The 144,179-nt window shown below is 37.8% G+C and overlaps 1 protein-coding gene across 1 annotated transcript; it reads right to left on the bottom strand.

Annotated features, from left to right (window-relative positions):
• Positions 1-38,092: 38,092 nt before the first annotated feature.
• Positions 38,093-132,798, bottom strand: LOC131840696 (uncharacterized). The gene is given in 25 exon segments (XM_059188883.1): positions 38,093-39,775; positions 40,403-40,723; positions 41,473-41,568; positions 42,537-42,701; positions 43,896-43,958; positions 44,336-44,440; positions 45,227-45,346; positions 58,147-58,299; positions 59,011-59,134; positions 60,422-60,491; positions 61,505-61,637; positions 62,910-62,992; positions 68,972-69,046; positions 70,575-70,705; positions 108,446-108,589; positions 112,587-112,673; positions 113,329-113,415; positions 113,902-114,002; positions 115,787-115,885; positions 116,542-116,637; positions 117,260-117,712; positions 125,906-126,025; positions 126,930-127,062; positions 130,615-130,701; positions 132,627-132,798. Coding segments are annotated over 25 exon segments (3,195 nt in total). The 5' UTR covers positions 132,713-132,798; the 3' UTR covers positions 38,093-39,712.
• Between the last annotated feature and the right edge of the window lie 11,381 nt (positions 132,799-144,179).

Below are 144,179 nucleotides of genomic sequence, written 5' to 3'. Positions count from 1 at the left end.
GAAATTTTGTACACTTGAATATTATTTTTTTGCGTATTGATTAAATATAATTAACGTTGTACGGGTCAAAAAAACGGGAGTTGAAATGTTGTATGCAGTGTCAATAACATTTGTAAAGCTACAAGATTGAAACTTATTTTTTAGGCTGTTGAGAATATATCAATATCTACCTTCACAGGACTCGTCCATAAGTGGTTACAGCATAGGGACAACTTCTTGTCATTGGTACATAATCAAATAATAACACTAATGTAAGAAGCATAAAAAAAAAATCTTAACAAAAGAAATTCATTTTTGAAGCTAGAACGACGAAACTTTTTTATTGGGTTAGATTATTAATATATGTATACGTGTATGTACATGTATATGTGTTATTGTTTTATTTCACTCCCCACCCCCCACCCCCCACCCCTCACTCGCAGATGACCCGCGACGGCGACGGGCCGATTGATTAGCGTTGGATTGATGCGTGTACACAATGAATGACTAACACTAAATTTAATGGGAAACAAATTCGGTTCTGGAACAATTGGAACAATGGCCATATAAGGTATAACTATGTTCCATATATAGCTTCACGCGCACGCGCGTTTATTTTTAATAGCATTATATTTAGCCATTTGCAATCTGAAATACCGAATACCCTCGGTACTAGCATGTGATATTATGTTATCTGTGCTACTACTTAATGTTAATAATTTACAATAGAATAATATATAATGAATATACAAATGAATAATATAACAATATGTAATATATACATGTTACATCACAACATACTAACATACTGTTATATAATACTAGCTGTCCCGACAAACGTTTTGAAATAAGATAAGAATAAGAAAATAGGGGTTGGTGATATAAGGGTGAAAATTTAGGGTTGTATGTATTTTTAATGAAACATAATTAAAAAAATATAAATAAAAAATTTTGCCCAGAAAGTAGTGAAGGTGAGTGTTAATGTATTCTAAAAGGGCCTTATAAACAAACCTACACCCGTGTCACAAGTCACGGGCGCTACTTGGGGTTTCTCTGCCTGACCGACCGGCATCACACACGACGCAGGTCGTCAGGACACTAGTGACTTTAATATAAGTTCAGTTCAGTTGACTATGTAATATTTACCAGTAGTAGTGTTAGTATTGTTTTGAAACTGTTCTGTTAAATGACATTCACTTTTTTTATTTACTTTCAAATATCGAGTAAAAGTAAGTTAACACTGCATTACTATATTATTTATATGACAGTGGATGTTTGTAATTAAAATAAAAGGAAATTGTTGTTAAAATGTACTTGTGATTTAATTAACTCCCTAAAGCTAGTCCGTTCTGAATCATTCTCTAAGAAATCTGGCAATTTGATCAGAGGAAAACGAATTTGACATGTTTTATCACTAGAATCTATTACGTTTCTTATATCATTCTTATCAATTTTACATAAAAATATATAATTTTAATTCGCTCTTATACTGTAAATACAATTTTTCCATATTATATAGTAATTGGTTTCCAGAAATAGATCAAGCATTGTAAGGAATGGTAGGATCATGCCATATGGTATTAGTTCCGGCCGCCGCCGGCTCGGGCTCCTAATATTCATTTTCGTCTTCTATATATTAACTAGCTACTTGCCTCGGCTTCGCACGGGTGTACATGTATTATATATATAAACCTTCCTCCTGAATCACTCTATCTTTTAAAAAAGCCGCTTTTGCAAAGATTTAAGCAGACATAGGGATGGACAGACAGCGACAGCGACTTTATTTTATACTATGTAATGATAGTATCATTCATACTACACTTTTTTATTTAGGTTCAATAAAAGATTGTATTTAGTAGTAGCAGACGCCCACACGATTCCGGCTAATCTCTGAAATGGTTGGACCGATTTTGACGGGACTTTTTTAGCAGGTAGCTGACGTAATGAGGAGTAACTTGGGCTACTTTTATTTTAGAAAAATTAAATTAAATTCCACGCGGAGGGAGTCGCGGGAACGGCTAGTACTACATATAAATAATATGATCAATATGATGGTAGTGGTGCCGTGGTGGTGGGTGGTGGTGTGCTCCGTGCTGCGTGGCCCGCAGCCGTCGTCCCCCGCCCCCGCCGCCGCCCCCGCCGCCGCCCCGCCCGCCGACTGGCCGCAGTGTCCGCCGCCGCCCGCCGCCTGCCGACCACTGGACGGCCTCCTCGACGACGACTCCAACTACTACAAGTACACAGTGGACGGTATGCACTTCCTTTTTACAATACAATACCTCAAAATATATAAATCTTACTAATATTACACCAACCAAGTTTTTCTAGTTAGTTTCTTCTAGTGCGGTTTTCTAGAAACTTTTTGCCTCGCACAACCACATTGTGGAATCACCTTCCAGCAATGTTATTTCCGAACCGATACGATATTGAAACCTTCAAGAAAAGAGCTTATTCCTTTTTAAAAGGCCGACAACGTACTTGCAATTCCCCTGGTGTTGCGGGTGCTCATGGACGGCGGTATTCACTTACCATCAGGTGAGCCGCATGCTCGTTTGTCCCCTGTGTGAAAAAAAAAAAAAAATTCCTGGTTTATCCGCGATCAGTATGTCTACTATTATCGGATTGGTTGGCAAATGGCGATGAGAGTCTGCAGTCCATTGAGTGCAAGACTTCTTATATAATGACGCCCTCCGGCATACATTCAGGAATTAACAACTGGAGTTTATCTTGTCTGAATCCAGTAGATAGTGTGTTCTTTTCAGGCGTTTTGGGGGTTGTCAGTTAGTAACCTCTGAGCTACTTCATTGACACACTGACGGTGTCAATCAATCTCCATCCGAGCCTTGTATTTTGAGCATGTGCTAACGAGCTCCTCTCGTACCGTGGGTAAATTCGAAAAGTGATGTAATTCCGAGTTGGTTACAAACCATGATGCCCTAAGAATGGTCTTCAAGATAGCGTTCTGGGGCCGTTGGAGAATCTCAATGTTAGAGCTACTAGCACTTCTCCACAGTTGAATGCCACAGGTCCAAATCGGTTTGATGTCCACCTTATAAATAAGCAACTTGTTCTCAACTCAGAGGTAGAGTTTCATACCAATCAAGAGAAGAAAAGATATTCCATAATGTAACCCAATAAAGGCAACGGAAACTTTCATTGTTCTGGTTTCAAAAATGACGATTTTCCAAACATCTTTCCTCCCTATTTTGTTTCACCCCCCGATTAATATTTTTATAAACTTTGAATCATATGTTATTTATATTTAATCAATCTTAAAATGCGTTTCAAGTATATCGCTTAATATGACCACGCTCCATATATGTCTATCTGTAAAGGACAACCACAACATTTTTTATCCTTTACATTTTACAGGAAGCAATGACTAATTTACGACGTGATTTTTAACAATACACTCATTTTTATCCAATTAAATAGATTGTTCATTTAATATAGATCAATATGGCCGCTTACAGCGTGTAATTTAAATGAATATTTCGGAAGATCTTACAGAATTAAAATGCAGGCACATGCGGTGCGGCGGGCGGGAGGTGCCGGCCCGGCCGGGCGGCCGGCGACGCTGAACAAAACATGTTTGTACTGTCTAATGACAGAAAAACTGTAAACGTTGTTTATAAGGACATTCTGTAGTAGGTAGCTATATTTAGTACCCGCACGACGCCGGGGCGGCTCGCTAGTTTAGAATATTAGTAAGGAACTAAGGATTTATTCAATACCAGTTGTACCAGCGACTTCGTCCGCGTCGAATTTAACTTTATTTTTCTAAAATAAAAGTAGCCAAATTACTCCTTATTATATTAACTACTTGCTAAAGAAGTCCCGTCAAAATCGGTCCGCTCATTTTAGAGATTAGCCGTAACAAACAGACAGACAGACACAAAAAAATGGTATTTATTATGTGTTATGGTGTATGTACCATATTTATATTCATAATATGCATTTAGTAAAAAAATGGTTATTTTAATACTACAAACAGACAATTCAATTTTAAATATATACTAGCTTTTGCCCGCGGCTTCGATCGCATTAGTTTGTTAGGGGATGCCTACGTCATAGTAGCTTTATGCATGGAAAGTCTCGGCCCAATCGGTTTAAAATTGACAAAGTTTCATACAAACTTTCATCCCCTATTTTATCCCCTTGGGGGTAGAATTAATCAAAATCCTTTCTTAGCAGATGCGTACGTCATAACATCTACCTGCATGCCAAATTTCAGCCCGATCCGTCCAGTGGTTTGGGCTGTGCGTTGATAGATCACTATGTCAGTCACCTTTGAGTTATATATATTTGGATTCATTATAAAATTCTTGTGTAATTTAATTGTATTGAAAAGTGGTTTAGTTAATGAAATAACAACTTGGCTTTTCTACAATAATTGGGAAAGTTTTAATAAAAATTTAAAACAAAAGTCCCAGAGGAATAGTCTTCAATAGTATCAAAAAAGTTGATTGAAAATAATTATATTAAATCAACAGCCTCGCAATCAAACATAAGTATCAAGTTAAAAAGTTCTAGCTTTAAAAGTAACAATACTTTCATCTCTATTTTGAACCCCTTTTTTCCATTAAAACGTAGCCGTATCAGTTCTCCTGAGAAAGGATACTGTCTACGTACCGGTACAGTACTTTTGGCGTGAAAGTGAGACAGACAGACAGATGGACATCTACCACACGCCCAATTGCCGCCGGAGTCCCGCAGGGCAGCTGCATTTCGCCAGCGCTCTACGCGACGTACACAGACGACATCCCCACCTTGAGGGATGAGCTCCGAGAGGGAGAGAGGGATGTCGTCCTCGCTCTTTTCGCCGACGACAGTGCCTTCCTTACGTCGTCTCGCCGAGCCTACGCAGCCGCTCGCAAAATGCAGCGGCTGTTGGACCTGCTCCCCGAGTGGCTGGGTAAGTGGCGTACCACCGTTAAGGTGGGTAAAACGGTGGCGCTGCTTACCCGCCCCGGGTGCAAATGTCCGCCACCCCTCTTACTGAGAGGCCAGCCCATACAGTGGGAACGCACAGTGCGTTACCTAGGGGTAGAAATCGACCGGTCGCTGCGTATGACGCCGCAGGTGGACCGGGCTGTCACCCAAGCCAAGGCCGCGCGCGCTATGCTGCGACCGGTCTTACAATCCAGGCTGCAGCTGCGGACGAAAGTAGGCATTTATAAGACCTACATTCGTTCGCGGCTCACATATGCCGCCCCCGCATGGTACGCACTGTGCTCGGCCTCACAGCGGCGGAGACTGCAGGTCCAACAGAACGCCGCCCTCCGTCTGTGCACAAATGCCGGACGGTACGTCCGTAATGACGTGATCGCCCGCGACCTCAAGGTCCCATCGGTGGAGCAGTTCGTCGTCCGGTTGACGGACAGCGGCCTCGCCCCCCTCCACGCGCGCCCACCGGACGCCACTCGCACACACCTACTCTCCACCGAGTGATCACGTCATTTACGTGACGTGGCGGCGTATAGAGTCCTCTTACACGACTCCCTCAGCCGGCTGCTGGGAAGCAGCCGGCTTCCGGCTGGCCGGCAGGCCGGCCGGTAAACGAACGACGCTGGGGTGGTATACCCCAGCAGTATGCCCGGGTAAAGAGCGTAAGCTCGGGGCCCGTACCCAGCGGTCCATAAAAGGATCAGCGGACGACCCGATAATAATAAACAGATGGACAGAGTTACTTTCGCATTTATCATATTAGTAAGTATTAACGTACTGTTCTCTCGTTGTTCGACATCCGGGCCGCTGGCTGGCGCTACATTCCGTATTTTTATATGAAGATGTTCAAATTAAAATTCAAGATGGCGGTGAGATAATTGCCAAAAACTTATTAAATATTTTCTAGGGTTTCCAAAAACCGAAATTCCCGACTCCGGTTGTGGGCCGTAGGAAACTCGAAGGACCCGGCCTCTAGTTGTGTTATATTCTTCTGTTGCATATTTAATTACGACCATCGTTGGCTGCCCCCGCCCCAGCGCCCCACATACAGTCGCACACAATTACAGCCCAATTTACACTCAGCCCGAGTGGGCAGGGAAGTTAGCAGCGCGGGAGTGTAAACACGATACTTCCCATGCCATTGGCGCTGCCACTCGCGCTGCCCGGCGTTCCCTCGACTGTCGGTTTTTCGTGCGCGAGTTTAAGGACTGGCAGCACGAGTGGCAGCGTGTGTTTACATTCAGTCCTCTTAGGTCAGTTGTCGCCCGGCAATATTTCCGGCAGCGCAAGTGGCAGGCAGAGCGGCTGAATGTAAACGTAGCATAATATTGAAATATGTTTGTTGTAGGCGTGTTACTACCGGTATACCGCAGCACAGACCGGATTATGTTATCGTGCACACAGAACGCGAGTCTCCTGAACAGCAACTCGCTGCCGAGCTTCCTCACCCGCCAGGAGATCAGCCTCGTCCGCTTCAAGTACTGCGACGTGCCCGGCGCCCCGTACGCGGCCGTGCTGCACCGACTCAACATCACAGCCTCACATGAGTTGGAACTCTACTTCTACTACACGCAGAGTCCTTCGTTCACTAAAATGCACTTGAATGGACTGACTATTGATGGTCTCATGTTGCGGGTGAATAATAAGATGTTGCTGGTCGAGACGATGTATATTACAGATGATAATAAACTGACAATGTGTACATAGAAATAATGATCTTATATACTAAATAACAATAGGAAAATGTAAGGTGGGGTGACACAGTTTAGATACAGCAGTGCCTAGTAGACAATATTGAATTTGTCTTACTAGACATTATTAAATGCATTTATTATTTTATGTATCTAGGTGACTGTGTCCCATAGATATTCCCCCCTTGAGAGAAAAAAAAAATATATTACACATAAAAAAAAATTATAAAAGTTAATTATGAACAATATAAATTAATAAAATATTTTTTTTTTTTTACAAATTAAATCTCACTGTAGGATAAGATGTGCGTCCATAACGTGTCACTTTCAAAGGTCGGCTGTCAGCTGTTGACGAGCGGTGTCCTGTTTCTGCCTCGCCAGCAATTGCTTCGTTGTTTATTATGAATGCTGGCTTGAGTCTATCTATTGACACATTTGTTTCTTTTTCGTCACGCTTGATTGTGAATACTTTTCCTTTGCGTTTGACAACCAAAAATGGTCCTTCGTATGGTGGTGTCAACGTTGGACGTAATCTGTCACATCTCAGGAAGACGTGTGAGCAATCCATTAAACGAGGATGTACAAAAATGTTTTTATTTGTACTCTCTCTCTGTGGGATGGCTGCAACTCGGCTAATATTATTTTTAATATCTTTTATGAAGTCAGCATACGTGATTTTCGGCTTATCATAGAAAAAATTTGCCGGTAACTTGATAGTAGTGCCATATACCAGTTCGGCGGCGCAGCAACCAGTATCTTGTCGATAACTTGAGCGTAGTCCGAATAAAACTGATGGCAATTCTTTTGTCCAATTTATTGTGTTGGCTCTGGCTACTAATGCTGTTTTCATTGTTCTGTGTAATCTTTCCACTTTTGCATTAGATTGTGGATGGTACGGTGTAGTACGGATTTTCTCAATTCCCATCAACTTGGCGAGTCCTCTGAAAACGTCGGACTCGAATTGTCGTCCTTGGTCAGAGGTGATGTAGTCTGGACATCCAAAGCGGCAAATCCATCCCTCGTAGACAACTCTTGCAACAGTTTCTGCAGTTATATCTGCAACTGGAAAAGCTTCAGGCCATGAAGTGCATCTGTCGATTATAGTGATAATGTATCGTTTATTTTGCGAAGTAGGTAATGGTCCTACGATATCAATGTTTACATGTGAAAAACGCGTAGCAGGCAAATATTTACCAAGCGGTGAATTTGTATGTCTATGCACTTTCGATTTCTGACATTGTAAACATGATTCACACCATTTATTTATATCTGTATTCATGTTTGTCCATATATAATTATTGCCAATTAATTTTCTTGTAGTTTTTTTACCAGGATGACTAAGATTGTGGTAACTTTCGAAAATAGTTTTTCTGAAATCTGGCGGCAAGTAAGGACGTACTATTTCAGTGGAAATGTCACAATATATTTTTTTATTTGTATTTGGTACTTGAATTAATGACATACGTAATGATTTATTCTTTTTGAGTTGTTGTAACTCAATGTCATTCTGTTGACTTTTTTCTAAGTCGGATAAGTCGATAACGGTTGGAAGTGATATTGTTTCGATGACTCGTGATAATGCATCGGCAACCGTGTTATCGTGTCCGCTTACATGCTGTATATCTGTACTGAATTGTGATATGAAATCCAAGTATCTGATCCTTCTAGGTGACTCGTCCACCGAAAGTTTCTTCGCAAAAGCATGAGTTAGTGGTTTATGGTCGGTGTATATTGAGAAAACACGACCTTCAATTAATCGTCTGAAGTGTTTTATTGCCATATATATTCCCAATAACTCCCTATCGTAGGTGGAGTATCTCGTTTGAGCTTCTGTTAACGATTTGGAGAAAAATGAAATTGGCTTCCATTCGTTTTTAATTTTTTGGTGAAGAACTGCGCCAACACATTTTAAGCTAGCGTCAGTCATCAATGCGATCGTTGCGTTCGACTCTGGAAACGTCATAGTTGTGACGTCACGCATGTCTTGTTTACATTGTAGGAATGCTTGTTCTGCTTCCGTATTCCATACGATAATTGTTTTATCGTTTTTCTTGCTATTTCTTAAAAATACATTGAGCGGAGCTTGATGCTTGGCAGCGTGTGGAATTAGGTGCCTATAAAAATTCACCATACCCAAATAACGACGTAAATCTTTGACTGTCGTGGGTTTAGGGTAATCGTCGATTGCTTTTAGTTTCTCTTGTGTCGGTTTCATCCCTTGGCTCGTTATATGATAACCAAGAAAATCTAACTCATTTTTGAAAAACTCGCATTTGCTCATATTTATTGTAATTCCATTTTCATTTAAACGAGTAAAAATAATTTCTAAATGTTCGTAATGTTCCTTCTCGCTCTCGCTGGCTATCAGAATGTCATCGACAAATATAAAAATAAAGTCTAAGTCTCTGAATAGCGAATCCATAAATCTTTGGAACGTCTGACCCGCGTTTCTTAAACCGAATGGCATTCTTGTAAATTCGAAAAGTCCAAACGGAGTTATAATAGCGGTATACTGTGTCCCATATCTCATTATAAATTCAGATACGAGAGGACAAATGGCTGTCTTCAGCGGCGACTGGTTGGCACCGCTGACTGAGTTGACACACTTCCACGGCACGCATGTGAGGTTGTCGCCCATGTATTTTCCCAACCAGCTGAGTAACGTGACGCTGTGGAGGAGCACCATCAGCGGGGGATACTGCGGGAGACTGCAAGTGCTCTTCCTGAATAATGTCACGTGGGAGGGGGCCGCGAATGCCTCGAGTTGGCTCCCCAGCTGTACCCACCTACGAAATCTCTCCCTCAACAACATGTACGAGTTCAAGGAGCTGACCGCATTCTTGAATGGCGTCCACTCACTAGAGGTTTTGGAAATCGACCGCAGCCATCGGGGACTAAACAGCAACGCCGCAGTCACCTTTCTAAGCAGGTACGTGGTGATTGCTTCTATGACTTTGAATTCTGAGCTGAATCCAAATCTGAGCTTACCTGGTGGGAGGTAGTGTATGTCGTTCTACTGAGGTAGCTAGGTCATAAATTCATTGCTGTTCCTAAGTATAGTTCAGAAAAAGTCAATGAATCTTTTATGGGAATGGGTATAAAAATTTACAGTAACACACCAAAGGATATATAATTATAAATTCAAAACATCTGTTAAATCATATTTACTGAGCAAAGCCTATTTTACTCACAAAACGATTACTAGAATGACGAGCGAAAAAATTGTTGCTATATTCAAACAATACGCGTTAATCGAGGTGGAAACGGAAGAAAAATCCAAGGAATTTCATTTATCTTCCGTATCTATCTCGAATTATTATTTTTGTTGACCAGTGTTATTGTTTTATCCAATTATGTTATTTTATAATTGTTACTTAGTTACTGTATACTTGCAGCGTGGTGTTGCCGCGGTCGTCGGCGACGCTGCGGGCCCTGTCGCTGGCGGGTGACTCGCTGGGGGACGTGTGCGGAGTGAAGGCAGCACGCGGTGAGTACGCCCGTCACACGGTACATATCACGTAAAGCCTGCTCACTAAACGAGTACTTGAATGACGAGCGTGCATGGCAATGATTGATTTTGGGATTTTCATGTAATGTTACACATAGACACCTATATAAATGAAGAAAGTCACCTGTCTCACATTTGTCTAGACCTGCCCTCCGATCGATCCCCGATTATAAAGTACCAAATTTCGTATAAACTGGTTCCGTAGTTATGGTGTGATAAGGCGACAGACAGACAGACAGACAGACAGACAGACAGACAGACAGACAGATTTACTTTCGCATTGCTAATATAAGTGAGGATTGTGTTGTGTTGTGTTGTGTGGTGTGTAGTGAGGCTGCAGCTGCGCCTGCCCGTGCTGCGGCGGCTGTCGCTGGCGTGGTCCGGACTCAGCTCGGTGTGCGACACCTGGCCGCGGGATCTGCCCAATCTATCTCACCTCGACCTGACCGGAAATGCTCTACTAACTTTACACGTGCGTATTTAACATAGTTGTTTTGCCATGTAATTTATGTACCAATATCGCTATTAGAAAATAGGGGCTGGTGTTAGAAGGGCGAATATTAGTAGACCATCCCTTATTGATTTAATTATAGTTTCTCATCCCCATACTACTATCTCTCACGGACAAATGTGTTCTCCTTTTTCTCAACATGACTTAATTTATTTTTCATACAACTTGCGTCCTCCAAAAAATAAGGGTAAGGTTCACTTACTTCGCGATTTTCGGCATATGGATCTTGATCGTTTGAGAGAGGATATGAGAAGAGTGGACTGGTCTCCCTTATTACTTTCGGACGACATTGATTCAATGATAGATATATTTAACTGTGAGCTTATAAAAATCTTCGATACCTATGCTCCAGTCCGGCCAGTACGCATTAAACATGCTCCTGCCCCTTGGCTTACTCCTGTTATCAAGAGAAATATGGCCAAGCGTGACAGAGCTAAAAGTCGGTATAAACAAGAGAGATCACAATTTAATTTTGAAACGTATAAAAAGCTTCGCAACATCTGCAACAGAATGTGTAGGGATGCTAAACGCCGATACATTCATTCAACTATACAAAACCTTAATCAGTCTCAAATTTGGAAATTTCTTCAATCACTCGGAGTGGGCAAGTCTACTGATTCTTTTAAAAGTAACTTGGACCTCAATGCTTTAAATAAGCACTTCTCTTCCTCACCTGTCACTCTTAGCAATCTCACTAAAGCTAATTCTATTTCAACTCTTTCAAGTCTTGCTCCACTCGATTGCCCTTCATTTACTTTCAGTGCAATACCAGTAGATGCTGTTAAGAAAATCCTTCTATCTTTTTCCTCTAAAGCCATCGGTAGTGACCACATAAGCCTTGATATGATCCTTCCTGTGTTGGATGACATTTTGCCAGTGCTTACTCACATTATTAACTTTTCACTCAGCAACAATGTCTTTCCATCACAATGGAAAAAGGCTTATGTCATACCAGTTCCCAAAACAAGTAATCCTACTTGTCTCTCCCAATTTCGTCCCATTTCTATTCTTCCTTTACTCTCCAAAGCTCTTGAATCCGTTGTCCATAATCAACTTTATACATACCTCTCCACCAATAACCTGTTATGTCCTTTCCAGTCAGGCTTCCGTCCCTTCCACAGCACTACTGGGGCGCTTCTTAATATTACAGAGGATATACGGCAGGCTATGGATGACACCAAATTGACTGCCATTATTTTATTGGACTTCAGCAGTGCATTCAACTCTGTTGATTTCGATATTCTCCTTGGTGCCCTCCGTGCCGTTAACATTTCAAATTCTGTTATAGAATGGTTCTCTTCTTTTCTTTTCGGTCGCCAGCAGTGTGTTAGAACCAGTGATGGTTCCTCAGACTGGACTTCTCTAACTGCTGGTGTACCTCAAGGCGGTGTACTCTCTCCTTTACTATTTTCAGTGTTTATTAACAATATTTCTCGAGTCATTACTTCTCCCTTCCATCTGTATGCAGATGATCTGCAGTTATACCGTCACTTCTCCTTGTCGGAAGTGACTCAAACAGTAGAAGCTTTAAACTGTGATCTCTTGAGTATTCAATCGTGGGCTAGATCTTTCGGTCTCATTATTAATCCGTCCAAATCCCAAGCCATGATTGTTGGTAGTAGCAGACTAAGGTGCAAGTTGGATTGGTCTTTGGTACCCCCAATAATATACAACAACATTGAGATAGCGTACACTGACAAGGTTAAAAATTTAGGACTTATTTTGAATTGTACTATGTCATGGATTTCCCATGTCAACGAAATTAGTAGAAGAATACACTTTTCATATCACTCTCTCAAACGTCTCCAATATTTTCTTCCCTTCAGCACCAAAATTATGCTCGCGCAATCCATTTTACTTCCCATTCTTGACTATGCCGACGTTTGCTTCTTAGATATGACTGAGGAGCTTTTAAATAAACTAGAGCGCTTACAAAATTTAGCTATAAGATTTATCTTCAGTTTACGCAAATATGACCACGTTTCCGATTTCCGCGCTCGTTTAAAATGGCTCCCAATCCGTATTCGGCATAATGTGCATATCCTATCCATGCTCTATAATATTCTTAATAATCCTAATGCTCCCGCCTACCTTCGTTCCCGCTTTCAATTGTTACCCCCCTCTTCCCGTCCCAAACGCCTTTGCCAAAACCACTCGAGGATCCTTAAACTTCCTAACAGTAGAACTCAGTTTATGGGTAACTCCTTTTCGTTTCGTGCTGCTCAGCTATGGAATAATCTCCCTTTGGAGATTCAAAAAAGTCCATCTAGTGGTTCTTTTAAGAAAAAGTTAAAATCATATTACCTTTCTACTGCTATGTGATTAGTGTCATCATTGTATATATATCTTTGTAGTATTTATTGTTTGATTTAGTATATATTTATGGTCATTATATATTTATTATAAATGTAATTTTATTTGTTTAGGTATTCAAGTACATATTATATATTAATATATATTTTTTTTTTATCTTTATGTATATTGTATTAGTATCTGTATTTTGGACATTATATTTTTATGTTTAGTTTTAATTATTTTGACATTTTCATAAAAAATATAATTTGCACATTTTAACCCACTCAACACTTCCTATGCCACGCTCTATTGGGTTGACTGGAAGAGATCTCTTTTAGAGATAAGTCCTCCTTTGTTAACATTAGCTGTAATTAATTTACTTATAAATGTATTTAAGTGCAATAAAGAATATTTAATATTTGGGGTTCTAAATTGTTATATTTTTTTGTTTTATTTGTTGTAAATTATTTTGGGGTTGTTTTTAATGCCACATTATTAAAAAATAAACCTTAAAAGTATAGTGAGTCAATCTTAAAAGATAGACATATGTATATTGTCCCGGAAATGTTTTTAGATCATTTAAAGAGTAATGAATTTTCATACATATCTTTTGGGATACTTAAACCGTTAACTCACGCAACGGGAGCCCTCACATATGAATAATTTTCCCTGTTTTTGCAACATTGTTTACTGATGTTTCTCTTCTATTGGTCGTAGCGTAATGTTATATAGCCTTCCTCGACAAATGTACTATACACAAAAATATTTTTTCTATTCTAACCTGTAGTTCCTGAAAATAGCGCGTTAAAACAAACAAATAAACTCTTTAATTTATAATATTAGGTCCTTACATATGAAATTGGCGTTTTGTTGTACTGGTCACTTTGATCTCAAATATCTCCTCTTGGGTTAGCAATTTCAATTTCAAATTTATACAGCTATTTACTCATGCATTTGTATTCCGAAAACCGTAATCCCAATGTTTTTTCCTGTTTGGTTTTTTTCTTTGCGTCACTCGGTTTACAAAATGGAAGACTTGAAATATCGCGTTACTTACGAGTACGAGTTCCGCCGCGGCACCAGGGCTGCAGAAACGAAGAAGTTATCCAAATTTTGAAAAATATGGTAATCTGTTGGAGCAAGGTCCGGGGAGTACGGTGGTTGTCTTAGACATTACAATTGAAGCTCTTATTATCTTATATATTTGAGATCAAAGTGGCCAATCCGAGGAAACTCCAATTTCATGCAAACGAATAAATAAATATTGTTAACTTCAGTACAGCGACCTGAAGTGGATGGGAGAGAGGCGGCTGCAGTTGATGCTGACTGATGTCGAGAGCATCTCGTACAACAAGTCCCACTACTGGGAGGTGGTCCGCGGGAACTGCACAGAGGTGAGGACGCACGTATGCATGTACACACACGCGTACGCACGCATGCAAGCACTCACTCACTCACTCACCCACTCACCCACTCACTCACTCACTCTCTCACTCTCACTCTTTCACTAACTCACTCACTAACTCACTCTCTCACTCACTCACTCACTCTCTCACTCACTCACTCACTCTCTCACTCACTCTCTCACTCTCTCACCCACTCACTCACTCTCTCACTCACTCACTCACTCACTCACTCACGCATGACATAAGAAATGGTTATTGTGGGTTATCGCGGACGTTAACCTTTTTAAGGTGTACAATACTGTAGTAAATTATTTTGATTTATCTCATGGGGTTCAGCCAGCGTTTGCAATGTAAGCGGAAAAAATGTGTTATTTAAGACATCACATTAGAAAACTCTAAATTTATCAATGTTTTTCTACAATATTCTGTATGCATTATACATATAAAAAAGATTTAAGCATACATAGGGACAGAAAATAGCGACAGCGACTTTGTTTTATACTGTGTAATGATGTAGTGAAGTGATGATAGTGATATAATATTGTCAGTCGTCTCGTCAGCTGGCCGTGAACATCTCCGTACGTGGGTCAGTGAGGTGCGACTGGCGTACGTATTGGTTCGCGCGGACGCTGCAAGCGTGTCCTCGCCACGTGGTGTGGGGGGCCGTTCCCAACTGTACGCAGCTGTACGCGCGCGTACCTCTGCCCGCCAACCTCACGAGCGTGCGTCCGGAACACATGCTGCGTCCAGTGAAGGTGATCTATATTAGTCTGCTACTTCTTTCTCTGTTCTTCTTCTTCTTGCTAATACTTTTTAAAAATATCTCACTAATATTATAAATGCGAAAGTTTGTGAGTATGTATGGATGTTTGTTATTCTTTCACGCAAAAACTACTGAACGGATTTGGATGAAACTTTACAGTAATATAGCTTATACATCAAATTAACACATAGGCTATGATAAATATCAAGCGGGCGAAGTACAGATAGTATAAAATAAATATGCAATAATCCATATATATAAAAATAAAATTGGTGTGTCTGATTGTAATATTGAAATAACCGTTTTTACTACATGCAATAAATACGGTACATACAGCAAAAAACATTTTTTAAAATTTTTTGTCTGTCCGTTTGTTCCAGCTAATCTCTGAAATGGCTGTACCGATTTTGACGGGACTTTTTTGGCATGTAGCTGATGTAATAAGGAGTAATTTAGGCTATAGGCTAATATTCCATTAATGCAATCTTCCGTCCTACTTCGAGTGTGTCATATCCCACCGTCCCCAACAAAAACATAGTAGGATATAAATTGAAGAAATATCTTTACACAGTTATTATTCTTATGATTGCGCGTTGGCTCTCCCGCGCTCCTGATCGCACGAAAGAACGTGTCGTGTAAAGGAAATTGTTCACAGGAAAAACACTTGTGCGCGGACGGCTGTGTCTGCTACTGGAGCGAGCTGGAAGGGAGCGGCGTCATCGCCAACTGCTCGCGGCGCACCCTCACCCAGCTGCCGGCCATACCGCACCTCGAGCACCTGTACGCAGATGGCAACAATATTCACACCATCCACCGCGACTCCCTCAACGACACCCTGCTTGTGAGTATTTTTTTATTGATGATAATGTAATGGTGCATGGGCCTGCGCTAACGGTTTACGCTGGCGGGGCACCAGAGGATGATAAAATGAGCATGAGGTCAGGTCAGTTAGCCAATTGTGACAAATTTAACAATAATTTATCACGATGGTTTCCAGGAGGAACCGCGTGGACGTTGACCTGACATGGGTCATTGCTAGCAATGAAGTCATCAGGTCCGCCGCAGGTTCTGTCGCCGGTCGGCCACTGGTCTCCTGAGGGGCCGACCCCTGCATTTCCCACGTGGAGAAGCCAACGCGCTCCTTCAATACTCCGTCCACATCCCTTAGGATCGACCTCCTCCAGGTAGTCATACCCAACGCCGATTCCGGGGTTTTGAGGGTTGCCCCTCCACCAACGCATGGCCATGCCAACCTCGCGGTTATACTGGCCGAATCAGTGCGAAATGCTCGCTGAACAGCACGGATTCTCTTGACCCCTACAAATAATATCTACTTCTGTACTTCTGATCGCACTCTCTTTTCTTCTAGGACCTTCTGGGGCAGCGGACGAAACATTGACGTCTTTTTGAATAGTCATATTGTTGATCCTACCACTCATTCAGAACGCAGATTCATAACAAGAAGAATGAGCAAGAAATTTGTGTGTGGACTTTTGAATAGTTTTTTTTCTATTTCATAATCGAATCCTGGGTTTTAAATATTGTATGAACCCTCTGTATGAGTTGTCCTGTATAAAATAGTTCTATACTTGTTTGATAGTGCAACGTTTTATACACAGGAGTTGGACCTCCGGAACAATAACATATCGGTGATACCGGCGGAGGAGTCTGCGAGGTTGTTCTCTGTTCCCGAGCGGCTCGTAATGCTCGCCGGGAATCTGCTGCAGTGCGACTGCGACAACCAGCCGCTACTACGTGAACTCTTACACCACAGAGACCAGGTACCAGCAGTGACCACATATAGTACGGACATCGGATAGGATATTGTCGACTACATACGGACCACGAGTAACCTGACACTGAGGGTGACGCAGCCGGAGTCAAGTTACGACTCGAGTTTCAAGTCGTACGTGGCCCGGGTCCCACCAACATGCTGCCCACCTTCATGGAGGAGGACTACTGGCCGTAGGGTGTGGTGTATTGACGCTACCGTGGCAGATTGACGTCGTTATGTACATATGTTAATCTATATTTTATTTATATAAATCCTAATCCTAAGTAATATTATAAATACGGAAGTCTGTCTGTCAGTCTCGCTTTCACGTCCAAACTACTGAACCGATTTGAATGAAATTTGGTACACAGATAGAATAGACCCTGAGGAAGGACATAGGCTACTTTTTAATGCGAAAAAATAGGTTACAAGACGTTGAAAGAAGAGATGAAAGTTTGTATGGAAATATTTTCATTACCATGTATACATGTCTATATATATATATATATATGCATCCCCATATCCCTTTTGCAATATTTTTCATTGTACCTCCGGTACTATTGGTCGTAACGTAATGTTATATAGCTTAAAGTCTTCCTCAATAAATGCACTATCCAACAAAAAAGAATCAGTCAATCAATTCTCAATTCGAACCAGTAGTTCCTGAGATTAGCGCGCTCAAGTAAATAAACTCCTCACTTTTATAATATTGTTATAGATAAAGCCAAAATAAAACGTGTGTTTTAAAATTTATGTGAGAATGATGACGCTACCGTGTATCTTCAGGTGGACTACCAACATTTGGAATGCGGCGACGGCAGGTTGCTGAGCACTATTGACGTAGAGCAGCTGTGCCCGCTGCTCGCGCGGACGTCGCCGTCGACGTCGACGCTGGTTTACGTCGTCTCATCGATACTGGCGCTGTTACTGGTTTTCCTGGTGGCACTGGCCACCGGATACTTGCACTGGGCGAAAGAATGCCTAATATTATTACACAGGGTAATGCCACGAGGTTGTTAACAATTGAAAAAATAGAATAAAAGATATATTTACCATATTATAAAAATTGTTTATTTACAATAAAGTTAATTAGTTGGAATTTATTATTTAAAAATTACATCATCTAAATGACCACCTCCACCGTTTCGATTTTTGCACTCTTCTAAGCGAACACCGAAATTTTCGAATACTCGTCGACAAAGAGACCGCGAGATCGCCGCCATCTCTTCGCTGATTTTTTCCTTTAGTTGACGTAGTGTATTTGGTTTATGGATATAGAAACGACTCTTCAAATAACCCCATAAAAAGAAGTCAGCTGGGGATAGATCTGGACTCCTGGGTGGGCATGGGATGTCGCCTCGTCTGGAAATCAGCTTTTCCGGAAACATTTTTTGACCACCGGCAGGATATCGTTGGATATGTGACAAGTGGCTCCATCTTGTTGAAACCATGTGTTACGATTGTAGCCAGCAATTACCAGTAGCTTCAGTGCCAAGAATCCCCGTAAATTTTCACACACTCAGCAGGATTCAAAGTAACCGAACGACCGCGAGAATCTTCGAAAAAGTACCTAAGTAGTATCCTAAGTACCTTAGGAGAATTAAGTGGTCTCTAGTGTTATCTTTGGGATTTTCGCTGCACTAATACCTGTAATTCTGTTTGTTTACGTGTCCGTTGAAGTGGAAATGGACTTCGTCGGAAAATAAGAGGTTGTCAAAATGACTGAATCGATCTAACATTGTTTCGGCATACAACTTGCGCAAATTTAAATCATTAGGTTTAAATTCCTGCATTAACTGGATCTTATATGGGAGTAATTTCAAATCTAATTTCAAAATACGGCGCAATAGATATTGGATATATATATTATACTATATTGAATTTTAAGCATAAAGATTCCTGTGCCAGGAGCCTCCACTCTTCCATAGCTTATATCTAACTTTCGTAAAATGCGTGCGTGCGTGCGTGCGTGCGTGCGTGCGTGCGTGCGTGCGTGCGTGCGTGCGTGCGTGCGTGCGTGCGTGCGTGCGTGCGTGCGTGCGTGCGTGCGTGCGTGCGTGCGTGCGTGCGTGCGTGCGTGCGTGCGTGCGTGCGTGCGTGCGTGCGTGCGTGCGTGCGTGCGTGCGTGCGTGCGTGCGTGCGTGCGTGCGTGCGTGCGTGCGTGCGTGCGTGCGTGCGTGCGTGCGTGCGTGCGTGCGTGCGTGCGTGCGTGCGTGCGTGCGTGCGTGCGTGCGTGCGTGCGTGCGTGCGTGCGCGCGTGCGCGCGTGCGTGCGTGCGTGCGTGCGTGCGTGCGTGCGTGCGTGCGTGCGTGCGTGCGTGCGTGCGTGCGTGCGTGCGTGCGTGCGTGCGTGCGTGCGTGCGTGCGTGCGTGCGTGCGTGCGTGCGTGCGTGCGTGCGTGCGTGCGTGCGTGCGTGCGTGCGTGCGTGCGTGCGTGCGTGCGTGCGTGCGTGCGTGCGTGCGTGCGTGCGTGCGTGCGTGCGTGCGTGCCTGTGCCTGTGTGTGTGTATGCGTGTCTGCGAATGCGTGTTAATATTCTCAATGTTAATGAAAATAAGCAATGGATAAAAAACTTAGTGAGTCGAACTTAATATGAGAAGTATTCATACATACATTCATACATACATACATACATACTTTATTGACAATTAACTTGTATCTGTGATATATATTAAGATATGTGTTATTTAATTATTAAATTAACTGTAGCTAGAACTGTTTGCTGTGCCTTCAATAAATACAAAAGCATGGTTACATATACATATAAATAATTCTGATATTCCTTACACCTAGTTAATTAATCTTTTGTTAGGAGAACATGACAATATTTTGAATGGGCAACATTGGGAATACTTAAAAGTTAGAAACATTTTGTTTGATAATATATATGATATGACCCAATGAAAATATAGATTTGATGACAAATTTACCACTTATGTGAGAAATTATTCTAAAATTTTCAAACAAGTTTGTATTGCAGCTAAATTTAATTATATGAATAAACAAATTAATCAGTCTTCTGACGAAATTAAGACCATCTGGGGAATTATAAACAAAGAAACTAGAAGGTCTGACAGAGTCTGTAATCAATTCTCATTAAATTATGACAATAGGGTTTTTTTCTCTCTTCTTTTGAAAATAAGTTAATAACAGCAACAAAGCAACATATTTTTTGTGAGCTATCACATCATGTTTTGTAGATTATAAAACACTTTTGTACAAGCTCGAACATTATGGTATTAGTATGTAATATTACGTTAACTGTCCTATTAGAGATAATGACTTAAATTTAATGAAAACTTGTCTAGAGTAGAGAGTCTAAACCGTAGATATTGATAGTGTAAAGTCTGAGGGAATTAATATTAAAATGGGCGTTCCTCAAGGCTCAATCTTAGGCCCATTTCTCTTTTTAATTTATATAAATGACCTTCCCTACATGGTAAAGAAAATTACAGATATAGTGTTATTTACGGGTGATACTTCGTTAGTGTTTAAAATTGGTCGCCAATGTAATCAATTAGACGATGTAAATGATGCTGTCACATGTAATAACATATTATTAAATTCCAACAAAACAGTGTATTAAATTTACGCTTTCTAATGTAAGGTAAATAAGTACGCAGCTATTGCTTAATGGTGAATAAATAATTAAATACTATATAATTTTTGTTCGAGTACAACAGTGGGCTCGTTACAATGAGCATATCCAATTAGAAGAATAAGGAAATTAACATATGTGGCGACGGCTAAACTTGTCATACTGCTGTGAGTAAGCTGCCAATGTAAATACTATATTTATTTTCCAAAAAAGACACATACGTTCTATTTATAGTATGGTTTCGAGAGATCCATTACGTCAATGTTTTAAAGAATCAAATATCCTCACCGTTGCCTCACAGTACATTTATGAAAATATTATGTACAAGGAAAAACTAAGATAGTTTAAAAAAAACTTAAAAACTGAACAAATAAAAACTTACGCAATAAAAATAAGCTAATTTTATCTAAATCTCGTCTGCACAAAGTCAGTAATTCATTCTATGGTAATTGCGTAAGATTTTATAATAAACTGCCAGAATCTGCTCTAAATCTGACAGACAGGCAATTAAAATTGTATCTTAAATAAATGTTATGTAAAAAAAAGCCTATTATAAGATAGATGAATATCTAGCAAGAATAAGTTTATTTGCGGACAACGTTATAATTTATTTGTCTTATTTATTTATTTAAAACTTTATTGATTTTGTACAATAGGCGGGCTTAATGCTAATAGCATTCTCTACCAGCCAACCTTAGGGAGTGCAGAGATACTCGAAGGCGGTTTAGTTTTAATAAATTAAATGTAATTATATTAAATAGATATAAGATCATACATATACGTGATAATATACTACATACAAACAAATTATGAGCATATATATATATATATATATATATATATATATATATATATATAAATAAATAATAATGATTTCTCTTACTGCTTTCTTGGGAAATGATAAGGTAGCACTAGGGCGGGTCATTGGGCTCGATCGAGCGCAGTGATGGCTAGCTCATACGTCATACTCGTGAACGAGTGCTGCTTGTAGAGACTGGTTCGCTCTAGTCACTACGACTGATTTAATCTTATTGTGTATTCTTATTTAATAAATTAGTGCTAGTTGGAAGTTTGTATTCACACGTTTCGACTTGAATAATATAAACTTACAATAATATTTTAAAGAGTAACATGCAAGTTTCTTGCTCGTTCTTTTTGTTATGGGACAGCTTTCCGAATGAGTGGGATGTAAGGGAGTTGTACAACCCAACACTAAACTCTGGACTACCACAGAGTCCTCTGGTGATAATAAATAAAACAACCAGCGATGTTGGATTGTTGAACTTAAAAAGAGATTTACTTTTATAAAATGGCGTACATATATACACATTAAAATAACGAAACCATATCGCCGTCTACTTTTAACACAGCGCCATCTAGTATGTAGCTCAAGTACTAAAGTTTCTATATAAATTAACAAACTTATACAGGCGTGCAAACACTATTCCAATGCTCCAAATCAACCTCACCTACTCGCGGTACGTCCTGCTAAATAGCAGACGAGGCTCTGACGACCGACTAATGGCGGTATAGCCATTGTATCTACACACAGTTTTCAAATTCCACAGACTGATGATGGGCAGCAGGGTCATCGGTGCGAGAAACTATGTACTGCGATCGCCAACCCGCATGCCCAGCGTGACGATTATGGTCACATTCCTCCCATGACAGATCCTACACAACCATGGCCTCTAGTTCCCGACCGCTCTGCTGTTCCTGGCCAAGGCGGTGGTCATGGTAACGGCAGAGCAAGGGGTGCTAAGAATCCCCGGGCTACGGTAGGCTGCTAACACCCATTGACCCTGGCTACGTATAATGGACGCACACTACGACCTGACGAACATCTGGAAGAAGAACTTCAGTTTTTCTTCAGGAGCGGAGTGTGTGTGTGGCCCTGACCCGTGTCAGGGCACCGGGTGGACGGTGCCGTGGCGCCGTCTCCGCCCGGCGCGGAGGCGGTACGTGATCGCGGCTGCGATTCGCTACACAACGCAACGACGATCGCTGTCCAAGGAGGGGGCGCAGGGTGTGTTTTCCACCTAAAACCCCAAGTTGGACACTCAGAGCGGAGGATGTAGAGGCATCCGAAACTCCAAGGAGGCGAGTGGTCCGTGGAGGACGGGCGCGGTGTGGTCCTCGCTCCCGCATCCGAACAGCACCGTCAGTGGAGACCAGCGGCCGGAGTGCGGACGATTGCTTCAGCGCACCCGTACGACGGCAATTTCACGCGATTAAAACTCCTCAGTGTGGGTTTTAGTGGGTCAAGCCCCACAGTATCCATCCGCACCCCTTCATAAAGCCAGACAGTTTTATTTTGAACATTTCCCCTCGTAAAAAAACAAAATTAAAAGCCATAGTTATTTTGTTTTTCAAAAAAGAAGATAAAACCCTACTAAAGAATTATAGGCCCATCTCATTGTTAAGCCATATATACAAGCTGTTTTCAAGAGTCATCACGAATCGACTTGCGTGAAAGCTTAATGAATTCCAACCCCCGGAACAGGCCGGCTTTCGAAGTGGTTACGGCACCATAGATCACATCCACACAAACAGAAGAGTACAATCAACCTCTGTTGGACTCAGAGGTTGATTATACTCTTCTGTTTTCTTTGTATTGTACTTTCTGTTGCTAGACACTTTTTTACTATGATTTCCTAAAAAGTAAGTTTCAAAAAAGACTCTCTTAGTTTTAAAAATAACGATTCTTCAATACAACCCCTTTCAACCCATTACAACCCTTTTTTTGCATTCAAAAGTAGCGTCCTTTCTCAGGATCTAAACTAACTGTGTATCAGTGTAAACCATTTCATTTGAATGTAATAGAGTATATAATATGATCTGTATTGTATTTGAATGTATGTATTTTATGATCTTTCAATAAGTGTTCTGAAATAACTATTTATATTTTTTTACAGAAACTGTATTTAGTATGAATCATAATACTATATTTTCATGTTTATTATTTAATGTGGATATTTATAAAACTTTATAACATTTGTAAATTAATTTCAATTGTTAAACGAAATAAATTGTTTAACGACTCAATGAATGTCTATGAAAGGAACAGCCACTATTCTGAGTGGGACAGTTGATTTTGAATAGTGAAAGAAATGGGTAGTGTTCGGAATAATAAATCATTGAACACAACCGTAGTTTCATTTTGAAGATCTATAACTCTAACAATAAGGATTAAAGGCGATAGAAATACACAATAAAACCAGTGTTGATACTATGAAGTTACTTTAATTGCAGTAGTGTCATCACACGGAGCACACAGCGACCAGCTCCCACCCACATGTACGGGTATATCAGGCTCATCAGCACAAACCTACCAAGTACAAAGTACAAAGTTACAGCTCAAAGCGCAATCCAAACATTACAATAACAAATACCGCCAAATGTCTTACGCAACACGTGACAGTAGTCACGTGACAGAAGCGTCTACTGAACAAGCTTCATTGTCTGTGGTTCTGTTTTAATCGTTTGGCGCGAGAGGTGACAGCATCATAGATTGTTTATTTAAATTGTGATTATTGGTTACATACTCTGTGCTTATTACTCAAAATTATTGTGATAATTACAAATCTTTGAATTTCTCGGCCTATTCTATATAATATGCATGTTATTATACACAAAATTTCATCTTGAATTGGCGGAAATATCCATTGCGGAAAATTGCATTAAAATCCATTGCGTAATTCAAAAGATATAAGCTAAGACGTCGTCAGCGAGTTTGTTTTACACTATATAAAAGATTAATTACGTACATGTTGAGCAAACTAACAATATCTCCAAATAAGTGACGGTATCATATGGGCAGTTAATGTTTTAATTTACACAAAGCTATATTACCTTCTAAATCTAATAAATTCAATTTGTGTTACAACGCACACGCAGAGGTAGTTTTATTATGATTCAGTGCACTTATTATACAACTTATTTATATATTCCGAATAATATTTTGACATTCAATACAGTTTTATCAATAGTTACCTTTACACGACTCGTTCTGTCACTCGCGATTTAGCGCGGGAAAATCAGCGCGCGTTAACGAGAACATAGCTAATGAGGGATTACATTTAACTATATTTTTTTTCACTCTTTCTTTCTTCTTTTTATTACAAAACGATATAAACCATAAGGAAATATAGGTTTAATTCAACTAAAATGCTAGTAAGACATATGTTGACATATTGTTACAATATGACAAGCCTATAAAAAAACAAATAGTATTAAAAAAGTTTCTATATTACCACTGAAGCGGTGGTATTAATATGTCTGATGAGTGAGAGGTGCTGAGGGTTTTAATAAAGAAAATACGGAGATAAAATAAAATGCGACTAATATGATAGCGATATATAATAGAATGTAACAATAAAGAATAAGTCAAATAATATTATTATAAAATTAAAAAAATAGTATAAAAACTTATCAAGAAGTTCCCTACAACAACACTTTTATAATGTTATTTCACAATTGTACATTCCAGAGATACGGTCAAGGTTTATAAACTATTAATAACTATGATTATGTCTTTGCTCTATAGTCCGCCATTTTGCAATGAGAATTTAAAATGGCGCTAAATCACGGCTGAAGATTAATCTTTCTCGTTTTCTTTGTCTATATTAACATACTCATTATTTCCTGCGTGAAAGAGTGTTCGTGTAAAGGCAGCTAATAACAATATCGTTATATTCAAATATTACACAACAATTGAGTTTTTGTATAATTTGTAATTTGTATACAATGTTATAAATATTACAATTACATAGAGATCTCCATTTTGTAAAACATCGTTATTTTAAAAATGTCCAGTTTAGTAGACAATATTTATATAGTTTGCCAGTCATTAAAATTAAAAAAAAAAAGAATTATTACGAAATTATTTCTCTAACCTTATTAGGAATTACCACCAAGAACTCATTTTGAGTTCTTCCGTTGCATGTGCTACGCATAAATTAGGTACGTAAAAAGATGTATGTCTTCTTTAAAAGTTCTAAAAATTAAAAGTTAAACAAATACTGGCCCCGGACAAAGTCGGGCCGGGTTGCTTATTTACCATAAAATTATTCGTGTTAAAACCCGTTTAACTATATTAATAATACTCCAAAACTCTATTGTTTTCAATGGTTCATAACTTAAAGTAAAGTTTACATGACTTCACAATTATTGTATGCATTATTTGCTAAACAAAAGAAATAATTATTGATGTATTTATTACAATTGGCAGTATTGACTTTGTATGTGCACATTTACAGTACATATTTATAAATAATCAAGAAAAAAATTGAGAAATACATACTTTATTCAATGCAATAATAATGATATAAAATTCGAACGCCTATAAAAAACAAATACAGAAAATGTTTATAAATTTAATTAATCTTTGCGCCTAAGAGGCAGTAATGTTTCGGCTTCCAAATCCGTCAAACACACGCCTACTCGTAGTAAAAACCGTTTCATTTCAACATTTGGTTCTGGGTCGAGAATCACTACGGCACACTACGCAATTTTCAAACTTTACATATATAACGATTTAATAAAATAGTCGTATAGAAAATTTGTTAGCACAGATACGTCTACCATTCGGACGCAGAACGCTGTCAACGAATAATGGGACATTGTAACTGATATTTAAATATATTTCATGTATTTACAATCCAATTTTTCAAGCTCAAATTTCATATAAACAGTTTAAATAAAACTAAATGGATATAATTAATTTTTTAATCAGCAACACTCACTTGCGCACATATACGCGTGAGACACTTGTGTCTCAGGTGTCCATAGGCTACAGTAACCGTTTACCATCAGATGGGCCGTACGCTTGTTTGCCACCATCGTAGCAGAAAAAAAAGATTGAGGGTCATGAAAGAACTAAACAAATAAAATCGTAGATGAGAGTGAGAGAGACAGCGAGTTAAAATGTGCATGACCTAAATAAAATTAGAACTTTAGTACTAATCACTTAAGAACACCTCGACAAACCCCCCTCCGATCGATCCCCTGTCCAATTCAAACGGGGATCGAAATTACAACGGCCTGAGCCGAAGTTTCTACCCCTAGCGGCGCCCTCAAACAAAAGTCGTATCCGTCAGGCGGGAGTTGGCCTTTAACTACTCCATAAGTCCTTCCTTTGGTTTGGAGTGCCATCTGCACTCGCCCCCTATCGTCCGGTGAAGCTGTAAAGGCCAGCTGCGGCCAACAGCATTAGAGTAGTCCGAAAAAAAAACTTCGTCAATATAATTTGTAAATTAAATAACTGCCATCTCTATTTGATTGCAAACTTTTTGATTTCATTGACGTCCAACGTATTGTTATTCCAATGTCACTAGGTATATGTTACCGTGGTAACATTTCGTTAAGTCTTACATGTTAAGATTTTTATACAACACGAGGCTTCCTTTCAGATAGAACTTATAACAAACACAGTAGTTTTTCATGGGAAATGTCTGACCTATAGGACACACGGTACCCACAAGACGGTAGGCGCCCTCCTTGAAAACTGTAAGCTTTCAATACATTACATGCGCTAGCATTTGAAAAAACCGCGATTTGGCTTAAGTCTGATGGTGGCACTCATTCAAGAAGAGAAGACGTAGAAGAAGGAGTGTTGCCCGGCGAGAAAGCGCACAGAGAGGACTAAGAGAAGAAAGTACATTTAAAAGCGTGAGTTGGCCAGTATAGCCAGGAGGTATAGCTATAGGTTAGTGGAGGGTTAGTACACTTAGCAGTCCCCCAATCCAAAGGCCCCGGAGGTGTGCGCGTGTACCCACACGCCTCCACAAGGGAGTAGGCGAAATAGGTCGCCCTAACCGTAAACGAGATGGGGCATGCCCCACAACATCTACAGGGTGGGCCGTCGCCGTCGGAGCTGGGGTGGAAATCCACATGCGAATCCCCTAGCTCCGGCATAGGCGCTCGTAGGTACACCGTATGGTTTTTGGTGAGTACAAATCTCACACACCGCCCCGCCCTCCCTCCGGCGGGGTGACAGTGTTTTAAAGATTTTCCATACGTTAAAAAATAAAAAGGTTAGCACTCCCTTAGGTCAGACATTGACTCACTAGTTCCTCCTGAGAGAACTCCTCGTTATCTCCTTGCATCCTATTCTCCATACACAGCTCGCAAGCCAACAACAATACCTGACTTTTGCAACATCAAAGTACAAGTGGATTACAAGCGTTTAAACACGCTCAGAAAAAGCGATTTTAATATAAAACATACAAGTTACAACTACACACTTTACAATCGAGTCATGCAAAAATACTTTGTCACTATAATGTACATACAAACACATACACGCTATGTACACGATTCTATACTAGGATTGGACTGAATCGAATAAACGGTGACGAGTGTCACAGCGACCTAAGAGAATCCACAGGATGTACTATAGTTTAAGATCAGTGCTAGTGTTATGGGTACTAGACAACTGATATATATATGTTAGAAATATAAGGCAAATTTAATTCTCACAAATGTTACTAGATGGCGCTGTCATAAAAATAAAACGCGCCATTGCTTCGTTTCGTTTTGTGCAAAATCAGTTGAGGTGTCGCCATGTTTTTCAATCGTAGAATGTTGTACGGTTCTATCGACCTAAGTGTACCTGTATTTGTGAACGACCAATAAACCATATATATAGACACCAGTAAAGTGTTTGGTTTATAGTACCCTTATAGAACTCAAGATTTTTCAATATACTTAGATACATTTATTTTATAAATAAACTAGCTTTTCCCGCGACTTCTCCGCGTGGAATTTAACTTTATTTATCTAATAAAAAAGAATTTTTCTAAAATAAAAGTAGCCTATATTATTACATCAGCTACCTGCCAAAAAAAGTGCTAGATATTTCAGAGATTAGCCGGAACAAACAAACCGACAGACAGACAGACAAAAATTGTAAAAAATGTTATTTTGGTGTATGTACCGCATTTATATTCATGTGCATGTAGTTTATTTCAATGTTACACACTCTAATTTAATTATATGTACAGATAACCCTGGACAATTGACACAGCGCCATCTAGTTCCACGATAAACAGAGCTTGTGTTATGGGTACTAGACAACTGGTTTCTATCAGTTGTCTAGTATCCAGTATTTCTATACTTAGATTTTTTTAGTAAATACATACATAATATACATAAGAAACACCCAGAGCGACACAAACAATCATACTCATGAATACAAATGTCTGTACCGTCCAACCGTGGAAGTAATGGAACCTGCAACCAACGGAGGTAAAGTGTCCTAAACCGCTAGACCACAAGGCCTGGTTGTGGATAATGTAATGTATATTTTTGAGTTGAAAATAAATTTAGATTTAAAATATTTCATTGTGTATATTTTATTTTATCCAATTAATTGTTATTTTGAGGAATCTAAATTTGTAAAATATGTAATTTATGCAATCAAATTATATTTGGTTACAGATAGATTTTAACAATGAAATTTTAGATATTCAGAATTATAATTTATTTACACACGAGGCGGAATATCATCATGAGCCGAAGGCCCGCCTTATATAACGCACTTGGCTACACTCGGGGTGTAATAGTTCTGAGTGTGTTATATACGCACGTAGTACGACATTTTTCAACACACTTGATATTAAATAAACTCAACCGTAAAACTTTGATGTTTCTATTCCCGCCATTTTACTTAAAATCAACGCTATAGAAACTGGTGTCTTGAAAAATATACTATTAAAATATAACACAAATCGAATAAAAATAATAACAAAAGTTAAAAAAAGGATAAGGGAAATGAAAAGAAACTCAACAACACAATAGCAGTGCATTTAATAAAATAAAAATAAATGTACTGAGCAGTCGCCCTGTTACCTTTACGTAATACAATGCTTTGGTACAATGGCTGGCATTCGGACAACAATCTGAGCGGGCGATTTGACAGCTATCCAAATCGGTAACAAATAAAAACAAATACAGAGAAAACATTAAATTGCACGAGAAATAGTGTCATATTTGACAGCTGTCATGTAACAGTTACAAAAACAGAATACGAAACGTGAGGCCATACGCGAATTGATGGAGAAAGATTTTGAAACGGAACTAAATAATAAAACAACATATTTTTCATTGCGTTAAATGGACAACGTTTTAAATAATTACACTAATGCAAAACAACAGGATTGTTACAAGAAATACCGCCGCACACAAACGAAACGGGAGTCCCTGATATGTCCACGCGAATGGAATACAACGATCACGTAACTGTACAAAGATATCATTTCAAAGAAAATTGCTTATTACATTAAATTCTTGCATGTTCAGTTGAGGTGGCTATAGAGTAGCTGTCGAAAGTTAACGAGACTCCAGCAACAGCGACCAAAGGTACACTGTGTAGTTTCAAACTTCCTGAGGTTGGACAGACTATAAAACATTTTCCACAGATTGTTACTAACTTTTTTTATATAACTTTTTAATTGTTTAACACGACCCCGGGACAGCAATGGCGAATAGGAGATGAACCGTGTAGTTTTTATTGATGATAAAATCCACATACCGTAAAAGCTATTGCACAGGTTATTACAAACTATTTTATATAACTTCTTTTATTGTCTATGTATTTTATATCAACTATATAGTTTTATTATTTATGCTATTTTTTCTTTTTTATTGTCTATGTTTTATTAATTATATTTTATAGTAGTATTTTACGCTTTCTTTGCTTCCTAATTCTTGATATCTTTTCTAATATATAAAACCCCAATACACAAGTTATATAAAAAAAGTTTGCCATTTTATAAAATAGATTTCTCAACTAGCAACACTCAATGACTGGTTCACACAAGAATTTGTAGGTTCTATATATTTTGTATCAAGTTGACTCCAATTTCGTGGACATACAGAGTATAATAACATACAAGATATATTTACATACAACTCATACAGAGGGTTCATACAACAGTTGAGAGACTTGATTATGAATTCAGTTACAATCAATTCTTATTAGATTTATTCAGAACAACAAAAATATACTAAATTACAATATAATTAGAAAAGAAAGAAACAAGCACACACAAAGTGACGGCGCCCAAAAGTATTCTGATTTCTGTATTAAATATATGATATTCATTTTTTAATATGAAATACTTTTTTGGTGGGGCATTTAGATGACTAAAAGAATCATAAACTGTATGAAACATAATGGAATTGACAGTTTTGCGATTACATACGTAACATTTGACAGTTTCAGTTACAATCCTTATAATATTTGCTGCATCTAGACATTTTATTTAATCTTTCTTTTTGTTTGTTTTTTTATATCGTAACATTGTTGAAAAGCTCTGAAATATTTTTCCTATCTTTCTTTCTTATTATTTCAAATAACAAGTCCTTCGTAAGTTTTTCGCTGTCAATTTTGATATTAATCAAATAAGAATTGATTGCAACTAGCCTTACATAATCAGTCCTTGATTTTCTATATACTCGGCGATGATGATTAGTTATCTTATTACACTTGACATAGAGTTGATTATTGAATACCATAGTGGAGTAGTGTTCTGTAATTCGCTCCCATGTAACTACAGTTTTAAAACTAACATAAAGGTAGTTCCCGACTACACACGTTACTTTAGAATATGTTTCTCATAAAACTGGAATGACAACCAAACTGACGGACTACCGGTTTGATTATCTAACTTCGTTCGCAACGATTTTCGTATGTAACGTAGTGAAAATGACGTCATCTGTCAATAATTCGCCATTAATTTACGCCATTTGACGCTGTCAACTCTGCTACAATACAGATTCTATTCTATCTATCTATATATCTGATGTTAAATAATAATAATAATCTCAGGACAATTCACACAGCGGCATCTAGACCCAAGTTAAGCTATCCACAGCTTGTGTTATGGGTACTAGACAACTGATACAAATACATAGATATATTTTTTCGTAAATACATACATATTATAGAAAACACCCAGACCGATACATACAATCATACTCATGAGGACAAATGTCTGCAGTGCGAGGAATCGAACCCGCAATCGAGTAAGGCGATAGACCATTGAGGTCAAATGCCAACCTATCATGTATATATGTGAATAGCACTTCGGACAGCCGTGTTACCGTGTTGTCATTCCAGAAGATTAAGATACCATGCGTCCTGACGTATCTCACCTTTCATTCAGAAAATCAGCTTATATATCAAGAAACTTGGCATCTGAATTAAATGTGATTATGGTACAAAAGACAGCATTGTATAAACATTCGTAAGTAACGTGTGTAGACGGCCTTATAGGGGGAACAAAACGCATGTTTACTTTAAAAGTAAACGATTGAGCAACACTGACGACAGAAGTAAGTGACAATCCTTGAATTAAACGAGAACATTACATTAGTGATGTGTTCACTACATCTCTATCTGTTTTTACAAATACTGGATTCGAAAATCAAAAATCCTTGTAGTTATAGAAAATTACGTGCACGATATTTACTATTAAAATAATAATTTCGCATCACTAGTAAAGTATGTGCCTTGAACTGTATGTAAAATCAATAATAAGATAATTCATACAGCGCCATCTAGTCCCAAGCTAAGCAGAGCTTGTGTTGAGTACTAGACAACTGATATAAATACACGATACAGTATTTTTGTAAATACATAGCATAGAAAACGCCTTGGTCTGATAAACAATCATAGTTATGAACAAAAATGTTTGTATCGTACGAGGAAACGAATCCTCGACCGGAGGAAGTAAAACGTTATGTGTACCACTGAGGCCGTCGTAATGCACGTCCTTTACTAGTGACACGCTTAGTGTTGATACAAAATCTGAGGTATTTGTATGTTCTATCTGTCTGTCACATTACTCGTCGTCAGCAAACTATAATTACGAAGCGACACATAAAATTAAAGCATCAATAACGCCACACGTGCACAGAGCCAGTCACGAGGAGTTGGGAAGACACGAAATAATAATAATGTTAACTATATGCTTGTGGACACTTGCAACACCGCCCACCACGTGCGTCCTCTATACCAACACAAATATCTTTATGTAATGTAGATTTTTTTTTCGAAGTACTCTAATACTGTTGCCGCAGCTGACCTTGACAGCTTCACCGGACGATAGGAGCCGAGTGCAGACGGCACTCCAAACTAAAGGAAGGACTTATGGAGCGGTTGAAGGCCAACTCCCGCCTAATGGATACGACTTTAGTCTGAGGGTACCGCTAGAGGTTCGAAGTTCGGCTCAGGCCGTCGTAATATCGATCTCCGTTTGAATTGGACGGGGGATCGATCGAAGGGGCTTTATGTAATGTAGATGTCATTTGTAGCTTATGTATACTGTAGTGTATATAATAAGAATTAATAAAATACGTAAAAGTATATAAAAGATAGGTAAGCTCGCCATGTAAGAGTTAACATTGGGAGGACAAATCACCTCACCAGAATTGCGATGTAAAATATCAATTACATAAGATAATCATTTGGTGCTATATACGCTACAATAAAGTGAAACTATAATAAAAGAATGCAGCAACGTACTGGTATAACGTGACGGTGTTGCAAATGACCCTCGACAGTTAAAATGCATAACTACAACTAACAATAACTAACTAAAATAGGTAAACACTAACTCAAATTATACAAGGAGATTGGGGCTCGAGTGCGTGGTCGTCCCAACGGGATTACCTTTCACAATTTTAGTAATAATATGAATATTAGTTGTTCAGTGATCATTTTAGTTCGGCACCATTATTATGTGGACGACATGATCGCTTATTACTTACTAAAACCAAAAGCCTATTCCGATCCACAATTGTAAACGATTATTAATCAAATTTCAGCTGAATATTAACATAAATTGATGAATTTTTATAATTAACGCACTAAATTAACATAGCCTGGTAACAAAAATGATTAACTTAAACCCTATTCCGTCGTAATAACGGTCAACTGATAGTATTATTGTACAAAATATAAATCCTGCCTCACTGGGACTGATCCGTGTGAGCCATATTTCAACTTGAGCTGATTCACAAAGTGATATTTTATTAACTGTGCTACTATATAAGAATGTATGTTCCAATTTAATCCGGCTCGAAGGTCCAAAATGATGTTGTACATACAAACAAAATTGTGAAATTTTTAGTATTGACATAAGCTTGAAAATAGTTATGGTTTGCTTCAATTTGTTGTATTTTAATCTGACTCGAAGGACCATATTGGGTATTACTATTTGTGTAAGCTTTTATCAAACACACTTTATGCTTCTCGATTAAATACGCCGCTAATAGAATATTACTTTGTCTACACTCACTGATCCATCGACACTTATAACTTTTTTTAATATACGTGTAATTTGCAAGCAGAGAGCCCCATTAGAAAATTATTTTTAAGTAATATGCAAAACAAAGTGTACAGCGATAGATAACACTCCGAGCGAACATGGCACGTAACCCCGGGGGGCGAGCTAATGCTGTTTGGAAGCACTTAAAATATTCCACTAATATCCAATTAAAATAAGATAATAAATAAATCATTACAAAATTTTTATAACAAATTACAATTTATTATGTGGTTAGTTTTACAATTTATCATTTTACAATCTCCACAGACCAAGCAGTTTTTTATCACTAATACAACTAAAGAAACAAAACTAGACATTAACCCGAACCCGCCCGGAGTCAAGAACAGTTAACACTAAATCAACATATAAAAGTTATTGCATTCTTATTGAACAAATTATAATAGTGGTTGAGGTTCTAAAACCGTCTTAACACTTACAGCATGGCCTGAACATGTCTGCATTCAACGTTCAACCAAATACAGCGCACAAGCTATTTCCGTATCACTATACACAATTAATATTACTTTAAGAACAAGAATCAAGTGAAAATCTTAAATCCTGAACGTCTGATCAGTCATATTCAGGCCATGCATTTTGAATGTAAAAATACACTTGTATAACTCCGCCAGACAACCATAGACAACATGCAGTGCCTCCTTGCACAATAAGCATAGCTTAAAACAAGAGTGTTATACGAGTTAAAATTAAAATTTATTTACAAAATTCGGTTGAAACGCACTTATATTAAGTAATGATATGGTATAAAATAGTTTTACACGCGCGGGGGACATGTCCAGGAGGAATGGAAAAATCAGACCACGTGGTCTCGACGCAAAATGTAAGACATTCCTTAAAACTCAAAAACTCAAGCGTTAGTGATCTGCGATGAGTCGTGGTAACGAAATTTACTTATATAAAGATTTTGAATTGAATTTAAATGTGGGGATATAGTGCTGGCCATATTTATGAAGCTTTACGTGACTTGCGAGAGGTTATGGGACCAAAATATCGAAGTGTCGCTGCGTGATAGAGTTCACAATAAGTTACTCAGACGCGAGGAATTTGAAATGAGCTACGTCTAACTTCTTGCTTATAGCTCTCGTATGAAATAAATACATTAAAAATATACATATATAAAATTTAAAAAAAAATCTATATAATTAAACGTAAAATTTACCTCTATTTAATAGGTATTTAGGATTCTGTACTAAAAGCAGTGAAATTATTAAAATAAAAAAAAGAAACAGCGGAACAGAGCATCCATTTTAAATGTGTATAAAGACAAAATGGCGTCAATTGCGCGGGAACGTCGTCGATCACGTGACCGCCGCCATTTTGCGTCAAGACGTGTATAACAACGAAGTGTATGAATGACCACTAGCACGCTACTTACCTACCCGCGGCAACGCTCTCACGGCTACATACATCATTGTAACTGCAGTCAATTTAAATGTTTTAACGACGCCGTGAATGAATAAGTTCGTATTTCGACTGTCATTGGTAATTCACTCTACAACATCGTTATTTTTTTATATCATAGATGACAAGTAAGCTTGCGGCTCACCTGATGGTGAGTGATTACCTCCGCCAGAAAAACGACCAGGGGAATTGCAATTAAAAAAAAATGTTACTTCATGGTTTTAATTTAAAAAAAAAAGGTATGTAACTGTCAGAGCGCAACGCACACACTCACACAAGCCAAGCCGAGTCAAAACTATCCACAAACTATTAACAATTGTAAAAAATATTGTATCTATTCACGTACGAGAGTTACTGTCCCAAACTTTATATGTCAGTTTTATTATAAACATCACTATTTAAATATCTTTGTATATAAGAACTAGCTGTACCCGCGACTTCGTCCGCGTGGAATTTAACAAAAAAGTTAGAGATTTTTCTAAAACAAAAGTAGCCTAAGTAACTCCTTATTACATCAGCTACCTGCTAAAAAAAAGTCCCGTCAAAGTCGGTCCAGCCATTTCAGAGATTAATCTGAACAATCAGACTGTCAGACAAAAATGATAAAAAATGATATTTTGGTGTATGTACGTATTATATTCATATGTATGTAGTAAAAAGCGATTATTTCAATATTACAAACAGACACTTCCAATTTTATTTATATGTATAGAGTATAGATTACGTGTCACGTTGTTTGTCCGCGATGGACTCCTGAACTACTGAACCGATTGCAAATTTGATTTGCACATTGCACACAATTTGATCCAACTTGAAAGATAGTATAGCTTACATCTCAATTTATAGTCGCAATATTATTTTATTCAAGAACCTCAGCCGCAGCAACGCGTGGCCGGGTCTGATAGTCTAAATATATATAACTCAAAGGTGACTGACTGACTGACATAGTGATCTATCAACGCACAGCCCAAACCACTGGACGGATCGGGCTGAAATTTGGCATACAGGTAGATGTTATGACGTAGACATCCTCTAAGAAAGGATTTCGATAAATTCCACCCCTAAGGGGATAAAATAACGCGAGCGAAGCCGCGGGCAAAAGCTAGTGTCATATATATTTGTAACATTTTTAATAAAAAAAAAAATTCTGTTCGTCTTTTTATTTTTTCCTAAAATGGTGGCCGCACCCACCCCAGCGCCCTACACACAGTCCCACACTGACATTAAGTTTAGTAAAGTAATTCTCTGTACGCAGAATTATCCACACATATTGATGCATACTTTACTTGCATGTACTTGTATGGGAGACATCCAACTTCAATTACACTCATCCAATTTGTATGGTATACAATTGTTAAAAATCGTCAGGGAATTAATCACACGCTGGAACCTAGGTGGTCTCGGACAGTGCAGTTTCAGAGGATCTTCCTCCCGCGTACACTTACATTGTGGAACGAACTACCTGCCGAGGTTTTCTCACGAGACTACAGCATGGGGTTTTTCAAGAAGGGTATATTAAGGTTTCTTAAGGGTCGGCAATACGTGTCACTCCTGGTGTCTCAGGGATCCATAGGCTACGGTAACCGTTTACCATCAGACGGGCCGTATGCTCGTTCGCCACTATTGTAGTATAAGCAAGTGTTTAGTATGCATTAACATGTATAGTTAATAATAAAAATCTGTATTATTGCACTGGCAGAACATTACCATCGGGCTGGACCGGAGCAGCGCAGACAGAAGCTACACAACTCAAAATTTTATATCAACAGTTGTTCACGCACTGGATTTTCATTTAATGTTAGACATAGACACCTATATAAATATACATTGTAAATAAACTGGGTTTAAGAAAAAGTAATTCAATTGAGTTTCTTGCCAGTTCTTCTCAATTGGATCTATATACTGAACTGGACGGTAGGGAAAAATATTAAAACATAAAATTTTACGTTCATAAGCGGCTAAAATATACGATTTTAGATTTCATTTGATATCATCACCCGGTTTGATCTGATTAACTTTAGATAATCTGACAGGAATCAGTGTAAGATGACCTACTTACTGCATCAACCACAAATATTGGGATAAAGTCAACCCAATTATGATAATACCCATGAAAGCATGTAAACAAAACTATGGCCTTTTGCTTGATATACATTGAAGATCTCGTGGTCATATATATATTATTAATATTATAAAAGCGAAAGTTTGTAAGTATGGATGTTTGTTACTCTTTCACGCAAAAACTACTGATCGGATTTTGATGAAACTTTACAATAATATAGCTAATATATCAGAATGACGGATAGGCTATATTTTATATTGAAATTTAACGCGGGGCAAAAGCAAAAGTCAACTGTCTGCTCACCGCCGGCCCAGTTCACGCGAGCACCGATCCCGTTTACCAAACACGTCCACATTGCGATGCATTGCCAACACCACGCAGTCACAAGCGAGCAGTTAAAGAATGCACACCTATTCACAGTAAATCACAAACAAACCCGGCGGCGATTCATATAGCAACACTTTGTTTATTTGATAAGTAACTATGAATATAAATATATAATAATACTAGCTGACCCGGCAAACGTTGTTTTGCCATATCAATTAAAATCGCTATTAGAAAATAGGGGTTGGTGATAGAAGGGTGAAAATATAGGGTTGTATGTATTTTTAATGACATATAATAAAAAAAATTTGCCCAAACAAAATAATGTTAGGGGTCGACAACCCTTATCACTTAGGGATATAATGAAATAGATAAAATAGATAGGAGACGATTCTCAGACCGATTTGAAGGAGTATGGTAGCTAACATTGTGACACGAGAATTTTATATATAAATAAAAAGCTTATAAAGTTGAAGAGTTAAAGAGTTAGTTTGTTTGAATGCGCTTATCTCAGGAACTACTGGTTCGAATAGAAAAATTCTTTTTGTGTCGGATAGTCCATTTGTCGAGGAAGGCTTTAAGCTATATAACATTACGATACGACCAATAGAAGCGAAGCAATGAAAAATATTGCAAAAATTCATATTTGAGGGCTTCAGTTGCGTGCGCTACGCAAACAAAGCGGCGGGCACAGCTAGTATATATACAAAACAAGTGTGTATTGTTATGTATCGCCACCGAGCGTCACTCGCACGCCTACCCACACAGGTTCACTATATGTATACGGACAGACACACACACAGAACTAAGGCCGCGGACTATGAATGTACACTTAGAACTAATATTTATAAAGTTGTGATCCAACCGGCCACGGTAACTCCAACATTACAAACAGTACTATACAACGCTGGCGGCCCCGGCGCCTCTCGGCTGTTCATATACAAGCTACACATGTGACTTTCATTCAATATTATTCATTATTCAAATATACGTACATTGTAAAATCGACTTTAAACATAACACTATAGAGTCGAAATTTCAATGATTGTTTTTTTTAAATCCACCATTTGGTAACAAAATATACATACATTGTAAAATCAACTTTAAATACAAACACTATAAATTCGAAATTTCAATGTATGTTTTTAGAGATATTGCAATTTAAAATTAAGGGTTCTATGCATACATTGTAAAATTTACGACTTCACGACTTTAAACCTAACACTATAAAGTCGAAATTCAAATAACGGTATTTAAAAAATCAAGACTATCAACCAATTTGGTTAAAACATATATTACATTGGAAAATCGACTTTAACCGTAGCATAATAGAGTCGAAATTACAATGTATGTTTTTAGAGATAATATAATTTAAATTAAACGTTCGATATTTACTTTTTTTAATGGGCAAGGACAAAACTGTATACAGCCATATGTACGGGAGCCGCCAACTGTGACACACTAAAGCGACGAAACGAAATAATTAATAGAAATTCATATTTTGGCAATCGCACTCGAAGCGTCCTGGCACTTACACTACCGCACTAGACCTTATCCGCTTCACATAAGATTCATATTCGCGTACCGGTAACACTCCTACATATACCTCTACCATATAAATATATAATTCTCAGCGTTTCCTATAAAACTGTCTCGGTGTAAGAAAGCTTTACATACCAGCTACGTGTAGTGCCGTATTGGGATCCGTCTCTATACACAAGCTAAAATAAACCGTATCCCGTTGTACAGTAGAGTCGAAATTTGCGCTACAAATTTTAAGGTAAGAAACACCGCAAGTACATTATAAAACTCTAAATTCGTGTGAAAGAGACAACAACACGACGTCGAGACGGAATGCTTGTAGAAGCCAGTTTTTTTTATATGACAAATTATTGCTTATACGCGCACACTCGTATACACAAGACCAAGCTTCGTGCGCGGTAGTGCCGGCGCCGCGTCCGGATGTGTCCGGCACCGTCCGGCACTGTCCGGCCGCGTCCGGGACCGTCCGGTCACGTACGGCGTCGTCCGGCACCGTCCGGCTACCGTCCGGCCGCGTCCGGCTAGGCGTCCGGCTCGCAGGCGCGGCCGGCGGCGTCGAGTCACTCCGAGTTGTTGAAGTATTCGGACGCGTTCCCTCTGCATATTGGACACGTTCGATTTGACTGTCCGGACAAACATACACGTGTTAATACATCAAATTCATTATTATTTTTTGATGATACAGATTGTAGTGCGTAGTGTTCAGCAGTGTTTCAGCGTTCTGAATGAGTAGTAGAATTTAAAAAATTACATTAGGTATATATTTCATTCAATTACTCAAATATAAATATTAAATTTATTTGAATAAACATAATTTCTGTTTAGTATCCGGACGGTAGTGTGTAGTCGTGAAGTGTAGTAGTAATAAGAGTCATATATTTTTTAAACCTTCATCAGTATATTCAAACTATACGCTCATGAAGGAAAGTAGTTAGTGTAGGTTTGACTTCCGAATTAGTGTAGTGTAGTGTATTGTAGTGTGATGTAGAGCGGTTTAGTGTGGGGTAGGGTGGTATAGTGTGATGTAGGGACGCTGTAGAGTGGTGTAGTGTGATGTAGGACGCTGTAGAGTGGTGTAGTGTGGTATAGGAAGCTGTAGGGTGATATAGTGTGGTGAAGAACGCTGTAGTGTGGTGTAGGATGCCGTAGCGCGGTATAGTGCGGTGTAGGCCGCTGTAGCGCGGTATAGTGCGGTGTAGGCCGCCGTAGCGCGGTACCGTTGCGGTGTAGAGCGCCGCAGTAGGACTCACCCGCAGCCACTTGTCGACGCACTTGGCGTGGAACTCGTGCGCGCAGGGCAGCACGCGCAGCGTCTGGCGCGGCTCGAACTCCGCCATGCACACCACGCACGAGGTCTGCTGCCGCGCGCGCGGCGCGTGCGGCTGCAGCTTGTAGCTGGGCAGCAGCTCGATCTGATGCCGCGCCAGCCCGCGCGGCTTGGCCTCCCCCAGCCGCTCCGCCAGCGACAGCAGCGCCTCGTAGTTCTCCGTCTCGGGGGAGGCGGGGGGCTCCTCCCCGCGGGGCTCCGCGAACGGGGACAGCGGGAACATGGCCAGCAGGTTCAGGAACACCTGCGGCGACGGACGCACGGGTCACGGTCGGTGGCCGAACGATCGGTCGCCAGTGTCGTGGTATAAAAAAGTAACCATATACCAGTGAAAATATCGTTAGCAGGTTCAGGACCACCTGCGGCGCACGCCGGTCACACGAGTTATACGACAGTTGTAAGTTACGAGGTTGCCAGCCGATTAAAAACTGCTTGGTTGCCGACGTCGTAAAATAATAAAAAAAAGTAGTCATGTAACAGTGTAAATATCGCCATCAGATTCAGAAACAGCTGCAACGCCATACGCACGGATCACGATTGGTGGCCGAATGAGTCGGTTGCCAGCGCGGTATAAAATACACGCCGGTAATATGTTACGGTTATCCGCCATAACCGTAACCTCATAAACCGTAACCTGGTTAACTATGCTGGTTACCAATGTCGTAGTATAAAAAAAAGCGTTAATTACAAATACAAACATGTTTTTTAATATAATATAGTACATGTTGTATGGGTGTTGTATGAGTGTTGTATGAGTGGTCACCTGGTAGGTGGGCGGCAGCGGCGGCGGCAGCGACAGCGGCGGCGCCACGTGCAGCTGCTGCACTAGTACAGTATATGTTGTATGGGTGTTGTATGAGTGTTGTATGAGTGGTCACCTGGTAGGTGGGCGGCGGCGGCGGCGGCAGCGACAGCGGCGGCGCCACGTGCAGCTGCTGCACTAGTACAGTATATGTTGTATGGGTGTTGTATGAGTGTTGTATGAGTGGTCACCTGGTAGGTGGGCGGCGGCGGCGGCGGCAGCGACAGCGGCGGCGCCACGTGCAGCTGCTGCACGTGCGGCAGCGCGCCCACCAGGCCCCCGCCACCCTGACACAGGGAAACAAACGCCTTTAGATTAACTAGAAACATTACAACGATAAAACACACGCCCACGCCTCCATTCAAACGGGGATCGAAATTACGACGACCTAAATTCGTATCCGTCAGACAGGAGTTGACCTTCAGCCGCTCCATAAGTCTGTCCTTCGGTTTGGAGTGCCATCTGCACTCGCCCCTATCGTCCGGTGAAGCTATAAAGGCCATCTGTGGCCAACAGCATTAGTTTGAAAAAAAAAATTACACTTACACGTGCATGCAAACGTACAGGCACGTGAGCACGCACGTGCCCGTACCAGTAACAACAAGTAATACAATCAGATATATTATCGACTATCCACGACGCGTTCATGGTCGGAAATAAAAATAAACACATGCAATATTATGTGTGTTTTCCTAAGTCTCATTCCATATAAAATGTGTGATATTACTTCCGGTTTTTCAAGAGTAGTGGGACATAAAATGCTGCACGCACACACGTGCACAAGCACGCACGCGAATACGTGCGTACGTAAATACGCACACGGGCGGGACGATAAATAAAACAAGGGGGTAATCAGGGACATTACTGAAAATAGACGGTCGAACAGCTGACGTTTTAGTGAAGGTAAGTTGCAGTTCAGTGGGTGGGTCATTTATTTTAAATTCAAAAATAGACTTTATGCGCTAATACTTAAAGTTTATTTTCAGTCGCTAACAAGTGGCAGAATTGAGGAGAGGACTCTGTCTTGGGCCAGTTCATCTGAGTTGTTACTCAGTCATCGTACTTTGGACAAGTATTGTGGTAGTGTCGAAGTGAGTATGGTGTCTTTATTTTTTATTTAAAAATAGACTTTATGCACTATAACTTAAAGTTCATTTCAGCGGAGTGTAAGAAGAGAGTAGGCTCTGGCTGGGGCCAGTTGATTTGAGTTGTTATTCAGGTAATGTATTAGAGGTGGTGTGTGGGCGTGTGTCACCTGGGGGTGCAGGTGCAGGGCGTGCGGGTGGTGGTGGTGCTGGTGGTGCTGGTGGTGGTGCCAGCGGTGCGGGTGGCGCACGTAGGGCCGCGCGGCGCGGGCTCCGGAGCCCACCACGCCCACGCCGCCGCCCACGCCCACGCCCACGCCGCCGCCGCTCCGCCGCTGGAACCACACCAACACGGATCTTTTTATATATATACTTCATTGCAAGATATAGAACTCAAAACAAACTTTAACAATTGATTAAGAAAAAAGAGAATTAAGTCAAACCTCTACTAAAGTAAGTGTATTCTTATAGTCCTCTATTGAGACTTTTGTTTTTTTGTGCTATTTTGCTGTTCATACTGCCTGCTGCCTGCTTGCTTCCAAGCAAAGTCCTAATCTAATCTTTTCTATAAAATAAGTGTATAACTCCTCGAAAGTAAGCGTGGTATCTCCAAGTGTACGCTTAAGGTGATACTTATCAGATTTCACTTCAGCTTCCCACGTGCCCCCAAAACTTTGGAGCGCCAGTTGTAGCGCCAGCGCCAGTATATATTCTCTATCATCCAACAAAATTCTCAATTCTTCCGGAAGTTCGTTTCTAGCCTATTTCTACATCTCAAATAGGTTTCTCTCTGTTATATAAATTAGTTCCATGATTACTCCACAGCTCCTAACATCGATCTTTTAAATGACGAAATGAAACTTTCTGTCATTATGTCACCAACTAGCTCGAGGTGGATAGCTTTTGTTGTCATGCAAATAAATAGGCATATATAGACTAGCTGTGCCCGTGACTTCGTCCGCGTGGTTAACAAAAACACTATCGATATATACTTTTTAGGCAACTTGAACCGTTTACGCAGAGCACGCAACGGAAGCCCTAACATATATATAATTTTCCCCGTTATTGCAACATTGTTTACTGATGCTCCGCTCCTATTGGTCGTATCGTAATGTTATATAGCTTAAAGCCTTCCTCGACAAATGGACTATCCGACACAAAAAGAATTTTGCAGTTCGAACCAGTAGTTCCTGAGATTGGCGCGTTCAAACAAACAAAGACTTCAGCTTTATAATATTAGTATACATTTATATACTTTAACTCCGTGTCCTTTGCTCGGGAATACATTGTACGGAAATACTCCTACAACGCGTTTTTCTATAACATAGAACCAATCTACGGTGTTATAAGGGCTTTACTTATGGGTCCTTGAACAACACACAAGATCCTCGCTCGTTCTTCTTGTGATGAGACAGCTTTCCAAATGAGGGATAGATTAAAAAAATGTTATGACTATTAAAAGGTCCTTAAATTAAGTTTATTTGAATAAATGATTTTCTATTCTATTTTAATGGTATGAGTAGACTCACGTGATGCTGTGTGAGGGCGTGCCGCGCGTGATGCGGCATCAGATCGAGGGGAGCGCCTCGCGCCTGCAACCACACAACATACACATACATACACACAATCCACACTTATACCAACAATCATGTTCATAAAAAATTCTTCATTCGATGATGTGATGATAACGAATTGAAGATGAAGATGGCGCTGTGTGAATTGTCCTGAGATATTTTTATTATATTTTAAACTTATATCGTTACGAGCTACTCGCCTCGGAATCGCACGGGTGTACATGTATTATATATATAAACCTTCCTCTTGAATCACTCCACCTATTGAAAAAAACGCTTCAAAATCCAGATTTAGGCATATATAGGGACACAGACAGCTAGTTTTATACTATGTAATGATGCCGATTACTAATTATTGTGTCGACACAGTTAGTTATTGTTAAATGTTACGTTACCTCCGGTGCTAGTAGTAGCGGCGCGTGGTGGAGCTCCGGCGGCTGCAGCGGAGACAGCGCCCCCTCGCCGCTGCCCAGCAGCTCCAGGCGGCCGGGCTCCGCGCGCTGCCAACGCACATACGTATTTAAAAGGGGATGTGTATACACGTCCCTTTAAGGTTTAGGTCTATGACCTACCTAGTCGAGAATCTGGGAGCTTGAAATTATATAGATTGACAGACAGAATACAAATGTTTTTATTATTATTTTTACTATGACTACTCTAATGCTGTTGGCTGCAGCTGGACTTTACAGCTTCACTGGCCCAGGTGGCTTCAGGTGGCGAGTGTATATGGCACTCCAAATCAAAGGAAGGAGTTTGAGTTATATATATTTAGATTTGTATGGACCTGAAGTGTGAGTTAATTTTATGCTTGACGGAAGATCGTGGAATCTGGCCAGCGCTCCGAAAATATGTCTGAGTTATAATTCTCCGGCTCGAAGGACCAAATGTTAAAAAACTTAACATTAAATATTTTATTTCTAAGAAATAGTAATGATAACAAGATAACGGTGCCTGATGGTAAATGGTAACCGTCGCCAATATATATGAACAGCACTATAGACATCATTTTGTTAAAAATGTGTATCTTTTTTTCACACAGTGTCTGGAACACTGTATTCAAAAGTATACACATCTCTCTACTTAGTAAACACGTTGTGTATCCTTTAGGAACACGTCCTCTATACATCTATTACACAACTGAAAGCCTTGGCCTGTAGCATTTTTACAATGTAAATAATCTTGGAATCGGTGATTTTACAAAAAAATAATAGATTTTATTTTTAAACGGTCACTTAGGATCTGGCGCTGAGGGTGTTAAGGGACGGATTGACAAAATCGTTACGCACCTGCGAGTTGGTGAGGTAGTGGGGGTGCGGCGGGTGCGGGGGGGAGGCGAACGGCCCCCTCGGGGGCGGGGGCGGCGCGAAGCTCCCGTGGTACTGCAGCCCCGCGTACACGCCGCCCATCTATACACACGCACACACGCTCACACAACAGCGCCGCAGACAGCGTCACTGTGCGCGCCACGCCGCACTACACTAGTGCGCGCCAGCGTTCAATTTACACTTTTTTTTGATTGAACAACACTTTTGAACTTCAATATGCATATCAATATACTTTTGAACCAGGATAACTATGCGAGACATTTATTTTTATTTATGTAATACGATATTTAAAATATTTGTTATTGTTTTAAATATAATTATTATATTTGTATTGTTTTTTTTTACAGCTGTGTTTTCATTTGAATAAAACACGGAATTTACAATGTAATATATAGTATAAAAATATATATATATATGTCGCAGAATCAACAAAGACGCTCAATTGATTAACTTCAACTTAGAATAGCTCCATCTGTTATCGTTGGTCGGAAACGTCAAGGTCGCTTGGGTGAGGTCGGTACAGGGTAAAGAAGGTTTGTTCAAGTCTGCCGTCCACACTAGAGGAGCAGAGACAGGGGGGAGGCGCATCCCGTATTCCGGTGCGTCTTCCCCACGGTGGGCGAAGGTGGGGGAACTGGGAAGAGTTCCCCCCACGCGTTGAGGAGGGCCCGCTTGCGATTGCCAGTTCGATCCCGCGACCCTGGCACTATGACGGCGAGGAGGAATATCGTAGGGTTTTTGATAAGTAGGAATCTCACAGTACCCGTCCGTCCAACCCCTGAGATGGCCGGTTCTCAATGAGAGATTTACCCCACGTAAAAAAAAAGGGTAAAGCACGTTTAACGCGACCGCGTCTCGGCCGAGTACGGTAGCGAACCCGAGACGTCGGCGACTTATCGTGTATGAGCCGAACACCGGGGGGTTTTGGTGGGTCGGGTCCCACAGTATTCGTCCGCACATTTCATAAAGGCGGATGTTTCGGTACTGGAACCTTACCTTTCCCATAAAAAAAAAAAGGGTAAAGCACAAGGACAAAGCTGCGCTACGTCACTGTTGAGTAGGGCGCGAGCGCGAAAGCTTGTTTTGCCACCCTGTACCAAACTTGCCGCGTTTCCCTAAGTGTAATCCATTTTCATCTGGCCGATTATTGGTGACTAGCTTTTGCCTACTGATTACTAATTAATGAATTATACTCCAATGATGAGATACAATTTAATTTTAAAAATGTTCCCATATTACAAATTTTATTATTTAGCCAAATTTTCTCCTTTTCCACATTAATGGCAATAAGTCATTATTTATGGTAGCTACAGTTATGAGTTGTACTATTGTAAAATATACTTGAAACAGACATTATTTTAAAATTATTGGTAACACATGTAATTATATATTTTTTTATGGCCAAGAGGTTTGAACTTTCATAAAAAAAATTTTTTTTGCATATTTAAAAAATAAATTAGTTTGGGCATTAATAAAAAAAAAACTGCAATAGTTAGTCATACTATTAACTTTCTGTCTATCAGCACAGTTAGTGTATAATAAGAAAACAACATAAAACTAATAGAATTCATTAATTTCTGGTCACAGTGATCAGGACAGTAAAATAAGATAAAAAAAAATTACTTCTTTAAAATGAAGATAAAAAAGGCACTACTTGTGATATATTTTGTTTCGTATTTTTTTAGGACGGCCATAAGTTTAACTATAAGACGTTTCAAGGTTAACCATTCATTACCGGACACCCTGTATATAGTATGAACATTGTTTATATTATTAACCGGGTCTTAACACGAATAATTTTACGGTTAATAAAGGTATTTACCTCTCTCGACGTTTCGACTAGGTCGCACTAGCCGTGGTCACGCGCTGTCATATTAAACAAAGTTTAAAAATAATTGTAATTTATTCATTTTACATCACACAGTGTTTGATGTTTTCTACATAATTTTATTAAAATAGTATTATTGATAAACATTATCAATGTATTACGATATGAATTAAACCCCTTTTATCTTTTTGAGTGATAATTAAATATTCAGCATATTTAATTATCACTCAAAAATTGTATATATCATTTCCTAATTTTTTTATTAATAAACAAAATATTAAATATAAATAATTTTTATTCAAACAAACACATTACAAGCACTTTTGAATAGTCATATTTTGATTCTACCACTCATTCGGAACGCAGACTCATCACAAGAAGAACGAGCGAGAAACTTGCGAGTTGTTTTTAAATAAATGTTTTCAGAATTACATTTTTAAGAATTTATACTATAATTATTATTGTTGCTAGCAACAAGTAATCATTTTATGTTTATGTCTATGGTAATACCATGGCATGAGGGCTAGAGGGTAGCACTACTGAAATCCTTTTTAATTCACTTTCTTCCACGTCTAACAGACGCTATACGTTGCTCAGTGTAATTAAGTTATTGTATAATTTAAATAGAATTGGTCCAGCAATGGTGTTTTTATCATCACCAGCCTACAGTCCACGCTCTCAACAATTATTATATATATATGTATGATATATGTTGTTGTAGAAATAAGAAAAAAAGACTTGGTAAAACGGAGAAAATATAATAATAATAGAGAACTAACATATTGACAACAGAAAGAATGAATTGAAATATCAAATCAAGAATCTAAAAAGGAACTATAAATTCAAATACATATTTAGAATATAAAATACATATCTGATTAGCCAGTTACAACATATGTATAATATTTGACTCTTTAGAGGTAGTTAGGTAGTTTGTATTGACACACTTAAACTTAAAAATGTAAAGTAACAAAAAAATTATTTAAAAGAGCAACACGCAAGTTTCTTGCTCGTTCTTCTTGTGATGAGACAGCTTTCCGAATGAGCGGTAGATTAAAAAAAATTATAACTATTCAAAAGTGTTTAAATTAAATTTATTTGATTATAAAGGATTTTCTATTCTATTGTATTCAAAAAGAGTCATTTATATATTGATATGCATATAAACTTATTATAAATCAACGATGCTACAGTTGTTTGTAATATATTGTACAGAAACGCTGGCGTACACTCTATATTAAAACTCTATATGTATCGGATATACCAATATATGTAATTTATGAAAGATATTTCAAACATTTAAATATATGGATGACTTCTATGTATATACTAGCAACACGCCCTGACTTTGCATAGCTGTAATTTATACCCTACTAGCTTTTGCCCGCGGCTTCGCTCGCGTTAATTTCTCCCGTTAGGGGTGGAATTTATCAAAATCCTTTCTTAGGGGATGCCTACGTCATAGTAGCTTTATGCATGCAAAGTCTCAGCCCGATCGGTTTAAAATTGACAAAGTTTCATACAAACTTTCATCCTCTATTTTATCTTTTTGGGGGTAGAATTAATCAAAATCCTTTCTTGGCGGATGCGTACGTCATAACATCTACCTGCATGCCAAATTTCAGCCCGATCCGTCCAGTGGTTCTGTTGGTGGTGATCTATGTTCAGATAATCGGATGTCCGGCCAATCGATGTCCGGATAATCGATGTCCGGATAATCGATGTTCAGATAATGGGATGTCCGGATAATCGATGTTCAGATAATCGGATGTCCGGATAATCGGATAAGCGATGTTCCTATAATCGGATGTTCGGATAATCAGTATTCTACTGTATATATTAAATACAATAGTTAAATTAATACATACATCAATATAATAATTGCATTTAATAATGTCTAGTAAGACAAACTCAATATTGTGTACTAAGCACTGCCGTGTCTAAACTGTGTCACCCCACCTTACATTTTCCTATTGTCATTTAGTATATAACTAGCTGTACCCGCGACTTCATCCGCGTGGAATTTAACTTTATTTTTCTAAAATAAAAATATCCTAAGTTACTCCTTATTACATCAGCTACCTGCCAAAAAAAGTCCCGTTAAAATCGGTCCAGTCATTTCACAGATTAGCCGGAACAAACAGACAGACAGACAAACATTTAAAAAAATGTTATTTTGGTCTATATACCGTATTTGTATTCATATGCATGTAGTAAAAAACTTATTTCAATATTACAAACAGACGCTCCAATTTTATATGTATAGATATATGTAAGATCAATATATTTATTATATTATATATATTATCAATATACATCGTCTCAACCAACAACATAGTATCTACCCCACAACAAAATTCAACTAATTAAAATAATCATATAGGAGATGCTTCTAGCGAAACTTTTTGGGACAATCATCACATTTCAACTCTGAGCTCCATACGTTGTGAAAATCTGCTAGATGCGTATCTTTTTTTATAAATGCTGTCTAATATATCCTCGCATATATTGAATTTACGTTAGTCTTCATTATGAATTCTTTTCTCGTGATTGTCCCTACGGTGTACAGGAAAAAACTTCTTATCACAATCTTCAATCAATTGGTAAGTGCTTATCTGATGGACGCTTTGGGAATCTCGATCCATAGTCCCTTTACTCCCAAAACCGATACCACACGTATCACGAATATAGTCTCTACGTCTATGTTAAGTTAATATTATAAAGCTGAAGAGTTTGTTTGAACGCACTAATCTCAGGAACTACAGGTTCGAATTGAAAAACTATTTCTGTATTGTATAGTCCTTTGAGCTATATAACATTACGCTACGACCAGTAGAAGTTGAGCAAAAATATTGCAAAAGGTCTGGAAAGGAACAGACGAAGTCTACACGGGTCAGACAGTTTAGTAATACATAGAAGTCATCCAGATAAACAAAACTATACTACTTGGTAATAATCTTTACTGAAATCGATGTCACATTAAATATTGTTATATCCAGTTGTACGATATTAAATAAACATAATCCTGATACCAAAACATAAAACAGAACGTGGCGTGGAAGCAAGATTCTCGTCTCGTCCTTTTATACATGACATATATACTATATTGAATATATATAGTGAGTGTATATATAGGTGAGCTAAATAAACGGCTACTGATGTCAGAAGTAGTATATGCCAGTTTTTTTATTGGGTTATTTGGACTATTGTCAGATGTAGGTCGGAGAGTTACAGGGTCTACAAAGCACCTGTAACACTGCGACCTACATAAATTATTTTTTTATTTTGTTGATTGAGTTGTTTAGGCTATTGTCAGATGTTTCTAGCACCTACATAGGTCTATTGTGCTCGCCCTTTTCAAAGTTCGCTACCTAGACCCGTCAGGGACAAGAATTGAAGGATATTCTTAGGAGCGATGGTTTTTATCTCCTCAGGATACAGTGTAAACTTTCCAAAGGAGATATTTCGTTTACGCATGAGTGGGTTACAACCGCATAGGATGTGTAGTGGCGTTTCTTCTTCAGTTTGGCAGATTTTTGTCGTGCATAGGCTTAGTTTCGCCATAGTTTATTTATATCCTAGTTTGATATACAAATTTTAAAGTAACCCAAAGAAGAACGTTTTATTGAACTTTTGGTTGGATCTACATAAAAATATATTTAATATACGTTCATATTTCATAGCGTAGATTTGGAGACACAACCTTTTTAAAGTATATAAGTCATTATTTAATATTTAAGGAGTTGTATGTACACGCCCCATTAGGTTTATGACCTACTTTCTTGAGAACCTGGGAGCTTGTAATGATGCAGCCGAGAGACAGAATATAAGTGTGTTTATTGTAAAAATATTTCATAGTTTTTATTAATTTACCATCCACAACTTGTACTATTTAAGTATTTAGAAGTAAGTGTAATAAATGACGGCCTTCGGATGTTCGCGGGTTCGATTCCTCGCACGGCACAAACATTTGTATTCATGAGTATGATTGTTGGTATCGCTCTGGGTGTTTTCTATATATCATACGTATGTATTTACGAAAAAAATATCTATGTATTTGTATCAGTTGTCCATAAAACAAGCTTTAGCTAGCTTAACTTGGAACTAGATGGCGCTGTGTGAATTGTCATGAGATTATTTATTTATTTAATTACTGTAGTTGATTTTATCAAATTCGTTACACCATCAGAGCATTGTTGTATGGTTCATATTGTTGGAAGTATAATGCTGGCCATCGTAGAATTAGGTGTTTGTACATTTTTATAGAATGTCACTTTGAATATCTCTGTAATGTTTGTAATGTCAGCATGAAAATTTTATCATTTTAATATATTTTAATATTTAATCTGCTGCTTTCTCTTATTTCCAAAACATATTCATTACTTTCTCAATTCATCTAGCTGATGTACAGGCGCGTGCCTGCTTACTGTGCACTACCTAATTGCAGACACATGTAATTTCACCCCCTGATACATTTCTCTAGCAACCGAAACTTCTCATTGAGCAACAATACCAATTAACATCCTCTCTCACATTTTGTCTTCATTGCAATTAACAAATTCACTTCTAAAACAACTATATACCAATATTAGAAACTATCTAAGTACTGGCAACACTAATTCTGACAACAGCACCCCTCCAGAGCTATATTTAATAATGAAAATAAAATTGTATGCGTCAGTCATCACTAGGACAAAATAATGAACGATATAATAAATAAATATTAAACTAAACACATTTAATATTAATTAATGATATATATAGATATAAATTATAAAAAGCTAGTACACATAATATTTCTACATAACATCTCAGTGTGGATGTAACGATGCGTATGTCATAAAAATTATTAGTGTTTAAAAAATGTTTTGTAATAATTAGAACGAGAAAAAAACCTGGTGCTTACTACTATTATTAAAAAAAAATAGCGCCCGGGTTAATACCGCACCCTTAAACACTCAAGTACTCAACGAAAAGTATTTGTTATTCATTTGTTGACATTAAAGAGAGCATCTTAGGAAACAGCCAAATACTAAATTGAAGCGACCAGCCAAATATTTTTCTGTATTGTAAATCTACAAAATACCAAAGCTCGAGTTGCTAGCGGCAAAATCTTAAATAAACAGAGTGGCGAGACTGATAAAAGTCGACTAGTGTGGAACGCGTTTAGAGTTGTCCCGGTCGATGACACCGCGAGGACGCGCTGCCATTGGCCGGGCCGACTGTCGGGGTGCGGACTACACAAGTCGAAACTTTGCAAAAGTCAGAAATTATTATACACGTAAAACACGGAACACATTCACAGGGTATTCAAAAGTGAGGAAAATCGCATGCGGTACACGAATAGTAATAAAAATTTTAAATGTGGGGAGTTAGTTAACGAAAATATTTGGAGGGTCGCTCTCGACCGGGACTATTGAACTCTTTACGGCGGCCGGTTAGTCTTTGAAATAGTACGAGATGACCGTCAGTTGTAAAGAGTCCGTGTTGCTAGTGTCATCGCAGCGGACTAAACCAGTACACGGTACAGTATGTACAGAACCAAACATCATGAGCTCGAGTGTTGCATGCTGTCTCGCCGAGACCGGACGCCACGTACGTTATACACATTACAAAACAAAATGGCGTCTGAACTACGGCACAGTTCGTTAAAAAAAGTTGTGTATTTAAAAAAAGAGTCGGTCCGGAAGTGTGAGATGAATAAAACATTAACTGAATGGTAGATTCATATTACTGAACGCATGACACTAAAAGCTTTTGAAAATATCACATCATACATATCGACCAATCAGACGCGAGCATCGGTGATTGCGGCGCTCTGATTGGTCGAGATCACGTGGTATCTCTGCATCAGCCAATAGAATCAAACGCCCGCGCAGACATGTACCTAATGTCATCCAAGCACTGTGCAGACGGAGTCTATGTAATACATTTAATTAAGGTAAATAACGTAAGGATAAGAAAACATTGCAATATTGAACTAGTTGTACTAACTAATGATGTTTTAGGAGTACTTGTAATAGTTTATCAAATTGTCTTTGCTACTTGGATTATGATAATGTTGCGGACCCTAAGTGTGTACTATATTACAGCACAAAGTTTTTGGAAACGAATTTATGAAATTAACGACATCATTTACTTAGAAAAAAATATTTAGTCCGACAACATATAGAATATAGACCGCAATATTCGACTTGAATTGACATATCTTTGATTGTTAACGTAATAAAACTATTAGTCGACATTGCAATGCTTTCTGATCCTGTAATTATAGTATTACAAGTGATGCACACATCTCTATGCAGCCACCACCTCGCTAAATCACACTGCCTGCATCTAGCAGCTCTTACGGTCCGCCTGGCTTCACCCCGCAACACGTACCGCAATGCAATTCCAAAATTACCTTTCCCAAATATTTAGTTAAGCCATGGAATATGTAATATTAATAGAAATAATGAAATAGAGTTCAATATAAGTATATATGTACCCTCTTCTAAAGAGTTAGTCATTTAATGATAGAATTTAACTTTTTAACTTCTTGATTGAAACTGAACAATTTGCCCAAAAAATTAAGACTACAATTGAGAACAAAATTGAACCTTAGAAATATTATAATAGAGATATTATTGCGGTGCATGCTCTGGGCCACAATCACAGGAGCCAAGCTTAACTAACATGACAGGTGCTCAGTAGCGGATGTGTTTTGTCACAAGTTGAAAAAAGTAGTGTCGGTTAACTCCCCGGGGAGCCAAGCGCCGTGAGAGAACCCCAACATTTACAAATCTATTTTAATATATTTAAAATATCTGATCAAACCACAGATTAGAACATAAATATATATTGCACTGTACATAACACACGCTTATTAATAAAATTCATTAACTTCCAAATTACAAAGTTTTGGAAATAGATTTTCATTTATATACGTACAAATTAAATTTCCTTTAGTTGGTAAAAACAATCCATTATTTTTTTTCTATTAAACTAAACTTCTTAAAGAACAAACTAATTCAACGAAAATTGCAAATGTATTAACAGAAAGTTTGATGATTTCATTTAAGACAATACACAGCAAAATTATCTTGAAGAAACTAAAGCAATAGGAACTCCCACGGCTGCAGTCGACGAGGTTCGGCAGCAGTAACATTATATGAACAGGAATTAGTAGTCCCGCCCCAAACAGTTACTATTGAGTTCGGACGCTGTCTGACTGTAAAATCTATCAGATAAGGTACTCCAATACATACAGAAATAGCTGCTAGAGTTAAGATAGAAGTAATTTGGAGTCAAACAATGTCCGGTACATATATAAGTCTTATAGAAAACGAGCGTAGAATACTATTGTACGACTACGCGGTTTCACCGCAAGCTTAAGCTGTAGATATCCTAACGTTATTGAATATATTGAAATGTGTTTTTAATGTACTTTTAGTGTATAAATTAGCGCTGTGGAAAATAATTTTAAAAGCGTAGTAATCATCAATAGTCCCATACAACAATAAGAGTAACCAGCACGTCTGCACCAATATATATTTCGAGAAAGCTTGTGTTATTTACTTGCGTACGTCCTGCGCAGAAACAGATGGCGTGATATAAGTTCGTTGAATTGAAAAAGAGTGTTGATAAACATTTTTTAAAGAATTGGAATTGAGAATTTGTTTCCAATGACGCTGTAGAGACAGAACATGAAACATATATACGAAATAACATTTGACCACTTGCACCAAATACAAATATTTCAATTCCAATTCATAATTATAGTGACAACATTTATAAATAAAGCGATTTTAATATTAGAAAAGACAATTTGCACAGTATCGGAAAACGTCAAAATACAACAGAGAAAGAAATCGTCAATAAGATTAGAGATATCTACAGTCGGCAGTACTTATACAAGCCACATTTATTGTAATTAAACATAACTAGATCCTTCTCACCAATTTGACAAACTTTAATCTGGGCATGCATATTGTGCTCATGTCGATAACAATTCGTGAACCCTGCTACGTCGGAACATCGATGCCACCAACTATTGTTAAGCTGTGAAGGGTCACTTCCAGAACGTTACGTGCCATGATATTGTAGCTTTAGAAGCTGAGGTCTTTAAATGTACTCTCACAGGTCATTCCGTTAAGTTTTTGTTAGTATCTCAAAGGCTGAATGTAGTAACATAGCCAGTATCAGTGGGCTGGATAGATGTTTAAAATTGCGACTAAAATTCAGCCTTGTAGATAATGTTAATCTAATGCTACGATGGATTACAAACTTAGTTTAAAATGGTACTTGTGGAGAGATTTCGAGAAAAAATTAAAAGAGGTCTAAGATTAGAACAGTTGCGTATAATAGTGGCAGTGTAGCTACAACATTCAAGGCACGCCAGATTGTACACTCAGACTTGATAAGGCATCGTTTAAAGTCAACAATTGTTACAATTTGATGATAGACAATAAACGATTCCTTCAAAATCTTGATCGGATATTAAAACTAATAAAACAGCGATAAATCAGCGCAAATGTAACAATTCAACCTCGAGACAACGACGGGAAGAGTGAACTAAGCGAACAAACGCACCAAAAACCTAAAGCTGTAACTAGGACCAAACCACATAACAAGGGACCCTGTAGTGAGCCATCTGAACCATTTCCCTTTTTATTTAACTAAGCATTGCAACATTTTATCATTCATAACAAATGGTCCGATAGAGCTCACAGCAGAGAGAATCGACTACGGACCTCGACAAAGGTTACTATCAGATACAAGTCGAAAAGCCAGAGGTCCAGCCATGTCACAAATTAGTTACAAAATCTTGTTTAGATATTAATTTAGCGTTATATGGACTAGAGTGCGCCGAACAATCACTAACGAGTCGGGACAAGCTATAGCGGGTTACATCACTCGTTCGGTACTTGTATACCTAGACGATAGTGCTCAGACAGTCTCAGTGGGCATGCACGCCGATACACCAAATGACCAGACGCGACGCGCTCCCGTACGGATTTTTCATGCCATTTACCATATATTTACATGCTTTAGTGTTTAAAGCGTAAGGTTACTAGTCACGTCATTTGTTACAAAATAGGCGTCTTCAGATTTATCAACAAAAAAAAATTAATTAGAAAACAAAAATTTGAATACAGATTATGAAAAGAAAAAACCAGTAAATCTTATACTGTGTTTTATATTAACATACTTCAAAATATAGTTCGTATAGACCGTATTACTTCAACCAAAGCATGTCACAAACATGACGATGATTATTTTACTTTATTTGTAAAAATAGAGATTGCGTCAGTTTTCTATTTACTGAGTTTTGTACATGACGATAAAATAAAAAGATCAGACAAATATGAAGACGTTGGATTAGCATGAAGAACCGCGAGAGCGTCGAAAGTCGTGAGAGGAGTCGAGGAGCGGTGGAGCGGAGGAGGTGAGGAGTGGAGGAGGCGGGGAGGGGGGCGGTACCTGGTAGCGCAGGTGCGGCAGCGCGGGGAGCAGCGCGGCGCCCCACACGTCGGCCGCCGGCGCGGCCGCCGCCGCTGCACACCCCGCCGCGGGCGACCACTGCCCCACACGATATAGCGCACACGTCCTACATCATCTCATCCCAGACCCCTCACCCTCACGACACTACTAACTTCTTTATAGCAAAGACAGACCTCGAAGTTACTAGGCCCTCTATCTAATTTCTAGCCTCTTCTTAGATAAAAGACAGCCCTCGAAATTATCAGGGAAATGTCGAGAAGCCTCTTAGCAGATACTTCATTAATGTAAACGAGGCAGAGGCACATTTTTATTTTTCAAATATTCTAAACCATTTTTAAATTTAAACAAAAATATTTTCAAAGAGGGTTGAGATGAGATTATCTAGGATCTGAGTGAAGCGCGTCGACAAGAGAACAACACGAGAGTAGAAGTGGTCGCCCCGTCACTTAAAACTAGTCTTAAAACTAATTGTATTTCAATATAGACGACCTTAGTTGACAATAAGGATACACTTCACTCACTTAGTCTTCTAGTAACATATGCTATGCCCAGATTGACAATCGTAATGCCTAAGAATTTAAGAATATCCCACTTAGAAATAAATGATAATAAACTGCATAAACAAAATCGCAAATTTGGGCACAAAAATGTATCATATGAAATCATATGAATGATATTAGAGGAAAATGCAAATTACACGATGCATTTTCTTCTATAATGTAACTACAGAACGAATATAGAATGATGCTTTGGAATCTTTCTTTTCATTTACTTATTCATGTTTAAAAAAAGGGTATGTTGAAAGAAACAAAGTACCATTCTCATTCAATCTGTCGTATTAACTATCAGATACTAGTTGCTGATGTTGTAATGTATTCTCACTGTGTAATGTATATCTGTATAAGTTGTAAAATGTAAAATAACACTTCCTACCTACAGTGTGAGCACTTGAAAGAATACTTGAATAATAATACCTGCAAACATCTGATTCGAACAAGAACTAAACATTATAGAAAACTATGTTAATATGTTTTTTTTATGAAAGTGATATAATCTGACCTCTATTGCATTGTAATATGAACTAAAATGCGTTTATGTTTCATCATTTAAACATTAGGATACAAAAAAAAGCACCAGGGAAGTCAAATTTCAAACTTTACCCTAAAGTACATTTATACTTCTGGTCATGTCGTCCATATAAGTATGCAATATGAGACTAAACAAGTAAAACAGTGATTGCGTATAAATAGGACCCATATTTAATTTTATGATACCATAATATATCCAATTTTAAAGTAAGAAATTTATTACTTTAATTTATCTGAGAGAATCTGAGTATTTCCCATAAATTGGTACTTGACCGAAGTCGCCACTCAAATCTATATAGAAATAGAAATTTTCTGATTCATATATGATGATTCTGATAGTAATTAAATCATATTTGATAATTGATTGGGTTTTCTTTTATAATGTTCCAAATATTTAGACAATCTTTTTTTTTTAATTTTACCTTAAACTTTCAGTACTGTGAATATACGATGAAGATCTGTACGAGTGGACTTTCACATACCTGCGTTCTCTGCGGATGGTCGCGATGCGCGTGCGCGGGGTGAGGGTGGGGGTGGGGGTGAGGATGCGGATGGGGGTGGTGCGCGGGGTGCGGGTGGTGTGGCCACACTCCCGCGCCGCCCAGACCGCCTAGTCGAGCCCCGCGCAGAGACATCTGTCGAAAGTTAATATATACCATTGAAATACAAACGACTTCCTCAACAGTAAAAATAAACAATAATATGTTTAGTATAGGTATTCTCATTCAATTTATTATAACTGCATATTTTAATTTAGTTGGGTACTCTTGTTATAAGTAATATAAATAACTCTTATGACTGTAATAGACCTACATGAATAAAGATACTTTGAATTTTGAATTTGACTCTCTGGCATTATCACCTTCAAAATCGTACCCTCTCCGTTTCATAACACAAATAATATTTATAACTTTTTTAAATGAGACATATTATTTAAAGAAATCAATTCATAGGTCACACCATGGTTTCAATTTAGTTTTACACTTTAGTCTACTTAATATCAAACTAGTACATTTATCGTGAGCAAATATTGAATAACTGCAAATAGATCCCAAGTCATAATTGACTCCTGATCGAGCACTTTAGGTATGAGTAAGGTGGTGAGGCGAGGGCGGGGACTATGCCGTGTAACAGGAGTCGGTCTTTAACCGTTCCATAAGTCTTTCCACAATCTGGAGCTTCTGCTGCACCCACCTCCAACTTCACCCGGTGAAACTGTAGTGGATCTGCGACCAATTCCACAGGTTTGGGGCACCCGCTACTCCCACCTCCATCTTCATCCGGTGAAGCTGTATAGGATCTACAACTAATAGTACTAGCACTAGAATACTTGTAAATAGAATGACCTGGTTGATGTCTAGCAGGAGAGGCGTGTGGTGCGCGTGCGGCACGTGCGGCTCCAGTAGCCGCTCGTGCCACGTGCCGCCGCCGCCCGCACCGCCTCCGCCGCCCACGTACCGCATCCGCCGCCTGCGTCATACAACTCCTCACTATCTCATCCATCCTCACATATTTCCGCGTTTATAATATTAGTAACATTACAGCATTCCTCAATTCCATCACTAAGCATAAAACTCGTAACATCATCAGCCCAAATCCTTCCATCACCGAGAAACCTTCTAATTTCAATTATAGAAATTCCAGATTACAAACTCATCACATCTTGGGAGATCTACGATGTGTATATCTTCGACGGTTACCACTTACCATCAGCTTGTTTACCATACCACTTATATAGTGATTGAAGAATTTATAAATGATTAGCTGTCCTGGCAAACGCTGTGTTGCTATATAAATTAAAATCATTAAAAAATAGGAGTTCATGGTAGAAGGGTAAAAATTTAGGTTTGTATGTATTTTTCATTCCTAAATAATAATAAAATGAATATAAAATATGACGAAATATAATAAAAAAAAAATTGGGTGTGTCACCCTTAACACTTACGGGTATGAAAAATACTAGCCGATTCTCAAACCTAAGGAATATACATATAAAATTTCATAAAAATCGGTCAAGCCGTTTCGAAGGAGTATGGTAACTAACATTGTGACACGAGAATTTTATATATAAGATATATAATAATGTTTTTGAAGACAAAATCTTCAAAGCGCTGACAATGTTATCTGATTGAACAAAGATTGAGTGCGTAGCTGTTTCTATGTTGATTGTTGCATACCTAATCCTTGTTAATGTAGATCCACTTAAAACAACATTCATTAAAAGTTGTAAATTAATAAAATAAATATAGGCAGTTTGTATTAAAAGAAAATTTCTTAAGAATATAATGATGGACGATCTTTGTTAAAAGAGCAACACACAAGTTTCTCGCTTGTTCTTCTTGTGATGAGTCTGCATTCCGAATGAGTGGTAGAATAAAAATATGACTATTCAAAAGTGCTTGTAATGAGTTTATTTGAATAAAGATTAGGTGTACTGTTCTTGTTACGAACACTGATTAGACTATTTGCTTTTGCAATAGCATATGCTGGTGGTAACTCTATTCTACCAAATTTGAATTTAAATGAATCTGTATTATTGTAAACATGTACAACATTTATTTGAAAAGAATACGAGCTGAGTTTCTTGTCAATTCTTATCTCGAAATCATTCCGAACTGACGACACACAGACTCTTACAGACTCTTATGATATGTCAAATTTACATTTGACATATCATAAGAGTCTGTAATGGAATACATGAATAAAGATATTTTGAATTTGAATTTGATTATTTCTATATCTAAGAATCGAACTTACGGCTGCTGGTAGTGATGTCGCGGCGTGCGGCGCTCCACCGCCGGTGCCGCCACTGAGACATTACTTTCACCTGCAACATCACACAGTCCACTGTTACCGTTTACCGTCACACAGACAATTATAGCAACGGATAGGCAGGAGGAACCTGTCTGTAAGGTTTATTATTTAAAATTCCACATAGGCATATAACAAGCTCATTTGAAAAGAATATGAGCTGAGTTTCTTATCAGTTCTTCTCATCTTGATATCATTCCGAACTGACGGTAGATTTGATATATCATAAGAGTCTGTAATAGACCTGCATAAATAAAGACATTTTGATTTGATTTGATGAGAAGAAATAGTTGAAACGGCGATCGAAATAACCGAGGTCCAAGTTGAGGTCCCAACTCTCTTTTTTTTCGTGGGTCTCCCTCATGGAGACTCCAGGGTTGGACGGACGGGCACTGTGAGACTTCGACTCACCAAAAACCCTACGATATTCCTCCTCGCCGTCATAGTGCAGGGTCACGGGAACGAGTTTTCAATCAATCGCGACCCCAGGGGATACCCCTCAAGCAGGCCACAACATGGTGTTATTCTAGAAGGGTATTTTGAAAAACCCCATGCTGTATTCTGTCTCTAAAAGAAACCTCGTCAGGTACTTAATTTCGTAGAACGGGGCCTATCGGTGGGGAAAGGGGCCTGCAGACACATGCCTGGGACGACCCGAGTCAAGGTTCGAACTCCTAGCGGTGTCGAGTAGACTACAACATGGGGTTTTTCAAGAAGGGTTTTTTGAAAAACCCCATGCTGTATGCTGTCTCTAGAAAAAAACCTTGGCAGGAAGTGGATTTCGTTGAAAGGGGCCTATCGGTGGAGATGTGGGCTTTACCTGAAGACAAATGCCTGAAAATCCGAGTCGAGATTCTAACTCCTAGCAGTGCCCTCAGACTAAAGTCGTATCCGTCAAGTAGACTACAACATGGGGTTTTTCAAGAAGGGTATTTTGAAAAACCCCATGCTTTATTCTGTCCCTAGAAGAAACCTCGGCAGGTAGTTAATTTCGTTGAACGGTTCTATCAGATTGGATAGGGGCTTTACCTGAAGACAGGTGCCTGGAGATCCGCCTCCTCTTCCTGCTGGGACTGTCTCCCGCCTTGGAGGAGAGCTCCCCGTCGGAGGAGCCGGCCGCGCTCACCAGCGACTCCACGGGGCCCTCCAGCGGGTTCGTGTCCTGGGAATGCAGTCAGCACACGTTCTTGACTAGTCATATAGTTACCCACATACCGTGGCGCTGTCCGTGAGCAGCGCCACGTTCAAAACTAATTCTAAATGCTAGTTTATTTGTAAAATATTATTTGTGAGTTCCAATAAAGAAATATTATTATTTTTCTTATCTTTATCTTCTCACTCTCTCAGCTTTTGCTGAATTTTTTCCACACTTACGGGCCGAAACCAAGTAAGTGCAGTGTGCGCGTGTGAGTGTGTGTGTATGTGTGTGCATGAGTGCGTGTGTGTGTGTGCATGAGTGCGTGTGTGTGTGTGCATGTGTGCGTGTGTGCGTGTGCGTGTGCGTGTTTGTGTGTGTGCGAGTGTGCGAATTAAAAAATTACTTATAAATGAAAATATATTATTATTATTATTATTATTTAAAATTAAATCTTATTTATTTATTTATATATTCTTTAGTGTACAAAATAAATTGCAGGAAACAAAATTAACAGAGGTACAAAAGGCGCCCTAATCGCTTATAAAATAACTTCCAGACAGGTGGTACGTGTCCTTAGAATAGAACGGTAAACAAAATCATACTAATAAAAATAAACCTCACCCATTACATATATAATAAACAGAATATACTGTCTGTCTGTTTGTTCTTACTCTCTGAAACGGCTGCACCGATTTTAATGGGACTTTCACTCGCTGATAGCTAATGTTATATGAAGTATCTAAGACTACGTTTTTTTAGAAAAAAAATTAAGTTGCTATTTTAGTCTGTTTACTATTTTACTTAAGTAAGAATTTTGCTTAGTTTAGGATAAATCAGATCACAGCTTGTACTATGGGTGTCCATTTTCTATGGGCACCCATACAATTTTACACTTAAAACATTTAAACATATATAACTCAAAGATGACTGACTGACATAGTGATCTATCAACGCACAGCCCAAACCACTGGACGGATCGGGTTGACATTTGACATGCAGGTAGATGTTATGACGTAGGCATCCCCTAAGAAAGGATTTTGATTAATTCTACCCCCAAGGGGATAAAATAGGGGATGAAAGTTTGTATGAAACTTTGTCAATTATAAACTGATCGGGCTGAGACTTTGCATACATAAAGCTACTATGACGTAGCCATCCCCTAAGAAAGGATTTTGACAATTACATCCCTAAGGGGATATATTAACGCGAGCGAAGCCGCGGGCAAAAGCTAGTACAAAATAAAACTGAGGTAACAAAAACTATATTCCACCTGCTGGGATTGGAAACCATACTCACCATATGGTGGTGGTGCGGCGCGTGATTCATGTGCGGGGGCTCCGCCGACGGCCCGGCGCCCGCTCCGGGGCTCACGCGCATATCTGTAATTTAAAGAGAAGCAACCACATCAATATACATACAAAACAATACAGAGACACCGAAATAGAAATAGAAATAATCTTTATTCAAATAAACTCATTACAAGCACTTTTGAATAGTCATATTTTTTACTAGCTGTTCCTGTGACTTCGTCAGCGTGGAATTTAACTTTCATTTTCTAACATAAAAGTAGCCTAAGTTACTCATTATTACATCAGCTTTCTGCCAAAGAAAGTCCCGCCAAAATCGGTCCAAGCATTTCAAAATTTAGTCGGAGCAAACAGACCGACAGACACAAAAATTATAAAAAATGTTATTTTGGTGTATGTACCGTATTTATATTCATATGCATGTAGTAAAAAACGGTTATTTCAACATTACAAACAGACACTCCAATTTTATTAATATGTATAGATCTATACATGATGAGTACGTACGTACGTAGTAGACGTATCTCTTACAGGCAACCTTTAGGTAGACTGTGAAGGTATATGAAAACTGTAGGTGGTGTAAATGAAATCTGTAGGGTGTCAAAATATATAAATAAAATTATTATGTTTAATTAGTGGTCCACCTAAGTCCTGGAACCAGCTCAGAGGGGGGTCATGACCCCCATGACCCCTGGATCCGCCGTTGGGCGTAGTTACACAAACTTTTTTATCATCATTCAATTGGAGAGTGACAGATCGCAGCTGTCGACGTTTTGTCTAGCTCTCACACCGAGCGTGGAAAGTGAGTGTGAAAGTGACAGCTGACAGGAAACGGGACTGTCGCCGTACTGGCGCACACTGCTACAATAAGTGTATTTTCTTTTAATTCACGTTTTACAGCTCTGGATACAAGTCCTTCTGAACCCAACCATTCAAATTCAAATTCAAAATATCTTTATTCATGTAGGTCTATTACAGACTCTTATGATATATCAAATCCACCGTCAGTTCGTAATGATTTCGAGATGAGAAGAACTGACGAGAATCTCAGCTCGTATTCTTTTCATATAACATAGTATAAAACAATCGTTGTCGCTGTCTGTCCGTCCCATTGTATGAATTTGTTCTTACGGTAACTGTTTACCATAAGATGGGCCGTATGCTTGCCACCATCGTAGTATAAAAAATATATATACGACAGCGTACTAATCATTACATAGTATAAAACAAAGTCGCTGTCGCTGTCTGTCCCTATGTATGCTTAAATCTTTAATACTACGCAACGGATTATGAACCGGTTTTTTAAATAGATAGAGTGATTCAAGAGGAAGTTTTATATATAATAATACATGTACACCCGTGCGAAGCCGGGGCGAGTAGCTAGTATTGTATATGCGAAAATCTGTACATGTGTCTGTTGGTCTGTCTCGACGACACGGCCAACAACACTCGTCATAGCTAGCATTTATTACATCATCATCATCTGCTTCTTCCTTATCCCATTTATTTGTGGTCGTCGTAATATGTCTTTCTCTTCCATTCATCCCTGTTCGCAGTCATCGCGTTATTTACTTCCTTTCTTACCATATCATCTTTCACACAGTCCATCCATCTCTTTTTTGGCCTTCCTCTGCCCTTATAACCATCCACATTCATTTGTAACATCTTTCTTAAAATATTATCCTAGCATTTATTACAATAGAATAGAAAATCATTTATTCAAATAAACTTACATTGAAGCACTTTTGAATAGTCATTACATTTTTTTAATCTACCGCTCATTCGGAGAGCTGTCTCATCATAACAAGAACGAGCGAGAAGCTTGTGTGTTGCTCTTTTAAATAATTCTTGTAAAATTCAAGTTCAAAATCATTTATTCATGTAGGACATTTTAGCCGCTTATGTACGTCAAAGTTTTACATTATAATTTTATTTTTTCCCTACCGTCCAGTTCAGTATATAGATCCAATTGAGAAGAACAGGCAAGAAACTCAATTGAATTACTTTTTTTTAAAGCCAGTTTATTTACAATGTATATTTATATAGGTGTCTATGTCTAACATTAAATGAAAATCCAGTGCATGAACAACTATTGCCACGCACGCTCGTCATTCAAGTAATCGTTTAGTGAGTAATAGGCTTTGCTGAATAAATATAAGATGTTTTGAATTTATTTAAGGGTAATTCCAGTATATCGTTTGGTATTTTATTGTAAATTTTTATACCTATTCCCATAAAAGATCTACTGACTTTTTCTAATCTCTCGATTATAATTTTATCTCTCTCTATACTAATTGTACTTGTAACTTTACATTTCCAATTCGAAACGTGCGAACAAACCACCAACTAGCACCAATTTATTAACTTCAGATATTAAGTACACAATAGGATTACAACAGTCGTAGCAGAGCAGACCAGTCCCTACAAGCAGCACTCGTTCCCGAGTATGACGTACGGAGCCATCCATACGACTCGACCATATTTTAATCAATGATGATATAACCAGCATATCTGAGGGGAAAGGGGATTGTTAGTGATATGGACTGATGATCCTATTGCTAGCAATGTACCATGTCAGGTTGACCTCCACGCGGTTCCCCCTGGAAACCATCATGATAAGTTCTTGGTGAATTTATCACGATGGGCTAACTGGCCTGACCTCATGCTCATCTTATCCTCCACTGGTGCCCCGCCAGCGTAAACCGCTAGCGCAGGGTGCACCATTCCATTATCATCCATAAGAAAAAAAAACAGCATATCTCCTTTTTGAAGTCGGTTAAATAGTCTAAACTGGGTCGAAACGTTACATTATCAAATTGGTCCGCCGGTGGACTTTCCCCGCAAACTCATTACGCTCGCCGGTTGCGTAACGGCGCAAGAGAAGCCTCCTAGCGGCCGCGCGCGGCGTGCCGTACTCAACGAAAGCGAAACACTCGTTATGGGGCCTTTTTTTTTATTGGGCTATTGCCAGATGCTTTAGAACCTAGCATTCCTGCTGCTAAGATCTATTGTGCTTTCCTTATTTCTATTGCACTTCAAATCTACCGTCCGATCGGAGTACTTTGGGGGTCCATAAATTACGCGACATGTTTAAGGGAGGGAGGGGGTCGAGTCATATCTCATCTAATCTCAAGTTTGAGAGAGCGGGGGTCACGGCAAATATCACGCAATTTTTTTTCTGACCGAAACAATAATAATAATAAACATAAACATAAACAACAATAATAAACATAATAATAATAAACATTCCTGAGACATTAAAGACGAATAAGAAAATATTATTTAAGAAGACATTACGAGAATGGTTAAAAAATAAATAATTTTACAGTTTAAACAATTTTTTTGACAATGTATAAATACCGACTAGAGAGATCCTATTTAACTATTATTATAATTATTATTTCTTTCTGTATAGTTAATTATGTATAATTTTAAACAATACTATTTTGCATGCCACTACTATGGCAAAACACATGATACTAAGTTTTAATTACCATCTTTTATACTGTGTTTTTTAAGCAAATAAATTATTATTATTATTATTATAAAAATTATACTATTTTGGTCCATTTAGTCCAGATTGTACATGCTTATTACACTTAACTCTCAGCAATATTGATTTAGTCTTAACTAGTCGTAAATAAAAGCACGAGGCATTTCTTTTCTTTTTACAATAACAGTCCAACGCGTTTACGTAAGATACCCACATTTTGAAAAATGTCACATGAGATTGTGGGATGGGGGAGGGGGTTGTATAAAATCTCACGACATCTCACCTGGGGGGGAGGGACAGAAAATTAAAAAAAAAACACCTCACGTAATTTATGGACGTTACCCTTTCGAGTTAAGAGGAATTACCTTACTAATATTATAAATGCGAAAGTAACTGTCTGTCTGTCTCGATTTCACGTCAAAACTACTGAACCGATTTAAATGAAATTTGGTACACAGGTAGTCTAGACCCTGAGAAAGGACATAGGCTTTAATGCGAAAAAGGGGGTTGAAAGGGTAGATGAAGGGTTCTATGGAAGAATTATCATTTTTAAAACTAGAATCTTGAAATTTATTTTTAGGCTGTTCATTAAATATAAATAAATATGACTAAGTTTGTAAAATTGTTACCCTTAAGGCGGTAAAAAATAGGGGATGAAAGTTTGTATAGGAAATCGTCATTTTTGAAGCTAAAATGATGAAACTTTTCATTTGGCTTTTATTAGGTTAGGTCATTAAATATTTTTTTCTATAGTACGGATGAGATTTTAGTCGTCACGAATTGTTGTCGTTGTTGTTGTTGTTGTTGTTGTCATATAGGCGTCACGTGATAGCGTGATGTCCGTGGTACTGTCCATGTACAGAGTACAGCGAAAGTACTAGGACAACATGAGTTCATAGAAGATTCCGAGCGTGAATTAATAGTAGTATATTTACATAGTACGGATGAGATCTTAGTCGTCACCAATGACAACTCTTTAGGTGTGATATAGGCGTCACGTGATAACGTGATGTCCGTGGTGTTGTCCATGTGCCTATATAGGTTATAATTACCACTTACCATCAGGTGGGACATAATCTTTATTACCAGTATCATATCGTACAGAGAAAGTACCAGGACAACATGAATTCATAGAAGGTTCGGAGCGTGAATTATTATTAGTATATTTACATAGTACGGATGAAATCTTAGTCGTCACGAATGACAACTCTTTAGGTGTGATATAGGCGTCACGTGATAACGTGATGTTCGTGGTACTGTCCATGTACAGAGTACAGCGAAAGTACTAGGATAACATGAGTTCATAGAAGATTCGAAGTGAGAATTAATAGTAGTGTATTTACATAGTACGGATAATCTCATCATCATTAGTTGTCAGGAATGACTCTGTAGGTGTGCTGTAGGCGTCTCATAATATCCTTATATATGTCATGCTGTTCATGTATAAATGCGACGGTTGCCACTTACCATCAGGCAGCATGTATGAATTACAAGCAATCCTTATATAAAGTAGAAAATGTACTGCGATACTACAGTCAAAGTACCAGGATAACATGAACCACTAGATAGTCTGAAGTATAAAATGTTATAGTTCAATTACAGGAGAGTACAGCGTAATGAAATATTATAACTATGGGCGTTACATAACGTGATGACCGTAGTCCTATGTATATACGACGGTTACCACTTACCATCATGTGGGACGTAAGCTTTATTACCATTCCCATTGAAACAAGTGAAGTGTGATACAGCGGTACTGCAGCGAAAGTACCAGGACAACATGAATTCATAGAAGGTTCGGAGCGTGAATTAATAGTAGCATATCTACATAGTACGGATGAGATCTTAGTCGTCACCAATGACACGTCTTTAGGTGTGATATAGGCGTCTCATGATATCCTGATATATTGCAGTGCTGTTCATGTATATAGGCGTCGGTTACCACTTACCATCAGGTGGGCCGTAAGTTAGTTTGCATTTTGTTTAATAAAAAATATTCATCTATATTCCAAAGTGCGTTGTATCGAGGCGGCTATGACGTCACGCGTCACCTGCGCCGGCGCACGCAACATTATAGGAAGTTGTTATCGGTCAATTGTGATGATTACTGATTACTACTGTTTACTACACTGTTAGGTATCATATATTAATACCTGAAGCAAAAACTTTAATTTACAGGCTACTAGCTACTCGTCCCGGCTTCGCACGGGTGTACATGTATCTATACATATAAATAAAATTGGAGTGTCTGTTTGTGATATTGAAATAACCGTTTTTTACTACATGCATATGAATATAAATACGGTACATACACCAAAATAACATTTTTTACAATTTTTGTCTGTCTGTCTGTTTGTTCCGGCTAATCTCTGAAATGGCTGGACCGATTTGACGGGACTTTTATTGGCAGGTAGCTGATGTAATAAGGAGTAACTTAGGCTACTTTTATTTTAGAAAAATAAAGTTTAATTCCACGCAGACAAAGTCGCTGTACCCAGCTAGTATAATATATGAATAAGAGAGTTGGAGTGGAGTGTGTAGAATGGCAGAGTCTCAACCAGTACCTGATCTACGTCGGTCGGTAGGAGCGGCAACGCGGCGTTCGGTGCGACGCGAGCCATCCGCCCCGCCGCCTGCCGACACAACGCGCAAAACTTACACTTCCGTCCACATACCTTTCTCGCGATCTCAGACCGATCCCCGTCCATTTTTTTTATACTACAACGGTGGCAAACAAGCTTACGGCCTAACTGATGATAAATAATTACGGTAGCCTATGGACGCCTGGGATGCTGTCAGTAATCTAATATATAAAACTCTCGTGTCACGGGTTCGTGTTTATACCGATTTTGACGGGACTTTTTTTGGCAGGTAGCCGATGTAATACGGTGTAACTTGGCTACTTTTATTTTAAAAAAATAAAGTTAAATTTAACGCGTGGGCACAACTAGTCTACTACTAAAATAATGTGGTAGATGTATAGCCCAATTTACACTCAGCCCGTGGGCAGGGAAGTGAGCAGCGCGGGAGTGTAAACACGATACTTCCCATGCCATTGGCGCTGCCACTCGCGCTGCCGGCGCTCCCTCGATTGTCGGTCTTTCCTGCACGAGTCAAAGGACTGGCAGCGCGAGTGGCAGCGTGTGTTTACATTCAGCCTTCTCAGCTCAGTTGTCGTCCGGCGTTTAAAGTCCAATTTCCACTCAGTCCGTGGGCAGGGAAGTGAGCAGCGCGAGAGTATAGACACGATACTTCTCATGCCATTGACGCTGCCTGGGCGCTCCCTCGATTGTCGGTTTTTCGTGCGCGAGTTGCAGCGTGTGTTACATTCAGCGCTCCCGCTTAGTTAATTAATTACATTAAGCTGACATGCAGCTGTTGCCGCAACAACCAAATGAATTTATAGATGATAGTAATATATAGCAAGAATAAGTTTATTTGCGGACAACGTTATAATTTTAATTTTCATACTGCTTTCTTGATATATGATAGCGTAGCGGCTTTTGTATTGATTGCCGCATGCATCCTTATGTAAAGTGCGAATACTGTAACTACCATATAGTAATTTTTGTAGCTGTGACGTGGTCGTGTGGAATGAGTAGTCATGCTCACTAAAATATCCAGACATGTGGCGGCGTGGTGGGCCGGGTCAATGGGCTCCCTAAAATATGGTCGAGCGCAGTGATGGCTGGCGAACGAGTGCTGCTTGTAGGGACTGGTCTGCTCTTATCACTACGACTGATTTAATCTTATTGCATGATTATATTTGACCCAAAAAATTAGTGCTTGTTGGTAGTTTGTATTCACACGTTTCGACTTGTAAATGTAAACTTACAAGGATTATTTAAAAGAGCAACACACAAGTTTCTTGCTCGTTCTTCTTGTGATGGGACAGCTTTCCGAACGAGTGGTAGATAAAAAACAAATTGTTATGACTATTCAAAAGTGCTTAAATTAAGTTTATTTGAATAAATGATTTTCTATTCTATTCTATTCTAACCTCGGCGTCCGCCATCTTTGCGAGTCCCCCCGTAAATAAGTACGAGGGCTGAGTGTAAACGACACTCACTCCCGTCGACGCTGACGCGTCAATTTTCCGGCAACACGAGTGGCAGGGGAAGCGGCTGAATGTAAACGTAACATAAAGTATAAAGTAGTGACCTATACTGAGCCGCCTCTGGTCCGGATGATGCGGATGCGGATGCGGATGTCGGACGTCCCTCTTGGCGGGCGCCGGTGGCGGGGACTGCGGTACACACGCCTCCTTGGGGCTCCCCGCGCTGCTACCATCGCTGCAACAAACAAAATTCACATTAGGGGCCGTTCAAGTACTACGTAAACACTATGAGGGTCTATATTGACGACCTCGGTGGTCTAGCGGTCTAGCACACCGCTTTACGGCCGCTGGTCGTGGGTTCGATTCCTCGCAGCACAAACATTTATATTCTTGAGTATGATTATTTGTATCGGTCTGGCTGTTTTCTATGTATAATATGTATGTATTTACGAAAAAAAATTATCTATGTATTTGTATCAGTTATCTAGTACCCATAACACGAGCTTTAGCTAGCTTAACTTGGGTCTAGATGGCGCTGTGTGAATTGTCCTGAGATTATTATTATTATATTTTGCTTATTTTTAATGACATGGGGGGATGGGGTAGTCTAGATGATGATGACGTCATCGGTACTTATTTACTTTTTTACACGACTGGCAACACTCACATTGTCTTTGCTAAAAAACAACACATTAATTGTAAATATATACGTAATCAGGGGGTGGGGGTAAGAGCTTTGCTTTCTTTTGCTAACACCCCTTGTTAGCAAAAGAAAGCAAAGCTCTTACCTTACTTAGCTATGGGGGGTAAATAATTGTAATTCAAATTCAAAATCAGATTCAAATTCAAATTCATATGCAAAAATCATTTATTCATGTAGGACATTTTAGCCGCTTATGAACGTCAAGTTTTTACATTAAAATTTTTTTCCCTACCGTCCAGTTATATCATATAGATTCAATTGAGAAGAACTGGCAAGAAACTCAATTGAATTACTTTTTTTTTAAAGCCAGTTTATTTACAATGATTTATATAGGTGTCTATGTCTAACATTAAATGAAAATCCCGTGCATGAACAACTATTGCCATGCACGCTCGTCATTCAAGTAATCGTTTAGTGAGTAATAGGCCTTGCTCAGTAAATATGATTTAACAGATGTTTTGAATTTATTTAACGGTAATTCCAATATATCCTTTGGTATCTTATTGTAAATTTTTATACCTATTCCCATAAAAGACCTATTGACTTTTTCTAAACGATACTTGGGGACAGCAAGTTTGTCTTTAAATCTAGTATTAATATTATGAATATTGCTGTTTTTTGGAAATAAGTCAAGATTTTTATGAACATATAGGATATTTGAATATAGAAATTGAGAAGCAACGGTGAGAATATTTGCCTCTTTGAATTTCTCTCTTAATGAGTCACGATTCTTCATACAGTAGTAATAATAAATCTGCTTACATAATACTTGAAATGCCCCTTACTCAATGTACAGCCTATGCTGTAAATAATATAAATGACGTAGTGGAGTAACTTGAAACAGTCATGCTCGCTATAAAGTTCAAACTTGTGGCGGCGTGGTGGGCCGGGTCGATGTTCTCCCTCTAATATGGTTGAGTGCAATGATGGCTGGCTCATCCGTCATACTCGTGACTGATTACACTATTTACTTATAACAATATTGCAATAGCATATGCTAGTGGTCACTCTATTCTCCCAAATTTGAATTGAAATGAATCTGTATTATTGTAAACATGTACAACATTTATTTAATAATAATAATAATCTGAGGACAATTCACACAGCGCCATCTAGACCCAAGTTAAGCTAGCTAAAGCTTGTGTTATGGGTCCTAGACAACTGATACAAATACATAGATATTTTTTTTTCGTAAATACATACATATTATACATAGAAAATACCCAGACCGATACAAACAATCATACTCATGAATACAAATGTTTGTGCCGTGCGAGGAATCGAACCCGCGACCATCGGTCGTAAAGCGGTAGACTAGAAGATTATTTGAAAAGAATACGAGCTGAGTTTCTTGTCAGTTCTTCTCATCTCGAAATCATTCCGAACTGACGGTAGATTTGACATGTCATAAGAGTCTGTAATAGACCTACATGAATAAAGATATTTTGGATTTTAAAAATAGGCTATGAATTAGACGCGAGTGAAGCCGCGGGCACAGCTACTAAATTACTACAATAATTGAGGACGTCGTATAAATCTATACATGTAAATAAAATTGGAGTGTCTGTTTGTAATATTGAAATAACCATTTTTTACTACATGCATATGAATATAAACACGGTACATACACCAAAATAACATTTTTTACAAATATTGTCTGTCCGTCAGTTTGTTTCGGCTAATCTCTGAAATGGCTGGAGCGATTTTGACGGGACTTTTGGCAGGTAGCTGATGTAATAAGGAGTAACTTAGGCTACTTTCATTTTAGAAAAATAAGGTTATATTCCACGCGGACGGTCTCGCGGGTACAGTAAGTTCCATAATTTTTATTTAAAGATACCAAGTGAAAATTTTATTTTCTAATACAATTTATAAAAAAAACTATATCCGTTGGCTGGCATGGCTCTGATATCATGGTGAGGTAACCGGAGTCAGTTTCCGGGTCCTTATCACTGGCACGTCGCTCCACTATCTGCCAGACCTACATACACACATATATGCGTGAAGCTTACGTAATAAACATACATGCAAATTGCGGCACTTTCATTTTGTTGCTTTTGTTATACTGCGAATATCTTTTTAGGCATGATAATGTAATGGTGTACCCGCCTGCGCTAACGGTATACGCTGGCGGGGCACCAGTGGAGGATGATAAGATGAGCATGAGGTCAGGCCAGTTAGCTTCACTTTGAATTTATTACGATGGTTTCCAAGAGCAACCGCGAGGAGGTCAACCTGACATGGTACATTGCTAGCAATGGGGTTAACAGTCCACATTACTAACAATTCACTGCCCCCCTACTGCAGATATTGTACCGTACTGGACTTTTCGTGTAACCGTTACCAATTATAGTTAAGCTACTCGCCCTGGCTTCGCACGGGTGTACATGTATTATACAGTAGCCTAGCCTGGAGATCTGTAGTACAGGTTTCGACTTAGTTCAGACTCCAGACTCTCACAAGGAATACCTTGTAAGATTAAATACATACTTTTGTTACTTTGTCAATATTGTAAGTTTCTTTGTGAGCAGTAAATAAACATTATTATTATTATTATATAAACCTTTCTCTTGAATCACTCTATCTACTAAAAACAGGGCTGTTATGGATATAAATCTTCGGATACGGATAGATTTCGGATATAGGAAAGATTATTATACCGGATACGGATGCGAATATGATATTTTTTCGAATTATCCGTTAGTTTCGAATAATTTCGGTTACGGATATTAATTTTTTAAGGAATTTCAAAAGTAAAATATAAATAGCTAATAAAATAGTTACATAACATGTCTCAATTAGGCTCCGCCCCTATCCGATATTATCCGACACTTTTATTTCGGATTCGGTTACGGTTACGGATATTTTTTCATATCGGATATCCGATAGTTTCGGCTGCTTGTGTTATGGGTACTAGACAACTGATATAAATACATGGATACCTTTTTTTTTGTAAATAAATACATATTATACATAGAAAACACCCAGACCGATACAAACAGAAATACTCATGAATACAAATGTTTGTACCGTGCGAGGAATCGAACCCACGACCATCGGATAGTAAAGCGGTATGCTAAACCACTAGACCACCGAGGCTGTCTATGGATGGACTATCCAACACAAAAATAATTTTTCAATACGAACCAGTAGTTCCTGAGATTAGCGCGTTCAAACAAACAAACTACTGTTTTATAGTATTGGTATAAATCAAAGAGTTATAACGCAGGCAAACTGGTGAGGTGATCATGACGTCATCACTCGGAGGCAACAAAGAGGTGACGTCACGCGGCTCTATATAGGGAATTTACATTAGAATATAATTTAAAAACTGTCTGTCTTATTTAACAATATAAACTCACATGCTGGTAGTCTCTAGTGCTGGTTGGTAGTTTGTATTCACACGTTTCGACTTGTAAAATGTGAACTTACAAAGATTATTTAAAAGAGCAACACGCAAGTTTCTTGCTCGTTCTTCTTGTGATGAGACAGCTTTCCGAATGAGCGGTAGATTAAAAAAATGTGATCATTCAATCTATTCAAAAGTGCTTGTAATGAGTTTATTTAAATAAAGATGAAATCTATTTATATTTCTATTAAAAAAAATCTTTATTCATGTAGATCTATTACAGACTTATCTAAAATATCTAATATATTCTCTAAAATAAAAGTAAAGAAAGAAAAACATTTATTGACAACCGTTATTGGTACAAATATATATATAATGCACACATACGCATACATATATACATATATATAAGTAGCCTAAGTTACTCCTTATTACATCAGGTGCCTGCCAATAGAAGTCCCGTCAAAATCGTTCCAGCCATTTCAGAGATTAGCCGGAACAAACTTGTACGGACAAAAATTGTAAAAAATGTTATTTTGGTATATGTACCGTATTTATATTGATGTGTATGTAGTAAAAAACAGTTGTTTCAATATTACAAATAGATATTATATTTGATTCTACCGCTCATTCGGAACGAAGACTTATCACAAGAAGAACGAGCAAGAATGAGCATAAAGTGGACTGTTGGCCGCCACATACCTTCTAGTTGTTATTCATAAAAAATTTAGTACTCTATCTGCGCCTACTGATATACACTTATCTTAAAAACTTCCCACCACATACTTACGTCAGACGACCTACTGCCTCCATTACCGCGCTATTGTATTACCAACCTTGGGTTGGTGTCATAAGAGCGACAGTGCAACGCAGCGGCGACAAGGCCGGGACCTCGGTAAGGTCTTTGTGCATACAGCCTTCCGTAGCACGAGATCGTTACAAAGAACGTTGTTACGAAATACTGTACTGTAGTAGTCTAGGCTATTCGTGCTGAAATATAGTAAAACGAATAATTTCTCAGGATAATTCACACAGCGCCATCTAGTTCCAAGTTAAGCTAGCTAAAGCTTGTGTTATGGGTACTAGATAACTGATACAAATACATAGATAATATTTTTTTGTAAATACATACATATTATACATAGAAAACAGCCAGACCGATACAAACAATCATAATCATGAATACGAAATGTTTGTACTGTAATCGAACCCGCGACCATAGCGCCAATAGGAGTGTGATATTTCACACACTTATCTATACTTAATCATTACATAGTATAAAACAAAGTCGCTGTCGCTGTCTGTCCCTATGTGTGCTTAAATCTTTAAAACTACGCAACGGATTTTGAAGCGGTTTTGTTTAATAGATAGAGTGATTCAAGAGGACGGTTTATATGTATAATACATGTACACCCATGCGAAGCCGGGGCGATAGCTAGTATACTCTTTTGATTTATTTTATTGTTAATATATATTTATTATTGATAGTTCAGAGATATAATTATATTTTTTATTATGGTCGAATTTCGACCATTAGACACTCCAAACTAAGAGAAGGACTTATGGAGCGGAAATCTGATCACAACTATACCTTTATGTTATCCTGGTACTTTCACTGAAGTATTGCAGTTTAAGGTATACGTCCAGGCTTATGCAAATCGTCTACATATGACATGGTTTTTTTTTCGGACTATTCTAATGCTGTTGGCCGCAGCTGGCCTTTACAGCTTCACTGGACCATCGGGAGCGAGTGCAGATGTCACTCCAAACCAAAGGACTTATGGAGCGAAAGATCACAATTACTCCTGAGGTGCTTATATTGTAACCTCAATATACTTTCTATACCTTTATGTTATCCTGGTACTCTCACTGGAGTATTACAGTTTAAGGTATACGTCCAGGCTTATGCAAATCATTATCGGTTTTTTTCGGACTATTCTAGCGAATAAAACATTATTTTGTATGAAACTGCAATTTTTTAAACTTATTTTTCCAATCATTCAATCAGTCAGTCAGTCATGTTCAATTACAAATATTACGAGTTACAGAATTTGCATCATTCTTAACTATAGTACCAACACATAAAAACTTCCCCCTCACTGGGGTGGGTAGGAGTTCGTCGACCTCCGCGCTTTTGGGTTTCAATGACGTCGAAACATTTTTACACACCAACCCAAAATGTACTCTAAAATTAACACATTAAAGTATCAAATCTTTTAGCACAGAGCCTCATTGGTGACATTGTAATGAGATAAGCCTGTAATTTCCGGGTGCAGAATAACACGACAATAAATTGAACCTAAATTCCTACGTCATAAAGCTTTGTTTATATTACAAAACTACACTTAGCGCGTAAGAACTTTATTACGATAGTTACAAGTTTGAAAATCGTATAAAACCTTCCGGTTCTGCGCAGTTGCGGTATGAGATCACAACCGACCTAGTTTAGTAGATATACATTAATATAAGTCTGGCTCGCTCACACATTCCATTTTAGGGCTAAAGAAAAAGAGACGGCGACATTTATAAACATGAGAAATGATTCCTTCACTACAAGTTAAATATACTTCACGACTTCTCAGAAAGGAGTAGCCAGAACTAGTTAACTGAACCTATCTGAATAACTTGTCCACCGCACCTTGACAAACCTACCTTTCTGATTAATAAATATCATATGTTAACGGTGTTGTCATCACCGGAGAATTATATATGATAGTATTTCGTAAATGTTTACTCTGTGTTATCCGCCTAGATTTATGTATGTATGTGTATTATTATTATTTTATTATATTTATTATATATGAAGGTATCCGCTGAAAACCAGCGACGTGGCACCCCGTCACGACATATGCTGAGTGGAGACCTATTTGGTACCGTAAAATTATATAAATGATTAATATAAAAATATAAATTAAAATTTAAAAATTATTTTCAGTGTACCAAATAAACAATTTTCTTAGTTTTTCTTTTCTTTTCTAATTCATCATCTGCTTTTTCCTTATCCCATTTATTTGTGGTCGTCGTAATGTCTTTCTCTTCCATTCATCCCTGTTCGCAGTCATCTCGTTATTTACTCCCTCTTATCATATCATCTTTCACACAGTCCATCCATCTCTTCGGTCTTCCTCTGCCTTTATAACCATCCATTCATATGTAACACCTTCCTTAAAATATGATCTTCATTCTTACACATTACATGTTCATACCATTACATGAATACATTAGAGGAAGTATGAAAGTGGCGCCGGTGTCGGAGATTTTGAAGAGTCGTCTACAAAATCTCCGACACCGGCGCAACTTTCATACTTCCTCTAATGTATTCATTGGGGGGAAAGGGAATTGTCAGGTTGACCTCCACGCGGTTCCCCCTGGAAACCACCGTGATAAATTCTTGGTGAATTTGTCACGATGTGCTAACTGACCTGACCTCATGCTCATCTTATCATCCTCCACTGGTGCCCCGCCAGCGTAAACCGTTAGCGCAGGCGGGTGCATTCTATTATCTATACATATAAATAAAATTGGAGTGTCTGTTTGTAATATTGAAATAACCGTTTTTTACTACATGCATATGAATATAAATACGGTACATGCACCAAAATAATATGTTTTACAATATTTGTCTGTCTGTCTGTCTGTTTGTTCCGGCTAATCTCTGAAATGACTGAACCGATTTTGACGGGACTTTTGTTGGCAGGTAGCTGATGTAATAAGGAGTAACTTAGGCTACTTTTATATTAGAAAATATATATTATTTTAAAAAAATAAAGTTAAATTCCACGCGGACGAAGTCGCGGGAACAGCTATTGAAAATACAAATTAGTAAAGATTTTTTGTCTGTCTGTCACAATATATGGTTTATGGCACTTTTGTAAACCACTATGCAATAAAATATCATATAGTAATAATAATAATCTCAGAACAATTCACACAGCGCCATCTAGTACCAAGATAAGCTAGCTAAAGCTTGTGTTATGTGTACTACTTATATACAAATATGTAGATATATATATATTTTTCGTAAATACATACATATTAAACATAGAAAACAGCCAGACCGATGGAAACAATCATACTCATGAATACAAATGTTTGTACCGTGCAAGGAATCGAACCCGCGACCATCCGAACTAAGGCGGTGTAAACCACTGGACAACCGAGGCCGAAACGATTAAATATAATAAACACATTTTTTTTATTCTTTAAAACACCCTATAATAATCCCCAATATTCATATTATTGAGTCAAAGTCCCTAATCTATATAATTTCGAAACATTTTATCACGTTCCTTGTTTGACTCCATCTCTTTCTAAATCATACGCGTCGAGCGAGACCCACGCCACGGGTCACCTAATACGCGAGCCGATCACGCACGAAGTGTGCCGAGGAACGCCGACGTGTCACGCCCCCCGCCCGCACGTGCTCGGCCACACGTGCGGCGCGCTTGCGCGGTGACGTCACGCGTGTTTGTAAACCAACCGCGCCAGCTGTTATACATGCTTATAATTTATGATCGCCTAGTACTTAGACCGGTTTTATGTTTACGCTCGAGTTTTGAAAATGGATAAAATGGCATACCTTCCCGACTGCATACCGTAGAAGGGGTAGCCAGAGACATTGTCAACTGTTTTTGCGTCTGGAGTGGCGATCAAGCTAATCTCTAACCAGATGGTAAATGGTAACTGACCAATATATGACTAGGCAGGGGCGGATCGTGAATTTGTAGGGCCCTGGGCTAAATCTACTTAGGGTCCTACCTAATTATATTACTCAACTAAAAAAATACACCGACCAAACACAAGCGACCAGAAATTCCCCGCTCCTTTCGATAGACGCGCACTGGCATGGCAACCCTGAGATCAATCAACCCATGCAGGGTTGATTTTTTTTTTTTGTGGATGATAATGGAATGGTGCACTCGCCTGCGCTAACGGTTTACGCTGGCGGGGCACCAGTGGAGGATGATAAGATGAGCATGAGGTCAGGTCAGTTAGCCCATCGTGACAAATTCACCAGGAATTTAACACGATGGTTTCCAGGGGGAACCGCGTGGAGGTCGACCTGACATGTTACATTGCTATGCAGGGTTGATTGATCTCAGGGTTGCCAACCTTATGATATGTTTTTTAACATTCTAGAGATATTTTTTTATATTCTAAATATTTTCAGTGGGGACTGGGGTCCCTTCGTATCCTCGGGGCCCTGGGCTGCTGCCCAAAAAGCCCTTAAGTAGATCCGCATCTGTGACTAGGGCCCTCACAGGACACTGCAAATTAAACAAAAATATGGCAAACCTATGCTTATGCACAACTAAAATCTGCAGATTTTGCCAAACTGAAGAGGAAACGCCACTACACATCCTATGTGGTTGTAGCCCACTCATGCATAAACGAAATATCTCCTTTGGAAAGTATACACTGTATCCTGAGGAGATAAAAACCATCGCTCCTAAGAATATCCTTCAATTCTTGTCCCTGACGGGTCTAGGTAGCGAACTTTGAAAAAGGCGAGCACAATAGATCTATGTAGGTCGCAGTGCTACAGGTCCATGCACCTGACAATAGTCCAAACCACCCAATAAAAAAAACGCTATAAATCTAATACAGTCGCAGCTGGCCTTTACAGCTTCACCGGACGATAGGGGGCGAGTACAGATGGCACTACAAACCAAAGGAAGGGCTTATAGAGCGGCTGAAGGCCAACTCCCGCCTGACGGATACGATTTTACTCTGAGGACACCACTAGGGGTTCCTGCTCGGCTCAGGCCGTCGTTTGAATTGGATGGGGGATCGATCAATTCTTGTGAACATGTGAAACTCATGTGGAGTGACGTCGCGGGTACAGCTAGTCTATACATATAAAACACCCAGACTGATATAACATTCATACTTTTGAATATAAATATTTGTGCTGTGTAAGGATTCGAACCCGCGACCATCGGAAGTGAGGTAAATTAATTTAAAGTACATGATAATGTATTTTTTTAATTTAATCTGTAGAAAGTAAGTGTGTACAGTGAAAGTACCAGGACCGCATGAAATTATAGAAAGTTTCAAGGTTAAGATTTGTAGTGAAATTACAGGTAGGTAGATAAGCAGTCATGTTAACACATAATAGGTACCTACATTTAGGGTTGCCAACTTTGATTGACAAAAAAAAATTATAAACCGATTTGGATAGAAAATAAATAAAGTATTTTTCTAATTTTATGTTTTTACGTTAAGGCGACGCCGTGATAAACTATTACTTCAAAATCGGGCCCCGCGCTCTGCGCACCTCATGCACCCCGATAGTTTTACGTGTCGCCGATCGACCGCCAGCGCTCGCTCGCTCTCCCCGTACCACGATATCACGAACACGCGTCCGTGTCGCAATGTAACGCGTGAATCAAGTAAACGAAGCTTCGGTCCCCAATTGAACAAAACTATTACGGAGTCTGCCTGTTTGTTTATATAATTTATATTTATGTAGGCACATTGATATTTTAGATTTTACAATACAGTGGAACTAACTACGATACGAATTAATTAAAAAGATTCTTAAAGTAAAGAATTAAATAGAAATATTAAGGTAGAGTTACATATTCCCGTGTTTTTAATTAACGTAAACTAGTGCTTTTATTACTATCTTTGAAAGAAAGACCAAAAAATAATCTTTGTGTTTTTCGTATATATTGTAATTGGTAATTACGACGTTTATTTATTTGCTAACGACATTTTTTTGAAACAGCTAGATATTTTAATGTATACTACATTAACGTACTTACGTTAAATGAAATGTGAAAATATACGAAGGTTAGTTACTTTATAAAAGAGACAGTAAGTCTGCGTTTCTGTGAATGATAGGTATATCAATTAAAAAATCTATATATATTATATATTTGATACAATAAACCTAAATTTAGTAATAATGTATGTGACTTTAATTTTATTTATTTGATACGCGTAGTGGACATTATTTCTTTATGTTTTAGAAAGTATACTTTTAAAAATGCGTAAGTAATTTAACATTATATGTAAGTAAAGTACGTAAAGATATACACTTTATGACAAAATAGTAAAACTTTTACAGTAATTTATAAATTATTATAATAAATATTAAGTTTTAATTACATGTAAAAAGGACGTGAACAATTACAACCTAATCATAAAAGATCTATTAACTTCATACAAATGAAATTATTGAATAATTATAGGTTTGAACATGATTATTTATATTTTTATGCATAATTTAAATAAAAAAATATGACTATTCTGCAAACCTTCTCTATATAAACTATAAGTACGCGAAATTTCATATTCATCCGTCCGCGCTGTTTTTCGTAAAAAGGATACAAAGTTATTACTTCACGTATTAATACATACGTTTTAATAAATTTATATAATACTTTTCATTATTTCACTTTTTTATTTATTTATTTCCTTGGACCTACCAAGGAATCTTAATTTTACGGCAAAACAATAAGGGAGATGGATAGTGGACATGTTTGCCATGAGTGAGCGAGACAGATATGACGCCACTTTTATCAAAGTCAACAAAAGTAAGTAAAATAATTAAAATAAAGAAAAATCTTAACCTAGTTTAGGTTTATTTAAATAAGGATAATATTGAGGAAGAAAAGTTTGAACTCGTTGTACGTGAAACGGATGCATTTCGGGTCTTTGTAAAATACGATGTGCTGTGCTATTACAATAAGAAAGAACGGGAAAAAGAAAAAAAAAAGAAAAAAGAAGAAAAGTATGGGTCATCTGCGACCTTTTGCAACACTTCTTCCTAATAATGAAAGCGAGTTCTACCTCCAGCCCGTATTTGATTCGGGAAATGGCCGCCCTCCGTGAGTGCGGTCGGTACATATAAGCAGTGATCTGGATAGCGCTCTAAATTTGGATATCTTTCAGGATAAAGCCTAGCGGCAGCAATTGCATTGCATCTGCATTCCTCATAAATGAGGTGCTTGTTCGCAATTTTTGTAGGATACCAACACAAAAGTCCAATTCCAAAAGAGTCAACCCAAAGTTGTCGGTATGGAATCAACAAGTTCAATTCACAAAATCCAAGTCCAAAAAGAGAAGCCAACAACAGCGAAAACGGAAAGACGCGCAATAGGCTGAGCTGAAGCTGAAACAGAATGAGCAAAATATACTAACTGGTGTTAGACTGGTAGCGTAGCCATTTGCTTGGTATGGCGACTGTATCTGTTTCATTTGCGCGCGTTTAAACGACGCATCTCCGTCTCACTGGGTGGCACATCTGTCCCGCTCGCTCACGACAACATGTCCACTACCCATTTCTCTTATCATTTTGCCGTAAAATTAAGAACCTACTACTATAAGCTTGTGTGAATAAGAAACATTTGTGACGGAGTAAAATGGGTTAGCAAAAATCGGGTTACTTGAGGTTTTTTTCTCGTTTTTTTTAGTATGAAACTAACAAGTATTGTACATTTACAATCCTGATTAAATGTCCGAACTTTTAATGGCACTTGCCAAGGCACTTTAGTACATTTTTTTAAAAGAGGGCCTTTCAAACTCGACAGTTTATGAAAATTTTAAATGTAGTTTAACAAATAGTCTTAATTCTAGAAAATATTTGGGGCCATTGTGTCATTATTTTTTACTGTGATTCTAGAAATGTTATTTGGGTTTATGGTTCCAAAATTTAAATGAACAAAAATAATAAAAATTAAGCACAATGACCGAATAATGGTTATAGTTTGACCAAATTTCTAAGTTTTTCTTTAATGCCCCTAATTTTCAAACTGCATGGGATAGATTTTTTTCTGATTTTTCTCATGATGGTTACAATCAATTCTCTCACTGCTTGAAATTGAGTTCTGGGACAGCCTGTATAGTATATCTAATCGAAGCCAAATATTTCACCATTACTTTGTTTTGCTTTCCATAGCTACAAAGACAAGTGCTTACCTAGACTTACTACAGATAAAAAGTACTTATCGGGGAAAATAAAGTTGAAAATATGTCACAATTTTTTATGTGATACTCCGACATATAGTCGGACAGACAACAATGATTAATTAAATAATATTTTTGTGAAATTATTGACAATCAATAAGTTTTTTGATTACACTAAATATGCAGTACCATTGAGAAAAAAATACTTTATTTTGGATTAAATATTATATATTATTAGTATTAGTACGTATAACATTTATTCGTATAAGTAAATAAAATAGTGTAAAAAATGTAAAAAGGGTAACTAAATGATTACATTACTTGAAATAGTAAAAGAATTAAGTTACAGCAATATTTAATTTTTGTATAAATTCATAGACGACTCCACGATTTTACTTTGTTATAATGAGTCAGTCGATTTTTTCTTTGGGTGTAGGGTTGTCACTTCGCCAATCCTAATAGCCGGACAGACCATCCAGTTTGGCGGGACATATTGGTAAAAAGATTAAGGGTTTTGTGTCTCAATATCATGTAAATATTTATTACAAATAAATTACATTACATTACAAATAATTTTGTTAATTATTATTAATAAGTGTTACTTTAGGTGCGATCCGTCAAAATATTTAAAGTTTAAATTGGCCCGTTGATAAAAAAGGTTGCTCACCCCTGTTCTAGATAAACAGTTATTAACATTTTAAAATTCTTCTTAACGTCTAATGAAAGGTAATTGCATAAATAAGTATTATTTACCTGTACCTGTTACTTCAGCAACTAACGAAATAAAAAAACATCTAAGCAAAACAAAACTTCTTGAGTTAAGAAATAAAAAATAAAATTAGTTTTACAATAAAATAATGTAAAAAAGTCTTGTACGCCGTTTGGGCCTACCAAACGGCGTACAAGACTATTTATTTTAGCCAGATGCCAAAAAAAGTCCCGTCAAAATCAGTGCAACCATTTCAGAGATTAGCCGGAACAAACAGACAGACAGACAGACAAAATTGGTAAAAAATGTTATTTTGGTGTATGTAACGTATTTATATTTATATGCATGTAGTAAAAAACTGTTATTTCAATATTACCAACAAACACTCCAATTTTATTTATATGTATAGATAATGGGAGTGCCCCATTTTTATTTATAAATAACTACGAAATCAAAATAATGTAAAATTTGTTTATATTTTCTTAACCATTTCTTTACATTAATACTAAAAGTTTTTTATCATTTTTAACAATTAATTGTCACTCACTACTTTACAAATTATGACTTAGTATTACATTCGTAATATGTACAATAAATCATTACTAACTGTATTAACTTAAATACAGTAATTGTTAAATGTAAAATTAGTAACTGTCACCCGCACCATACTATAGCGTACGCTATAATATGGTGCGGGTGTATGACGAAATAATTTACGATTTGATAGCGCGCGTTCTCAGGCGAGCTATCCGCGCTAAGCACAGGTCCGACGTTGGCAGGGGCCGGGGACTGACTGACTTGCTCTAACTCTAATACAAAACAACTTGTGAGCAAGAGATTTTAATGCGGAAAAACAGTTTATCTTGTTTAAAATAAAAACTATTGGTTATTATATACATCTGAATTGTACTATTTATGTGGGTATTTAGTATAGTGTATATTGGAAAATGCGAGTCTTAAATCAGTCCCGTTTTCTTATACGAATCAAAAATATATTTTATAAGACCAATCTTTGAGATTTTTTTCTCTGCTACAAAAGATAATCAATCATGTAACGAGAACTGTCAATATGATGTCAAAGATCTGAAAAATGTAATACCTAAATATCAGCCCCGAATGATTTGTAATTGCTGAGAAAAGTTAAGGTATCTGAGGTCAATATTTGCAATGCGTCGCCTTAACGGCAACAATTTTTTATTATCTATAAACGTTGCAAAAGTTGTTTGACAATCAACATTTAAATTTAAATAAATAAACAATTCGTTTTTAATCTTCATTACATAGTATAAAATAAAGTCGATGTCGCTGTCTGTCCGTACAGTAACAGAACCGTACCGTACAGTAATAATAAGGTTTATGTATATATAATACAGTACATGTATTATATATATATATATAAACCTTCTTCTTGAATCACTCTATCTATTGAAGAAATCCGCTTCAAAATCCGTTGCGTAGTTTTAAAGATTTAAGCATACATAGGGACGGACAGCGACAGCGACTTGTTTTATACTATGTAATGATGAAATGGTATCCTGTAATCCTGTTCCTTATTTACTACTTTTTTAAAAAGCGTCGATATGCCTACTTTTTAAAAAATAAACTAGAAAATGGCTAAAACACAAATCGCCGGAGCCGAAATAGAAATAATCTTTATTCAAATAAACTTAACATAAGCACTTTATAATAGTCACATTTTTTTTTATTCTACCATACATAGGGACAGACAGCGACTGCGACTTTGTCTTATACTATGTATTGATGATGGTGATGATGCAAAACTAAAGTCCTTTGGGCCCAACATCCTGCACAAAGGAAGACCTAAAAAATGCGACAGAATTCGCAAAAGTCTTCGCAACATCCTGGGGAAAATATATCTAAATGTATATTTAGTTGCCATTGAAACGAAAGAAGGAGCCGATAGGATGTGATGGTAGGTGCGGGCGATTAGTCGGTTTTGAGGCGCGTGGCGTGACTTTGACTCGGTTCTTTCTCCTGAGCGTCGCTAAACGCCATTGTAGCGAATTCACTGAACTACATGTTTGTTACTTTCAAGTTGCTTTTTATCTGCATGCGATGAAACTCGACCAACTGGCAAAACGGCCAGCTCTGTGTAATTTTTAACGTTCTCTGTTTTTTTTTTAATTATAATGGAATGGTGTAGCATTATCGTTATACCAGTGGAGAATCAATTATAATGGAATGAAGAAATCATTCCATTCAGACTCCAGTCGCCTCGCCACAATCGTCCAGAATCCTGGACGATTCTGGCGAGGCGACAGTGGAGAATAATAAATTGAGCATGAACTCAGATCAGTTAGCCCATTTTGAGAAATGGCAATTTCTCAACCTGACATGGTACATTTCTAGCAATGGTTGGCCCACAACATTAACATTTCCTTCCCTCTCTGCTGACCGTTGCAAATTGTTTTACACTAGCTGTGTACGCGACTTCGTCCGCGTGGAATAGTGGCCTTGGACACGGACCTATGTAATATCCAAACAAATTATAAAGTAATAACATCTAAATTCGAAAGTAATCTATTAAAAAAAAACATAAAGGAAAAATATTTAATAATCTAACCCATAAAAGCCAAAGAAAAAAAGTTTCATCATTCTGGCTTGTTTGACGTTCATAAGCGGCTAAAATGTTATATATGAATAAATGATTTTTGAACCTTAATTTGTATTTGGGGGATAGTGTCAAACAGTGAAAGAACTTTCCAAAACGTCGCACTACTTACAAAATTTACTTTCCTTGTAATGAAATCCGCTCTCTCCTTTTACAGTATTATCAATCTATCAATCAAATCGATCAATCCGTATAGACTACTTCAGGGAGACGGTTTTTTATGTAAAAAGTAATGATTACGCGATGATAAGTAGCGTTGATTCATCTACAGACAAAAGCCGTAAGAAAAACCAAAATAATTGTGTACCATCCTTTAATAATAAGTTATAGTGTAATTTTCCCGTCATTTTTAGCAGTACAAACGGTAACACAGCTTGCGAAATAAGCTCCTTGGCTGTAGAAATAGTTGAGTCAGAATACCCCACGCAGATCACTTCATACAAATTCTATCTCTCAAAAATAGTAGAGTATTTTACGTAGGCTCCAGCGCTAACTGTATATGTCAAGTCAATTTCCCTTCAAAAACTAAAAAATCTGGAAGTTAGTTCACTTTTCCAACAAACGAAGGACAGTTTTTTGGCAAATCTCTCACAAATAGTCGAGCATCTTAGTTAGGCTTCAGTGCAGTGTATTTTGTCAAGTTAATTGTCCATCAAAAATCTGAAAAAAATCGAAAAGTGACCTAAAACGAAAATCACCTTTTTGGCAAATCTTTCATAAATAGCAGTGTAAAACTACAGCGCTAACTGTATTCTGTCAAATCAATTTTCCATCAAAAATATTTAAAAAAGTAGCCAAAAACGTAAGCCATTTTCTCTGGCTACCGTTAAATCTAGTGGTTCAATTGAGAGTGATTTGTGCAAAGTCTGTCAAATCAAGTTTCCATCAAAAATATTTAGAAAAGTAGCCAAAAACGTAAGCCATTTTCTCTGGCTACCGTTAAATCTAGTGGTTCAATTGAGAGTGATTTGTGCAAAGTCTGTCAAATCAAGTTTCCATCAAAAATCTTTAAAAAAAGTAGCCAAAAACGTAAGTCAATTTCTCTAGCTATCGTAAATCTAGGCGGTTCAATTGAGAGTGATTTGTGCAAAGTCTGTCAAATCAAGTTTCCATAAAAATCTTTAAAAAAATACCCAAAAACGTAAGCCATTTTCTCTGGCTACCGTTAAATCTAGTGGTTCAATTGAGAGTGATTTGTGCAAAGTCTGTCAAATCAAGTTTCCATTTAAATCTTTAAAAAAGTAGCCAAAAACGTAAGTCAATTTCTCTAGCTACCGTAAATCTAGGCGGTTCAATTGAGTGTGATTTGCGTAACGTCTGTCAAATCAAGTTTCCATCAAAAATCTTTAAAAAAAAGTAGCCAAAAACGTAAGCCATTTTCTCTGGCTACCGTTAAATCTAGTGGTTCAATTGAGAGTGATTTGTGCAAAGTCTGTCAAATCAAGTTTCCATTTAAAAAATCTTTAAAAAGTAGCCAAAAACGTAAGCCATTTTCTCTGGCTACCGCTAATTCTAGGTGGTTCAATTGAGAGTGATTTGCGCAACGTACACTAGCGACCTACACAGCACTCTTCCCACGATGCGAGTAATGATTGACTTCATCCCACAATATATTGCTAAATTAATGGCAACCCATTGTGGTTTTCTCACCTTTAACCGACTTCAAAAAAGGAGTTTCTCAATTCAATTGAAATTTTTATTTTCTGTCTATAACATTTTTTATAATATTTGATTGTCTGTCTGTTTGTCCCGACTAATCTCTGAAATGGCTGGACCGATTTGGAAAGGACTTTTATTGGCAGATAGCTGATGTAATAAGGAGTAACTTAGGCTACTTTAATTTTAGAAAAATAAAGTTAAATTCCTCGCGGACGAAATCAGTATAGCTAGTATAACCATAACTAGCGACACGCTCCGGTTTTACTTGTTTACGTTACATTTGTTTAAAACTTTCACATCCAAATATAGACGAGGCCGTGACATTTCTTCTGGGAGTCGAACCCGCGACCGGGCGCTAATGAGGTCCGCGAGGTCGCCAGCAAACTGTGCCGGCTGGTTCCGCATGGGCAAGCAGGTGAAGGGCGAGGTAGGTACGCCGAACGTTTGTAGGTTCAATTCCGGCCTTCATTTGACCATCAAATATTAAAACTACGATCGATCATCCTCTCACATGTTTTCTTGTCAGTTTGTTCACACAAACTCCTAAACATGTAATTCTGAGCAACAAAGATAATTAAAAATACAACACGCAAGTTTCTTGCTCGTTCTTCTCGTGATGAGAGCTTTCTGTATTAGCAGTAGAATAAAAAAAAAAGTATGTCTATTCAAAAGTTCTCTATTTTATTCTTTACTAGCTGTACACGCGACTTCGTCCGCGTGGAATTTAACTTTATTATTCTAAAATAAAAGTAGTCTGTTACTCCTTATTACATCAGCTACCTGCCGAAAAAAGTCCCGTCAAGATCGGTCCAGCCATTTCAGAGATTAGCCGGAACAAACAGACAGACAAAAATTGTTATTTTGTCTGTCTGTCTTAAAAAAATTTGGTATATGTACCGTATTTATAATCATATGTATGTAGTAAAAAACGGTTATTTCAATATTACAAACATTCATATCGTTATGACTTTCAAAGTTTGTAAAAATTTTACCCTTAAGAGGGGATGAAAGTTTGTATGGAATTTCGTCATTTCGTCATTTTCGAAGCTAGAAAACAATTTTTTTTTAATATTTTGAGTTAGATAATAATAATAATCTCAGGACAATTCACACAGCGCCATCTAGACCCAAGTTAAGCTAGCTAAAGCTTGTGTTATGGGTACCAGACAGCTGATACAAATACATACATATTTTTTTCGTAAATACAGACATATTATACATAGAAAACACCCAGACCGATACAAACAATCATACTCATGAATACAAATTGTGCCGTGCGAGGAATCGAACCCGCGACCATCGGTCGTAAAGCGGTATGTTAGACCGCTAGACCACTGAGATCGTCATACAAACATACTATATAAATATAATAGTTAAATACATATAAATATAATATTTATAACTGAAATACCATCCTGATCATCTGGATGAATGGCGGTCCTCCACAGTGCAGTTTTCTAGAAACTTTTTGCCTCGCACAACCACATTGTGGAATCACCTTCCAGCAATGGTATTTCCGAACCGATACGATATTGAAACCTTAAAGAAAACAGCTTATTCCTTTTTAAAAGGCCGACAACGTACTTGCAATTCCCCTGGTGTAGCGGGTGCTCATGGGCGGAGGTAATCACTTACCATCAGGTGGCCGCGTGCTCGTTTGTCCCCTGTGTTATAAAAAAAAACATACCAAAACGAATAACAGTATCCTGCAGTACCCACTTTATCAGATTCCGCAATCGCGTCATTTTGTTGGTAGCACTGCGACTTCGTCATACCAATCGTCAATTCCAATTACTTAAAAAAAAACAACAGATTTGCGATTTTGCCACTTTTGTGGTCCACAAAAAACAAATAACGATAGCAAACGGACCTTGAAACAAATCCCCATTCTTTTTACTGATACAATATAAAACCGCAAATGCAAAAAGTATTTTGTTTAATTTGTTTTTTTTACGGTTTTACGGTCAAGGCGTTAGGCCGGCCGTATGGTTGGAGACAGAGAAATCACAGTGAAGCATCTTAACGCTCGGTATCACAGTTAGAATAGAATAACATTTATTACATCACACATCACAACACAATATAAACGACGCTGACAGCTGCATATAAATTATTATATAAGATAAACGTAAATAAAAACAATGAATAAAATTAGAGATGAAATCATTATATACAGAAAAATAAATAAATAAAACAACAACATAGTAACAAACAAATAAATAATAATAATAATAAAGTAAAATAACGACCTCGGTGGTCTAGCGGTCTAGCACACCACTTTACGTCCGATAGTCGCGGGTTCGATTCCTCGCACTGCACAAACATTTGTATTCATGACGGTCTGGGTGTTTTCTATGTATAATATGTATGTATTTACCAAAAAAGTATCAATGTATTTGTATCAGTTATCTAGTACGCATAACACAAGCTTTAGCTAGCTTAACTTGGGTCTAGATGGCGCTGTGTGAATTGTCCTGAGATTATTATTATTATTATTAAAATGCATTTCCCATCCACCACTGCGGAGCACCGTCGCCGCGTCACTGTGCACTGAGCGTCTATGTCTATAAGTTTTAAATGCTAATTACATTAGAACTTATAGACACCTAAATTATGGATAAGTTTTAATTCTAAATACTAACTATGATACCTAATATCCTTAAGAAAGATCATGTCGAGTATGAACTTTCTTAAATAGAAATAGAATAAACTTAATTCAAATAAACTTAATATAAGCACTTTTGAATAGTCAAGTTTTTTATTCTACCCCTCATTCGGAATGCAGATTCATCTCAAGAATAAGCAAGAAACTTGTGCGTTGCTCTTAAAGATATTGTAAGCTTTTGCCTGCGGCTTCGCTCGCGTTAATTCACCCCTATATATATTTAATTTAGGGGTGGAATTTATCAAAACTAAGCGTACTAAGCGTTACTGTACTGATGTGTGTGTAAGGGGCCCATCTCAGCATTATGCCATGACAAAAGCCACGGCGCTGGTTTTCAACCTACGTTTTTTACACTACAATAGCGGAAAACAGACATACGGCCTATCTGATGGTAAACGGTTACATACCCTATGGACGAGAGACACCGGGCTGAATTGATGGATTGATTATAAAAACATTTGATTTCTTGCCAGTTCTTCTCAATCGAATCTGTATACTGAACTTAAATAGAATAGAAAATCATTTATTCAAATAAACTTACATTGAAGCACTTTTGAATAGTCATCACATTTTTTTTAATCTACCGCTCATTCGGAAAGCTGTCTCATCACAAGAAGAACGAGCAAGAAACTTGCGTGTTGCTCTTTTAAATAAATTTATTGTTACTTTAAATTTTTAAGTTGAAGTGTGTGAATACAAACCACCAATTAGCACTAATTCAATTAAATAACTAATCAAATAGAAAAAATATTAAATATACAACCAACTGGTTAAACAATTAATAAGAGGAAATCAGTCGTAGTGATTAGAGCAGACCAGTCCCTACAAGCAGCACCCGTTCACGAGTATGACGGCGGGGAAAAATTTTTAATAAATAAATATTACATTCATTCAGCAGCTAAAATGTCCTACATGGACTGATTTTTTATTTGTTTTAAGTCTACAGGTAGGTGGTCAGTATGAAACACATGTTTATTCAAGGATACGTCCAGACTGATGAAACTTAGTAACCGATGAAATCTAGTGACCTTCATTACATAGTATAAAACAAAGTCGCTGTCGCTGTCTGTCCCTATGTATGCTTAAAACTTTAAATCTACGCAACGGATTTTGAAGCGGTTTTTTTAATATATAGAGTGATTCAAGAGGAAGGTTTATATGTATAATACATGTACACCCGGGCGAAGCCTGGGTGAGTAGCTAGTAAGATATAAAGGAGCAACGCGCACGTGACGCTCCCGGTGTCTCAGGCATCCATAGACTACAGTCATTGTTTACCATCAGATGGGCCGTATGCTTGATGCCACCGTCGTAGCATAAAAAAAATTCTACATTCAAAATTCAATTCAAAATATCTGTATTCACGTAGGTCTATTACAGACTCTTATGATATATCAAATCTACCGTCAGTTCGGAATGATATCGAGATGAGAAGAACTGACAATTGGTTTACAATATTTAAAAACAATACATTTTAACATGGATGGGTGATGGTGGGGGGGGGGGGGGGGGGGGGGTTTTGTCTGAAATTGGTGCAGCATGACCTGTAGACCCAACACCTGACACAGAGCACGTGTACAGAGCTGATCGCTCCGAGAAAGTAGACCGTACCGAGACACCGAGCACGTCTCAGCGACACCAACTGATTGCGTCACAACTACCGCTACGTGGACCGGTTCAGAAAGTACTGGACAAGGTTCGAAGCCGGCAGGTCGTGGGCGAAATGGGAACCAACTGTTTTTGATACGAATATCTGATGGCGTCAGTGGTCTAGCGGTTAAGCACGTCGCCTTACTTCGGATGGTCGCGGGTTCGATTCCTCGGATTAAATGTTATATAGTGAACGGACGTATTTTATTGTGCTCCTCAAATAACTGATATCAGTACATATTTTCAACAAACATTTGTATTCATGAGTATGATTGTTTGTATCGGTCTGGGTGTTTTCTATGTATATTATGTATTTACGAAAAAATATATCTGTAAATAAATATCAATTGTTTAGTACCCATAACACCAGCTTTAGCTAGCTTAACTTGGGTCTAGAAATATAAATAATCTTTATTAAAATAAACTTAATATAAGCACTTTTGAATAGTCAAGTTTTTTTATTCTACCACTCATTCGGAATGCAGACTCATCACAAGAAGAACGAGCGAAAACCTTGTGTGTTGCTATTTTAAATAAATATTGATTTAATTATATTTACATTAACAAGGATTAGGCATGCGACAATCAACATAGAATCCGCTACGCACTCAATCTCTGTTCAATCATATAACATTGTCAGCGCTATGAATTTCAAGTTAGATATTTTCTACAAAAACATTATTATCATTTATAAATTCTTCAATTTTATAATAAGCTTTTTTACAAAGAAAATATTTAAACACATTTGAATTTTTTTTTCTGGCAAATTGACTACAGACTCTGGCAGTTTGTTGTACAACCTTACGCAATTTTCACAAAACGAATTACTAACTTTCGTCGAACGGCACTTAGGAAAAACTAGTTTCTTGATGGAGTTGTGAATATATATATATATATATATATATATATCCTCGAGCAATTCTCACAACTCCAATAAAAAAAAATATATAAAAATCTCCTTCCTCTTGTGCATCTGTGGTTTTTTTAAAGGATGGTAATGGAATGCACACGCCTGCGCTAACAGTTTACGCTGGCGGGGCTCCAGTGGAGGATGATAACATGAGAACGAGTTCACCTCATGCTCATCTTATCATCCTCCACTGGTGCTCCACCAGCGTAAACCGTTAAGCGCAGGCGGGTGCACCGTTTTTTTTTTATCATCCATAAAAAAAACCACGATGGTTTCCAGGGGGAACCGCGTGGAGATCGACCTGACATGGTACATTGCTAGCAATGGGGACACTAGACCCCATTACTAGTAATCAAGCAACCTTCCCCCTGTGCATCTGTGGTTACAAGTGACCGACTTTTCCAATACCGAAAGCAGATTATGTGCTAACAACAACAAAAGGTGGACCTTGTACCAGTTAGTCGGACGGCAGCCTTGTACGGAGTCGCGTCTCGGCCCGGGATGGGTGACCGCTGTCTTGTGACGCTAATATACCATTTTTTTATTGCGTTGTTCGGACCATTGTCAGGTTTTTTTTAAGGATGACAATGGAATGGTGCACTCGCCTGCGCTAACGGTTTACGCTGGCGGGGCATCAGTGGAGGATGATAAGATGAACATGAAGTCTTGACTTTTATTAGCAGGTAGCTGATGTAATAAGGAGTAACTTAGGCTACTCTTATTTTAGAAAGATAAAGTTAAATTCCACGCGGACGGAATCTCGTGTACAGGTAGTAATACATATAAAACACTCAGACAGTATAAAAAAACTTCTATCTAACTATATTTCCTTCGCCCATTCACACCTTTCATCATAATATAGGCATGAATCGTATCGCTACACTAATATTCAACTCTTAAATTTTCACAGCGGCTCACTGGCGCGCACCGTCACACCTCGGGGGTGGTTCCTCCCCCTCGCCGTACTACCCCCACCTAATAGTAAACAGCGGGTGACATATAAACTATTCACGGCCCGAGTCCATTGAACGGAGTATCCGTGACTTTGGCATATTGCGGCGTTCGGTAGTCTAGTGGTTTAGGACTCCGCCTGCAATCCGAAGGTCGCGTGTTCGATAGATGATTTATTTGTACTTGAGGTCGAAATTGGATTATAATAAAAATACAAACAGCCCTTTGAACTACCAATAACAAACAATCAGGGTCGTGAATACAAATCTATACATATATAAATAAAATTGGAGTGTCTGTTTGTAATATTTAAATAACCGCTTTTTTACTACATGCATACGAAGTCGCGTGTACAGCTAGTGTTTTATAAAAAAATAAACTTGCCTGCGACTTATTACACTCTTTATTACATCATCTGAAGTCCCGTCAAAATCGGTTCAGTCATTTCAGAGATTAGCCGGAACAAACAGACAGACAGACAAAATTTGTAAAAAATGATAATTTGGTGTATGTACCGTATTTATATTCATACTAGCTGTACACGCGACTTCGTCCGCGTGGAATTTAACTTCATTTTTATAAAATAAAAGTAGCCTAAGTTACTCCTTACTACATCAGCTACCTGCCAATAAGACTCACGTCAAAATCGGTCTCGCCATTTCAGAGATTAGCCGGAACAAACAGACAGACAGGCAAAAATTGTAATAAAATGTTATTTTGGTGTATGTACCGCATTTATATGGATGGTAAGAATGGGTGTTTGTTACTTTTTCAGGCAAAAACTACTGAAGTAACTGTTTTTAGCAGGTAGTTGATTTAATAAGGAGTAACTTAGGTTACTTTTATTTTAGAAAAAATATTTTAATAACTTTTTTTTTTAATTCCACGCGGACGAAGTCACGGTTACAGCTAGTTATTAATAAAATTTCCTTCTTTACCGCGGTAAATTCACTGGATATTATTGTATGTTTCCAAATCAGTTAAACAAGTCATCACTTCCTGATGATGCAGCGCGGAAGCTACCTCGAGGTCGTACCGCTCCGTCATCCATTCATCCGGCTGTGATCACCCAATGCCGTGTGGTCGGCTCCGCACTGATGTTAAGAAATATTTATTCTTTTTTTTTTTTTTTATCTCAGGACAATTTATTTATTTATTTATTACATCACACATCTCAACACAATAAAAAAAACGATGCCGACAGCTGCATATAAATTATTATATAAAAAAACCGTAAATAAAAATAATTCATTAAATTAGGGATGAAATCATTATATACAAAGAAAAAAAAAAAAAGAAAACAAAAAAAAAAATATTCAATTCACACAGCGCCATCTAGACCCACGTTAAGCTACCTAAAGCTTGTGTTATGGATACTAGATAACTGATACAAATACATAGATATTTATTTTTTCGTAAATACATACATATTATACATGGAAAACACCCAGACCGATACAAACAATCATACTCATGAATACAAACGTTTGTGCCGTGCGAGGAATCGAACCCGTGACCATCGGACGTAAAGCGGTGTGCTAGACCGCTATACCACCGAGGTCGTCAAACATATAATTAGTAAAAATCACGGGATCTTACCACGTTTTACATTTATTTGTTCACCCGTGAACATGGTGGTTGAAACACTACCGAAATATCGAGAACTCAGCATATAAATATAAAACGTGGTAAGATCTCGTTATTTTTACTAATTATACATATAAATAATGACCGCGTCAAGTTTAAAACAGTATATAATATTTATTTACTAGCTGTACCCGCCACTTCGTCCGCGTGGAGTTCAACAAAAAAGTAAATTAGAGATTTTTCTAAACTAAATGTAGCCTAAGTTATTACATCAGCTACCTGCCAAAAAAAGTCCCATCAAAATCGGGCCAGCCATTTCAGAGATTAGCCGGAACAAACAGACAGACAGACAAAAATTGTAAAAAATGTTATTTTAGTGTATGTACCGTACTTATATTCATAGGCATGTAGTAAAAAACGGTTATTTCAATATTACAAACAGACACTCCAATTTTATTTATCTCTGAAATGGCTGGACCGGTTTTGACGGGACTTTTTTTGGCAGGTAATTGATGTAATAAGGAGTAACTTAGGCTACTTTTATTTTCGAAATATTCTTTTTTTTTTATAAAAATAAAGTTAAATTCCACGCGGACGAAGTATATATATAAGAACAGCTAGTATTACATATAATTTGTCTCTTCACGGTGAAAATTAAATTGTCTCCGGAACTGGACCAGTGCTGAATGAGAAATATGTCTATTCGAGACAAGAATTTCATTCTATTATGAAACCAATAAGAGGTATGTAATTGTGAATATTGTAGCAATTGAGGGGTCTATTAGTTGGCACTGGAAGCTGCAAGTAGTGAAGGTGAGTGTTAATGCATTCTAAAAGGGCCTTTACACCTACACCCGTGTCACAAGTCACGGGCGCTACTTGGGGTTTCTCTTCCGGTATCCGACCTCATCATAGTTAGTGGATCTTACTTGCTACGTTATCATATACATAGGTCCTTACATATGAAATTGGCGTTGTAGACTATCTATATACTAAGAGGGAACATACGGCAGTAGCTGAAGTTACACAAGGTTCCAATTCTCGACGACAAGACCTTCAGATCCCTAATCGGTAGTTCCCGACGGTCAGTATACTTAGAATACACACACGGCTATCTTCGGTTACATAACTTCCTAATTCTCAGACGGGACCTTTGGGCCCCCGATCCGTAAACTCAGTGTTAGAATTCACATCATTATTGTAGAAAAAATCCTATATTTTAAAAATATATTAAAAGAAGGTAGTTTATTTTTAGTACTAATGAAGTACCCAATGTAAGGATTATTACGAATATTGTAAATAGCGCCATCTAGTATTTATAGACCAACCTACTACACTGACTTTGGTCTATAAATATGGAGGTCGGTAGTTGAATAATCCTCTTTCGTTGCGTGAGCCGCGGCATTCAGTCGACGAGCGCAGAGCGTGCCGGTTGTGTTTTGGATACTAAAGTGAATTGTATTAGGAATGGGTTCATCCCGGTCTTAGTTGGGCCTGGGGGGAAGCTGCAAGTAGTGAAGGTGAGTGTTAATGCATTCTAAAAGGGCCTTTTAAACCTACACCCGTGTCACAGGTCACGGGCGCTACTTGGGGTTTCTCTCCCTGACGACTGATTTAATCTTATTGTGTTGTTTATATTTGAGCCTAAATAAATTAGTGCTGGTTGGTAGTTTGTATTCACACGTTTCGTAAAATGTGAACTTACAAGGATTGTTTAAAAGAGCAACACACAAGTTTCGGGGGGAAAGGGATTGTTAGTAATGTGGATTGATAACCCCATTGCTAGCAATGTACCTTGTCAGGTCGACCTCCACGCGGTTCCCCCTGGAAACCATCGTAACAAATACCTGGTGAACTTGTTACGATGGGCTAACTGACCTGACCTCATGCTCATCTTATCATCTTCCACTGGTGCCCCGCCAGCGTAAACCGTTAGCGCCGGCAGGTGCACCATTACCTTATCATCCTTAAAAAAAAAAAAAACACACAAGTTTCTTGCTTATTCTTCTTGTGATGAGACAGCTTTCTGAATAAGCGGTAGATTTAAAAAAATGTTGACTATTCAAAAGTGCTTAAATTAAGTTTATTTGTATAAATGATTTTCTATTCTATTACTGACCAACCGGCATCACGCCTAAGTCATTAGGATAACTAGTGACTTTTAACACTTGCTTGGCACAAACATTTTGTTTTCCTGAGTATTATTGTTTGTATCGGTCTGGGTGTTATATATATACTAGCTGTCCCGGCAAACGTCGTTTTGCCATATAAATTAATAACGCTATAAAAAAATAGGGGGTATTTTTGTATGTTGTATCATAAAAAAATAGAAACTAAAAATTTTGTCTAAAAAATAAAAATTTAGGGGTGGACCCCTAACATTTAGGGGGATGAAAAATAGATGTTGGCCGATTCTTAGCCCTACTCAATACGCTCACAAAATTTCATGAGAATCGGTCAAGCCGTTTCGGAGGAGTATGGGAACGATAACTGTGACACGAGAATTTTATATATAAGATATTTTATATATAATATATGTATTTACGAAATATATATTATATCTATGTATTTGTATCAGTTGTCTAGTACCCATCACAAGCTTTAGCTAGCTTAACTTGGGACTAGATGGCGCTGTGTGAATTGTCCTGAGATGATCTCGGACAGTGCGGTTTCAGAGGAGCTTCCTCCCGCGTACACTTACATTGTGGAATGAACTACTGCCGAGGTTTTCTCACGAGACTACAGCATGGGGTTTTTCAAGAAGGGTATATTAAGGTTTCTTAAGTCGGCAACGCGTGATACTGGTGTTTCAGGCGTCCATAATCTACGGTAACCGTTTACCATCAGATCGGCCGTATGCTCCTTTGCCACCTACGTGGTATAAAAAAATAATTATACAATTCATACAGTTCGACGACCTTCGCGGATTTCCTTGTAAATAAACAACATAGTAGTTTTTTTGCTCGTCGTGTGCCAATGTTGGCATGTGCTGCAACATATATATGTATGTATATATAACTCAAAGGACTGACGTAGTGATCTATCAACGCACAGCCCAAACCACTGGATGGATCGGGCTGAAATTTGGCATGCAGGTAGATGTTATGACGTAGACATCCGCTAAGAAAGGATTTTGATTAAATCTACCCCCAAGGGGATAAAATAGGGGATGAAAGTTTGTATGAAACTTTATCAATTTTAAACCGATCGGGCTGAGACTTTGCATACATAAAGCTACTATGACGTAAGCATCCTCTAAGAAAGGATTTTGATTAATTCTACCCCAAAAGGGATAAAATAGGGGATGAAAGTTTGTATGAAACTTTGTCAATTTTAAACCGATCGGACTGAGACTTTGCATGCATAAAGCTACTATGACGTAAGCATCCTCTAAGAAAGGATTTTGATAAATTCTACCCCTAAAGGGATAAATTAACGCGAGCGAAGCCGCGAGCAAAAGTTAGTATACACATATATATGTAAACAGGCCGGTAATATATGACTTACTCCTTGACTTTCATCGTTCTGCTAACAGCAATAACTGTCTTGGAAGAACCTCAACTTGTTATATACGTACGTACAGGGCCGGATCGGGAATTTGTGGGGCCCTGGGCTAAATCTACTTAGGGTCCTACCTAATTATATTACTCAACTAAAAAAATACACCGACCAAACACAAGCGACCAGAAATTCCCCGTTCCTTTCGATAGACGCGCACTTGCATGGGTTGATCGATCTCAGGGTTGCCAACCTTATATTTTTTTTTAATTTCTAGATATTTTTTTATATTCTAAACTAGCTGTACTCGCGACTTCGTCCGCGTGGAATTTAACTTTATTTCTAAAAAATAAAAGTAGCCAAAGTTATTCCTTATTACATCACCTGCCAATAAAAGTCCCGTCAATTTTAGAATATAAAATAAAGTTAAATTTAAAAAGTCGCAGCTACTATACAATAATAATATATAATATAATAATATTATAAAGCTGAAGAGTTTGTTTTTTTGTTTGTTTGAACGCGCTAACCTCAGGAACTACAGGTTCGTATTGAAAAATTATTTTTGTGTCGGATAGTCCATTTGTCGAGGAAGGCTTTAAGCTATATAACATTACGATACGACCTATAGGAGCGGAGCTGCAATGAAAAATATTGCAAAAAAATATTCATATTTGTAGGTGCTGCGCGAACAAAGTCGCGAGCACGGCTAGTATTGTTATATAAATATTGTTAAATTGGCTGAAAAGAATTATTTATATAAATAACTTTGGAGAATTAACATAGCGCCATCTAGTCATACGGTAAGCAGAACTTGTGTTACTAGACAACTGATATAAGTACATAGATATATTTTTTAGCAAATACATACATATTATACATAGAAAACACCCAGACCGATACAAACAATCATACTCATGAATACAAATGTTTGTGCCGTGCGAGGAATCGAACCCGCGACCATCGGTCGTAAAGCGGTGTGCTAAACCGCTAAACCACCGAGGGCGTCGAATATTAAAATAAAAAAATAACACTGCCTGGAATCGAACGTGCACTACATACTATAGAACGTGACATATATGACGAGGTCGTCGGATCGTGCGGTATTGTGTATTTATATGACATATATACACAAACGTAGATAGTGTTCGTTTGTCCTCGGCGCCGTTGTAGGAAGCCTTGTTATGTAAAAACCACGTACGGAGCACGCGAATTCTATATGCCCCGATGGTCTAGTGGTTAAACACAACTTTTTAGTTACCATGGTCGCGGGTTCGATTCCTCGCACGATAAAAAAATTAATATTCATGACTATGAGTGTTTGTATTGGTCTGGGTGTTTTCAAACACAATAAAAATACATAGATAATATATTTATTTTTATTAGCTGTACACGCAACTTCTTCCGCGTGGAATTTAACTTTATTTTTCTAAAATAAAAGTCCCGTCAAAATCGGTCCAACCATTTCAGAGATTAGCCGTAACAGACAAAAATTGACAAAAATTGTTAGACAGACAGACAGACAAAAATTGTAATAAACGTTATTTTGGTGTACATACCGTATTTATATTAATATGCATGTTGTAAAAAACGGTTATTTCAATATTACAAACAGACACTCCAATTTGATTTATATGTATATTTGTATTTGCACCAAATTCGTGAAGATTACATAGAAGGAAATAATCTAAGTTATATCTCGAAAACAACAGACAAAGCCGTCGGATATACCTAGTACCTAAGTATAGTGCTGTCTTACTTGTAACAATTTTCACCTGAGATAAAACAAAAGGCTCCACGAAGATACGCGCTCGGTCCTTGGAGGAGACAGTTTGGGCTTCTCAGAACGTGACGTAAATAAAAAAAAAAAATCAACCACCCTACACAAAACACCACCTTAACACCTACAACATACAGTTCAAATTCTATTGCACTTACTAGCTGTTGACTTTGCATAGAGTCGAAATTCTCTCAAACGTGACACATACAATTTATCCTAAAATGTACCTTGTTACGTAGGCTTTAAAGTTGAAATTTCGATGAACGTTTTGGGAAGCTAAAGATCTATACCTGCGAGGAGCAAAAAGGTCCGGAGCGTACCAAGTTTTTGTTTATGCTCAAATATTTGAGAGCTCTCTTGGAAAATAATAGACGGGGATCCAAACCCACTACCTGGAAGGGTGTGGTTGCATTTCCTTGATCAAGCTTTATAGATTTATATTAAATTCTAATTCTGTTGGCCGCAGCTGGCCTTTACAGCTTCAACGGACGATAGGGGCCGAGTGCAGATGGCACTCCAAACCAAAGGAAGGACTTATGGAGCGGAAATCTGATCACTTGCTTTCTATACCTTTATGTTATCCTGGTACTTTCACTGGAATATTGCCATTTAAGTATACGTCCAGGTTTAGTGTCGTCTATATATGACGGTGGTTTTTTTCGAACTATTCTAATGACGCAGATGGCATTTACAGCTTCACTGGACCATAGGGGGCGAGTGCAGATGGCACTTAAAACCAAAGGTAGGAGCGGCTAGGCCAACTCCCGGATACAACTGACGGATACGACTTTAGTCTGAGGGCACCGCTAGGGGTTCAAACCTCGTCTCAGGGGGTCGCAATTATTATCCCCCATTTGAATTGGATAACTAACTACTCGCCCCGGCTTCGCATGGGTGTACAATTATTATATATATAAACCTTCCTCTTGAATCAATCTATCTATTAAAAAATAACCGCACCAAAATCTGTTGCGTACTTCTAAAGATTTAAGCATACATAGGGACAGACAGACATCGACAACGACAACGACTTTGTTTTATACTATACTAGGTAATCGCCCCAGCTTCGCACGGGTGTACATGTATTATATATATATAAACCTTCCTCTAGAATCACTATCTATTAAAAAAACGTTTTAAAATCTGTTTGCGTAGTTTCAAAGATTTAAGCATACATAGGGACGGACAGAAACAGCGAATTTGTTTTATACTATGTAATGATACTACAGTTAAAGTACCAGGACAACATGAACTACTAGATAGTCTGAGGTACAAAATGTAATGGTGAAATTACAAGGGACGATACCGTAACAAAACTTAGAACTCCGTGATAGCAAGATAGGAATATCACGGGCGTCACATGATAACTTGATGTCTGTGAAACTATTCATGTATATAGGCGACGGTTACCACTTACCATCAGTCAGGATGTATGCTTGATGCCATCTTCATTGTACAAAGTAGGAAATGTACTGCGATACTACAGTAAAAGTACCAGGACTACATGAACTACTAGGTAGTCTGAAGTATAAAATGTGATAGTGAAATTACAGGGGACAAAAGGGCCGTCACATGATGACGTGATACTGTTCATGTATGAACGGCCCCGTTCAAGTATTACGTAAGCACTATGGGGAGACGGGGGGAGGGGGGGGTCTAGATGATGATGACGTCATCGGTACTTATTTACTTTTTTACACGACTGGCAACCCTCACATTGTCTTTGCTAAAAAGCAGTACATTAATTGAAAAATGTGTACGTAATCATGGGGGGAGGTAAGAGCTTTGCTTACTTTTGCTGACAAGGGGGATGGGGGGTAAAACATTGTAATAAAGATTACGTAATACTTGAACGGCCCGATACGCAACGGTGACCACTTACCATTAGGTGTCAGATTGTTTGTCATTAATTGTATAAAACCAAGTACTAGGAGACCTATAATAAAAGCATGTCAAACACAGCACGCTCCCGGCCCGACGCAGGCGGTTAGCCCCGTCCCGTCCGTCCGTATATCCGCAACTATATTTAGGGCGGCGGCCGTTGAACTCGAAGGTCGGTACCTGCGCCCGCGCAGCCGTACACCGACAGTATTTTACACTTTTTATACTCTTATACAATGCTACAAAGAATCCTGATAACTTATATATCCCTGGTGTTTCAGACGAGTATACAATAGAATACAAAATCCTTCATCTTTACCAATATTACTAGCTGTACCCGCGACTTCGTTCGCGTGAAATTTAACTTTATTTTTCTAAAATAAAAGTAGCCAAGTTACTCCTTATCACATTAGCTACCTGTCAGAAAAATTCCGTCAAAATCGGTCTAACCATTTCAGAGATAAGCCGGAACAAGCAAACCGACAGGCAAAAATTGTAACAAATGTTATTTTGGTGTATGTACCGTATTTATATTCATATGTATGTAGTAAAAAACGATTAAGTATTTCAATATTACAAACAGACACTCCAATTTAATTTATATGTAGGCCATAGATGCACCGTATGCTTGTTTGCCACCATCTTGGTTTTTTTCTCGGACTAATCTAAAACTGTCCGCAGCTGGCCTTTACAGCTTCACCGGACGATAGGGGGCGATAACTTCAATCTTTATGCTTCCTATACCTTTATGTTATCCTGGTACTTTCACTGGAGTATTGCAGTTTAAAGTAGTAGTAGTAGTATACGTCCAGGCTTATGCAAATCGTCTATATATGACGGTGGCTTTTTTCGTGCTCTAATGCTGTTGGCTGCAGCTGGCCTTTACAGCTTCATCGGACTATAGGGGGCGAGTGTAGATGGCACTCCAAACCAAAGGAAGGACATATGGAGCGGCTGAAGGACTACTCCCTCCTGACGGATACGACTAAGGGCACAGCTAGGGGTTCGAACCTCGGCTCAGACCGTCGTAATATCGATCCCCGTTTCGTGGTATAATCTAAATATATATAACTCAAAGGTGACTGACTGACATAGTGATCTATCAACGCACAGCCCAAACTACTGGACGGATCGGGCTGAAATTTGGCATGCAGGTAGATGATATACCGTAGGCATCCGCTAAGAAAGGATTTTGATTAATTCTTCCCCAAAGGGATAAAATAGGGGATGAAAGTTTATATGAAACTTTGTCAATTTTAAACCGATCGCGCTGAGACTTTGCATGCATAAATCTACTATGACGTAGGCATCCCCTAAGAAAGGATTTTGATAAATTCCATCCCAAAAGGGATAAATTAACGGAGGCAAAAGCTAGTAAAAAATAAAACTTATATATTTTTGCCTCGTGTCGTTTAATGGCCAGTTTTACCCGTTTCTATGATATCTAATCAAAGAACAAACCGACCGAGTGCTGAGTCAGCGCATTCTCACTATACTGATTCACTATGTGTGAGAAACAAGGCTGCCAACCGCACCGTAGGGTAACCGTGCCAATAAACCTTCCTTACTAATATTATAAATGTGGAAGTAGGTATGTTTGTTACACTTTCACTCAAAAACTACTGAACCGATCATCATGACATTCTTGAAGGTATTGGAATGAAAAAAAAAACAATTTTTTTTGTAATAATAAAAAAATTTAATATCAACATTTTGCTACTTCACTAACAGCCAGTAATGAAGTTATGCGAGGGAAGCCGCGGGAAATAGATATAGAAATAATCTTTATTCAAATAAACTCATTACAAGCACTTTTGAATAGTCATATTTTTGATTCTACCACTCATTCGGAACGCAGACTCATCACAAGAAGAACGAGCGAGAAACTTGTGTGTTGCTCTTTTAAATACATGTTGTTCAGAATTGAATTTTAAAGAATTTTGTGTGAATATAAATTGTCAAATAGAAAAGTCGACTATTTAGGTTTTAGGGTCCGGAGCGGAGCATGAAATTACAGGATAAAAAGCAAATCGTGACAAAATCACCCGTGTGTATATCTACTACGATGGTTTCCATGGGAACTGCGTGGAGATCACCCTGATGTAATGTACCATACATTGCTAGCAATGGGATCATTGGCTAGGATAGGATTCTTAGTAATGTGGACTACACAGCAATCCCATCCCCACAATATTACATACTAGCTACGCCCGCGATTTCACACGCTTTAAATTTATAGTCTATATGTTATTCTGATGTATAAGCTACACCACTGTGAAGTTTCATCATAGTTCAGCAGTTTTTGCGTGAAAGAGTAACAAACAACCATCCATAGTCACAAACATTCGCATTTTAATGTTAACTATTTATGTTTATATTAAGTTTATTATTTGAATAAAAAATATTTCTATTTTAAAGCAATGTGCTTGGTTGATATACTTATGTGAGACTCAAAAAAAACAAATTTGTAAAGTCTACGCATCTATACATATAAATAAAATTGGAGTGTCCGTTTGTAATATTGAAATAACCGTTTTTTTACGACATACACATGAATATAAATACCGTACATAGACCAGAAATCCACTTTTTACAATTTTCATCTGTCTGTCTGTCTGTTTGTTCCGGTTAATCTCTGAAATGGCTGGACCGATTCTGACGGGACTTTTATTGGCAGGCAGCTGATGTATTAAGGAGTAACTTAGGCTACTATTATTTTATAAAAACAAAGTTAAATCGCGATCAAAGTCGCGGGAACAGCTAATATTTCAATAAAACTGTTATTTCCCCATTACATTCAGTTCACAGAATAATGTAACTATATTGAATCACTGTGGACTTCCTGTAAGTCTGTCTGTAACGAGGAAGTTCAATGAATTATACGTGAATAAGATTTTACATAGATGGTGTGACACCATAGGCAATAATAACTTATAATTCCATTGAGGAAGATAATGTATATATACTAGCTGACTCGCGCAACTTCGTCTGTGTTTCATTGCCCCACCTTTTCCAATATATCATTGCAGCTCTGCTCCTATTGGTAGCAGCGTAATGTTATATAGCTTGCAGCCTTCGACAAATGGACTATCCAACACAAAACGAATTTTTCAATTCGAACCAGTAGTTCCTGATATTAGTGCTTTCAAACACTTCAGCTTTATAATAATTGACTTTGTTATTTAAATAAAGAAAAAAATATTTATTATTTAAGTAACTAAAGAAAAAAATATTGAGCATGCCACATCAATTCGAGCCGTGGGCCATAGTGTGGACAGCTCTGATTTAAATAGTAAGCAGAGCAGGATGATAGTGATAAAAAAATTACATAATTAAGTAACATAGTAATAATAATAATAATCTCAGGACAATTCACACAGCGCCATCTAGTCCCAAGTTAAGCTAGCTAAAGCTTGTGTTATGGGTACTAGATAACTGATACAAATACATAGATACTTTTTTTTGTAAATACATACATAATATACGTAGCAGGTGATTGTTAGTAATGTGGACTGATGATCTTATTGCTAGCATGTCTTAATGTACCATGTCAGGTTGACATCCACACAGTTCCTGGAAACCATTGAGTTAATAATAAATAAATTCCTAGTGAAACATTATATGCTAACTGACCTGACCTCATGCTCATCTTATCATCCTCCACTGGTGCCCCACCATCGTATACCGTTAGCTCAGGCGGGTGCAGCATTACATTATCATCCATAAAAAATATCTATATATATAGCAAACACCCAGACCGACACAAACAATGAATATAAATATATTTGATACAATGGAGGAATCAAACTTGTGACTGTTGGAAGTGAAGCGGAAACTGTACAGTCGGATTCACCTACGAGTACAAACTGTACTGTTTCTAAATTAAATAATACATAAATAACAAGCAACCTTGGTTTCAGGCTGGTAGACAGTTATATAGATATTGCTATGTTATTTCATTAAAACTAATTGTTGTATAACAATAATTGTGTGTTTTTTATTGTCACCCTCAATATAACTTTTTATCAAAAAAGTTAAATATGTAGGGTACTTAAATATAATCATTCTATGTAAGCTTAATACAAGCATTTATATTAAAAAACATGATTCTAAAATATAAATGTGTTTCAATCTATAATACTAATATTTCTAACAGCAGTTTATATAATAAAAACCCACTCATTATCAAGTTATTAAAAATGCAATATTAATAGAAATAGAAATAATCTTTATTCAAATAAACTCATTACAAGCACTTTTGAATAGTCATATTTTTGACTAGCTGTACCCGCGACTTCATCCACATGGAATTTAACTTTATTTTTCTAAAATAAAAGAATATTTCTAAAATAAAGGTAGCCTAAGTTATTACATCGGCTACATGCCAAAAAAGTCACGTCAAAATTGGTCCAGGCATATCAGAGATTAGCCGGAACAAGCAGACAGAAAGATAAAAATTGTAAAAAATGTTATTTTGTTGTATGTACGGTATTTATATTTGTATGCATGTAGTAAAAATCGGATATTTCAATACTACAAACAGATACTCCAATTTTATTTATATGTATAGATTCTGCCACTCATTCAGAGCGCAGATTCATCACAAGAACAATGAGCAAGAAACTTGTGTGTTACTCTTTTGAATAGATAATATTTCAAACATTGCTCAGTAGATATCATTGTACAATTATTTCCTGAGCATGCTTATTGAAATACAAAAATGTTGCTGCAGTGCTGCCAAATGCTTCTATTAATTGGTAAAACTCTTCATATATATGAAGCATCATAAAATATTTATACCTGAACAGGTTATATGAAATACAAATGACATTGGTATGTGTTTGTATCATTGATAATTTATTGTAACAACTCATGTTTTATATCTAAATTTATATAGATAATATTATATTATGTAAAGGAAAAGATATTAGGCAACCATATTTCGAAACTTGTTTTTCCATCGTGAAAGTTCACCGCAACCAGCAACTTCCATGAGGTACGTTTGCCAAATTTTTATGCAACGCAGTGAAATCACGGCAAAGGAAATAAAAAGCGTAAGTGGACATGCCATATTGCTGTTTGAGCACATACCTATAGTTTTGCTCGTAATCCCAGAACTCCTTGTACCGCGGGTGCCAGCGAGGGCCCCCCCGCGAGTAGGGCCTCCTAGAGCCTCCTTGGCTCATGCCCGTTGCGCCATAACTCCACCAGGTATCGATCCGCGCAACCGGGTCTCTAAACCCGACTCCTCACAACGATTGCACAACACAAAACCAGAAATCCACTGCACTGCGACACTTTCACAATATCAACGGGAAGAATATCTATATTTTTGGACTTCACTGGAGCCCTACGCTATTGTTTTGGAGACTACTGCAACGGAGCGAAGCTCGCGCGGACTGAGCTCACGCAAGCGCGCCAACGTCACAGAATGATATTACTGCCCTCTACTGCCCTCTATATATTGCACAGATTACCATTCAAAATTCACCGCCAAAATGTATTTTTTAAAGTAATCAAGAATTTCAAGTTTCTATTTCACGTGAAACAGAAATATTTAATGGAAGTATAATAATATGTAAGTTTATAACTGCCAGTAACTGTAAATATTTAACTGCAACCCTAAAATGGATTAACGATACAGTTATTGATTTTATATTAGTGTCACGCGATATGTTGGGTATTATATTTTCATGAGGTGCAAATAAAGTCTCAAATTAGCAGTCAACAACATAGGGCGTGTTATCATCCACTTTAAATGGTTCGTCACCGCTCATATAATTAATGTGAATCAGATGATAATCTTGTCGACGATCCACGCTGGGTTCCAGTGTTTCCTCATCCACGGGAACACATTACACTATCAACACACACTCTGCACATTATAAAACGTAGAAAATCCCGTGTTACGCACAAATATAGTACAATACAAAGACGTAACGATACGCTCCCAGACCGAGCAAGCAATACGTAAGCTTGTAAAAAAAGTTTACACAACTAAACCCGTCCGAGGCGCTCAGCGATTTGACGCTACATTCAGCATTAATAACAATTGCGTCAGAGCTGAACGTGTATTTGTATAGATCATTGAGAAGCGCTTGATCGCTTGCGATACGTGAAACCACGCCCATTGTTATTATAATGCAGCCAACATGACGCACTGTGCAGTGTGAAGTTAGCCGCCAAAAACAATTTGCGATGGCGTCGTCTCTTTCTAACAAATAGGAAGGACAGAGATAAAGAATGACAATACAATGACACAACAAGCTGCGGATTTTATGTTTATTTTTTGTGTTCACCTCATTTTTACAAATAATCGTGATTCCATTGGGTCGGATGACATTGTGTTTGAAATCTTTAATACGCAATAAACTGTTTATCACTCTTATAAATATCTACATCCTTATTTATTTTATTACATTCGTAATTAGTAATTCTTGAGGACGCTTGTGGGCTGAGTTTACGCAACAGCACATACCAAATGATAATTAGTTTATTTTTATCATGCATGGGTAATTAGATAGGCACATTATAGAGTATACACACGCCTCCATGTCGGCTCGAGTTGCTGAATCTTCGTAAAATTACTTATGTCGTAAAACTGACATTATTCATCCGACTCTAAATAAATAAATAAATAACCCTGCATAATTCACACAACGCCATCTAGTTTCACGGTTACAGAGCTTGTATTATGGGTACTAAACAACTGATAGAAATACATATGTACTTTTTTTTTGTAAATAGAAATAAGATAGAAACAGCATTCAAAATAAGCAAAATATAATAATAATAATCTCAGGACAATTTACACAGCGCCATCTAGACTCACGTCGAACTAGCTAAAGCTCGTGTTATGGGTAATAGACAACTGATACAAATACATAGATAATTTTTTTTCGTAAATATATACATATTATACATAGAAAACACCCAGACCGATACAATCATACTCATGAATACAAATGTTTGTACCGTACGGGGAATCGATCCCGTGGCCATTGATAGTAAAGCTGTGTGTTAAACCGCTAAAGCACTGAGGCCGTCAATATCTATACATATAAATAAAATTGGAGTGTCTGTTTGTAATATTAAAATAACCATTTCTGATTACATGCATATGAATATAAATAAGGTACATAAACTGATTTTTTTTTACAATTTTTGTCTGTCCGTCTGTTTGTTCCGGCTAATCTCTTAAATGGCTGGACCGATTTGGCGGGATTTTTTTGGCAGGTAGCTGATGTAAAAGACTGAGAGAACTTCAGAGCAATTATATTGTTTACTAGCTGTTCCCGCGACTTCGTCCGCGTGGAATTAAACTTTATTTTTCTAAAATAAAAGTAGCCTAAGTTACTCCTTATTACATCAGCTACCTGCCAATAAAAGTCCCGTCAGTCCAGTCATTTCAGAGATTAGCCGGAACAAACAAACAGACAGACAAAAATTGTAAAAAATGTTATTTTGGTGTATGTACCGTATATTCATATGCATGTAGTAAAAAACGGTTATTTCAATATTACAAACAGACGCTCCAATTTTATTTATACGTATAGATACATGTACACCCGTGCAAAGCCGGGGCGAGTAGGTAGTAAATTATGAGTGAACATATTTATTTTAACAAACTGCTAAGCAGTTTTGCGGTTTGACAGTACATTTTAGTTTTCTATTAAATTATGTTTTAATAAGTGTAAAATAAAATCACATCTTTTGTAAAGTAATATTATATTTTACATATATTTTATATACAATTACTAGTTTTACAATTTCACATGTTTACACAAAGTAAATACAATTCAACCACATTCATAACTCGTCTACACGCACACACTGGGATGGGAGAGTTCCGAACTCTCCCATCATACAAAACCAAGCATCTTTTAGAAAAAGTTAATAGGTCTTTTATGGGAATAGATATAACAATTTACACCTATCCTATCCAAACCAAGGTTTGTAGTGCCATCTGGTACTTTCACTGGAGTATTGCAGTGTAAAGTATACGTCCAGGCTTATGCATTCTGTCGTTTATATATGACGGTGGCTTTTTTCGGACTACTGTAATGCTGGCCGCAGCTGGCCTTTACAGCTTCACCGGACGATTACGAGTGCCGATGGCACTCCAAACCAGAGGAAGGACTTATGGAACGGCTGAAGGCCAACTCCTGCCTGACGGATACGACTTTAGTCTGAGGGCACCACTAGGGGTTCGAACCTCGGCTCAGGCCGTCGTAATTTCGATCCCCGTTTGAATTGGACGGGGGATCGATCAGAGGGGGCAAAATAAGTAATACAATTCCAGTACTTGGGCTGGGACAAAAGTCAAACATTAGCGCGTTTCAAATTTTCTAGTAGCGCCATCTAGTAATGGATTTGAGTAACAAACTTAGTACTTTAAACACGCCTCTTGTTCTGTAACTGCTAAAACCACCCTACAAACACATTCAACGGGAAAAAGGGATTGTTAGTAATGTGGACTCGTGACCCGGTTACTAGCAATGTACCATGTCAGGTTGACCTCCACGCGGTCCCCCCTGGAAACCATCGTGATAAATTTCCGCTAAATATATCATGATGTGCTAACTGACCTGACCTCATGCTCATCTTATCATCCTCCACTGGTGCTGCCAGCGTATACCGTTAGCGCAGGCTGGTGCACCATACCATTATCATCCATAAAAAAAACACATTTATCGATCGATCGGAGGTGATTTTAACACTATTATCTGATTGTTCTGATGAACAATTTAAGAATATCAGTAAATAGACGTACGAGTTATGAACATAACTGAAGGTAGAGTTGTGTGTACGTAGAAGCCACTTGGTCATCCCTGGGGTACATAGGGATGACCGAGTGGCTTCTACGGGTACGGTAAGGGACGGACACAAGAACTAGGGATGTTATGGATATGAAATTTCGGATACGTTTCGGATATAGGAAAGAACCGGACACGGATACGGATATGAAATTATTCCGGATTATCCGTTAGTTTCGGATAATATCGGTTACGGATATTAATGTTTTAAGGAATTTCAAAAGTAAAATATAAATAGCTAATAAAATGGTTACATAACATGTCTCAATTAGGCTCCGTCCCTAACCGATATTATCCGAAACTTTTATTTCTGATTCGGTTACGGTTACGGATATTTTTTTATATCGGATATCCGATAGTTTCGGTTACGGTTACGGCGCTCCTTAACATTCCTAACCAGAACCCGTGTCCCAGACTGCGCTGCCGGGAACTAAATCTGGTAATCCTTTGGATCGTAGAGTTCAGATAGCAGCCGGTAGATGTAGGAAGGAGAGCTCCCACCGCTGTGAAATAAAAATAAGAAAAATCTTAATATCAAATAAACTTAATATAAACACTTTTGAATAGTCATATTTTTTATTCTACCGCTCATTCGGAACGCAGACTCATCACAAGAAGAATGAGCAAGAAACTTGTGTGTTGTTCTTTTAATTTAATTAAATTTATTAAACGGCGTCGGTGGTCTAGTTGTTTAGGACACTGCTTTACTTCCTATGGTCGCGGGTTCGATTCCTCTCATGGTACAAACAAGGTCTGGGTGTTTTATGTATGTATTTTCGATAAAAAAAAAATGTATTTGTATCAGTTATCTACTACTCACAACACCAGCTTTAGCTAACTTAACTTGGGTCTAGATGGCGCTGTGTGAATTGTCCTGAGATTATTATTTCTAAAATAAAAGTAGTCAAGTTACTCCTTATTACATCAGCTACCTGCCAAAAAAGTCCTGTCAAAATCGGTCCAACAATTTCAGAGATTAGCCGGAACAAACAAAAAGATGGACAGAAAAAATTGTAAAAATGATATTTTGGTGTATGTACCGTATTTATATTCATATGCATGTAGTAAAAAACGGTTATTTCAATATTACAAACAGACACTCCAGTTTTATTTATATGTATAGATTGTCATTTTAGTACTAATATATGAAATGCGTACAGGTTGGTGATGAACAGCGTGATGTGATCGGGCGGTACGAAGTCGTACAACGGTGCGTACACGTGCACGCTGCTGCTGGAGCCGCTCCTGTACACAACACAACAGTATATTACAACTACACGACACCGTCCTCGCTGGCGAAGACGACGACCTCAACCACACCATATCGCGCAATTAAGGCTTCGTCGCCCCTCCGATCGTTCCCCCGTTCAATTCAAACATGGATAGAAATTACGACGGTCTGAGCCGAAGTTCGTATCCCTAGCGGTGCCCTCGGACTAAAGTCGTATCCATCAGGCGGGAGTTGGTCTTCAGCCGCTCTATAAGTCCTTCCTTTGGTTTGGAGTGCCATCTGCACTCGACGCCTAGCTTCATACCTCCTTACAACCCATTTTTAGCATTAAAAAGTAGTCTATGTCCTTTCTCAGGATCTAGACAATCTGTGTACCAAATATCATTTAAATCGGTTTAGTAGTTTTTACTTGAAAGCGAGACAGACAGACAGTTACTTTCGCATTTATAATATTAGTAATGATGAATGAATGAATGAATGAATGAGGTGCGTGTACTGACTGGTAGGGCAGGGCTCGGTGCGGGTCGGCCAGCGCGTTGAAGTGGTGCTGGTCGCAGGCGTGTAGCGGACACAGCTTGTACAGCGGCGACAGTACGATCACCTGCCGCAACATATATCATACTGCGTGAGTTGCTGGCAGCTTGGCCACCATTAATTTACCATTAGACGACCTCGGTAGCCTAGCACACCGCTTCCGATGATCGCGGGTTCGATTCCTCGCACGGCACAAACATTTGTTTGTTTGTAATACTTTATTGTACAATAATATTATAAATAAAAGGACACAATTGACTTAGAAAAAACATGCGTACAATGGCGGACTTATCCCAGAAGAGGGATTTCTTCCAGTCAACCTTTGTATTCATGAGTATGATTATTTGTATCACTCTTGTTGTTTTCTATGTATAATATGTATGTATTGTGATGACAGGAGCGGTGGTGAGAGTAAACACACACAGTAGGGTGTAACTTGTATATTAACTGTTACATCTTGATTTACTCTAGCTTACACTAATTACATAAACTATATATATGAGCTACTGCGTCACCTACGTGTCGTTAGATAAAACGTACACTGGCACAATCTACTATCGACCGTGCTGATTTGCATCACTATATCACAGTATTTATGAAAAAAATATCTATGTATTTGTATCAGTTATCTAGTACCCATAACACAAGCTTGAGCTATATTAACTTGGGACTAGATGGCGCTGTGTGAATTGTCCTGAGATTATTATTATTTATTTTTTTCTCAGCTTTTGCTGGTTTTCTCCACACTTACGGGCCGAAACCAAGTAAGTGCAGAGTGTGTGTATGTGTGAGTGTATGTGTACTTATTGTGTGACTGGTGTTATATCCTTTTTATCTATTTCGAAAGTTTTCAGACTATACGATAGGTACTTAAGATGGCAGCCTTTTGAAGGGTGATGTAAAGTGTTTTTTGTATATCTAATTGTTTCAGGCTTTGATGTAGGTGATTAGGTATGATACCTGTAGATGAGAGGACTATGGGTATTATATAATCTTTTCCTGTTTTTATTATCTGTTAAATCATATTTACTGAGCAAGACCTATTACTCACTAAACGATTACTTGAATGACGAGCGTGCGTGGCAATAGTTGTTCATGCACTGGATTTTCATTTAATGTTAGACATAGACACCTATATAAAAATACATTGTAAATAAACTGGCTTTAAAAAAAAAAAGTAATTCAATTGAGTTTCTTGCCAGTTCTTCTCAATTGGATCTATATACCGAACTGGACGGTAGGGAAAAATTAAAATTATAATGTAAAAATTTGACGTTCATAAGCGGCTAAAATGTCCTACATGAATAAATGATTTTTGAATTTTTATTATTATATTTCCTCTCGACTCTCGCCGGTAATCTTGGTACGTACGGGCCTAAGCCAAGTACACAACAATGTTCTATTTTTAGGTGTATATACTATATATTATATTATTATATAAAAATTCTCATCTCAGTGTCATTGTTTATTATTATTATTATTTTTAGTTAGCTAGCTTGAATATATAAACATTACTTGGCTGCGAAGGTGGCCGCGTGGAGGCCGGCCACTAGTGGGAGTGGTACGTACGGGCACGCTGTGGTGTGTGGCCACTAGTGGGGGGGAGTGGTACGTACGGGCACGCTGTGGTGTGTGGCCACTAGTGGGGGGGAGTGGTACGTACGGGCACGCTGTGGTGTGTGGCCACTAGTGGGGGGGAGTGGTACGTACGGGCACGCTGTGGTGTGTGGCCACTAGTGGGGGGGAGTGGTACGTACGGGCACGCTGTGGTGTGTGGCCACTAGTGGGGGGGAGTGGTACGTACGGGCACGCTGTGGTGTGTGGCCACTAGTGGGGGGGAGTGGTACGTACGGGCACGCTGTGGTGTTTGGCCGCGAGGGTGGCCGCGTGGAGGCCGGCGTCTCCGAGCGCCGCGCCGCCCGCCAGCACTGCACGCGCACCCACCACCACCTGGGGGGAGATGTAACGTATATACTGCTGCTCGCGACTTCGTCCGCGTGGAATCGTGACCTTTGATATCATTTTAATTATTTTACAAATAAGACATTCATGGCATCATTCTAGCTTAAAAAATGACGAATTTCCACACAAACTTTCATCCCCTACCTTATTATGCACCCTTAAAGGCAATTCTTTTAAAAACTTTGAATGTCACATTTATTAATATTTAACCAACAGCCTAAAAATATAAATTTCAACCTTCTAACTTCAAAAATGACGATTTTTCCATAAAACCTTCAATGTCCCTTTTCAACCCCTTACAACCCTTTTTCCGTAAAATCCCATGTCCTTTCTCAGGGTCTAGACCTGTGTACCAAATCATCATTACATAGTATAATACAAAATCGCTGTCGCTGTCTGTCCGTCCCGTATGCTTAAATCTTTAAAACTACGCAACGGATTTTGAAGCGGTTTTTTTTTAATCGATAGAATGATTCAAGAGGATCGTTTATATATATAAAACATGTACATCCGGGCGAAGCCGGGGCGAGTAGCTAGTATAATTTAAATCGCTTCAGTAGTTCTTTCGTGAAAGCGCGACAGACAGAGTTACTTTCACATTTATATATAGTAAAGCTATCTTCTGGAGACGAGCGTGACCTGACCTTGTTGACTCTGGACATGACTCCGAAGATGCACGCGTCTTCGATGACCGTGACCGGAACGCCCGCCTGGCTCAGTCGGGCGGCCATCGCGTGACTCTGTAACGTGGGAAATAAAATAAAATAAAAAACTGTTATTTATGTGAGTAACATTGTTGAGCTCAGAACGACTTGTATCTAGAGTCGCAAAACATAATAAATTAAAAGAAAATATATTTAATATGCTTTCATTATAGTACAAGAGTACTACGACAGTTCCCTTTCCTGTCATCTGTCACTTTCACACTCACTTTTCTTTGTCAGTGTGAGAGCTAGACAAAATATTCAAGTTTGATCACCGCCATTCGTCACTCTCCAAACATAATTCAATAAATGATGTTTTCATTTCAAAAACGTTGAAAATTTTCAAACCTTTCAAAAGCTCCGTTCTAATACAAGTTTACGGACAATTTTTTAGTCAATTTTGAGTCGGATGCGTCGTTTAGGGCTTTGATAGGGGAGGGGCACCGATAGGTGCACTCCCTTGCCTCTTTCGGAGCGGGTGGTTCTTTAAAGGGATTTTCTATAAGTATGAAGACTCCGACGACCGGCGACTTCCTACACGTAATATACCATTTACACGTGTACGAGACAGCCGCGCCGCACGTGAATAGCGGCTCGTCACGTGGTCGGCGTGTGTATCACTCGGCTCGTCACGTGGTCGTCACGTGGTCGTGGTCACCTGGCGGGGCCGCACGCCGGCTGCGAGCAGCAGGCGGTAGCGGCGCGGCGCGGCGTGCCGCAGGAACCGCTCCACGAGGGAGCTGGCGCCGCACGTGAGCAGCAGCTCGTCACGTGGTCGTCACGTGGTCGTGGTCACCTGGCGGGGCCGCACGCCGGCTGCGAGCAGCAGGCGGTAGCGGCGCGGCGCGGCGTGCCGCAGGAACCGCTCCACGAGGGAGCTGGCGCCGCACGTGAGCAGCAGCTCGTCACGTGGTCGTCACGTGGTCGTGGTCACCTGGCGGGGCCGCACGCCGGCTGCGAGCAGCAGGCGGTAGCGGCGCGGCGCGGCGTGCCGCAGGAACCGCTCCACGAGGGAGCTGGCGCCGCACGTGAGCAGCAGCTCGTCTGCGTGCACGTGCTCGTTGGCCTGCGCCACCACGCCCGCCACGCTCTGCTCCAGCTCGCCGCGCAGCTGCCGCACATGTTAATACCGTCGTTTGTGGGTTGCGTGCGCGGTGGCACGATAATATTACCGTCAAAACATTTTTTTTAGTTTATTACGACGGGTGTAACACTAAGGGTGCCAGGTCAAAATAAATAATATTAACTAAAACATTAGTTACTGGGCAAGTGTGTTTATCATATTGACTCATTATTGACATTCTTATACTGTATAATTAGTAAGTACTATTAATATATAATTATCGCGATGTCTTGTAAGACATCATTTCAAAATTAAAACAACATATTACCAATCAGACTGACATGTTACATCATACTTAAAAATACAAACGTAACCGTACAAGGAATCGAATCTGCATCCGAAGTAAACTACGGGATACAGCTAGGTAACTGTATCCCGTAGTTTACTTCGGATGCAGATTCGATTCCTTGTACGGTTACGTTTGTATTTTTAAGTATGTATACATCAATATAATAATTGCATTTAATAATATCTAGTAAGACAAACTCAATATTGTGTACTAAGCACTGCCGTGTCTAAACTGTGTCACCCCACCTTACATTTTCCTATTGTTATTGTTGGATTACGAATCCTTATAAATTAATATATAAAAGAGAGAGTGGACTGTATTTATTGAAAAGAAAATAATTAATGAAAAAGGAAGTAAAAATACGATTTCGACCTGGAAGAACGTCTTCCACACTCCGAACACCCCAAAGTAAGCAATGTAACACCAAACTTACTCACCTTTGCTCAGGAACGTCCCGATGTGTAGTACTGTTTAGTGGCCACGCACTCTAGAGTGTATATTTTCATCAAAAACAATTATATTGTGTTAAATAATTCCTTAATTATCTTGTTTTCTGTAGATAAAAATACGGAGCGTCCTTTTAATTCCAGTTCTTATTTTCAATTGTTTTTTTTATTCTTTTTATAAAATTTAAGTGGCCACATGTTTTTATATGTGGCCAGTATTACCGAGCGCCCTTTGCTTCAGTAAGCAAGCCGGTGATACAACCTGCTTAGACTAAGGAGGTTCGGAATACGGAACATACCCCCGGCCGAAACCGTATTGACGGTTTCAAGTTAGTATAAAGGTAAAATAAAATTCATTAACTAAAGAAGTAATGCAAAGGGAACTGTACAATAATAATAAGGAAAAAGAAATGGAAAATTAATTAATATAGGGAAGGGGGCTCAATTTATTAACTGGTCTCTTAAGGAGATTTTTTTGTGTACGAATTGTAACACATCGAACTATTCCATCATCTCCAGGATGAAGTAATTCAATACGAGCCAAAGGCCAATTGCAAGGAGGCACGTTATCGGTTTTAACTAATACAATATCTCCTATTTTAATATTAGCATTAGATTTGAACCATTTTCCCCGTTGTTGTAAAGTGTTTAAATATTCATCTTTCCATCTTTTCCAAAATAGCTGAGTACATTTCTGTAAATATTGCCAACGTGACAATCTGTTAATTGGAATATCCTCAACATTATACTCTGGAACAGCAACCAAACTTTTCCCTATAAGAAAATGACCAGCGGTTAAAACGTTATAATCGTCTGGATTATCACTTGGTGGTAGTGGACATAGCGGCCTAGAATTTAATATAGCCTCTATTTTACAAAATATTGTGGAAAGTTCCTCAAACGTTAAAGACTTCCCTCCTATAGTTCTAACAAGATGGTATTTTACTGATTTAATACCAGCTTCGGCTAACCCATTCATATGTGGTGCACTAGGCGGATTAAATTTCCAAATTAAAGATCGATTGGAGCAGCCGTCTATAAGTTCATTTTGAGTTTGACAGTCTGCGAAAAATTTCTGAATTTCATTTAAATGCTTACTACTAGCAAGAAAATTAGTGCCACAGTCAGAATAAATAATAGAACACAAGCCTCTACGAGAGACGAAACGATCTAACACGGCCAATAAACATTCCGCTGATAAAGAAGATAACGTTTCAAGGTGTACCGCTTTTGTCGAAAAGCACACAAATAATGCAACATATGCACGGGATGATTTTGCGTTACGACGCAAATTTTCTTTTACAAAGAACGGACCGCCTAAATCTACACCAACGTGATCGAAAACTTTGTTAGGTCATACACGCGTTAAAGGTAAAGATGCCATCTTCGGTTGTAATAGACACGGTCTATTCCGAAAACAAATTATGCATTTGGATAATTCTGAACGAATAATCTGACGAGCAGATAATATCCAAAAATTTTGAATAAGAATATTCTGTAGAGTACGAGGTCCGGCATGTAAATACTTTAAATGAAAATGTTTAATAAGTAGGGTAGTGAATCTACTGTTCTTTGGTAATAGTCGAGGATGCCTAGCATTATATGGTAAATCGGCATGTGATAAACGACCCCCGACTCTGAGGAATCCCTCTTCATCTAAAAAAGGTGAAAGTTTCCTTAAACTGGGTATGTACTCATGACCTTGTGATAAATTGTTAATTTCGGTATCAAAATATGCTGATTGTATCATTTTAATTAAAAAATTTTGTGATTTATTCAATTCTGATGTAGTCAGAGTTGCAGATCCTGAATTGTTAAAACTATTACTGAACAATTTTAATATTCTAGCGAAACAACGTTGTAATTTGGTATATGATGAAAATTGATTAAATATTCTTTCACAAAATTCTAATTTAGATTCCACTACTTCATTAGAATTAGTACCGATAAGAGAGGTAATTTTAATATCTGGTTTTAATTCCAATAAATTTGACTTTTCATTGTTTACGAACAATGTAACAGGCCATTTACTAATATTTTCGTGAAGCCAATCTGGACCCGATAACCATTTTCTACTGTAGTTTACCAGTTGAGATGGACTAGCGCCGCGAGAACAAATGTCAGCCATGTTGTTCTCACTGTTGACATGCCTCCAAAAATGTGGCGGTAACGTTTCTATTATTTGTGTAACACGGTTACAAACAAATAATTTTAATTTATAAGCTTCAATTTGAAGCCATGACAATACGATTGTCGAATCAGTAAGAGCAGTAACACGGACAATTTTCAAACGACTTAAGTTATTATTTATATATTTAATTAATTTACATAGCAGTAGGGCGCCCATCAGCTCAAGACGAGGAATAGTCAACGGCTTGATCGGTGCCACTTTTGATTTCGCCATCATTAGACTTACTTTAACACGCCCTTCATCATCTCGACTAATAGCATAAACACACGCGGCATAACCCCGAGAAGATGCATCGCAAAATCCCACTAATTCACATTCCAATTGATTAGGCAGTAACATGTGTCGTTCAATAAGAATTTCAGACAAACTCGGTAATTCAGTAATAAAATCTGTCCAACGTTTACATATATGTGCAGGCATCTGCTCATCCCATCCTATTCCTAACTTCCATAGATCTTGCATTATTTCTTTAGCCATAAATAAACAAGGCGATATAAATCCCACGGGATCATATATCGATGCTAATATTTTTAATACAGATCGCTTTGTGTTCACATAATCTTTAACATTTACTGTAAAATTGAACCTGTCTGATAACGGAACCCAACGTAGGCCTAAAACTTTGACAGTGCACTCATTCTCGTCCTTAATAAAATCAATAGGACATTCTCTATGTTCCACGGGAACTCGCTCTAATAACTCGACTTTATTACTCGCCCATTTCTTGAGTACAAAACCACCGCGACTTAATAATTCAATTAGCTCGTCCTGTAATTTACATGCTAACTGTAAGTTCTCGCATGAGCATAAAATGTCATCCATATATATATTTTCACGTAACACCTGAGCGGCCATAGGAAATTGTTCACCTTCATCATCCGCCAGTTGTAATAAAGTACGTATTGCAAGAAATGGGGAACAGCTTAAACCATACGTAACAGTTTTTAATTCATATAGTTGTATAGGTTTTGACGGAGCATCGCGGTACAATATGTGTTGATAACAACGATCCTCTTTTCTTAACGAAATAGCACGATACATTTTACAAATATCACTCACTAGACAATATTGAAAAAGACGAAAATTTAATATAATAGCAACAATATCACGATAAAGTTTCGGACCAGTCAATAAAATATCGTTTAAGGACACATTATTGTCCGACTTAGCAGACGCATCGAAAACAACTCTTAAAGGCGTCGACGAGCTACTTGGACGTACAATACTATGGTGTGGAATAACGTATTTACTAGGAACGCAATTATTATACGGTTCCATATGATCTAGTGATTCATATTCTTTCATAAAATCCGTATAAGCTTTTTGTAACATAGGGGTCCGTGTTAGTTTACGTTCCGTATAGCGTAATCGGCGCTCAGCTATTATCAACGAATCACCCAATGAAGGATGATTTGGTCTAAACAGTAAAGGTACCATATATCTACCCTTGCTATCCCGAGTATGATATTTAATAAATATTTTTTCAGCCAACTCATCAAGTGGATTCATGACAGACTGACAAGGTAACTCTTCTATTTCCCAAAACTTACGTAAAGTTATGTCTAACGATGGTTCCTCATTAATTGATGAAGATAAATAAGAATTTAACATATTATCAGTATCACTAACCCACAATTTGCCACTTACAACAAATCCAAATACTGTTTCAATTACTTGAGGAATATTAGATTTTATTATTATAGGTTTATCCTTAATTAGTTCCGACACTATGTCATTACCCAGTAAAATATCTACACGGGAGCGTTTATAATAAAACGGATCCGCTAAAGTAAAGTTCTTATATTCGTCAATCACAGTGGACGGAAACGAAATGTTAGGCATATCGGTCGATACTTTACTAACCACAACCAAATCTACTGTAAAATAAGACTCATGTACACGTCGCGATGAAAATGTACATGTTACCATTCCGTGATTCTTCACGGACTCACCCCCAAGTCCATATATCGAATAAGGACACTGTTTTCGCGGAAGACCCAAACGTTGAGCACAATCCGTTGTTATAAAAGAGCACTGAGCTCCAGAATCAAGCACTGCACGGCAGTCCTGACTTCCACCATACATATCCCTAACATGCAACCGCGCTGTACCTAACACGACACTGTAATTATGTTTATTATCAGTACTTTGTAATTTTTGTGCACCAGCTTCCGACTCGCTCACAGAGCGACCGGTAACTAGCACTTGCTGTAACTGTAAACTAGTCGAAGGAGAGTCGAGATTAGAAGGAGTGGACGCCGTCGACACGGTCGACACATGTCCCGCATCCTTGTGTAATAAGTAGTGATGTGATGACGCACAGACACCACAATTCATTACACTTTTACAAGACAAATTATCATGATTTGCCTTTAGACAATTAGTACATAACTTTAATGCCTTGACACGGTCAATTCTGGCATCCGGTGACAGTTTACGAAACTGTTTACACCTATAAATCATATGATTTTGATTACAATGAAGACAAATAAATTTAGAATTAATATTATTAGATTTAAAATTATTATTCGACAACACTGATGAAGTAGTAAGAGCTTGCTTCTCCGATAAAGAACGCGGTTTATAATTATTGTATATTGTTTGAATTTTTGTTATGGGTTTACGTTCCAGTACCACGGGACAGGAGTACGAATTAGGAAATGTGTGTTCGAGTACCTTAATTTGATTGTTTACGAAACTCATTAATTCAGTGAATGACGGAAGTATCTTTTGATCGCGACTATCTTCAAATAATTTTCTAGTGGTTGTATCTAATCCACGTAACGCTAAATGACAAATTAAATAATCACTTAAATTATCCACTTTTAACGCTTCGATTGCCTTCCATGAATTATCGAAGGTATCTATGAATGAACTTAGGTTTGCCGCAGAGTTCTTTCCTATCGGAATGAAGTTAATCATTTTATCTAAATACCTACCTACTAATATTCTGTGGTCTTGATACTTGTCTACTAAACATTGCCAGGCAAGTGGATAGTTATTGGCAGTGATAGGAAATTTCTTAATTATGTTAAGTGCTGAACCTTTTACACAAGATAACAAGTAATGAAATTTATCAATATTTTCAAAATTACGTTCATGGACCAATGATAAGAAAGTATCATGAAAGGTTGTCCAGTTTTCTAATTGGCTGTCAAACTCAAATAACTTTTGTTTGGGCAAAGACGGCCGAACCTGATCACAATGTTTATTCTTTGAGGTACTCTCTAACGTTTGATATTTCACAACTACTGATCTACAGGCAGAGTATAATGTATCAAATGAATCCAATTCGCTAGTACAATATTTAGTATCAGGATTTAACTGAAGTTCGAGTTGTAATATTTCCATAATTATCTCTCCAAAACGTGTTCTAACATTATCTAAATCCGAAAATTCAGCTAAATATAATTGAAAATTACTTCTAGTCACGGACTGTGACATATCATAAACCTTTTGTAATTTGGAATACAAATATTCCTTTCGAAAATTTAAAATCTTTTGTTTAGAATCCATTTCAGAATTGGTCGTCATTTGTTTTATTGATATTAATTACCTATATGAAAAAATAGTATCGCCTAATATAATATGCGTCCTTGCAACTAATTTCAGCTATTATTGAATGAAATGAGATGCTATAATTTTAGGAAAAACACAACAAATGTAAATAATATAATATATATAATTATCCGAATTACTGGATAAATGAATATTATAACTAATAGGATGTATTTCATCCGGTTCGATTGGGCCAAAAAATGTTGGATTACGAATCCTTATAAATTAATATATAAAAGAGAGAGTGGACTGTATTTATTGAAAAGAAAATAATTAATGAAAAAGGAAGTAAAAATACGATTTCGACCTGGAAGAACGTCTTCCACACTCCGAACACCCCAAAGTAAGCAATGTAACACCAAACTTACTCACCTTTGCTCAGGAACGTCCCGATGTGTAGTACTGTTTAGTGGCCACGCACTCTAGAGTGTATATTTTCATCAAAAACAATTATATTGTGTTAAATAATTCCTTAATTATCTTGTTTTCTGTAGATAAAAATACGGAGCGTCCTTTTAATTCCAGTTCTTATTTTCAATTGTTTTTTTTATTCTTTTTATAAAATTTAAGTGGCCACATGTTTTTATATGTGGCCAGTATTACCGAGCGCCCTTTGCTACAGTAAGCAAGCCGGTGATACAACCTGCTTAGACTAAGGAGGTTCGGAATACGGAACAGTTATCTTCTTCTAAATATATATAACTCAAAGACTGACTGACATAGTGATCTATCAACGCACGGCCCAAACCACTGGACGGATCGGGCTGAAATTTGGCATGCAGGTAGATGTTAAGACGTAGGCATCCGCTAAGAAAGGATTTTGATTAATTCTACCCCCAAGGAGATCAAACCCTTTTTTATCTCCTTGGGGGTAGAATGAAAGTTTGTATGAAACTTTGTCAATTAAACCGATCGGGCTGAGACTTAGCATGCATAAAGCTACTATGACTTAGGCATCCCCTAAGAAAGGATTTTGATAAATTCCACCCCTAAGGGGATAAATTAACGCGAGTGAAACCGCGGGCAAAAGCTAGTTTAGTATATAAGATCAATATTTCTATGTACATATAGTAAGTCAATTATTAACTGTAATATACATCGTCTCAACCAACAACATAGTATCATTAACCCGCAGTATAAACCACACAACAAAATTGCCGAATTACGACAAAAAGTGAACTGTGAAATTAAACAATCAATAATTAAACAAAACCTGGACTATAACAAATAGTGAACTTTGAAAATAGTGTTAAAATAAGATTTCATATAATTGTATATGCAGTGTAAGAATTCATAATGTGTATTGTTACATTATGAATTCTTACATTGCACAATGTAATGAAAACTGTGAAATTAGTAGTAGTGTAAGATTTATATAATTGTATATGCATATTGATAAATCTAATCCTCCAAATAAAGATGGGTGACACTGCATGTTGTCAACTCACCCGGCCGGCCAGCGGTGGTTCTGGGCCAGACGGATAAGGTCTGCCTCGGTGTCACTGTTAGGCAAATTGTAACATCTCGGCTGGAGTTGTACAAAAATGGAAATTAAATAAATATAATAATATTAAAGTAAATTAAAAAAGGCACGGACGAATATGTCTGTGGAAAAATGTATTTAAATATATAAAAAAAAAAAAGTATAAACCACGGTGCTTGCACTAGTCTATTGAGACGTCAGAGTGGGTACATACCTCTGCAATCTGGTCTCGGATGGGTTCTCGTAAGTCAGTGCCGGCGGGACCTAGAGTTCCCCGACGAGCGGGAGCTGCCAGCACCAGCCGCTGTAGACCCTCACCAGCACTCTCCCCACTCTGAAAAATGGGTAAATGATTGACCATAGACAAAAGACTCTTCATTCTTCTAGTCTATTGCGACATCTACCACTTTCTGTCTTCTCTTCTCTACCTAAAAGTTGTCTCAGAGTGTCTGTTTGTAATATTGAAACAAGCGTTTTTTACTACATGCATATGAATATAAATACGGTACATACACCAAAATACCATTTTTTCCATTTTTTTTCTGTCTCTCTGTCTGTTTGTTCCGGTTAACCTCTGAAATGGCTGGACCGATTTTGACGGGCCTTTTATTAGCAAGTAGCTGATGTAATAAAAAGTAACTTAGGCTACTTTTATTATAGAAAAATAAAGTTAAATTCCACGCGGACGAAAGCCCGGGTGCAGCTAGTGTATAATATGTATGTATTTACGAAAAAAATATCTATGTTTTTGTATCAGTTGTCTAGTACCCATAACACAAGCTTTAGCTAGCTTAACTTGGGACTAGATGGCGCTGTGTGAATTGTTCAGTATTATTTATTTATCTATTTTGTTTTTTTGTTCTGTAATTGGTGCAATAATGAGTATAAATCCTATCTTATATATAAAATTCTCGTGTCACAATGTTAGTTCCCATACTCCTCTGAAACGGTTTGACCGATTGTTATGAAATTTTATATGCATATTCAGTAGGTCTGAGAATCGGCTACTATTTATTTTTAATGCCCCTAAGTGGTAAGGGATATCCACCCCTAACTATATATTATTATTTTCGACATTTTATTTTCATTTTAATATTGAAAAATATATACAACCCTAAATTTTCACGCTTCTAGCATCAACCCCTATTTTTTAAAAGCAATTTTAATTTATATGGCAAAACAACGTTTGCCGGGACAGCTAGTAAATATAAAAAAAATGATGATGGAAGTAAGCTGACCAGGTTGGCATGAGCGCTGTACTCGTCCCTTATGAACCGCAGCACGCGCCTCACCATGTTCACGGCCACCAGCTCCTGAGGCAGCGCCCGAGACATACGCCGCCCCGCAGCGCGCATCGTCGACGACAACTCCCTATCAGATGGACAAAACATACTGTAATAATCACTTTACTACATAGTATAAAACAAAGTCGCTGTCGCTGTCTGTCCGTCCCTATGTATGCTTAAATCTTTAAAACTACGCAACGGATTTTGAAGCGGTTTTTTTAATAGATAGAGTGATTCAAGAGGAAGGATTATATATATATAATACATGCATATATATGCATATATATAGTATAAAACAAGTTGAGAAATTCAAAGATTTTTAATACATCCGTGTGAAGCCAGGACGTGTCGCTAGTAATAATAATCTCAGGACAATTCACACAGCGCCATCTAGTCCCACGTTAAGCTAGCTAAAGATTGTGTTATGGGTACTAGACAACTGATAATAATAATAATCTCAGGACAATTCACACAGCGCCATCTAGACCCACGTTAAGCTAGCTAAAGCTTGTGTTATGGGTACTAGACAACTGATAATAATAATAATCTCAGGACAATTCACACAGCGCCATCTAGACCCACGTTAAGCTAGCTAAAGCTTGTGTTATGGGTACTAGACAACTGATAATAATAATAATCTCAGGACAATTCACACAGCGCCATCTAGTCCCACGTTAAGCTAGCTAAAGATTGTGTTATGGGTACTAGACAACTGATAATAATAATAATCTCAGGACAATTCACACAGCGCCATCTAGACCCAAGTTAAGCTAGCTAAAGCTTGTGTTATGGGTACTAGACAACTGATAATAATAATAATCTCAGGACAATTCACACAGCGCCATCTAGTCCCACGTTAAGCTAGCTAAAGATTGTGTTATGGGTACTAGACAACTGATAATAATAATAATCTCAGGACAATTCACACAGCGCCATCTAGACCCACGTTAAGCTAGCTAAAGATTGTGTTATGGGTACTAGACAACTGATAATAATAATAATCTCAGGACAATTCACACAGCGCCATCTAGACCCAAGTTAAGCTAGCTAAAGCTTGTGTTATGGGTACTAGACAACTGATAATAATAATAATCTCAGGACAATTCACACAGCGCCATCTAGTCCCACGTTAAGCTAGCTAAAGATTGTGTTATGGGTACTAGACAACTGATAATAATAATAATCTCAGGACAATTCACACAGCGCCATCTAGTCCCACGTTAAGCTAGCTAAAGATTGTGTTATGCGTACTAGACAACTGATAATAATAATAATCTCAGGACAATTCACACAGCGCCATCTAGACCCACGTTAAGCTAGCTAAAGATTGTGTTATGGGTACTAGACAACTGATAATAATAATAATCTCAGGACAATTCACACAGCGCCATCTAGTCCCACGTTAAGCTAGCTAAAGATTGTGTTATGCGTACTAGACAACTGATAATAATAATAATCTCAGGACAATTCACACAGCGCCATCTAGACCCACGTTAAGCTAGCTAAAGCTTGTGTTATGGGTACTAGACAACTGATAATAATAATAATCTCAGGACAATTCACACAGCGCCATCTAGACCCACGTTAAGCTAGCTAAAGCTTGTGTTATGGGTACTAGACAACTGATAATAATAATAATCTCAGGACAATTCACACAGCGCCATCTAGTCCCACGTTAAGCTAGCTAAAGATTGTGTTATGGGTACTAGACAACTGATAATAATAATAATCTCAGGACAATTCACACAGCGCCATCTAGACCCAAGTTAAGCTAGCTAAAGCTTGTGTTATGGGTACTAGACAACTGATAATAATAATAATCTCAGGACAATTCACACAGCGCCATCTAGTCCCACGTTAAGCTAGCTAAAGATTGTGTTATGGGTACTAGACAACTGATAATAATAATTAATCTCAGGACAATTCACACAGCGCCATCTAGTCCCACGTTAAGCTAGCTAAAGATTGTGTTATGCGTACTAGACAACTGATAATAATAATAATCTCAGGACAATTCACACAGCGCCATCTAGACCCACGTTAAGCTAGCTAAAGCTTGTGTTATGGGTACTAGACAACTGATAATAATAATAATCTCAGGACAATTCACACAGCGCCATCTAGACCCACGTTAAGCTAGCTAAAGCTTGTGTTATGCGTACTAGACAACTGATAATAATAATAATCTCAGGACAATTCACACAGCGCCATCTAGACCCAAGTTAAGCTAGCTAAAGCTTGTGTTATGCGTACTAGACAACTGATAATAATAATAATCTCAGGACAATTCACACAGCGCCATCTAGACCCACGTTAAGCTAGCTAAAGCTTGTGTTATGGGTACTAGACAACTGATAATAATAATAATCTCAGGACAATTCACACAGCGCCATCTAGACCCAAGTTAAGCTAGCTAAAGCTTGTGTTATGGGTACTAGACAACTGATAATAATAATAATCTCAGGACAATTCACACAGCGCCATCTAGACCCAAGTTAAGCTAGCTAAAGCTTGTGTTATCGGTACTAGACAACTGATAATAATAATAATCTCAGGACAATTCACACAGCGCCATCTAGACCCAAGTTAAGCTAGCTAAAGCTTGTGTTATGGGTACTAGACAACTGATAATAATAATAATCTCAGGACAATTCACACAGCGCCATCTAGACCCAAGTTAAGCTAGCTAAAGCTTGTGTTATGGGTACTAGACAACTGATAATAATAATAATCTCAGGACAATTCACACAGCGCCATCTAGACCCAAGTTAAGCTAGCTAAAGCTTGTGTTATGGGTACTAGACAACTGATAATAATAATAATCTCAGGACAATTCACACAGCGCCATCTAGACCCAAGTTAAGCTAGCTCAAGCTTGTGTTATGGGTACTAGACAACTGATAATAATAATAATCTCAGGACAATTCACACAGCGCCATCTAGACCCAAGTTAAGCTAGCTAAAGCTTGTGTTATGGGTACTAGACAACTGATAATAATAATAATCTCAGGACAATTCACACAGCGCCATCTAGACCCAAGTTAAGCTAGCGAAAGCTTGTGTTATGGGTACTAGACAACTGATATATATACATAGATATATTTTTTATCTGTTAAATCATATTTAATGAGCAAGGCCTATTACTCACTAAACAATTACTTGCAATAATTGTTCATGCACGGGATTTTCATTTAATGTTAGATATGGAACACAGTTACCTAGATACATCAAAGTAATAATTGCATTTAATAATGTCTAGTAAGACAAATTCAATATTGTGTACTAAGCACTGCTGTGTCTAAACTGTGTCACCCCACCTTACATTTTCCTATTGTTATTTAGTATATAAGATCATTATTTCTATGTACATATTGTCAGTTTATTATTGTCTGTAATATACATCGTCTCGACCAACAACATCGTATCATTAACCCGCAACAATAGACATTTTTTTTTTATTGGATTGTTTGGGCTATTGTCAGATGTGTAGCACCTGTAGCACTGCGACCTACATAGATCTATTGTGCTTGCCCTTTTCAGAGTTCGCTAGACCCGTCAGGGACAAGAATTGAAGGATAGACATAGAGAGAGCACATAGACCTGGCCAACCACGCCGAAATAGAAAAAAAACACTCACAGTGCTGTTGCATTCTCCAGATCCCCAATGATCTGTTCCAAACATGTAACTGTGGCCATTGCTATTTTGTTTGATCCCTCCAGTTTCCTGAAAAATATATACATTGTTATGTTAACATGTGAAGCAACCTGTAGCAACACACTTCATACACGTGCCACCATCCAGTTCCTAGAACCCCTATCGCACGGCACGTGTAACATTAGAAACGCAGCTGCGCGACCTCCAAGCGTTTGTTACCTGCAGCTGGGAATAAAATCCTATATAGGGCCTGAATATTTTTATAATAAACACACCCCCATCCGAATTATCCCTCATCCAATACAAACGGGGACCGATGTTACGACCCCCTAGCAGTGCCCTCAGACTGAAGTTGTATCCGTCAGGCGGGAGTTGGCCTTCAGTCACTCCATAAGTCATTCCTTTGGTTTGGAGTGCCATCTACACTCGCCCCTTATCGTCCGGTGAAGCTGTAAAGGCCAGCTGCGGCCAATGGCAGTAGAGTAGTCAGAAAAAAAAATATAATAAACACATTTACATTCTGTCTCTCGGCTGTATCATTACAGTTGTTATTACCAGCTCCCAGGTTCTCAAAAAGTAGGTCATAAACCTAATCTAAAAGGGCATGTACATACACCTCCTTAAAAATCATTTTATAAGTAACAGCTTAGACCACATCATCACTTAACATCAGGTGAGATTGCGGTCAAGCGCGCTCAAATTATGATATAAAAAAAAATTATTTGTATTACAGACAGATATAAATAAAGAATTAAGCCACACTGATATCAGCAGGGGCTGTAATATGTCTTTTTTCAGTACCCATCCAAATTTTTATTACTAATGTTAGGGTTCACATCGATGTTGTCGAAAAATCTGATATATTAAAAATATTAACAGAAGGTAGTTTCATTATTACTCGGTATTGTTAAACTAGTTGGATATAACCCTCACTCATATCTTCTCTGTATAAAAGGAGGGTTTTTGTAAGACACGGCATTCAGTGTTTGAGCATAGGATGTGCTGATTGTATTTTAAATGCTAAAGTGAATTGTGTTAGAGACATAGTTAAGTTAATGCTATATAGTTGTTATTTTATTATAATACATACTTTACTAGTACATAGAGTTGATATTTCTAATGCTAAGCCTAAAAATTATATACATTATAATAATTATGTTCTACACTAGCTGTACCCGCGACTTCGTCCGCATGGAATTTAACTTTATTTTTCTAAAATAAAAATAGCCTAAGTTACTCCTTATTACATCAGCTACCTGCCAATAAATGTCACGTCAAAATCAGTCCAGCCATTTCAGAGATTAGCCAGAACAAACAGACAGACAATAATTGTAAAAAAAATTATTATGGTGTATGTACAGTATTTATATTCATATGCATATAGTAAATAATGTTTTTTTTTTAATATTACAAATAGACACTTCAATTTTATTTATATGTTTAGATATCTGATATGTAGCAGAGCTGTACACCAATTTCTTTTCAGTTAATTTGCTTTGTTCTTGGTATATATATTTATTCTTTAGTTGTTGTGTTTCATTGGACCTTTCTGGAACAGGGTTGTGGAAGACAGAGCTCAGTGGAGAGAGTTGGAGGAGGCCTATGCCAAAAGGCACACCGAGTCGCGGGATTTTGGAAAAAGTGGTATTATTATTATGTGCTATATAAATTAATATCATAAGAGAATTTTCATTTTATTTCAACTGTTGCCTCCCGCTGTCGTTTTATCATACATTGACGGCGACATCAATTAATAATTCTCCAGTTTTTAACATATTTTTATTATAACATTTTTTGACATATTTATTTTTCATAAAAAAATATTGTAGGCTGCCAGTAACTGTTAATCTACAACAATAGATTCATCACAGCATCATTCTCCACTGGTGCCCCGACAGCGTAGACCGTTACCTTCAGTTGGTGCATTTTATACTCATCCGTTTAAAAAAACAACCCTTTTCCCCTATCAAGTTGTGATTTGTGCCACGACTTACCCACTTCTTATATCGGTTATAAATTTTACAACGATAGCGTCGTGCTTCTCCGACAACTCCTTGATAGGTAATTCTGGTGACAACATCTTGTTAAGTACGTCTTATAAGTTTATAATGAGAATTTGAAAATAATCTTAAATGAAAACATAACCTTAAATTACACAAAGTTATAGTTAGGTTTGCGGTGATATGTTGATTAATCGATATATCGATTTTAAAACTTTAAGTCGAATTTTCTCGGTAACATTTTTAAATATAGCAATAAATAACGGCAAAAAAATATTTATGTAATACAACTTTAGAATTGCGTTTTTTGAGGACGAATATTATTTGTTGTTTTATTTGCTCGTGTAACTTACTAAGACTGTTTGCTGTATAAATATGGAACAATTCTGCTATAGGCATTCATAGAATACTGTGATTATTTTTGTGTTTAAATCTAAAATTAATTATTGCTATTTTTTTACACAGAATCGATATCGCAATTTATATAAAAATGTTTAATCGTTTTATATCGATTATTTTGAATCTCTTGAATCCCTAAAGGTAAGTCATGTCAATTTGATGTTTTTCTTTAATTCCGTACGTTCGGAAATTTTATATTATTGTAAAACAGAAAATAGCCTTCAAAACAAAGAGCAAGGCCATATCTGACATTAAAAGCCCTCAGTTTACTCACTATTAACAATAATAATTGACATATTATTGTGAAATGTCAATTATGTCATGTCAATCTATATTCTATAGAAATGATTTCTTTTTTGGAAATATACATAAATACCATTTCATCAGTGCGAGAGTCGCAAGACTTAAAATAAAATAAAACTACATCAAGTAACAAACTAGAAAAAGCCAGCTCAGGACATATAGAACAGTGGGCAATGTAACATTCTCTTGGAAGGAGATGTCTCACGTAGAAACTGGGGAGAAACATTACTGTCCAGCATTACTAATAAAATATTTACTTAGATGTTAAGAAAACCTTTTCAATATTCGAATTGTCTAACGACCATTGGCTGTCCAAAATGGTACCTCCAAATCAACAAAAGAGTCTATAGCGACTCTTAGAATACAACTCCTGCCTGATTAGGGTTATAGTGTTCACTTATTTGTTATTTATGTCTTCTTGTATGTAAGTTGTTATCGACGTAATATCGGCTCGTTAGCCATAGCTCCACGTCTTTACTCCGCGGCGCTTGCTCAGGGAATCCCTTCCCTCTTGCGCACGGCGGTCCGTGTACGCTCGGCTCGAGACGATAGATAATAAACTGCTAGTGTTTCCACATACACTACATCTCTCTCCTTTTTAAGTTTATTTTCTTTTCAAGCATGAATCAATCCACTCTATTAGGTATTTGTTCCTTGGAGGCATGTGTGCTACGTTACACCGATGGTGGACTCATTTTGACACTATACTGCCACACATAAGCCGAATGCCTCTAGTGCGATTGGCCTTTCCAGCGTAACCAGCACCGTGATTTTTCCTCCTCTTTCGAATATAAATTACATTTATATATTAACTCCAATTTACTCTGTGTTTCACATACTTCACCTTTCTTCTTTTATATTTGTTTTCATATAATCGTTATTCCACTTTGTTATTGTGTAATATTATGTAAGATTAGTATAAAGCACTTCTGAAAAAATGTTGTATGTTTATGACCAGAATATCTCTATCATAGTAGTCACTACTTTATATTTTGTAGGTTTAAGGTAAATACTTATATTTTTTTTCATTCTATCTGTCTCATGCAATGTGTTATTTACATGTAGTATTTTTCTTTATCATGTACATTTGAAAACTGATTATCTAAAACACAATCTGGAATTTCTTCAAAACTCCCCACTATTTATTATTATCATTCCATAAAATATTGATGGGTCCTGTGGTGGTATATCAGAATATTATTATTATATCAAGAGTTGCATCAACAATTGCAAACGACTTTCCACTATATTCTGTCTACACATCTGATATCAGTCCATATAGTATTAATTGGGTATAACTATAACCATTCTTCATCGTACCAAAATTATCTCTCTTATCACCTGCATTAATTCAGTGCTAAAATATTAGGAAAGGTTGTCAGACCAGTCTTTGAGCGATCGACATATACCACATATACCACATATATCACCACAGCGACTCTACGTACTCCAGCAATCGTCAATTATATTAGTTATAGAAATTATATTTTCGACCAAAATTAATGTGTGTCCTATGACTTTTGATTTATTATATTTTACTGAATCCGCTCCATTTCACTCCGATAATTAATATGCATTAAAACTGGCAATTTTTTATTACTTATATTCAACCGCAATTTAATGCAACATTCTATCAATTTACCTTTAATGAATAGGACACCATTCATCAATACACAATACAATGCTTGATGACCCCGCCAAAGACAATTTAACACAAACCTGGACGTTAATACGCAATTGAATGCTTAACGACCCAGCCAACGCAATTTAATGCAACCTGTCCGCCAATACGCAATTTAATGCTTGACGGCCCAGTCCAACGCAATTTAATGCAATCTGTCCATCAGTTCGCAATTTAATGCCTGATGGCCCAGCCAACGCAATTTAATGCAATCTGTCCATCAGTTCGCAATTTAATGCCTGATGGCCCAGCCAACGCAATTTAATGCAATCTGTCCATCAGTTCGCAATTTAATGCCTGATGGCCCAGCCAACGCAATTTAATGCAACCTGTCCGTCAATACGCAATTTAATGCTTGACGGCCCAGTCTACCTTACCTCTGTAGCTCCTTTTTTAGAATATCAATGCCATTGTCACCGTCATTATAACTCCATTGAACTTCTTAATTCATCCTCTTTAAGTATTGGTTATTAGTATTATGCTCATTGTTTTTCTTCCTTTGCTAATTTCTTTAAGGTCATCCGAGCCAATAGTCAATTTATAAGCAAATCATGGACTCCTGCAAAACACCAAATTTTATAATTATAAGACAATTAAACGCCACTCTTATCCATTTAATTTTCACAATATATACATTTATGACTACTAATATTAAACATATTTCAGATTTATTTACTCCACAAGAATGTCCAGTAAATAATTCTAATCTAAAGTATAGGAATACTAATAGTATCCTCAGAACCACTTTTTTCCAATAATGTATCGTTAGTAATTGTTACTGTCATGCATCATGGTTTACATTATTATCTAGTAATAATAATAATAATAATTGTGCAGCCATAATATAACGCACCTCATTCACAATAATATACCTCGTATATAACGACTTCCTTGATTTAACTAATTCTTTGTAATCCCTTGGATTTTCCATAAGAATCGATGTAAAATATACCTTTACATTGCGACATTATTATTATTATTTTTTTTTAATTTGGAAAAACACCTCTTTCTAAGGAATTTTCTTAACCCAAAACCTTTATATAATGTTCCCACCAATGGTATGACTCTAACTCTACTTATCTCTTATCTCATAAAATGTGATTCATGTCAGGACATGTTTCGACGTACTTATGTTCGTAGAACAATAATTGTTGTTCGATGGAAAGTAATGTAAAGTTTTGTAAACACTGCTGCTCGTCACTATTATTAAAGATTCAAGTTGAAATAGCTTACGACAGTTTTTTTTACCTTTTTATAACGAAGTTTAGACCAACGTACCTTCAACATAATAAATCTCAGTTCAACGAATTACTTGATATACTATATATATATATTTTTTTTTTCGATTTGTTTTATCGAGGTTGCACTGTAGTACGTATGTAAAAGTTAAAACACGCTAATTTGTCTAAGCTACCCTGCAATGCGGCCAAAGTATTTAGAGAGCGACCAACACCAGTACTATGACGATAAACAAATACATGTATATATTTTACAACTACTTTTTTTTTTTTTTTATACTACTATGGTGGCAAACAAGCCTACGGCCCATTTGATGGTAAATGGTTACCGTAGCCTATGGACGCCTGAAGCATCAGGGGTGTCACGTGCGCGTTGCCGACACTTAAGAAACCTTAATATACCCTTTTTGAAAAACCCCATACTGTAGTCTCGTGAGAAAACCTCGGCAGGAAGTTCATTCCACGATTTAAGTGTACGCGGGAGGAAGCAGGTATCATTTCCTATTAGCTATCTCAAAACTCAAAACCACATTAATACACTTATTTCGCGTATCGCGACACTACACAACTCCAGCCGCAACTGGATTAACTGTCAATTAAAAATGACTCCCCATCGCTCCAACATCCCCGTCACATTCATATAAAACAGCTGTCAGCGCTGTCTGCATGTGATCACAAAACAAATTCTAACTCCATTCCACAGCTACTAAATGCGGTACATTAATGCAATTATGGCTATTATTCCTATTATTTATTCAAGCTTCTTTAAATAAAGAATATTCATATTCTATTCCATGTTCCCGAAACTTCAAAGAATGTAAAAAACATTTTTTTTTTCCACTCTAATAACCCCTTCACTCATCCGCATAATGCATTAGGCGAGTAGGTACAATAATTCAGAACTTAATAGTAGTTCTATTTCATGTAACCATTATTGTGCAATTTCTAATTTACTGGTATTTTTAAATTAGAGAGAATCTTAAATATGATTCCATAAAGACATACTCACCACCACTGTACTATACTATAGCTTATTATTAAAAGTTAATCACTGTCATTGCTGTAAAAATAATAGAATAATTCTATATACATAATTAGGTATCATTTTTCTCGTTCCAGTGTTACTGACTATAGAAACCACACACCGCATACAGAAACAGCACTCCTGTACCTTACATCCGACCATAACTAGCGACACACTTCCTCGCAATATAATAGTCGGCATCTCAACCTCTTGACTACGTTGTTTTTTGTTTTTCTTCAACAAATTCATTAGACACTAAATTCACCAAACCAAAAGATTGCCTTCTAGGTCGCAAGTGTAGATGCGCGCTTCATTTTAACACAAAGCACAAATTGGTAAAAATATGCCAGACAAGTAGATAGGCACCTTGCACTATACGACATGTATAGTAGACCCCAACATAATATATCAAACTAATAATTAATCTACATTTAAAACCTTCCTATGCAAAACAATTGCAATTCCCACCGGCATCCATTGGAATGCTCACTAATAATTATTATTTATAAATTATATAATCCAAAAGCCAAATCCAATCCAAATAAAAACATTTTAACCACACTACTTCGCGGCTCTGCTCGAATACCAGAATAAAATAGTCTGCAGGTATTCCGAACAACTCATCCGCATCGAAATGTATGGGACACTGTTACCCAGATACTTCAACACTTGCAATCAATTAAGGCAAATATAAATATTGTTCACCAAGTACTGCTCAAACCGTGTGTGTCACCCCACCTTAGATTTTACTATTGTTGTTTTGTATATAATACCCAACATCAGTACTATAATGCAGGTACAATTGTCAGCTCACCATCATTTGTAATAATATCGTATCACCCGACAACATCGTAATATTTTTTTTTTTTTATTTACATCGTAATATAATATATTGTACAAAATGTAATATTAGGTTATCATGTGATCATTACAGTTAGAAAGAGGAACTTTAGACCACTTCCATTTGCAGCAATACTCTAAAAGAAAATAGTGACATTTGAACACTAGTCACCACCTCTGTATAAATACAATAAGGCGGCCCTATTGCCAAAAGTAATTAAAGTGCATCGACACCTAGAAAAGATAAAGCAAAACAAACGTGTCGCCCGCACAGTGCTCTATTATACTTCATACCCACAGGTCTATTGCATCACGTAATATGATGTCCCACTAAACATCTCACCGTCACCGTCCCCTTATGAAACGAACATGCAGCGGCAACAACAATCATTACCGATTTTTTTATTTCAACACGGAAATACGGAAGGGGGAATGGGATTGTTAAAATAATCCCACTGCTAACAATATATGACGCCAGAGGGACCTCCACGCGGCTCCCCCCAGAAACCATCGCGACAAATTAACACGAACCCACCACGACGGGCCAACCGATCCTATCCCCCCCGCTCATTCTACCATACTCCATCAGTGCCACGCCAGCGCAGGCAGTACACCATTATCATACATTAAAAATAATAAATCACGGATATACGTAAACATATTACTATAATGATTATTAATACGACTATTCCTACCAGCTAGAGACACTATAGGTATAGCAAGTACAATTTATAATTAGGTACCTACTTACTTGGCGCAAATCGATCGTAAACCGATGTTACCCAGCTATTGTTTTTTCTGTATAGGTCTATATAATTCGCTCCCCGTGCGGCCCCACCATAATCCTTCTAAATTTGTAATTACTCCGTACCCGTAGGTATATGTATATCTTATTAAATGATTTTGTACTTATCTTTATTTATATCCATTTTGCCTCGTCGCCACATATAGTGTTCACTTATTTGTTATTTATGTCTTCTTGTATGTAAGTTGTTATCGACGTAATATCGGCTCGTTAGCCATAGCTCCACGTCTTTACTCCGCGGCGCTTGCTCAGGGAATCCCTTCCCTCTTGCGCACGGCGGTCCGTGTACGCTCGGCTCGAGACGATAGATAATAAACTGCTAGTGTTTCCACATACACTACAAGGGTTTTAAACTCGGCTACAGTCGTTGCAATTTAATCTTTGTTTAAATTAGATACCGCCAGGGCTATATTAAAGTATTTGTTACAGCTATATAATTATAACAAATACTTTAATATATTAAAATAATATTTGGAATCCTGTTTTTGTAAATTCTTTAGATCGTCATCATTACATAGTATAAAACACTGTCGCAGTCTGTCCCTATGTATGCTTAAATCATTAAAACTACGCACCAGATTTTGAAGCGGTTTTTAATAGATAGAGTGATTCAAGAGGAAGGTTTATATATATAATACATGTACACCCGTGCGAAGCCAAGGCAAGTAGCTAGTTTCAATATAAAAATATATATTTGTCATTCTATTGTACGTTAATATTGAATGCGATCTCCACAATTCGGTTCTAATCATATATTTACTGTTAGGTTCTACGGTAATGTACAATAAGGTTAATAAAATAGTTAAACCACAGATTATATAATATTACATGTTAAATAAAAAAATACTTATTGATACAAATGTAAATAAAAAAAAATATATATATTCTCTTGATTTCGCTTAAGAAAATTTTACAAAAGCCATAATTCGAATTTGGTACGTAAGAAATATAATTAATTTCACAATAGGTACCTAATAATACTGGAAAGATATCTAAATATCTAAATAACAGCCATATTCCAACAACAGATTGGCCAAAGAGTTTAGATCTGGCTCTTATAAATTTAATAACAGTATACAATTCCCATTTTTTTTTTGGTATAAAATCACAAAAAGAAACGAAACAAAATGTAAACTTACATGATAGTATCAAAACTAAAACAATAACACGAGAAATAGTATCAAAATAAATGATGATTAAATTGAGTAAATTCAATCGCCACAAGTGTGGTCTTTGCATGGGCACAACTTAAATATCTTAGGAGTTCCCACAAACAACTTTCCTTTGACTGCTTTCCAATTTACTTGCTGAAGCTTTCGTTTTCTTCTATTGTGTTCAATCGCTCTTTCTTCTAATACAGATCTTCGTGTGGGAGTAGACGTCGCTTTTATATGTTCTTGCTCAACTTGTGCAGGTTCTCTGTATTCCGTTCTTCGTATGGGAGTCGTCTCTTCTGTATCATCTTGCTCAAGTTCCCTTTCTGCTGTTTCATTAAACTGCATTGCTGACTCATGTAGTATTATAGGACTTGGTAACGGAGTGGACGTTATCCCTATGCTATCAATTTTATCAGAAACAACGTTATGTTCTACAGATGTATTTGGCAATACATTATTATTATCTGAATCCCCAAAACTGCTACATATTAAACCTGTATTGATCTTAAGTGTATCTGTAGTTTCATTAGAATCTTCAGATGTAACAAATGAAGTTTGTTCTCCATCTTTGAATGGTGGTGGTGGAGAAGGAATGATTTCAAAGTCTCCGTCTTTGAATGGTGACGGTGGAGAGATATTCATTTCTAAGTCTGGATCCAAGTTATTGTTCCCATTAGAAGACAGTGAGCATAGTTTTATATCAGCGTCAAATAATTGGTCGCTTTCTTCCACCGCATCATCTTCTTCAATTTCTGCATCTAAATTGCGTATCTGCGACATTTTTCTTGATTCAAAATCGGCGTGTTCTGTACTTTCATTGCGTGAACTCTCTCCTGATACTTGAATAGATCCAAACGATTGTCTTCTGACAGTTTGGAATCTTACAATTTCAGTGGATCTATTGTTTTCTTCATCGTCTGACGTATCCAAATTAATATATTCTTGATTGAAATCTGAAATTCATAATAAATAAGAATACTTGAGAAAATATCTGCAGCCGGAATTATTACGTTGTTAAACAGGTAGTTAAACCTATCCGGGAAATAGGTAACATATTTATTTTGTACTAAATTAAAAATAACGATAAAATCTTATTATATAAAAATATTATTCTCGATTTCAAAATTAATGCTGGTAGCTTTATGGGAACACTTTCAAACGATAAAATCTTAAACTTTATTATAAACATTATTATAAATGCGAAAGCTTGTAAGTATGGATGTTTGTTACTCTTTCACACAAACACTACTTAACAGATTTTGCTGAATCTTTACACTAATATAGCTTATGCAACAAAATAATACATAGGCTATATTTTATATTGAAATTTAACAGGTGAAACCGCGGGCACAGCTAGTAATAAATAAATAACCCTGGATAATTAACACAGCGTCTAGTATCACGGTATGCAGAGCTTGTGTTATAGGTACTAGATAATTGGTTTAAATACTTTGATTTTTTTTGTAAATACATATATAATATACACAGAAAACACTCGTTTGTACCGTGCGAGGAATCGATAGGAAGCAGTTTACACATCGCCTTACTTCCGATGGTCGCGGTTTCGATTGCTCGCATGGCACAAACATTTGTATCGATGAATATAATTGTTTGTATTAGTATTTAAGTAAGTTTTTAATTTATATTCAGTGGTACAAATAATTTAGAGTAAGCTTTTAAAAAATAATCACCTATATTTTCTTCAACCCTAGTAGATGGATATTCACTTTCTTCTATTGCAGTAGCATCAGGATTTTGACTCATCTGACTCATGCCCTTTTGAAGAAGATAAGTGCGTCCTAAGATAGGGCTCTTCTCGAAACAATACACTTTCTCGTCCTCATAAACTAAACTAAAGCTAGAATCTTCAGATGCTTCCTGATGCACATCGGCTACGCAAGTGATTCGTTGAAAGGATGTAGATTGTTCTGACAACGTTGCTCCGTTTTCTGAATTTATACTTTCCTCTTTGATAGCTCCCCGATTAGCTTTCTTGTCTACCTTATCTAAGTCTTTAATTGTTTCTGTGTAAGAATCAGTAGCGTCTTTTTTAATAAACTTCTTTTTATTCTGTACCTCGTCAACTTCGTTTAGATCGACTGCAAATAATTCATCAGTAAATGTGTTTATATCTGGCACGAAATAATGAGATACATCTTCTAAATCGTCCATAGAAATACTATCATCATTTAAAAACAGCTTCCTGTATAATTTGTGCATTTTAACTTCCAATTCTTTATAGAATTCTTCTGGTTCATCGTGGCGATTCGGTTCTTTCTCGATAATTAAAGGGGGTAAGGGACTATCAACTCTTGCAGACGCTCTCGCTGAGTAGTCTTCCTCAGGGACCGGTGATAGGGCTGCAAAAGGTAAACACAAGTCATCTACTCTATCTTATTACTTAATTTTTTTATCCAGACAGCACAATTCGCTACACCTTACATTGATACGGTGTCAATATTTACGTAGTATAAAATAAAGTTACTTCCGCTCTCGGTATTCTTAGATCTTTTAAACTAAGCAACGGATGGTATTTTTTTTTCGGATACTCTAATGCTGTTGGCCGCGGCTGGCCTTTACTTATTGTTGGTGACACTGGCACATCACTACTCACTTGATCGCCGCTTTTATATGAAAAATATACATTGTCAAAAAAACTATATTGTACATTCATAATATTATATTAACAAAATAAACTATTTATACTAAACAAGTCGTTTTTCCATCGATCAAGCACATCAAATGGTAGCAGAGCGTATGGTAAGATCACTTATGGAGCTGCTGAAGGCCAACTCCCGCCTGACAGATACGACATTAGTCTAACGGCACCGCTAGGGGTTCAAACCTCTTACCGGGCCGGGGTGACGACCGCGGGGGCGGTCCCACCCCACCACACTAGGCCCGAAGAAGTCGCGCGCATGCCCCGCGCCTTCCCCAGGGAAGACGGGGGAAGTGGTGGGTTCCAAAGGGAACCCGCAGAGATGGGGCCCGCTGTAGAGTGGGCCACCGACGTCGGAGTCGCGGTTGACTGTTATCGATCCCGCGACTCCGGGATATGGCGTCGGGTGAGAGACATCTTGGAGTTTTTAGTGAGTAGGAGTCTCACAGTACCTGCGGGCTTCCCTCGGGGCCGGCGGGTCTCCATGAGGGATTTCCTCCAAGTTAAAAAAAAAGGGGTTCAAACCTCGGCTTAGGTCGTCGTAACATCGGTCCCCGTTTGAATTGGACGGGGGATCGATCGGAGGGGGGACGGGAGATCGATCGGAGGGGAGACGAGGGATCGATCGGAGCGGAGATGCGTGATCGATCAGTGGGGTCGGATGGTAAGTGGTTACCGTCGCTTATATACATGGACAGCATTACGCACATCACGCTACCATGTGATGCTGTGTCACCACTCATACGTTGTCATTCCAGAGGCCTAAAAGGTCATGCTTATCCTGTAATTTCATTGCCTAATCTGTACCCTATGATGAAACCGGTATGAAATCGAAACATCTTACAAAGCAAGCTGAACTAGGCGACTGAAATAGGTGAGACTGAGGTAGGTACTCACGCTGACGACAGTTTTACAGTCTACATCTAGTGATATAAATGAATCGTAACTAGATTAAATATCGCCTTTAATAAACAGCCTGGAATAAATATAATATTAAAGTTTTACTTACTGGGAAGATCATCGAAGAGCGTACGAATTACGAACCCTTTTTTGCGTTCCCACTCCACGGCGCCACTTCGCATCATTTTTAGGTTTTTACGTAACCTGTGATTATACCTATTTGTATAGAATATCAAACGCTAAATAAAAATTTCATTTAAATTTTTAATTAAATTTATATATTTGAACTACCCTCAGCGGTCATTTTAAATAATTTTATTCATAACATTATTTTTATTTACTGTTGTACTTTCATGAATTATATAACATAGTCTATTTATTACTTAAATTAAAAGAGTAGGTAGTACGAAATTTCTTAAAACATACATAGTAGGTAGTGATAGAATTTAGTCGTTTAGAAATCGTGCTGAACAATATTTGAGTGTTGTTTATGCGTTAAACTGTAGTATTATCTAATCTGTGGTTAAACAAAATTCAGAAA

The sequence above is a fragment of the Achroia grisella genome, unplaced genomic scaffold (assembly GCF_030625045.1).
Source record: "Achroia grisella isolate CSIRO2021 unplaced genomic scaffold, CSIRO_AGI_Agris_v1 utg149, whole genome shotgun sequence".
NCBI classification, from domain to species: domain Eukaryota; kingdom Metazoa; phylum Arthropoda; class Insecta; order Lepidoptera; family Pyralidae; genus Achroia; species Achroia grisella.
The sequence above is the reverse complement of the archived record's forward strand: the minus strand, read 5'-3'. Positions and strand labels throughout refer to the sequence as shown.